Source organism: Sceloporus occidentalis, unplaced genomic scaffold (assembly GCF_023333645.1).
Source record: "Sceloporus occidentalis isolate IW3139 unplaced genomic scaffold, rSceOcc1.0.p SCAF_29, whole genome shotgun sequence".
Taxonomy (NCBI): Eukaryota; Metazoa; Chordata; class Lepidosauria; order Squamata; family Phrynosomatidae; genus Sceloporus; species Sceloporus occidentalis.
The window spans coordinates 6,614,787-6,718,422 of record NW_028317009.1 but is presented as its reverse complement, the minus strand read 5'-3'; the positions used below and the strand labels follow the sequence as shown (position 1 = coordinate 6,718,422).

General features: G+C 42.8%; 3 protein-coding genes across 3 annotated transcripts; 1 reads left to right on the top strand and 2 right to left on the bottom strand.

The window, feature by feature from the left end:
* Positions 1–33,143: 33,143 nt before the first annotated feature.
* LOC149299228 (MTOR-associated protein MEAK7-like) lies at positions 33,144–36,642 on the top strand. The gene is made up of 7 exons (XM_089486550.1): positions 33,144–33,287; positions 33,816–34,064; positions 34,430–34,574; positions 34,781–35,221; positions 35,489–35,607; positions 35,782–35,961; positions 36,523–36,642. The coding sequence occupies exons 1-7, from the start codon at positions 33,144–33,146 to the stop codon at positions 36,640–36,642; spliced, it is 1,398 nt and encodes a 465-aa protein (XP_089342676.1).
* A 2,181-nt stretch (positions 36,643–38,823) lies between these two features.
* LOC149299227 (calcium-transporting ATPase type 2C member 2-like) lies at positions 38,824–88,360 on the bottom strand. Its single transcript, XM_089486677.1, has 28 exons — positions 88,339–88,360; positions 83,322–83,761; positions 76,052–76,162; positions 74,244–74,360; positions 70,022–70,111; positions 68,095–68,130; positions 67,669–67,730; positions 67,000–67,108; positions 62,167–62,316; positions 61,857–61,925; positions 61,653–61,728; positions 61,196–61,262; positions 60,717–60,841; positions 60,404–60,501; positions 60,195–60,296; positions 59,846–59,935; positions 59,498–59,599; positions 58,891–59,044; positions 58,522–58,692; positions 58,324–58,421; positions 58,181–58,231; positions 57,667–57,833; positions 56,927–56,995; positions 51,415–51,531; positions 50,765–50,912; positions 48,306–48,401; positions 46,663–46,804; positions 38,824–38,942 (listed from the first exon to the last, which is right to left on the bottom strand). The coding sequence occupies exons 1-28, from the start codon at positions 88,358–88,360 to the stop codon at positions 38,824–38,826; spliced, it is 3,198 nt and encodes a 1,065-aa protein (XP_089342803.1).
* Positions 88,361–88,935: 575 nt separating this feature from the next.
* LOC149299226 (WAP four-disulfide core domain protein 1-like) lies at positions 88,936–97,386 on the bottom strand. The gene is made up of 6 exons (XM_089486676.1): positions 97,255–97,386; positions 93,494–93,689; positions 92,226–92,309; positions 90,786–90,926; positions 90,324–90,365; positions 88,936–88,997 (listed from the first exon to the last, which is right to left on the bottom strand). Exons 1-6 carry the CDS (start codon positions 97,384–97,386, stop codon positions 88,936–88,938), a joined length of 657 nt encoding a protein of 218 aa, XP_089342802.1.
* Positions 97,387–103,636: the final 6,250 nt, after the last annotated feature.

The window sequence follows — 103,636 nt, the reverse complement described above, 5'->3', positions numbered from 1 at the left end:
TCTAGTCCAGATAAAATGTTCAACCAAAGTTCCAAATAAACATTTTTAGAAACCGGTTTCTCCTGTCTATTCTCAGCTCAGCCATTGATAAAATATATGCCGATCTAGTGTTTTCATACACTAATTTGTCATCTGCCCTTATCTGTAAAAACAGTGACTTTTGCTGCTGTAAAATATAAAATAAAATATTCTTTTTACATCACTAGTCTGGATTAGAAAACTAAATCCCCCCCCCCCCCGACTGTCTTTGTGTTTAGAGCATTGGAGGCCAAAGTTCCCACTGGGGCATTTACTCTGCTTTAGAATGCAGACAGCCGCCAAATATGTTAATTTCCCTTTCAAAAACCTTTAAGATGGGGAAACTCCCCTCGCCTGTGAAAAAAACCTCAAAGCTCTGTGAAAATAATTACTGTGATGGAATCCTTACAACAAGAGTGTGTGGGGGGGTGTATTGAACATGTGATGGGGAAACTGACCAGTTACTCAATTTTTTAAAAGTTTGAGTCCTAAGATTTTGACCAGATTTATGCATTTTACGTGGTTTCACATACAGCTAAAGCCCTAGATTTTTTTTTTAATTAAATGTACTTAAGACCATTCATATTGGAAATAGACCTGGTTACCCGATCAAGTCACCTATACACCAATGCTAAACTCCAGTTTAAGTTATGCACCCCTTAATTTGGCTGGGTTAGGTTAGGATCCATATTCCATTCTCCACTTTGTCTAGCATCTCTTTTTAAATAAGCATTTATGTTAAAAAAACAAAAACCCACATTTTGGGAAATGTCCGACAAACTAAGATTGTAACATTATCAACAAAGAATCTGTCATTAATGGCTAAAGCTTCATCTCAACGGGCCACGGAATCATACAGTTCGACATACAGTATCATTGGTGTATGCCAAAATAATTGTGACAAGGTGAAAGAATGGGGGCACCACCATCATGGAACGTCTGCAACCCTTTAATGCGACTTGAGAGTAGAGGGTACGTCTGATAATGCTTTAATATAAGGATTTGCCATTCGTGTTTCAACCTCCAATCAGCAAATGGGTTAAATATTAACACACCCTGCTCTCTTTTGCTAACTCCTTAAACTCGGTCCCTGGGAAGCCTGATGTAATATTCCCATATGGCGTTACCAAGCGGCCGGTTCTAAGACTGAAGAGACTATCTTGATTTGTTTCTTTTTTTAACAGGAGTTGCTGTTTTGCTGTCGGAGAACTCAAAGCCCCTTAGTGCTTGTTACTCCGCTAATAAGTAACCGCAATTACTAAACTGCCTTGTATAAATACAGCTCTACCCATTTGGTAAACACAAGAACAAAACAAATACTTGAAGTCTAAAACCATGTTCTCTGTCAAGCTGTTGTAATTTTTGCATTCTTAAGGAGTCCACAAAGCAATATATATATAGCATTGCAATGAGAATAGATTTACCGCTGACTTTTTGCAGCACATAATGCTAATTCACTTTTAGAGATAATCTTCATGCCATCTTGGCAAAGATGGCATAAAGAAGCTGTTTTATGGCATAGGCTGCAGACAGGCTGTTTGGGGGCACTAACCAACTCAAGGGACAAAGATGGCACTGCCAAGCTGTTTGTGGGCTAAAATGGCCGAGGTCACATTACAAATTGTAATTATTTCCCCCCCAGAATGCACCTTACTGTATCTTATTTGCAGCAGTTATCAACCGCCTTGATGCCACCTATGGATCAAACCTGAAGATCTTTATAAAATATTCCTTATAGAAGATTTGAAAACTGGGACTTGTATGGGGCTGTATTTCTATATCCCTGACTCCCAAAAAAAATGTTGTGACATTGTGTGCTCAGGGCAAGTATTAGTTTGCCAGGAGAAGAGGTATGCAAGATTCTTACCCTGTCCACACAAACGTGCACATTCACATACAATCCTTCTAACATTCCTCCAACATGTCTAAACGGGGAACGCACAACTGTCAAATGGCAAAACTGATTTTTAATAATTTCTTAAGAATTTATCATTTTTTAACGCTCCTTGTATCCTTTATTTAGGGCATTTTGGAGAGGCCCTAAAATAAAAGGAGGCCTCCTATAAATGTGCAACGTAATGTGTTCCTGCCAGCAATAAAGATGACGACACATTTTGTCCTACAAAAAAAGGAGTTTGCGTAAAATCAAACTTTGTTTTTTTTGCGATTCAACGGATATTTAAGCCAATTAAGAACAAGGCCAGGCCGGGAAGTTCAGCCATTAAATGCTTTCAATGTAATGTTAAGTTCAAACTAAATGCCACGTGTTCATCTAACGAATAAGTACATTATCCTATCACGTTAGCCGGTCTGCAAAGTGTTTTATTACTTTAGCTTTTGAATGTGTAAACAGTGACCGGAAAATATAGCTGCTGTGATACATCCAGCGTCGTGTTCCTAATTTCTATAATTAAACTTCCTTCTTACATACACAATAAATCGCGTGCCCCGATGTATTATATCGGTACCGTGCGTCGGGCGGTGAAGATGATCTTGGCTATTACTGGATGTGGAACGCAGGCGTTAAAGAGACCTTTAAGGTTTTTAGGAAGCCTGCTAACTCTGATATTTGTTTTTTTTGTGGCTAACATTCCCCTAAAAAGTAATGAAAGCAAATATTATATATATATATTATTATTATTATTACTATTACTCTATTCTACATCTACCTTGTAGGGATGCTCCTCAAAACGAACTACTAGTGGTGGCCTCGGCGCCCTGTAAAGGTTCCTCCTGAAATACTAGGAGGAAGAAAAGGAGCTCGTAAGTTGGCCTATATCTAAGAACAGACTCGGAAGGATGGGATTTGGGATGGATCAGAATAATCGAGCATAATTAACCTACTTAATCAGAAGCTCATCTCATAAAGGGATCATTAGGCACACGACTAGCTTCCTTGATTAAAAATACTTTATAGAAAATGGGCATTTGTTAGACATGGAACGGGCATCTGCCCCCCCCCCCCCCCGGGAGATGGTCTTTATTTTTTGCAAACGCATCGACCGTTTAGAATATAAAACTGGTAAAAGAAATAAATATACCGTCAAATATTATTTATAAAACACAACTAAAAACTGAATCGGTTGGGCAGACTTGTTAAAGATCTTACAAATAATGCAGTCGATTCTGTAGTGCTCTTAAAATCACATAATAAAATTGAGAATATACAAAATCGGCTATAATAATATACAGTAAGACTGCTACAGAAGGAGAGGAGCTCCGGCGAATTTATTTATTATTTTTGACTAAAATTGTGGCCTGAGCGGTACTCAGTCGAATTATCCAAGCCAGTGCTTATCCCACATATGTTCATAAAGGAATATCCCTCTAACCTGACCTGTTATGGTGACGTGAGGACAGAGCTGAGAAAGCTTAATCCGCACGGATTAACCCTTTTGCTGCAGGAGTCCCAGCTGCATAGAGAATTCCAGCACAAAAAATGGGCAATAAAACTAAAAACGAACAGAGATAGAAGTTCCCTAATCTTCGGTTACACTAATCAGACAAGAGAGTATGCGCTGCAAAGATATAGCATGGGTGCTTTTATTATCCAGGTAGTCATGATGTCATATCTTCGAAATAAGGCCTCTGGGAGACTTTTTACCGATCTGAGCTGCCAAAGTTTGTTTTTGAACTGTATATGTGGCACGTTCGCTTATGGTCCCTTTAAGAGAGAAATCTCCCAAATTTTACATTGTATTGCGTCTACCTATAAAACTGGTAACCAGCAGGTATCTCTCCAGCTCCTGCGGAATTATAATTTTCATAAAGCAGATGGCCAAGCGTCTTGAGAGTTGTAGTTCCGCATGATCTGGACACCTATCTGTTGACCATAGGCCGATTATCCATAAGGTAACCTAGGCCAGTGCTAAGTCCCTGGCCATATGTGACCCCTGCCAGAGGCCCGCACAAGCATCATGGGATTGCTTTGCTGAATGGCGCAAGCTTGTGTGGCACCAGTTGGTCCCTTGTCCAAGGCCTTGGGCCATCTTTATCGGGCTCTGTTGTTGCCACGCACAAAAATTCTAGCAAAATAATAGATTCATAGTTTTTGCCAGTGAATGTGTCACCCATGTGCACAGACCCCCAAAGCAATACACACATGGAGATATACAATGCTAGTTGATCTGTACATCTGCCAGAGCTTGGATGCCACACTGTATAGAACAAATATGTTCTTTCCGACTGACAGCCGTGGGTTCAGAGCAATTTTATCACTTCATGTCCCTATATGCATGCTATTGCGGTATTGTGTGCAGTCACCTAACAATAAACAAACGTATGCAACTATAAATACGCCATTTTCACAAAAGCGATAGTTTTTACGGTTTTCAAGGACTTTTTGTTGATCACATCTGAGCTTCGCTCCTAATCACCGGGATATGCGGCAACCTGTGAGACTCCCAATTACTGCAAGCTGTGCGGCCACAGACCACAGAAGGCAGAGCAAGGTATGGGAAGCTCTCTGCTCACCAAACAATGTATCACACTTTATATTTATTTATTACGCTATTTCATAATAATCTTACTGATCGAGGGAAAAAAAACAAAAAGGGTTTAACTCTATCACTGCTATACCGTCCAGTCATGGTCATGTCTGTTGCTAATGAGGCCTTAGGCCAACAGACACGAGAAGGGTGCAGGGTTCCAAATGAAGCAGCAGCTATACGTGCCTATTATAACATGTTTATCTGACCGCATATTGTTCTTTGTATTATTGTTTTGGAAAGCGATGGTTGAATATTTGCACATTTCTTATCCCAAAGCTTGAATGGCTCGCTTGGCGGTTTGGGGGTGATCTTTGTGTAACCCATTGAATGTGAACGGGCTAAGCAGTATAAGCATGTCATTTAATGTGTTTTTATTTATCTAGTTGAATGAATCCACCCAGTCTCCATATGCCAGCAAAGTCATTTTATATTAAACATTGCTTATCATGTGCTGCCTCTACTATAGCCCAGTGGGGTACAGCTGGGTTTGTTACGGACGCTGTATTTCTATATATTATGGGGTTTATTTACTAAACTGTGTAGGTGGGTTTAAAAATTCCAAATCATACTTCATTATGAAGGGTCACCCCCAGTGAGCTCTTTTTAAGAAAAGCTGGGGTTATTTGTATAATGTATGGTTAAATCAGCAATGTAGTTATGCATTATGCATTATGCAGGGTCAGTTTAAAGGGCGCCTTTATTCAGTAACAGTGTTGCAGCTTGCCTTTAGTGACCCGTCTACTCCCTATTTAGTAATTAGTACCCCGAGGTATGGGCACCTGAACACTAGTTCCCGCTTTCAACTGCCCTTGACAATAATTGCCATTACCGGACACTGCTCCCCTTAGGACGATTAGATGTTTACCAACTGAGGCATGGAGAACGAAAGGGGCAAGAGGGATAACAAGATATTTTCTGCTCTTTCTATACAACTATACACTACTTTACCGTGTTTTCTAATAATAATGCTAACATTTAATTTAGTAATGTCAGGGGTATGACCATGGATGCAGTTCTACAGACATAGTTACCGTTATGGGTGTTATCTGGTTGTTTTTTTTTACTTTTCCATTTCAAACGCAACATGTACAGTTATGTTTTATTACTAATCAGTACATAGGACCACTGAGCCAGTTTTCCATCCCCCCCTCTGAGCAATACATTTTCTTTGGCAAATACAGATCATTAGCATGATATTAAAGACATGTCATCCGTTGCCAAAGGGGTGCCGATAGCTCATCGAGCCTCATCACATACAGGGAAAGCAGTTTTCCGCTCTTCCTTTGTATCTTTTTCATTTCTGTGTAGTTGTAATAAACAATAGGTTTACGTTTAAAAATAATTTCCAATGACAAGTGGAAAAATAGGATCAATAAATAGTGGCATGAATAGGGGTAGTGGTATGAGGTGTGAATAGGGGTAGTGGTATAAGGTGTGAATAGGGGTAGTGGTATAATTAGGGGTAGTGGCATGAGGTGTGAATAAGGGTAGTGGTATGAGGTGTGAATAGGGGTAGTGGTATAATTAGGGGTAGTGGCATGAGGTGTGAATAAGGGTAGTGGTATGAGGTGTGAATAGGGGTAGTGGTATAATTAGGGGTAGTGGCATGAGGTGTGAATAGGCGTAGTGGTACGAGGTGTGAATAGGGGTATTGGTATGAGGTGTGAATAAGGGTAGTGGTATGAGGTGTGAATAGGGGTATTGGTAAGAGGTGTGAATAGGGGTAGTGGTATGAGGTGTGAATAAGGGTAGTGGTATGAGGTGTGAATAGGGGTAGTGGTATGAGGTGTGAATAAGGGTAGTGGTATGAGGTGTGAATAGGGGTAGTGGTATGAGGTGTGAATAGGGGTAGTGGTAAGAGGTGTGAATAGGGGTAGTGGTAAGAGGTGTGAATAGGGGTAGTGGTATGAGGTGTGAATAGGGGTAGTGGTATGGGGGTATAATAATTTGATTCTTATGTTTTCTGCAGTATCTATGTGTTAGGTTGTGACTTTTAGGCCAGCAGAACACTGTGATACACTTATTTTTGCTGAGCTCTTACTAGGGGAAAAAAAAGTGGACAACGTAATTGGGGTCTCACCATGGGGTTGGCCCCCTAAAAAAGGGACACTTGGCTGCTATTCTGTGGTGACTGCAATGCTTTCAATTGGACCATTAAATTAAATATATTGCTCTATGTAAACTTTGACCACCATACCTCCCAACAGTCCCAGTTTTTGCAGGACAGTCCTAGTTTTCAGGCACTGTCTCTCTGTCCTGGGTAACTAGCTGTCCTGCTTTTGTGGGAAAGTGGGGATCATGGGCTGGTTGGGTAGACAATCTGATTTTCCCTGACTGGTCAAGGGAGCTATAACATCATTGAATGTTATTGCTGCTCCCACGTGGCCACCTAGTGAGCGTGGCAAAGTACCTCCACGGGTAAGACGAGTGGCCACGGCTCTTTCCCACTTCCAGGATGGCCCACCTAGATGGCTCTCTGTCTCTTGTCACTTCACCCAACACAAGTGTCCCTATTTGGACACCTAGAACATTGGGGGGTATGCATAGAAAGGTAACACAAAGGCCAGTTGAGCGGTGGATGGTTTACACGGACAAAATGTTATGTAGGCAGAGGTAGTTTGTTATAGGACATCCTTATTTAAAGGGTTAATCTTTTAATAACTTGCTATATGGTAAATTCAGCCATAAATCTTATTTACAATGCCATCTTCGCCTGCCCCGCATATCCTCCATCGCCCTGCACAGCAGATTACAGGATTTTTGCATATGACATGGGCTGAGTACATAATAAAAGATCAAATACAAATAATTCCCTAATGCACGTTGGAAAGTTGGCAATTAAAATGCACTGGTGGCAGCCAACGTTATCGTGCGTTCCGATTACATGCTATGATTCCTCCCTCCCCAAACAATAAAGCGTGTTAATAATCGTGGGGAGCGGTAGCATGAAACCACATTATGAATACAGAGTGCTGACTCTTCACCTGGTGTTGGGAATGGGTAAGGAAAACGTGCCTGTTGGCAGGGCTAGTCCTTGGAATCCTACTCAAACACATTCATGTTATACATGAGAGCAGTTCTACCCGACCCAAACATCTCCAAGGCCAAGCATCATTAGACCCGACTGGCCTGCCTTGCGATGTCAAATTTGTACCCTGATTTTACCACAACCATTAGAAGTCTGGATATAAAATTCAAATCCTCCTGGAGGTTCAGAATATGTTCAATAATTAACACTGAGGTGTTTCACTCGGTATAATTATTAACAGGACACAAGACTTGGTATTAGCAGAGGAGACTGTTCCTCCAGATTACACGTAGAACTTGGTACAAATGTGTCTTTTTCGGGCAGAAACCTACCTTTAGACTCATAAAAGTTAAGTACTTTGTCCAAACAAAATTATGGTTTTCCGCTTAGGGCTAAAAAGTATGGAGTCAACATGAATAGTATATTATTAATGCGATTTATGTAAATAATTCATAACTCAAGAAGACTGCCTCCCCCCCAACCTCATCAACATTAATAGGTGAGAAAGAACCTACAGTACAAATAAAAAAGAACCCCCCAATAATATAAGGTATTAATGCAAAACATTTGACCTATCGAGAGCTTCTATGCTCCTATAAACATGTCTCTCTTACATTTAGGAGATATCGGTGGACTTCTACTCTCTAGTTCTGTAACACACAAAAAACTAACAATAATGGATAAGGATTGTGAAATCAACACAAAGTTTGCTACTAGACTCCCCAGAACCATCATTTTAGCACATCTTACGTTGACATGGTATGTTATGTCCCGGGTAAAGGTTTCCCATACTGCAGCCTTTAAAACATTAAACACTTTTAGTTAAATAACCTCAACCATTAGTGTGACGTGTGTCTGATGCCTCTCAACATGGCATTAGTTTGTATTGCCTTCCTGTAAGCATCTTTGGTGGGCTTGGTGGTCCCTGGACTTGGAGCTCTGCCAGCCGATGATTATGGAAACCTGGAAAGGTTCCTGATGGCTACCCCTGACACAAATCAGTTATAGATACAAATCCATATCTAAGCTCTTCTCTGAGAACTTCCTCCTCGTCGATCTTACAAAATAGTCCGTAGGAAGTCAAAAGTTGAGGCTTTTCTCTTACACATTTAATGTTATGAAACGCTCTCCACCCATCTTTTTGGTTCCCCTTTGGGTATGGGGCTTCACACATGGAGGCAGCTCAGGGCATCATGGGAAAAAAAATGAAAATAAAAAAAAAAATCCCGCCCTAGAGATTATTTTGTATTTTACTGTAAATTTTCACTACTCTGTAAGCCGTTTCATGTTCTACAGTTCTGCACAATTCCAAGGCGGGCTCCGTTGTCACATTGTGTTTCTATTTTTTCCATGGACCACCAGTGGTGGACATGAGTCTTTTTTTTTTTTGGTTCAGACAAATGTTACGCTAGAAATTAGAATCATCCATACTTGTCTTTTCATTGCGTGTTGTGTGTAAATGGCTTTTGTGATCACCATCTATGGTCCAGAAGTTGAAAGACTTATACCGAGGACATTGACATGACTCCAAGAAAATATGGCGGAGGCGACATGCTGGTTTAAAGCCTGTTTGCGTCTTTTGCTTTTTCTAAAAAAGTTTGAGGGCACAAATAAGTATTTTTGCTAATTGTCCTAATATGTTCAACCTAGTAATAGTGCCAGGCATACCTCTAGATGTACACTGCCATGGCTTTCAGTATACAGGCATACCCCGCTTTAAGGACACGCATAGTTTCAGCACAACCATTCCCTTGTTTAAGTACGCTTGCTTCGCTGACGCATAACAGCATGACGCCAGCTAGTCTTTCGAGCATCTTCTGGTTAAAAAAGTAGTGCTTCACTTTCTGTACGTTTTTGTTAATGTGGGATACGCCTGTACAAATATTCCTGTCTCTGTAGAAGCTGTTAAGTGTTGATCATTTCCATCTGGTATTGAGAAAACCAAAATGTGACCTTTTTGGATACATTATGTAATAAACTACCTGCTTTATAAGGAAACTGTAGTTATTTTGTATTCAAGTTGTCCTGACATATTCTTTAATGCATTTTAGGGAAGCGGGAAGTCGGCCTGACACAAGCGTTGAATTTTAGACGTGTGCCGAAACCACCGTAAGGTCCTCTTTGGAGCGCAGACCTGCCGATTGGATATAAGGTAGGAGAAGGGTTTTTTTTCACCCGATTTGGTTTTTTGATGAAGTTCTTCTTGTTGGCTGTGTTGTGTAGATATTGCAAGCTTGTTAAAACAGAATGTGGATGTAAAACTGGTTGCTGTAAAGAGTTTATTTTCTGTGCCACATTTCCTCTTTCTTCATCCCCCTTGAATCTGACGTCGGCATTCTTTGTATCATCGCTGCCCATACTCCCAAAGCACCAGAGAGGGCTGTTATATATATAAAGAAAGCTGATGTCAGATTAATGTAAAAGCTAGTTCTGTGGACATATGCTCAAAGCGCTCTATTATCTGGACTGCGGCTCTAATTTTACCTTGAATACGACCGAAGCCTCGCTGCTTCCTACTGCAAAACACTTATAAAAACTCACACTAATCCATATGCTCCCATCAGCTCTCTCCTGAGAGTAGGATGTCACTTTCCGAGCTCAGGTGCTGTGATATAGTGATGGGCATTTTAATTAATCATGTGCTGCCATGTCAGGGTATACCGGGGCGATGATGTGAGCTGTCAGTGTCCATTAGCATATGCTATATGAAATCACCAGCTCTTCCAGCTTCGGAAAAAAAAAATACAAAAAAAATCACAATGTGTTCTATGTTCTATACATAAAAGGGCTGTTCTTTATGTTTACGGGTCGTTGTGGATTCCAAGAAGTCATTGCATCGCCTTGTGCACGTCCCCGCAGAGTGCTATGGCTGCGAGCAGCGCTAATTATAGTAATTAAAACTGTGACAGATTACAGCAAGGCAAGGTGGTTGTATTCTGGAAAAGACAACCAATTTGCACTAATCTATTAAAAAAAAAATCTTGTGTTTTCTACAAGCAGCAGTATCAACAAAACATAGGGGGGAGGGGGATAATAGGATACCGTTTAGAAACGCTTAGTCCTTGGATTTTGCTTAATCCATTCACATCCGTAAAAATATATTTCAAATTAGAAATTTTTGCATGTGAGATATAATGTAGCAGATTGTATGTGTGTATTATATACATATAAACATCAGGAATAAGTCGTACGAGAAGCTGGAGAAGTACCAGGGATTTAAAGAAGAACTAGAGACGATGTGGAGAGTGAAGGCCAAAGTGGTCCCAGTGGTCATAGGAGCAATCAGTGCTGTGACTCCTAAACTGTGAGAATGGCTCCAACAGATTCCAGCAACACCACCAAAACATTCTGTACAGAAGAGTGCAGTGCTAAGATAGAGCGCAGAACCCTCAAACTCCAAGGCTTCTGGTAGAGGACCCGAGACTAAGGAAGACACGTACCACCCGTAGGGGTGAGAACGGGGCTTTATTTATTATTACGTAAATGTAAAAACCCCTCTAAGCCCCAAGGGTGGTATGTGTCTTCCTCAACCGCGGGGCCTCAGACGCCTGGGAGTTTGAGGGTTATGTGCCCTGCTTGAAGTTCCACGCCATCAGTCTTAAGTATTCTTCCTCTTTTTACTACAGTCCGGCTGCACTTCTCCAGTCTGAATGACATTTTAATGTCTTCGCTGTAAATCTGTGTCAGGTGGATCAGCAAGTCAATGTCTCGTTTGCTCTCAGCATACAGCCTGATGTCATCCAAGTAGAGGAGGCGGCTGATGGTAGTTGTATTCGTAGCCAGTCCTTGTGATTAGTTGGCTGAGGGGTTTCAAGCCTATGCTGTCCATATAGGACACATTGTATCACCTTGGTATATGCCACACTTGAGGGGCACTTGTGCTGGCTGTCTAGAGTTGGCTTCCAGTGTTATCTTCTAGACGCCCATTGAGTTCTTGAAGAATGTCCTTAGGGTCCTGTTGATATTGTATAGCTCCTGACATGCACAGATCCACGTGTGCGGCATTGACTATATATATTTAAGCATATTTTTCTGTACCCAGCAGAAAATTGTATAAGTAAATACTAAAAGTGTTGGTTTTCACAAGACATTCCTGATTTTCAGGCTCCTGGCCCGCTATCCTGCTTTTGCGGGCATTGAGGACCATGTTCCAGTTGGGGAGATTACAAGGAACTGTAAAATCAATGGAAGTTCGTGCTTCTGATATAACCTTTAATATTTTTGGTTACCTAATTAGCTGAACTGGTTGCTAGATCACTCTAGCGGGAGCTAGGGAGATATACATGTTCCCTATGATTCTAAACCCACGGAAAATTATTCTGTTTGTTCCACATTCCATTCATTCATCATTCTTTGGAGAGAAGTGAATCTGATTACTTGTCCTGATCTTGTCATTTTAATGGATCCATTTCTTTATTGGTGCGCCAAGCTATATGTATCTCGTCATACCCTGCATGACAGTTATTGGAAGTGAAATGTCAGTATTCGTGCTTTATGCGGCTGATTAAATTGTTCAATCATTTTTTTACCTTTTTCCTCGTATCCTGATGACAAATGACTTGTTAACGCACTTGTTAATTTGAAATGCATTAGTCTGCGCTGTGCTGCGGCTGCTTAATCTCAAAAAGGTTTCGTTATCCACATCGAAGGCTAGTAACTGCTGGTCCGCTTACTAATGTTATTGCCGCACAAACTCGATATTGGGGATCTTTTTAAAATGTAAATGCTACTGCAGTCATATTGTGCAGTGACCCATGGATTAAATTAATTAGCTCTCATAAAACATTTTAAAAAGGGCAACGGAAGGCTTGGCAGATATTGGAATACAGAAAGCAATTCATGAGATGCCACCTGCCTTGGTACATATTATATTAAATAGTACATATATTATTAGTGTTGCTTAACAGATTTATCACCGGACCTGCTTTGTTGTAAAGTCGACGTATATTCTGTTATTTTTTTCATGTTTTCAAATGACCTCATCGCTGGTAACAATGACACAATAGCCCTCAAAGAGAAATAAATCTCTTTAATAAGACACGGGCCGTTGTCTCTGTCGAACTGTAGCATATTGTAGCTTTCTCATGAACTGTACGGAGAATCACCCCACTTACCGCATTGGTTTTCAGATATGACACCTACATCTGCTTTTGGAAGTCTCTTATTTTAAGGCTGATGGCAAAGGGAGACCCCAGAGAAATAAAAATGAGTCTCTCAGTGGTAATATAAATGATTGTAAACTGCGCGCCATCCGGTGTAACTCTATATTAAATGATTTTAAGAGTCCGTCCATCTGCTCAGAGAATAATCCCCCCCTTCTGCTTGATGTTTAATAATACATCGTCCGGGAAGTATCGCTTACCCTACTATTTCTTAGCTTGGGTGAAATTTGTGATAACTGCTGATAGTGTGGCTGTCGTTTTAAGTAATTTTCTAGTAAGACCTTTCAGTAAATCTACTCTTGGGACTCGGAGCGTTTTCCAATGATGGGCTGTAAGTCGTGTCCAGAAGGCTGAACATCTCATTTGCAAACTTTAGGAAGCTGAGGTTGTTACACCTGTACTAAAGCAGCTGGAAAGCATTTGTCTCATGGTGCTGTTTGGGGTTGGGAACGAGGTGTTCAAGTCTCTGTATCATGCGACAATGGTTACCGTCTTGGAGTTCTCAGGCCATTGTCATATAGGCTAATCGCTACATTGATAATGTTGTGTGATGTCTGTTGTGTTGCAGGCATGTAACTGTTGATGTCTGCATACTGTTGTATGTAATAAGCATTACTCGGCAGTGGCAAAGTGTCCTCGGAATGAATGAATTATACTCCTAAACCTATCAAATAGCATTGGATTTCCCAGCTTCATACGATGGGGCCGTATGTCTTTCAGAGGCATAGGTTGAGAAGCAGGACCCTCTAAAATCATTGATGGTCCGGGGTTGTTCAAATGCCTTTAAAGGTCACATTTACCCCGCAGGCCCACGACTGAACAGTTATTTAGCAGCATATGATCAATAACATCGGCGTTACCTGTGGGTAGTAAAGTGTGTGTCTATATACTATATAGTTAAAATAAAACGAATGCCCATCTGTTGATGCAGTGTGCTGTATAAACACAGGTGTGATGCAGGGGACTATTAATCAGGATGACCGTGATGTCTCCACTGACATAACCGGATGCGGCGTACAGGATATCAATCATTAGTCATCTTTCAAAGCGATCTGCGGGCTTTGTCTTAGTGACTCAGGACTCCTTGCTGACTCTGTAATGGATTGTCTTAGATCAAAGCGTATAAATGAAGTAGCTCCCCACGCGTTGTAGACAATGTTTCATTAAGCGCGTGAAAGTGGCAGAAGCCAGGAGGGTTTGCAGTTTACCGTTTAACGAGACAGAGGTTCTAAGCAAAGCTTGTTTTCTAATTTCTTTCTTCTACGAAAGCTTGGATGTAAGGATAACAACATAGTCAGAGGGAACGTTCTGCCTGCAGCAAACTTCAAGTAGTCTATACTGGAATGAACTTGTGCTGCCCCTGTAGACATTCATGTTTAGATCCATATAGATTATAGAATGTGTTGTACAGAGGCTTGTGATGATAAACAGCAAGAACTCATCCATCTTCTCGGCAGGTGGCCTTTCAATATGCATTCTCTATGCAATAGATAAAAATCTAACTAACAGGGACACGAGGACCGCAGCTGTACCTCCAGATCGATGAGGTAATAGCTTCGTTACACATTGTCCATCGGGGACAGAAGGGTGTGCGCTGGGTCTATTCAGCATGCCGATGTGTTTGCATCAGCGTGACCTCAGCTTGTCTCGCTTGTGAATCCCCCGCGTGTTACAGAAAGACCAGTGGGGCGTGCGTTCCAAATTCCACACATTCTGTGTCAGACTTTGTTTTTTTATGGAAATCCATTTTATGGGGTCTATGCAAAAAGGCAAAAACAATCCCAATAATCCTTGGCACAAAATCTCTGCCGTTTGGTGATGTTGGAGATGTGCACATAACCGATATCAAACTAATTGTTATTATTATTATCTTTTAGTTATATAGCGCGAATAATTTACGCAGCGCTTAACTAAAACTTTACAGCAGAAATATTTATGTTTATTTGATGCATTATAACTGATGTAATGCAGTAATTAGGATAAATATTACGGGTGATTATAAAGGATGCATCTTGTAAGTCGTCTTAGTGGTTTATATTTTTTGGATGCCCTCACTATATTCGACTCTTACCCCCCCCCTCCCCATGACCTGTCGGTATGATGGGCTTGCCGGGTTGTATTCACCCACTGGCATAGTCTCAGGTGCATCACGCATACTCATCACATTGAGATGCCTTTGATACATGACCCTCTCGACCCATAGAAGTTAAAACCCTGAAATGAATACCTACATTAGCAGGAGTGGGCTACCCACAGAGGCATAGTAACAGGCATGCGGCTGATACAACTCTACTGTGCCCACCGTCAGTGACGTAGCCCAGCCTAGGACGACAGGTCAAGGGGGGCAGCCGTCCCTTGCTATGAAACTGGGGGACAAATTGCCCTCTTGCCCCCCGTGTCTTGCTGCACAATGATCTGGTTACAAGGGAGATCTTTTATTTTATGAGAGACTCTGACCGTGGAGGTGGTGGTGACTGTGGGTGCTGCTCTAGGGCGGCCATAAAGGTAAATATACCACTGCCCATTGTAATTCAGCTTCTCTGCGTCTGCTTTTGAAGCTGACTTAAGCTAATTAGCGTCTTTTCTTTTAACCACAGAGAGGGATAATCTTTATTGTGAAAATAGTTTTTCACGGGTGTGCGCCGAAGCCTACACGTTTAGCAGACATGGCTGCAAAGCCGATATCCTCCTGGGTATGTCAGGGATACGGGACATCCGGATATAGATCGGGATAATGAACCCCTATCTGTAGGGTCACTTGGCAGTTGCGTGTGGAGCACTGACCCTTTGTATCGTGCTGTGTGAACTCTAGCATTAAAGTACAGGAAGGTAGGAACTCGGGAGCCGATGTAAGGAAATCACTGAAGAGCTAGAACAATGTGTGAAGAATTTGGAAGGTAAACAAGAGTGAAAGAGAGTACAGAGAGGATGTGGCACCATGTTGGAATTCCTGGCTCGTAGAGCGTGGCTGGATCTTGGGGGAGCACGAGGACTAATGGTGAAAATATATGACCTATGTATGAGCTATGACTCTGTACCACAGTACATAAATCAATAAGTGTTCTCTGTACAAAGCAGATCAGCATCTGTGGGTGTTCTGTCACTCTCTGAAATGCTGAAGCTTTAGCTTTTTTAATGGTTTGCATTTATTTTCTCTCTCTCTACGTTACTGGGAATGTTGTAGCAATCGCACCATGTGCTTCCTTTGCCAGGAAACAGCGTGAGAGAGCGAGATATTTGCTGATGAATCACTGTTACTCTTGTTTGACCATATATGGTCATTTCCCAAAGAAGCAGCGTAATAGGTGCGTTTCCCTAGTGACCCAAACAAAAGGTAGCAACCGAACAAGAGAAGGAGCAGAGGCGGCCGACTAAACAGGATGTTCTACCATATACGTGAAAACAGCTTTACCATATATGGTAAAAATAAGGCGCGGATCCTATAGATTTGCTGGATCTCACTGCTTGCCCACATGCTATCAGCTATTCCTATACATACTGATCGGAGTGCAATCGTATACCCATCTATATTCGTCGCTAGGAGAAATCTCATTATTGTTAAGTTTTCTTCTTTTACACATTCCAGAGTTCTAAGAACATGTGTAAAATAATCCTTTTCAACAATGAATTATGTTTAGTCGTATACGCCCGCTTGTTACATAATCCTTGGCTTTTGTTTAGATTCCTTCTCGTTTTTACCCTTTGTCTACCAGAGACATGGGCCAATTAGGCACCCCTCTGGTAAAAGAATACATTTCTGTTTATTTACATGTGGCCAATATAGCTGTAACAATAAGCGATACATTTTCTTTTGTTGGTCTATACCAATTCATAGAAGGGACCCCATATTTAAACTTTAACCTAGATCCTGTATAGTAGGGGGGGGTGGCAAGGGTAGGAATTGAGGATGTCTGGAATAATGTAGCTTTTCTATACATTCTAACTGCTTTGTACATGACTTGATAGTGCACACGGAGATGTGTTTCGGGCTACTTCATTACTAGACCACTCGGCCAGACAGGGTGAATGTTGGAAGATCATCCTTATGTGCGGTATTCAGAGCTTGTAATATGTGCGGTGAGGGGTTTGATAAGTAAACTGTTTTTCTATGCTTTTTAGGGTCAGACAGAGAATGATGGTGAGTGCGGTCCATCAGCTCTACGTAGGCTCATCATATAACTTAGTTTTTTCGTTGTGCTTTGTGTTTGTGCAGGGGTGTAAGTAGAAACCACAGGGCTCCAGTGTGACAATTGCCCCACAGTGCCACCTTTGCCCCAGGCAGCTTGTGTGTGCCTCCTTTGCCCCAAGCAGCTTATCAGTGCCATCCTAACCTCCAGAGTGCCTCTGCCATCTTTGCCCCAGCTTGTCAGTGTCCCCAAACAGCTAGTATGTGCCATCATTGCCCCTTCTCAAATGTGCACATATGTAAACACACAAATTTACACATGCTAACACTTCCTCTCACACCACTCATTCTAACATACACTCCATCTCACACCACTTATACATCCATGCTCTCACACACACACACACACACACACACACACTTATACATAGACATCCATGTTCACATACAGTTATACATAGAAATCCATGCTCACATACATACAACCATATATACCCCCTCCCTCTGCACCCCCTCAGCTCTCACACTGTGCAAGCAGCTTCAGTTTTACCGCAGGCTCACGTGACGTAGCGTAACGTGCCCCTTCTACGTTCCTATCTCCCCTATCTGAACCCTGGTGGCCATTTAACATTGAAAAGCCCTGTATCCAGTGTTTGGATTAGCCTATGACGTTTGGACAAAGTAGCTCTTCCTTTTAGCCACACGCTTTATCTGCAAACTAACATTTTACACTGAGAAAAAAAACTAAAGAGAAGAAGGGAACAATCTAAAGAAACATAGTTTCATCCTCTCCATATAAATCTGTAATTTTACAATAGAAGCACAGCTTCTTTAAATTCAATTTATAGAATGACATATCTATACATAAGTTATGGGAAAAGTGTGTTTTTATTTACATCACTTTTAATAGCCTATGGCAATTTACACTATACAATTGAACACTTTTGTAATTAAATGCAGTAGGGATGCTGTTTCTATTACTGTTGAATGCCCAGATGCTTTCCAGAAATAATGTTGTTCTAGTTTTTATAATACATGTAAGCAAGTGTTTATTGTGTCAAGTTGATTTCCGTAAAGGGGTATAATCAGCTATGCTTTTCAATTTAAATATGGGAAGCAAAATGATAGCAATAAGGACATCTAGTGGCAAGAATTAGTAGTACAATCATTTTGGCGAAAGTGCACAGATCACACCATTATTGTGAGAGTCACAATCAAAGCTACAAGTCTACATTTTTCAGTGAAATGTGATGTGAGATTAAGCAATGTAATATATATAATAGTTAACAAATTTAACACTTATTTAAGATAAGTAATTTAATATGTCGTTTTATTTATCTTCCTTAATGGGTGTGGATATAATGTGAAATAAAGGGGATTATTTCAAGTTCTCAGACCCAGGAGGTACAATTACCAATGTATTCTGGCATAGGGTGGCGGGTGCAGGGGAGAGGCAGCAATGTTTCTTGTAATAAGTAGTTTGAATAGAAATCGGAAGCTATGCAAATTTTCTTCTTGTTACAAAGAAAACATGCTGTTTGGGGCAACCATGGCACAAGGAGTCTGAAGTAAAAATGGCACAGATAGGCTGTTTGGGAGGCAAATATATGGTGCAGTCTGTTGGGGGAGCAATATGGCACAGGGAGGCTGTTTGGGGACAAAGATATCATGTCCTATGCGTCCAATGTGGGCGCTGGGCAGGTCCTGTGGATGCAATCTGGGTGCAAGAGCTGCCGTTTGGGCTGTCTGCAATTAAGTGTTTCCATTAATTATTTATTTGGTCTGTAACTAAATGCTTAGTTTGCTTGTGATTTTGCAGTTATTCTATACCTGCAAGTCTGAGTTTGTGTGTTATTTAGTTGCTTTGTAGCTGCAATGCTGTGTTTAATGTGTTATTTATTAATACTTGAAAATACAGAGTGTGTATGTTTTATTTAGTTAATCTATATCTGCAATGCTGTGTTTCCATGTGTTGTTTGATCTATGCCTGAACTACATGAGGGATGAAAAAAGAAGTGTGGTACAGTGAAGCAGGGGACAAAAGGGCTCTGAGGGTTATGACAAGGGAGGGGGCATCACGGAGGTGGCCCATAAACAGTTCCTGAACACCTAAAACTGACCCTGGTCACGACTCCTACTCCCTTTCGGGTCACTTGCCAGACCCACATGCATAGTCACAAGGTCAAAAGGGGGAAGGTGGGTTTTATTGGTGTTGGAGAGGAGGGTGTTATTGTTTTAGAGTAACCGCGTGTCCCAGATTGCCTGGGAGAGTCCTGCAATGGGACTTCATATCCCTGGTCCTGGGCACCCTCAGTCTGAGACAATGCGTTGTTCCATAATTGAGAGCTTTAATGATTTAATGATTGCCATTGGGAAGCTGTTTTTTGTGAGACAAGTTTAGCAATGGGAGGCGGTTAGGAGACAAGGTTGGCAATGGGAAACGCTTAAGGAACAAGATTGGCACTGGAAAGATACTATTGAAGCAAGGTTGGCACTGGGAAGCTGTAAGGGGACAAGGATGGCAATCGGAAGCTGTTTTTTGGGACAAGGTTAGCATTGGGAAGCTGGTAGTGGACAAGGTTGGCACGAGGAAGCTGTTAGGGGACAAATTAGGCATTTGGATGGATGTTTAGGACAAGGTTGGCAACGTGAAGTTGTTATTTGGGAAAAAGGTTGGCACTAGAAAGCTGCTTTGGGGCAAAGTTGCCATAATTAAACTGTTAAGTAACAAGCTTGGCAATGGAAAGATGTTTTTGGGACACAGTTGGCATTGGGGATTTTTTTGTTGGGACAAGGTTGGCAATGGGAAGCTGTTTTTTAGGATGAAGTTGGCACTGGGAAGCTGTTAGGGGACAAGGTTGGCACTGGGAAGCTGTTAGGGGACAAGTTTGGTAATCGGAAGCTGTTAGTGGAGAAGGTTGACACAGGAAACCTATTAGGGGACAAGGTTGGTAATGGGATGTTTTTTGGGAAAGGGTTGGCAAAGGCAAGCAGTATTTTGGGACAAGGATGGCAATAGGGAGCTGTTTTTGGGACAAGGTTGGTAATGGAAAGCTGTTTTTTTCTGCGACATGGTTAGCATTGGGAATTTGTTTTTTGAGACAAGGCTGGCTTTCTGGGACAAGTTTGGCTCTGGGAAGCTGTTAAGAGACCAGGTTGGCAATGAGAAACTCATAAGGGACAAGGTTGGCACTGGGAAGGTATTATTGGAGCGAGGTTTGCACAGGGAAGCTGTAAGGCAACAAGGTTGGCAATTGGAAGCTGTTTTTTGGGACAAGGTTTGCATTGAAGATCTATAAGGGGACAAGATTGGCAATAAGATGCTGTTTTGTGGGAGAATGTTGGTATTGATAAGCTGCTAGGGAAAAAGGTTGGTAATAGGAAGTTGTGTTTGGGACACAGTTGGCATTGGGAATTCGTTTTTTGGGACAAGGTTGGCAATGGGAAACAGGGGACAAGGTTGGCAATGGGAAACAGGGGACAAGGTTGTCACTGGAAAAACTGTTAGGGGACAAGGTTGGCACTGGTAAGCTGTTAGGGGACAAGGTTGGCACTGGTAAGCTGTTAGGGGACAAGGTTGGCACTGGTAAGCTGTTAGGGGACAAGGTTGGCAATTGCAAGCTATTTTTTGGGATAAGGTTGGCAATGTGAAGCTCTATTGGGACAAGGTTGGCAATGGGACGCTTTTATTTAGGAGAAAGTTGGCAATGGGAAACTGTTAGGAGACACAGTTGGCAACGGGAAACTGTTAAGGGACAAGATTGGCACTGAGATGTTGGCACTGGAAAGCTGTTAGTTGGGACAAAGTTGGCACTGGAAAGATGTTGGGACAAAGTTGGCCCTGGAAAGGTGTTTGTTGGGACAAAGTTGGCACTGGAAAGCTGTTTGTTGGGACAAAGCTGGCACTGGAAAGCTGCTTGTTGGGACAAAGCTGGCACTGGGAAGCTGTTCTAGTGGGACAAGGTTGGCACCGATAAGGTGTTAGTGGACACATTTGACAATAGGAAACTGTTTTTTGTGAGAAGGTTGGCAATGGGAAGGTGTTTTGGGGACAAAGTTAGCATGGAAAAGCTCTTAGCGGATAAGGCTGGCAATGGGACGCTGTTTTTTTTGAGAAGGTTGGCAATGGGAAGCTGTTTTTTGGGGAGAGAGGTGGCAATGGGTAGCTGTTTTTTGGGACACGGTTGGCATTGGGAAGCTGTTTTGTGGAACAAGGTTGGCAATGGGACGCTGTTTTTTGTGAGAAGGTCGGCAATATTGCACTGTTTTTTTGTGAGAAGGTTGGCAATGGGAAGGGGCTTTTTGGGGCAAGGATAGTATTAATAAGCATTTACGGGAACATGTTTGGCAAGGGGCCATTGTTTTTGGGATAAGGTCGCCAATGTGAAGCTGGTAGTGGACAAGGTGGGCACAAGGAAGCTGTTAGGGGACAAAGTAGGCATTTGGATGGATGTTTAGGACAAGGTTGGCAAGGTGAAGTTGTTATTTGGGAAAAAGGTTGGTACTGGAAAGCTGTTTTGGGGCAAAGTTACCATAAGTAAACTGTTAAGGAACAAGCTTGGCAATGGAAAGCTGTTTTTGGGACACATTTGGCATTGGGGATTTTTTTTATTGGGACAAGGTTGGCAATGGGAAGCTGTTTTTTAGGATGAAGTTGGCACTGGGAACCTGTTAGGGGACAAGGTTGGCAATGGGAAGCTGCTTTTTAGGATGAAGTTGGCACTGGGAAGCTGTTAGGGGACAAAGTTGACAATTGGATGACGTTTTTGGGACACGGTTGGCAATGGGGAGCTGTTTTTTCGGACAAGGTTGGCAATGGCAATGTTTTTGTGATTGCGTTGTCAGTGGGAAGCTTTGAGGAGACAAAGTTGGCACAGGGAAGCTGTTAGGATTCAAGGTTGCCAATTGGAAGCTGTTAGAAGTCATAGTTGGCAATTGGAAGCTGTTTATTGGAACAAGGTTGCCAATGTGAATGCTTTTTGGGGACAAGGTTGTCATTGGTAAGCTGTTAGGGAGCTAGGTTGGCAATGGCACAAGGTTTTTTTTTGGAGAAGGTTTGGATTGATAATCTGCACGAAAGCTGCTTTTGGGACATGTTTGGCAATGAAAAGCTGTGTTTTTGAGACAAGATTGCCAATGAAAAGCTGTTTCTTGAGACAAGTTTGGCACTGGGAAGCTGCTAGGGTAGAAGATTGGCAAAGGGAAGCTTTTTTGGGGGAAAAGGTTGGCAATGGGTATCTGTTTTTGTGACGAAGTGAGTACTGGGGAGTTGTTACAGAACAAGGTTGGCAATGAAAAGCTGTTTTGGGACAAGGTTAGCACTGAGAAGCGTTTTTTGGGGGCACAGGTGACATTGGAGAAGGTTGGCAATACGAAGGTGTATTTTAACGACACCGATAAGCTGTTTTTTGTAACAAGATTGGCAATTGAAAGCTGTTTTTTGTGAGGAGGTTGGCAATCTGAAGTTGTTTTTTTTGTGAGGAAGTTGGCAATTGGAAGTTGTTTTTTGGGACAAGGGTAGCATTGATAAGCTGTTAGTTTTGGAGAAGGTTAGCTTTCGGAAGCTGTTTCTTTAGTACAGCGTTGACAATGGTAAAATGGTTTTTGTGACAAGGTTGCCAATCGGAAGCTGTTGTGGTGGGACAAGGTTGGCACTGATAAGATGTGAGATGAGATGTGACACTGTTGTGAGAAGGTTGGCAGTGGAAAGGTGTTTTTGGGGGCAAGGTTAGCGTTGATAAGCTGTTAAAGGACAAGGTTGGCAATGAGACGCCGTGTTTTTTTGAGAAGGTTGACAATAGGAAGCGCTTTTCGTGACAGTATTGGGAAGCTGTTATGGGATAAGGTTGGTAATGGGAAGTTGCTTTTTGGGACAAGGTTGGTGCTGGATGGCTGTTTCTTGGGACAAGGTTTGCAATGTGAAGCTGTTTTTTGGTGCAAGGTTGGCAATGTGAAGCTGTTTTTTGGTGCAAGGTTGGCAATGTGAAGCTGTTTTTTGGTGAAAGGTTGGCAATGTGAAGCTGTTCTTTGGGACACGGTTAGCAATGAGAAACTGTTAAGGGAAAAGTTTGCACTGGGAAGCTGTTTTTTGTGATGATTTTGGCAGTGGGAAGCTTTGAGGGGACAAAGTTGCCAATTGGAAGCTGTTTATTGGGACAAGGTTGGCAATGTGAAGGTTCTTTTTGGGACAAGGTTGTCATTGGTAAGCTGTTAGGGAGCGAGGTTGGCAATGGCACAAGGTTTGTTTGTTTTTTTGGAGAAGGTTGGCATTGATAAGCTGCAGGAAAGCTGCTTTTTTGAGACAAGGTTGGCAATGAGAAGCTGTTAGGTGAGCAATGGAAGCTTTTTTGGGGGAAAAGGTTGGCAATGCGTAGCTGTTTTTTGTGACAAAGTGAGCACTTGTTACAGAAAAAAGTTTGCAATGAAAAGCTGTTTTTGGGACAAGGTTAGCATTGGGAATTTGTTTTTTTGTTTTGTTTATTTTAAACAACAAACAAGCTTGTAAAGCGCTTACAATCTTATAAACTTCAAGTTAATTATACAATTACATACCAATACATTCAATCATGCAAATTACACATACGGGATCCTCTATAATTACATCTTAAAGGATGTTTGTAATAGTACTTTGGATGCAGGGGAGATGATTTTATCAGGAAATTCGGCGGCTGCTGTGGCTTTATCGGGGACAGATCCTACAACGTGCAGGGCTAATAGGACTCATTAGGGTGATTACTGTTGTGATAATTAACTAAAACATTTACGAGTTGTGGGCAATTCATAATACCTGTATTTTTAATAAAATTCCTAATTCTGAGATAGTTATAAAGTTCCCTTGCAGGCAAATTGAAGTTGTCTTGTAAGACCTGGAAAGGTCTCCTCTTCCCTCCCAATAGGATTTAGGAGATTTCATCAATTTTATGGATGTACTTTCATTAAAATGTATTCTGGCTAATAAGGTCGCTGCTGAAATATCTGAAAAAATCTTAAATCTTTGTATTTCCCATCTACTATTGGACATTTGCGGTCTTTTAGATACAAATTTGTAAAATGGATTATTGTCTTGTGGTCCTGTGATGTTGCTATCCTTAGGTTTACGAAGTCTGTAAAACCTTTCCATTGGATGGGGACCAAATGGCTGTAGATCTCGATATGTTTGCTTCTATAACAATTCTGGATTCGCCACAGATCTGGGATACCTCTGATTTATTTATTTTTTTCTACGTGACCGATCTTCCATAATGCATACTTTGGCTTCCGGGTTTTTGACTTTAGATTTTAATTCAAAGTTCCCCTTTTGTATCTTTTTAAAATCTTCCTGTATTGAGGTAAGGATGTCTGCCTGAGTCCCTAGTTTCACTCCAATGGTAGATACTTCTTGTTTTAGTGCGTTTGTGTTAAGGTCACATAACGTATAGCTTGTCCAATATCGCGTTTAATGAATCCTGAGTAAGACAGGGTGAAGGAACCTCGGCTGGAAGAGGTTGAGCAACGATTTGTGTTGCTGTATCTGTACCAAGCTTTGAGATTTTGGAGAAACAAATATATTCATAGATTTATTTTTCTCAGTCATGTAATTTATCTGTCTTCTGGGCCATGTTAGTATTCAGCGGATATCAGTTCAAGATAGTACAATAGAATTTAAATTGTTATATAGAGAGATTATAGGGGGCAAATGTTGTAACTCTTATTTGTATTCCCCTGAGAGTTTGGGTTGTATGTAACCGAGACTGAAATAATAACGTATGTTAGACCACGGTTGCATAAACTGTGAAAGTTTCTTGGAGAGAGATTGTTCTTCAGCGTAGGATTATCCCATGTAATACCCTTTCATAGTTCTCCCGAATCTTACGTACGATTCTAACAATTACTTAAATCTTTATCTCACATCAAGGCAGGGCAAGATCAGCTCGCCATATATTTGCAAAACTCTCTTAATATTCTTGGTGATAATTTGGAATTAACCCATTAGGGGCATAGATGATCACTCAGCGCTTTACAAATAAGGTAATGTAATGTAAACAAATAACTATAATTTGCTAAGTGATTGTGTATACCCTAAGCCAGCTTTACCTCTAAGTTAGCTTTGCTCCGGGACCTGGAAGCTTAATATAAACTCCCAGGTACCCCTGAGTAAAGGTTGTCCCATGGATATAGAAGGAAATATGATTTGCGGTCTTCAAACACCTGCTGTAACTTCTCAGAAGGATAGATTATAATCAACAGGTATTTCTGAGTGCGCTTGTATGAAGTGTAAGGCCTCAATTGCTCAGCAAACAGCATTTAAAAGGTATATCAACGTCATTGTCAGCTATTGTCGGCTTTATATGTCTTGTCAGCTATTTCTCAAACCAATGCAAAAAAAAAATTAGGATTACTTACGACCTCATGAGTCCTATCTGGGCTTGCAGGAGTCGAGCTTTCTCCATGCTGCTTTCAGGTATTGCAGCTTCCAATGCAGGTGAAGCGGGAAGGGGTATACAATCGACGCCAGGTAGGAAAAAGTTATTCAGTCCGTTTAGTTTGTTTTTTTTTGCAGAAATTAAAAAGATTTGTTCCGCGTTAAGTAGCTGACTTGACATCAGGCCCGTCTCTGGGCTTCACAGAGTAGAAACCACCGGCAGGTGAGGTAGTTTTGGAAGCCCCATTCCTATCTTCCTGCAAGGGCATGTTTGAGCTCCTCCTCCTCCTCCTCACATGATCAGCTGGTGTGATCAGCTGGTGTGATCAGGTGGGAATTTGTTTTTTGGGGCAATCCTAACGGTGCAGAGGCTCCAGTATCGGTACAAATAGACAGTAGTCCTTGAGAAGGCTGGCAGACCAGGGGAATATAGTAGTAGAGAACTTTGGTTTACGGCGCAATTTGCTAAATACCGTATTGGCTCGGATATAGGCCGCACCCGAATATAGGCCGCACCCTAAAAGTTTGGTGCTTTTTTAAAAGAAAAAGTTTTGTAACAGATATGCTGCCACTCTGTCCCCCCCGCCCGAGATATGCTGCCACTCTGCCCTCCCCCCCGAGATATGCTGCCACTCTGTCCCCCCCGCCCGAGATATGCTGCCACTCTGTCCCCCTCCGCCCGAGATATGCTGCCATTCTGTCCCCCCGCCCGAGATATGCTGCCACTCTGTCCCATCCCGCCCGAGATATGCTGCCACTCTGTCCCATCCCGCCCGAGATATGCTGCCACTCTGTCCCATCCCGCCCGAGATATGCTGCCACTCTGTCCCATCCCGCCCGAGATATGCTGCCACTCTGTCCCATCCCGCCCGAGATATGCTGCCACTCTGTCCCATCCCGCCCGAGATATGCTGCCACTCTGTCCCATCCCGCCCGAGATATGCTGCCACTCTGTCCCATCCCGCCCGAGATATGCTGCCACTCTGTCCCATCCCGCCCGAGATATGCTGCCACTCTGTCCCATCCCGCCCGAGATATGCTGCCACTCTGCCCTCCCCCCGAGATATGCTGCCACTCTGCCCTCCCCCCCCGAGATATGCTGCCACTCTGTCCCATCCCGCCCGAGATATGCTGCCACTCTGCCCTCCCCCCGAGATATGCTGCCACTCTGTCCCCCCCGCCCGAGATATGCTGCCACTCTGTCCCCCCCGCCCGAGATATGCTGCCACTCTGTCCCCCCCGCCCGAGATATGCTGCCACTCTGTCCCCCCCGCCCGAGATATGCTGCCACTCTGTCCCATCCCGCCCGAGATATGCTGCCACTCTGTCCCATCCCGCCCGAGATATGCTGCCACTCTGTCCCATCCCGCCCGAGATATGCTGCCACTCTGTCCCATCCCGCCCGAGATATGCTGCCACTCTGTCCCATCCCGCCCGAGATATGCTGCCACTCTGTCCCATCCCGCCCGAGATATGCTGCCACTCTGTCCCATCCCGCCCGAGATATGCTGCCACTCTGTCCCATCCCGCCCGAGATATGCTGCCACTCTGTCCCATCCCGCCCGAGATATGCTGCCACTCTGTCCCATCCCGCCCGAGATATGCTGCCACTCTGCCCTCCCCCCGAGATATGCTGCCACTCTGCCCTCCCCCCCCGAGATATGCTGCCACTCTGTCCCATCCCGCCCGAGATATGCTGCCACTCTGCCCTCCCCCCGAGATATGCTGCCACTCTGTCCCCCCCGCCCGAGATATGCTGCCACTCTGTCCCCCCCCGCCCGAGATATGCTGCCACTCTGTCCCCCCCGCCCGAGATATGCTGCCACTCTGTCCCCCCCGCCCGAGATATGCTGCCACTCTGTCCCATCCCGCCCGAGATATGCTGCCACTCTGTCCCATCCCGCCCGAGATATGCTGCCACTCTGTCCCATCCCGCCCGAGATATGCTGCCCCTCTGTCCCCCCCGAGATATGCTGCCAGTCTGGCCCCCCCTGATATGCTGCCACTCTGGCCCCCCTGAGATATGCTGCCACTCTGTGTCCCCCCCGATATGCTGCCACTCTGTCCTCCCCCCGAAATATGCTGCCACTCTGTCCTCCCCCCCTCGAGATATACTGTCACTCTGCCCCCCCCCGACTTACCAGAGCAGACTCCCGGGTGTCTTGCGGGGCCGGAGGGGGGCATCTACGCAATACGCGTATACAACTCCCGGTGCCGGCACTCAGCGGAAGTTGTATATGCGTATTGAGTAGATGTCCCCCGCCGGCCCCGCAAGATACCCGGGAGTCTGCTCTGGTAAGTCTTGGGGGCAGATGCGCGTAAACAACCTCCGCTGCCGGCACGTCTGCACGGTGTGCTTTAACAATCTCCCTTGCCGGGACTCCCCCCGTGGAAAGTGCCGGCAGGGGAGGCTGTCTGAGCGTATCAGAGAGTAGGATACAGGTCCCCTGCACCGCTGCATGTCCCGGACGTCGGGCGCTAGACCCCGAATATAGGCCGCACCCCCACTTTAAAGACTAAAAGTGGGGGGGAAAAGTGCGGCCTATATTCGGGCCAATACGGTAAATGATTTCCAAAATCAGCATGGAATCCCAAAACCGGGAGATAAGCCCAGGTCTTACGTCAAGCAGGTAAGTAGAGAAGCGAGGGCCATGCACGGAGCAGGTAAGTATACAAGCCGAAGTCACGCGCGGAGCAGGTAGGTCATACACGAAACTGGATGCAAGGTATCAAATCGACCAGGCAAAAGAAGGTCAAAAACAAGCCAAATTCCGGACAAACCTCCCCATCAATCACTTTTTTTTGGCACAATGTTGGCACTGAGAAGCTGTTAGGGGACAAGGTTGGCACTGGGAAGTTACAGGACAAAATTGGCAAGATAATAGTAAGCTGTTCTTTGAAAGAATGTTGGCATTTATAAGCTGTTAGGGGACAAGGTTGGCAATAGGGCGCATTTTTGGGGGGGAAGGTTGGCAAAGGGAAGCTGTATTTTGAGAAGTTTGCTGGGAACGCTGTTTTTTGGGAATGGTTGGCATAAGGAAGCTTGTTTTTTTTGAGACATGGTTGTCGATGGGAAGCTGTTTTTTTTTTTTAGACAAATTTGGCACTTGGAAGGTGTTTTGTGACACATGGTTGGCATTGGGAATCTGTTTTTTGAGACAAGGTTGGCAATGGGAAGCTGTTTTTGGGACAAGGATGGCACTGCTAAGCTGTTAGGGGACAAGGTTGGCAATGTGATTCTGTTTTTTGGATTAATGCTGGCAATGGGAAGCTGTTTTTAGGGACAAGCTTGGCACTAGGAAGGTGTTAGGGGACAAGGTTGGCATTGGGAATCTGTTACGGGAAAAGGTTGGCATTAAATACATTCACTCTGCACAGCAAAGTGCCCCAAACAGGGCCTAGGCAATCCCAACAGTGAGGAGGCTTCGGTATAGGTAGATAGATAGTAGTCCTTGAGTAGGGTGGCAGACCAGGCAAATACAATAGTTAGTAGAGAAGTAACAACTTAGTACTAAATAAATTATTTACTAGTAATAAATAGTAAATTACCAAATAAATGATTTTCAAAATCAGCATGGAATTCCAATCCGAGGTCATACACAGAGCAGGGAAGTAGAGAAGCCGGTGTCATACATGGAGCAGGTAAGTAGACAAGCCGGGGTCATACGTGGAGCAGGTATGCAGACAGGCTGGGGTCATGCATGGGGCAGGTAAGTAAACACGCCAAAGTCATACACGGAGAAGGCAAGCAGACAAGCCGGAGTCATACGCGGAGCAGGTAAGTAGACAAGCCTGGCTCATACACAGAGCAGACAAGTAGACACGCCAGGGTCATGCACGGAGCAGGCAAGTAGACACGCCAGGGTCATGCACGGAGCAAGCAAGTAGACATGCCAGGGTCATGCACGGAGCAGGCAAGTAGACACGCCAGGGTCATGCACGGAGCAAGCAAGTAGACGCGCCAAAGTCATACACGGAGCAGGTATGCACACAAGCCGAGGTCATACACCGAACAGGCAAGTAGACAAGCAAAGGTCATACACAAAATTGGATGCAAGGTACCAAATCGTCATATGGCATATGATGCAAAAACAGACTAAGGATCAAGGCACAGCAAAACTTTACAAAACAGAATACGCAATATAGTAGACCACACCAGTGTGTCAGTGTAATTCATTTTCGTGGTCTTAAGTCCAATATCTAATTCAGGACAAACCTCCCCACAAATCACCTCACTGAGATGCCCCCTGGCAGCACTACCAGGGCATTGAAAAGCTATTTTGGCATAATGTTGGCACTGGGAAGCTAGGGGACGAGGTCGGCAATCGGAAGCTGTTTTTTCACGACAAGATTGGCGTTGATTAGCTGTTATGGGACAAGATTGGCAATGGGAAGCTGTTCTTTGGGAGAAGGTTGGCGTTGATAAGCTTTCACGGAGTTATACACGGAGCAGGTAAGTAGACAAGTCAGGGTCATGCACGGAGCAGGTAAGTATACAAGCCGGAGTTGTACATGGAGCAGGTAAGTATACAAGCCAAGGTCAGACATGGAAATGGATGCAAGGTAGCAAATCTTAAGGCGAAAGGAGATCAAAAGCAAGCTAAGGGTGAAAGTACAGCAAACTTCACAAACAGGATACACAATACACTAGACCACACCAGTGAATCAGCGGAAGGAATTTCTGGGTTTTTAAATCCAATGTCGAATTCAGGACAAACCTCGCTGAGACACCCCCTGGCAGCACTACCAGGGCACTGAAAAGCTACTTTGGCATAATGTTGGCACTGGGAAGCTGTAAGGGGACAAAGTCGGCAATCGGAAGCTTTTTTTTTGGCTGGGGTCATGCACAGAGCAGGTAAGTAGACACGCAGACGTCATCCACGGAGCAGGTAGGTATACCATGCGGAGTTATACACGGAGCAGGTAAGTATACCAGCCGGAGTTATACACGGAGCAGGTAAGTATACAAGCCGGAGTTATACACGGAGCAGGTAAGTATACAAGCCGGAGTTATACACGGAGCAGGTAAGTATACAAGCCGGAGTTATACACGGAGCAGGTAAGTATACAAGCTGGAGTTATACACGGAGCAGGTAAGTATTCAAGCTGGAGTTATACACGGAGCAGGTAAGTATACAAGCCGGAGTTATACACGGAGCAGGTAAGTATACAAGCTGAGGACATACATGTAAATGGATGCAAGGTACCAAATCTTCAGGTAAAACGAGATAAAAAAAAAAAAAAAAAAGCTAAGGGTCAAAGCACAGCAAACTTTACAATACAGGACACATAATATACCAGACCACGCCAGTGAATCAGTGGAAGGAATTTCTGGGTTTTTAAATCCGATGTCGAATTCAGGACAAAACTCCATGCCAATCACCTCACTGAGACGCCCCCTGGCAGCACTACCAGGGCACTGAGAAGCTTTTTTTTGGCTGGGGTCATGCACAGAGCAGGTAAGTAGACACGCAGACGTCATACACGGAGAAGGCAAGTAGACAAGCCGGGGTCATACACGGAGCAGGTAAGTAGACAAGCCAGTTTTTCAGGACAAGGTTGGCAATAGGAAGCTGTTTTGTATGATAAAGTTAGTACTGGGAATCTGTTAGTGGACAATATTCGCAATGGAACTCTGTTTTTGGAACAAGGCTAGCAACGGGAAGCTGCCCTTTGGGGCAAGGTTGACAATGGAAAGCTGTTTTTTGTTACAAAGTTAGAACTCAGAAGCGGTTCCGGGGCAAGTTTGGCAATGGAAAGTTTTTTGGGACAAAGTTGGCAATGGGAAGCTGTTAGGGGACAATGTTGGCACTGATGAACTTAAGGGAACACTGTTGACAACAGGAAGCTGTTTTTGGAATAAGGCTGGCAATGGGAAACTGTCGGGCCCAATATTGGGAAGCTGTGTCTTGGGACAAGGTTGACACTAGAAAATTGCTAGGTGACAAGGTTAGCACTGGGGAGCTGTAGTTTGGGAAAAGGTTGACACTAAGATGTTTTATTACATATATATATATATTGTGAAAGCCAATGCATGTGTGGGTGTATGTTGGATACTCTGCAAGTGTAGTGTTAGCATGTATGGATGTGTATGTTTCGGTATGGAATGAGCATTCATCGTGCACACATGCACTAATACCCACTCTCCTACACTCACGAGCGTGAACGTCACCCTATAGTGTAAGAGTGTGGGTGGCTGAGGGTGCTGCCATGGGCCAGGCCTAAGGCAGCACCAGAACTACGTACATCTATGAGTGCATTAAGTGAACAAAAGTGATGTCATTGTCCAGATTGCTTTGAGCTAAAACACATTAATTTAAGCAAAATCTAAACATACTTCTCTATAATAAGTTTTATAAGGTGTATGTATATATGTATGTATATATATATATATATATATATATATATATATATATATATATATATATATACACACAGAATGTATGTGTATGCAAACAATAGCACTGACCTAGCAGTGGAGATGTGCATTAACCCTTATCTGTGCAGGAGCCTCACACATCTCTTTTATATTTGGACCCCCCCTCTTTTATGGGCAAACTGCTATTGAATACGATATACTATACATGATGATTACCTATGTCGTGTATGTCAGGACATGCAGAGCTCCCACGCCCGCACAACAGGCACAATGCCATCTATCCATGCAGAATACAGCAGGGCATGCTGGGCGCATGTGCAGATGGCGCCGATGGGCGTGGCTTAACGAGGAAGTAGGCGGGGTATAAGAAGCAGTCGCTGGTGTCCTGGCAGGTGAGTGCAGCTCCTATGTGTCTCCCCTCTGTTGCTGCTGCAGTCCCTGCACCTTTACATGTATGACGGAGAGTGATCGGGTGTTAGTGGCAGAGCTGTGGGGGCAGAAACACAAACTTTTGCACCAGCACCCGTGACAGGAACACTGCCCCTGAACACCTCTGTGTGGGGGACACCTTGATATGTCACTTAACTCTCATGACCCTTCTTACATGTAAAATGCAAATTCTGAGACTGAAACTATTGTTACATTTAAGTAAATTAACCCCCAGCTGCAGAGACTTACAGAAAAAGCGCTGACAGACATCCGTCCCATAGATTAATTTTATATACGGATCTTAGCAAAGGACTGTAATTACTGTAAATATTTAAGGTTGAAACAGACACTTACCACTGAATGTCGTATGATGCGTGTGTTCTCTGTAAACAGCGTGCATTATACCAGGTAGCGTGCGCGTGACACCCCCCCCCCAAACCACTTATCCGGATATTTCTAAATCTCTCCATCCCGGTATCCTTTCCCCATGGGATATAAGTTACCGGTTACCCCCTTAATTTGATTGTATAAAAAATATAAATTGCAAAATGTATCCTTGACGACTGATAAAAAGATGCATTTTTTTGGCTATAAAAGTTAATTTATGAGTATTTGCATCGTAGGCGTGCATTCGAATATGAATAAATATGCGTGCAATAAAACTAACGACCTCCTTTGTAACCAAACATCTCTTTTTATCCGTTCAGATGCCGCGTTGGTTGAATTATCCCTCTGAACTTAAGTGAAACACGACGTGTTTGATTCTAACCTCTAAAAAAAGGGAGCATTTATCCTGGGGCCACGAAATCATCCTAACCCCCCTTTTAGTCCGCGTTAAAGATTGATTCTACGATGCATTAACAAGCATAATAGTTCCTCTGGCTGCCGCTCTTATAATTATTGGCAACGTGTAACTTTTTCCATTTCAGGAACAAAATCTTTACATAGCGGCGACGCTCTATTTTATTCTGAGCTCTAACGTGCTGAAGTCTCATCGAATCCCCATTACATATTCTATACGGACCTTCCCCCCATATATCATTTCGATATTATCTTCATATACACGTCCTGATTTACCTTTTAATATTTTTACCTAGGTTTCGTGAAAGCATGGGGAACGCGGAGAGCGGGTCCTACCGGAAACGCCTTTCGAGGGTATCCCCCGCAGAGCAGTCCGAGATGGAACAAAGCTTTGAAAGCTTCTGCCGAGGAAAAAGTTCATCCCAGAAAACCGTCGACTTGCAGACTTTTCAGGTAAATTCATCAATTCACCGAACGATCTGTAAAGAGCACAAGGAGCGTTGTTAATTTTGTTGTGTAAACATTGAAGAAATATTTACGCACAATATTTGCAGAATTGGCATTTTTACAGCGATTTCCTTACCCGTAAGAGACAGCTTAGAACGGCCTGGAATTTATTAGTCTGTATTTATGATATTCCCAGATCTGATTGCACTATATAAAACAACAATATAATAATAATAATAATAATAATAATTAATACATTGAAGTTTCTTCCATAGAAGGTTATAAAACTTGCGTTTGTGTGATTGTTCTATTTTGGAAGATGTAGATAAAGAACTTTTTTTTTCCCCCCATAGCTCATAAAATATAATGTCGGACAATGTAAGCTTCAAGAACTCAGATGTCTTTTCTTCTGAACGGTGGACCACCAAAAGGTGCCACCAACGTATTTAGACTGTATTGATTATCAAAAAGGTGCGAAAAGGTGCTTTCCTTAATGTCGCGTGATGCGTAGAACATTATTTATACATATTCCAGGAATCCATTGGGAATGCCCTGCCAGCCAGCATGTCCGGGAGGATTTTTAAGGGTATACAGTCTGTAAACACAAGCACCAAGACGCCGGCGGCGGCGGCGAGCTCTCCCGGCGCGGGGATCGGCAAGGAGCAGTTTGTGCTGTTTGTGGTAGATGTGATCAGGGGAACGGCAGAGGAAAAAGGCTGGCTGATCTTCCAGATGATCAGTCCCGATAACAGCGAGAACATCACAGGACGACAGGTCCAACAGGTGGGTTATATTATTAATACGTATTTTTAATCCCCTGTATACTGTTTAGAGAGAACATCTTTCTGTTAATCTCCAGTGACATAAAAAGCTTTCTAATTACGTAAATGGTGTTAAAGACATTATTGCACCAAACCTTCGACGTGTTAAATGGTGATGTTGTAGATCAGATTTTTTTTATACAATCTTAACACTGGGTAGAGGCCAGTCCTCTGCATGAATAACGTTAAAAAAAAATGTACTGGTCCGCCATTATTCTATATGTGCCATTTGTGGCTGGGCTGTATGGAAATAATTTTTTATGTCTATCTGTCGCCCTCTTCTTACTCATACTGACCGTCTTCCATCGATTTCATTCCCCATACAAGTTTTCAGAGGATTTGGTAGCTGCCGTGGTTCACGTATTGAAGCAGCAGAAACTTCTCAATGGTTGGACTGCGGATAAAAACCAGGATCGTTGTCCGGGCATTTCAGCGCTGGCCGCTCAGCTTCTGTCGCAGTTAAAATCTACAGGTACCACTCTACAGTTCATCGGGATTTATACAGGTTGAATGCTTGCGTGTTTCATGTATAGGGATTTACGTATGCCACGTAATCCAAAATCTAGGCCCATCCTGTAATTGCACGTTTTAGAGTGAGTTGATGGAATGCTCGAGGAAGAGGATTTTAGAAGGTGTAGAATATGTTTTTTAATTTTTAATATCTTTTTTTTGTTCCAGATCTACAGAATCTTGACAGACCTGAGCTCTTAAATTCTGTTTGTTCAAGAGCCTCCATCGAGGATTGGTTGTACAAGGTCCCAATGGTATCCACATTTCTCAGGGTTGTGACCACACTGGGATTATCCATCTTGAAAAATCACGCAGAGCACCAAGGGGACTTTGGCACCTTAGTACCAAAATGCAGAATTCCAAAAAAAGCTTTGTTTGTCAGTCTAATTGACCTCCCCGCCGTCATTTATCTCAACTCCCACCTCCCGTCAGAGGTGCAGCACAAGTGGCGCCTGCTTTTCTCTTCTCAGCTTCACGGCGAGAGCTTCTCTCAGCTCTGCGGGAACATCGTGGACCAAGGACCTTGCTTGCTAATCATAAAGGACTCCGATGGCTTCATCTTTGGTGGATTTGCGTCACAGTCGTGGGAGGTTAAGCCACAATTCCAAGGTAAGAGATTTCCTAAAGAAATAGACTTGGTGTAAATGTTTTATATTTATTATAGTGAAATATCCTCATTCTTTTCATTGAAGCCCCTTTAATTGTTCCATTCGGATGAAATATATGATGGAGCAAATTCCCCCATAGCTGTACAACTCTCCTGTTTTACATTTAATCATGACTGTGCTCATCAATAGCTATTTTATAGGCTTAGTAGGTGAAATAATTCAGTTCACTCGGTTTCTAACTGATTATTGTTTGTTTTGTTCTTTCCAGGGGACAGTAGGTGCTTTCTGTTCACTGTTTCCCCCTGCCTCGAAGTGCATACCTACACCGGATACAACGAGCACTACATGTACCTAAACCACGGGCAGCAGACAATGCCAAATGGACTGGTGAGTGGCCTTTTATATTAATTTATACTTGCCTACCGCACAAGGGACTGGCTATTAAACCAATACAAAGAGCTGGTCAAGGTTGGGAGTATAGTTGACTATATTTAACTCATAATGTACCTTGAGGAAACATCTGTCAGGATATGAGTAACCTCTGAACCCCATTTATTACAGGGAATGGGCGGTCAGCACAATTATTTTGGCCTTTGGATAGACAGTAATTTTGGATCTGGACACAGCAAAGCCAAACCCAGGTGCACCACCTATAACAGCCCCCAGCTCTCGGCCAAAGAAGATTTCTCCATTGATGCCTTGGAAGTGTGGGCTGTAGGGGATCTGCCAGAACACTTACTGGTAAGTGCAGTATATAATCAGGCAATGCTACTTGCTCTCTATATACAGCTTTATAAACGTGAATGCATGTGCCCATGAGACTATTGTGCATGGACTTAAATTTGTACAGGAGGCACGTGAAAAACTCACATACATGGTCTCAATGTGCCAGCATGCTCTATATAGCATGTGCCAAGAGCATATTGCTATCTTTTTAACTAGAAACCAGCTTGCACCCCAATATCCATTAAAAAAAATTGGGGGATTAAACTTGGCCTTTACGGCCTATTTTGTGCTTGAAATATTTAGCTTTTAAGCTTTTAAGATCTTTAGTGCACAAGTGTTTACTTGGTAATCTGGTCCTAAACAATAAAATATATAATAAGTGTTTTTGAGCAGAGAAAGTGGGATCTGTGCCGCTGGGGCGGGAGACATTTGTTGGCAGCTTCTGCTCAATCATTCGTGGTCAAGGTTAGCTAATATTTGGAGAAACTTAGAGTATTTATTTTGACTGATCTCTCGTCATTCTTTCCTTACAACCAGGTTAGATATGTCTATTTGTTTATTTTTATTTTTATCCAGGCTAAAAACAAGAAGAGCATCCTAGATGCAGATCCTGAAGCCCGAGCGTTGCTGGAAATGACGGGCAGAACGCGCCAAAGCGATGGCTTGAGAGATCCGGGAGACGAGGACGAAAGCTAAGATGTTATTTGAACTTCATTATGATGTAAACATTTCTGGTCCTTTTACCAGTTCCTTTATACACCTTTTTATAGCAGTTTTTTTCTAAAACATCCTCCACAGACTACTGCGGGGCGCAAGTCATGGAAATGTAATTTTTCCACAAACACTAGACAAATGCTGATTTTTTTTTTTTGGAACATATTGAAGATGTTAACTTTAACCAACATTTACAGGGAACTTCATAAATGCTATTAAGCTGTTTTGCACGGAAAACAAACTTTTAAAATTCCAGATTAATTTTAGCTGACGGTGGACACAAGTTTTCTACACTGACCTACTTCAGATTTTACCAGCTTTGTAGGAATTCTCGCAATAGGCAACTATCCTTTATCAGCATGATCTTTTCTCTTTCATTGACTCACTTTTTACTAAGGTACCACTTTTTTAAATGTTTTTTTTTCTCCATTCTAAATGCCTTATCCCAGCTGTTCACAACACTATCCTATGTGTCTGCCACCACGATGGTAGTGGACTCCTTAATGGATGGCTATTGTACACTTAATGTATTGTATCAATGAAGGTTTGCAGATCTGTATGTATCGGTCACTTTTAACTTGCATTATAAGGGCTAATGGAGCCATCTCTCCTAGTCCACCAGTATTTGCACACTTTGTGGAGAGTGATTTTTAGTTAAATTATGTGAGAATTGGGTTTAGCTGTACAGAACAAGCCAGCACTGGATTCTGCAGAACATCTGGTAGATCATAAACCTTTTGTACGATATGCTCAACTGCCTTCCTACCTAATAAATAAGTGATGAAGTCTAGGTCTTAAAGACAATGTTAATCATTTTACTGCCCAACAGGTATTGTGTGGCATATAGATTGAGTGTTTCATGTGTTTACATGCGTATTAAATTCTATTTGCTCTATTTAGTTTGGGATGTGCGATTCACTTACCCTGCAGGGATTTTGTTGGTGTTTACATGCTTAGGAGGCACGCAATTCAGTAATTTGCCCTTGAAAGTTACAATGACCTGTTTAAATAATTTACATTATTTCTGCGTATGCACCAGACCCTCTTATTTGTAACACTGACTATAGTAGGATTACTGTGATACTTTCCCCCCCCCCCTAAATGATATTTATCCTTTGAATTAAAGAAGAACCTAAATGTCCTGGAAAAGACCACTTTCGTGTAAGGTAGGTAAATATTTATTACTACAAACATCTGGATGATTTAAAGAGAATTCTAACAAAAGATGACACCCGTTCTAAAGAGTACTTTTGAGACAGGACTGCGTTATGTAAAAAGTGTTACAATTGGGTTTTCGTTTGTTTGTTACAGACACAGAGTAAATGAAAAATGTAACTTATTATCCTCCTGGCTTCATATAAGATGTGCAATGGCGCAATGTGCTTTTGTGGATATATTTAATGTTTTGTTGACTATGGAACGTTTGAGCAAATAAGAATTTACGGAAGTATATTTTAAAGATGTTTTGTACTTATGCTGTTGAGAAAGAGGAGCGTTCCCAAAGAGCAGAACACCAAGGTAAGCAAAATTCTAAACGTTAAACAAGATTTCCAAGCATTTTACTCTGTTTGCGCACTGAAGTGATCATTCGACGCGTTATTCTTTGATACTGTCTTGTGTCATAGGCTGCGAAATAAAAGCCTGCATCTTGCTCAGTGACACATGTGGTGATGTGACTTATTACGCCTGAAATATTGCTCAAGGGAACACTGTTATTGCTCAGGATTTGCTTGCTAGCGTTTTAAACCTCTTATTACGTCGTTTGCTTAAGCAGAGAAACCTAACACTGATGATGCGTTCTTGTGCAGTCTTTGGTAATGCATTGTGTGGTTTTTTTTTCTAACATAAAAATGACCAATGCAAGAACATGTTTAAAAAATAAATGATTAGTCTTTATTTTAAAATGAATTATAAAGTACAAAAAAAGTATTGATGATATGGATATTTTTTATTGTGGCTGATCAAAGATGTGTCACATAGTCTTGCAAGTCTTTCCGATAAACATGCCAGGTTAATGTACATTTTTATCCCGATAAAAACACAGCAGTGTCGACTTTACATAAATACGTAAAATAGCACGTGATCTTGGAAGTCACGGTGTGGGGACGGGTCACAGTGTCGGAGGACAGGTTGACGAGGGCAGGCGGGCCCGGGACGTGCGCGTTAAATCTCTTCCTCCAGAACCTTTGCTGTCTTTTTCCTGCAGCATTGTTGCTCGCAGAATTTTATCAGCTCAGACACCAGGAAAACGGACGACGAGAGGCCGGTCAAAAAGAGCAAATCTGTCAGGAAAAAAGTAAATGCAGCCATATGTTGTTAGTCTGAAGTCTGTTTCCTTACCCTTTTCTCTGTACTTTTGTAGGAAGAACACGCCGTAAAATGAATAAATGTGTTTTTAAACAGGTACCGGGTTTCTCTATTGGCTGGGGCAATGTATTTCAATCTTACAAGCATGTGTCAAGTTAGTGAATGGTTCAGGCAGGCAGTCCATTAACTTATTGTTTGCGCGCAAACATTTAAGTGGGAAATTATCAATGTACGAGCATGTTTGATCGGTGTTCTTCTGATGTGTTCCATCACTTTTACATGATACAGTGTGGTGGTTGCAGTAGCTGTCTCATTGCAATTTTAATATAACAAAAGGAAGGACTATACTAAAGGTGCGTCATGTAGAGAGAAACGTAAAAAAGCGATCTGCCATCTTGTTGTTGTCCTAAATGTTCCTGTCAACTCGGACAGTAAGGTGTTGAGTGATGGGAGTAAGACATGATGGGTTGTTGAGCGATAGGAGTGAGGTGTGTGATGTAATGATAGTGAGTGAGGTGGTGTGTGATGAGTAAATTAATTGAGATTAAGTTAAGCGATAACACAATATCTCACTACTTTTACTCCCATCAGACAACACATCACTATCTCATTGTTGTAAATGGGAGAGATTGGAGTAAGGTGTTGTGTGATGAGGGTAAGGGACATGATGGACTGTTAAGTAATAGGAGTGAGGTGTGATGGAAGTAAATGAATTGAGATAGGTGTAGGATGTGAGTGATAGGAGTGAGGTATTGTGTGATAGGAGTAATGGTGGTGCTGTGTTAAGTGATCATACAACATCACACAACACCTCACTATTGAGAGATGTTGCTGAGATAGAGAGATGTTTAACTGGAGTAAGGGTATTACTGTGTTGTTGAATGACCACACAACACCTTATTCCCACCAAAGAACACTTCACAGTTGTGAGACAGTAGTAAGGTTAGTGAGATAGTAAGGTGTTGAGTGATGGGACTAAGCGTAGTGAAATAGTGGGGTGTTGGCTTTTTGATAGGAGTAATGGTAGTGCATTGAGTGTTCACCTCATTATCTCGCTGTTGTAAATGGGAGTAAGTTGTTGTGAGATCACACAATACCTCACTACCTTAACTCCCACCACACAACACATCGCTATCTCTTGTCTTGTATGTAGTAAGGTGAGTGATGGGACTAAGGGTCGTGAGATAGTGGGGTGTTGGGAGTACTACCCTTATTGCCATCAGACAATATTTCACTATTGTGAAATGGTGAGGTGTTGTGTGATGGGAGTAATAGTGAAGTGTTGATAATTGGAGTTAAGTGTTATGTGATGAAAGTGGTACTGTGGTGTTATATGATGAGAATGAGATAGTGAGGTGTTGTGTGATTGGAGTATGCATAGAGAAATAGGGAAGTAACTCAATGCACCCCTATCTCACTGTAGTAAACGGGAGTGAAATGGTAAGGTGTTGGGTGATGAGAGTAAGGGACATGATGGGTTGTTGAGTTATGGGAGTAATGATAGTGAGACAATATGCTGTATGGTGTGATGGAAGTAAATGAATTGAGATCATTAGATGTGTAACATGAGAAATGATAGTGAGTGTGACATCACAGTGAGATACTGAGGTGTTGTGTGACTGGAGTGATTGGAGTACCGGTAGTGATATAGCAAGGTGTTGTGGGATGAGAAAGGGTAGTTAGATAGGAAGGTGCTGTTTTGTGATAGGAATAATAGTAGTGAGATGGTGAGGTGTTGTGTGATGGGAGTAATGGGAGTGAGACAGTAAGCTAAGGCGGTGTTGTGTGATGGGAGTAATGGGAGTGAGACAGTAAGCTAAGGTGGTGTTTTGTGATGGGAGTAAGGGACAAGATGTATTGTTGAGTTACAGGAGTGAGGTGTGTGATGGGATTTATGGTAGTACTGTGTTGTTGAGTGATCACATAATACCTCACTAACTTTACTCCCAGCACACAACACCTCACTATTGTGAGATGGGACTGAGGTCATGATGGGGGTAAGAGTAGTGAGAAAGTGAGATGTTGTGCAATGGGAGTAATGATAATGAGATATTGAAGTGGTGTTGTGTGATAGGAGTAATGGATTTATGGTAGTGATGTGTTGTGTGATAGGTTTAAGGGTAGTAAGCTGTTGAGAGATCACACAATCCCTTACAACCCTTATTCCCACCACAAAACACCTATCTCTCTGTTGTGAGACTGTAGCATGGTTAGTGAGATAGTAAGGGCAGTAATACGGTGTGTGACGTGAGTAATAATATTCAGATAGTGGGGTGTTGTGTGATGGTAGTGAGGGTAATGCGGTGTTGTGTGATCTCTCAACAACACCTCCCTAGGGTTTTGTGATGTGTTATGCCATGGGAGTACGAGAAAACGGTGAGGTGTTATGTGGCTGGAGTAATGTAACTGAAATAGTAAGGGGTTGTTGTGTGATTGGGGTACGGATGGTGAAATTGTCTAATGGGAGTAAAAGAATAGAGACAGTAAGGTGCTTGATGGGAGTAAGGGTAGTGTGGTGTTGTGTTATGGGAGTAAGGATAGTGAGACAATGAGGTGTTGTGTGATAGAAGTAATGGTATGCGGTGGTGTTGAGAGATCACACAATACCTCACTAACTTGACTCCCGTCCCCTCACGATTGTGAGATTAGAGTAAGGGTGATGTGTGATGGGAGAAGGGGTAGTGAGGTGCTGTTGTGTGATGGGATCCAGATAGTAAGGTGGTGTGTGATAGTGTGATGGCAGTGATATGACTAAGATAGTGCCGTGTTGTGTGATTGGAGTAATATAACTGGGATGGAAAGGTGTTGTCTGATGGGAGTAAGGGACACACATGGTTGTTGTGTGATAAGAGTGAGATAGTTTGATGCTTAAAGGGAGTAAGGTGTTGTGTGATGGGAGTACTGGTATTGAGATAGGTGGTGTTTTCTGATGGGAGTGAGGTGATGTGCGATGGTAGTAATAGGAGTTAGAGACATGAATTGTGTGATAGGAGTAATGGGAGTTAGAAAGTGAGGTGTTGTGCCATGGGATGGGAGCAATGAGAATGAGATAGTTAAGTGTTCAAAGGGTAAGCAAAATAATTAGGTGTTGTGTGATGATAGTGAGAGGCAGTTGTACTATCACTATCTCACTGTTGTAAATAGGAGTGATGAGAGTAAGAGACAAGAGGGGTTGTTGTGTGATGGGAGTGAAATGGTGAGATGTTCTGTGACGAGGATAAAGAACATGCTGGTTTGTTGAGTTATAGGAGTGAGGTTGTGATGGGAGTGATAGTAGTACTGTGTTGTTGAGTGATCACACAATACCTCATTACCCTTACTCCCACCACACAACACCTCATTATCTCTCTGTTGTGAGACGGTAGTAAGGTGTAGTAAAGTGTTGTGTGATGGAAGTAAGGTCAGTGAGGAGTGTGATTGGAGGTAGTGATGTGTGATGGTAGTGAGGTGTTGTGAGATGAGAGTAATGGAATTGAGATAGGTAGTGTTTTGTGATGTGTTATGCGATGGGAGTATGAGTAGTGAAATAGTGAGGTATTGACTAATGGGAGTAAAGGAATAGCGATAGTAAGGTGTTTGAAGGGTAGTGTGGTGAGGTGTCATGCCATGGGAGTAATGATAGTGAGACAATGAGGTGTTGTGTGATGGAAGTAATGATACGGAGGTGGTGTTGAGAGATCATCAATACTTTACTATATCTCTGTTGTGAGACAGTAAGATGTTGAGTGACAGGGCAAAAAGTAGTGGGTTGTTTTGTGACCACACAATACCTCAATAACTTTACTCCCATCCCCTTACTATCTCACTATTGAGAGATTAGAGTATGAGTAGTTAGATTGTGAAGTGCTGTTGTGTGATGGTGAGAACAAGTGTGATGACAGTGATAGTGCCGTGTTGTGTGATTGACACAAGTGATTAGTGTGATAATTTGATGTTTAAAGGGAGCAAGGGTAGCGAAATAGTGAGGGGTTGTGTGCATGATGTGATGGCAGTAAGGATAGTAAGGTGGTGTGTGATTGTAGTTAGGGTAGTGAGATAGTAAGGATTGGTGTGTGATGGGAGTACTATCGTGAGAGTCAGGTGGAGCGCGATGGGAGTAAATGAACTGAGATAGGTGTGAGACGTGAGGTGTTGTGTGATGGGAGTAAGGGTAGTGAAGTGTTGTTGAATGATCACGCAATATCTCAATACTTTTACTCCCACTACGCAACACCTCACTATCTCTCTTGAGAGATGGGACTAAGGTTAGTGAGACGGTAAGGTGTTGTGATTGGAGTATGCGTAGTGAAATAGTGGGGTGATGGGAGTAATGGTGAGGTGTTTTGTGATTGAAGTAATGTAACAGAGATAATAAGGGGTTGTTGTGTGATGGGAGTAAGGGTAGTGATATAGTGAGGTGTTGTGCGATGGTAGTATTGGGAGCTAGAAAGTGAGGTGTTATGGCATGGGAGCAATGTTACGTGATTGGAGTATGGGTGGTGAAATAGTGAAGTGTTGTGTGATTGGAGTAATGTAACTGGGATGGAAAGATGTAAGGGATACAAGTAGTTGTTGTGTATTGGGGGTAATGATAGACAATGAGGTGAGTTGAGATAGTTTGATGTTTAAAGGGAGTAAGGGTAGAGAAATAGTGAGGTGTTGTGTGATGGTGTAATGGGAGTGAGGAGTTGAGTGATAAGAGTCTCCTGTTTTTAGCGCTTGCCTGGCCAGGTACAGCCGACTTAGTAGTGAGTATTATTATCATTACTACTATTGCTTTTATTTCCATGTCTATTGCTTTACTGACCCTATTTTATCTCCTGTTAACATATTAACCCTTTGTGGGGCAGGTAGAATATTTTTGGGATCTATTTTTGTGTATCTTTGTATTTATGATATTTAGTATATTGTCTGTATTGTCTATATATATCTATACATATTTTTTATACTGTATTGTATACTGTTTATTTTATATCAGGTTTGTTTTGTCTTTGTATTTATTAAAGCATATATTTTTATATTCACTTTTAGCGCTGTGAGTTTTTTGTGTGTTTTCCCTATTCTGTGGAGAGTCTTATCTTCAAGACAGCTGCTTTGCTTTAATTGTTGGTTGTCATTCATTTCTTATTTAAGAGTATAGAAATTGAAATAGTGAGGTGTCTGATGGAAGTAAAGGAACAGCGATATTAAGGTGTTTGATGGGAGTAAGGGTAGTGAGTTGTTATGTGATGAGAGTAAGATGGTGAAGAGGTGTTATATAGTGAGGTGTTGTGTGATGGCAGTTATGCGAGTAAACTTTTATTCTCACCACAACACCTCACTACCATCAGAGAACATCTCGGTATATCAATGTTGTAAATGGGGGTAATGGTAGTGAGGTGTTGTGTGATGAGAGTAAAGGACATGATGGATTGTTGAATTATAGGAGTGAGGTGTATGATTGGAGTACGGGTAGCAAAATAGTGGGGTGTTGCATGATGGTAAGGGTAGTGATATAATGAGGTGTTGTGTGATGTTAGTAAGGGTAATGCGGTGTGGAGTGATCACACAACACCTCACTATCTCTCTGTTGTGATACAGTAGTAAAGTTAGTGAGATATTAAGGTGTTGAGTGATGGGACTAAGGGTAGTGAGTCAGTAAGGTGGTGTGTGATTGGAGTACAGGTAGTGATGTAGCGAGGTGTTGTGTGACGAGAGTGAGATACCTCACTACCCTTAAACCCACAACACAACAACTCACTATCTCCCAGTTGTAAATGGGAGTAAGACATGGGGGGGGTGTTGTGTCATGGGAGTGAAATGGTGAGGTGTTGTGTGATGAGAGTAGGGGACATCATGGGTTCTTGAGTTATAGGAGTGAGATGTGTGATGAGAGTAATGAGGTGGTGTTGTGTGATGGGGGTAGGGGGTAGTACTGTGTTGAGCGATCACACAATACCTCACTACCTTTACTCCCACCACACAGCACCTCACTATTGTGAGATGGGAGTGGGGGTAGTTATATAGCGAGGTGTTGTGTGATTGAAGTAATTATATTGAGACGGTGAGGTGTGATGGCAGTAAAGGAACTGAGATAGGTGTTGTGTGAGGTGGTGTTATGAGATAGGAGTAATGATCACACAACACCTCACTAACTTAACAACCACCACACAACACCTCACTATTGTGAGATGGGACTGAGATAATGATGGGGGTAATGTAACTAAGATATTGAGGTGTTGTACGATGGTATTGAGATAGGTGTTTAAAGGCAGTCAGGGTAGCAAAATAGGGAGTTGTGTGATAAAAGTAAGGGTAGTGAGATGTTGTTTGTTGGGAGTAAGGGACATGAGGTGTTGTACGATGGTAGTAATGGGAGTAAGTGAGGTGTTGTGCCATGGGAGCAATGTTAGTGAGATAGTAAGGTGTTTTGTGAGGGGTTGTTGTGTGATGGGAGTAATGATAGAAAGGTGTTTTGTGAGTACAGGTAGTGAAATAGTGAGGTGTTGTCTGAAAGGAGTAATTGAACTGAGATAATTAGTAAGGGAATAAGGGAAGTGATATAGTGAGGTGTCATGTCACTACCCTTATTCTCACTACTTTTACTCCTACAACCCCTCACTATCTCTCTGTTGTGAGACCGTTAGGTGTTGCGTGATAGGAGTAATAGTAGTGTGGTGTTGAGTGATCACACAACACACCACTGTTGTGAGATGGGTGTGATGGGAATAATAGTAGTGAGGTGTTGTGTAATGAGGTCATGGTAGTGAAGTGGTGGGTGATTGGAGTACAAGTAGTGAAATAGTAAGGTGTTGAGATAGCTAGGTGTTTGATGGAAGTGGGGTAGTGAGACAGTGAGGTGTTGTTTAATGGGTGTAATGGTAGTGAGATGTTTGCTTTTTGGAGTGCGGGTTATGACAGAAGTAAAGGAACTGAGATTGGTGTTTGATGGGAGTAATGGTATTGCGGTGTTGAATGATCACACAACACATCACTATCTCACTATTGCGAGATGGAAGTGATGGGAGTACAGGTGGTGATATAGAGAGGTATTGTGTAACTTGAGTAATGCTAGTGTGGTGTTGAGTGACATAGTTGTGTGATGAGAGTAATGGAATTGAGATAAGGTGGTGTTTTGTGATGGCGTAAGGGTAGTGAGGTGTTGCAAGATTGTAGTAATGGGAGTTAGTGAGGTGTTGTGCCATGGGAGCAATGTTACTGAGATAGTGAAGTGTAGTGTGATGGGAGGCAGATAGGTGTGGACTGAGTGTAGTGATAGGTGTGATGCAGTGAGATGTTTTGTGTTATGAGAGTGGGGTGTTTTGTGTGACAGGAGTAACGTGTGTTTAAACACTTTATTTAAGATGTATACCATAGTAATGCCTAAAAATAAGAAAGTTGGGAAATCCCGTCTATGTGGAGCAGCACCAATAGCCTCAATATTTCAGTTTCAAAGATTCCTTAACACTGCCCTTGATAAATTCACAAAGTTCCCCCAATTTTGATGTTGTCGAGCTGCTTGGCATAATGTCTTGCGGGGCATATATATATTTATTGATATTTTTTTTGGGGGGGGGGGGGGGGTTATTGTCCAGAAATGAAACTAGGACCTGTACCCGCGCATGTCCTCGATACGTGACTTACTGTACGATTACTTATCTCAGGCATCTTATAAGAGATCTTTGAAACTGGAAAAGCCCCGATGGGAACATAGAAAGCGTAGTATGCTCTGCTTACCTAACGCGTGTAGATTTTGCGTTAGGAACACTTTCTGTAAAGGAGGAATGTAAATGACCGCCATTTGACCCAGGATGGATCCAAGTACAGAGACCCAAAACATTCTATTCTTGAAAACGCCGATCTCAAATATAGTTTTATTCTGAAAAGACAAAGAGTATCAAGTAAGCGCACGTGTTACGGAGCGACCATATACGATAAACACTGGCAGCCAAGATCTCTGCGTCTACGGCCGTACGTTGGGCAGCGTCGTGCCGAGTCCTCAGTGTAGAACGTGCCCTCCTTTGTTTGGGAAGAGGGTGTTTTGTGTCATTGCGAGGATAAATCAATAACCCAAGGGCTTGGCATGATCTCTGCGGCTGTATCATTGCAGCGCAGCGGTGTTCCTTGTGGCTTTACAGAAGCCACAGGGCTTTCAACTCCTTCTGTAGCTTAGATTGATTGTACGGCACTGTTGTGCACTTAATGTATCGTTCTATAGTGATATAGTGAACGCGTGAGTGCAGTTCTATAAATGATTCTTTTACCAGTTATATTTATCAACGTTCGGTTTATTTTATAAATACAGGAAGCATGCTCTGTGGCAAGATAAACACTCAGCAGCTTTATGTAGTAAGAGCCGGCGAAGTAGTGTATGTATAAAAGTACATAAACAGTTTTACGCTATAATAAGGGGAAAGGGCATCAATCTATTCACTAAATGTTAAATATGTAGAGAACCCCTAGGATGGGGACACCGACACAGACTGTTATAGGTCTTAGTGCAGCCACTCAACCTCGCAGTAAGTGTGCACCTAGTTGTGGTCACTGGAAAACGCTGCGATGTTACTGACCGTCCCAATTCATCAATACTTAAATTATAAATAAAAGATTAAATGAGGGAAAAGTGGAGGTGCCTGAAGGAATCAAATGAACTTTAACAAAACATCTGATTTAAATATATAAACATTTATACCTATTTATTTATTTCACATATTCTTTTATTTATAATTTAAGTATTGATGAATTGGGACAGTCACTAACATCGCAGCGTTTTCCAGTGACCACAACTTACTTAGTGCAGCCACTCAACCTCGCAGTAAGTGTGCACCAAGACCGATAACCGTCTGTGTCGGTGTCCCCATCCTAAGGGTTCTCTACATATTTAACATTACGTGTTTTGAGTGTTTTTAGGGTGTTGCAGGATTAATTCCCAACAAAGGTACTGTACATTTACAAGAGTCTGGAGGATGAATGTACTACCTAGGATGACCACGTCAGCCACGTTTCCCAGGACACATTTACTTTATACTTATTACTGACCAACCCAGCTAAAATGCTGCCCTGTAGTATGGAGGATGTATAACTGAATAATTGGTTCCCTTCCATAAGTTTATACAACCCACATACTGCAGGGCAGCATTTTATCTGGGCTGGCCAGCAACATGTGGCCAATGTGGTAACCCTGGAACTTTCGTGCCACAAGCCAGGAAGTTCTCAGGTTCTTACCAAACCAGACAGCTTTATTTACCACAAAAGCCTAAAGACAAATACAAGACTAAGAATAATTACTAGGATTACACCAGTGTTTTCCAAAACCTAAAACTATACGCAGGTTTCTGTCTGTCTTATGTCATCACAAAGCTCCCAACGGATTTACTTACCAGTGAACGGCATGACAGTGCATTGAACATATCAAAAAACACAAAGCAGGTAAAGGTCATGGTTGTGGTCCTTGGTGTGACTTTTCCATCAGGAATCTGGAGTATTGCAAGAAAAAGAACACAAAAAAAGAATAAACCATGAGATATTTGTTAGCGCAGTAATACAATCTAAAGTGTCAGCGGGGAAAGAATGACCACCATGTTTATAAAATACGTTATGTAACTAAAAGTTAATTGGAGTTCTCACCTAATTGTAGATGTTTGTCCTTTAATGCAGTGCTCGTCTCAAACTCACCTTGACGCCAACGTGTGTATTTTACTTGCATTAAATGTATATTACAATACTATATCTGCATCCCACTCATCCATCGCAGCACACATGGTTATGGATCTTAGAATGAGAAACAAAGCAGTATAAGGAGGAAGATACCTTTATACTGCCAATGTTTTTTCTCCTACTTCAGGAGAACAGAAGTCTATTCTATGAGTTTTAGGTCTGTGGGGGGTGTGGAAGATCATGTTTACAGGACGCCGGGTCTCCGCGTCTGTAGTCACATGGCCCTGGGGAACAGTCTTCTGCTTGGTAATGCCTATTTGCCGATGCAAGTGACATCATGACATGGTAATTTTTTTCCTAAATAAGAGACTTTTGAAGGCATGATCAACTAAGTACAGAGAAAGCAAGATCAGCCCAGATAAAATGCTGCCCTGCAATATGTGGGGTGTATAAACTTATGGAAGGGAACCGAATAGTCAGTTATACATCCCCCATACTACAGGGCAGCCATAGCTGCCAGAAGAGACCTGTTTTTTCCCACAATTCCAGACTCCAGAAGATCCAAACCTAGGGACAAGAGCAGCTTCAGGACACGTCTTTTAAGTCTGAATCTGAAGATTTACGAGGCGTGTGTGTTCAATTAACCTCGGTTCCATCCTGAAATCCAGCACAAAGGAGGTTAAGCAGGGAATTGTTTTCCAGCATCTGTTGGCACTGAAAGCCGCTTCATCCTGGAACATATAAACATGCCTGTGTGGCGAGAGCGAGTAAGCAAGCAAGTGTTCCAAGGGAATGTTATTAAACAGTCATGTTGACCATGATTACATGAGCTCTTTGTCCCTCCTCTGGTGAAAGATGTTTCTCTCTCACCAGGTCACAACATTCTACTTCTTGGACCGGTGTCCCCCAGAATTCAGTCTGGCTCGGTTTGATAATTCCAAGAGATAAAAGCCTTTCTAGAATCACATTTTTTACTGTCCTATATACAGAAGGAACCAGATACATATTTCTGCCAGACAGAGGTATATGTAAGTTCATGCTGAGGCTCTTGCATGGTCAGCCGTTCTTCAGGAGTCCTTACGGCAGACTCTAGGTCTTAGCCAGGTTCTTAAAAATGCTTCTTAGTCTTACAATTTTACCTTGATTTTCAATAACGTCACGTGGCTTTCCTTTGAGGCATTGGGAGAGGTTCCTATACATTCTATATTCTTGAAGATGGTCTGGCTTGCTGCTAGCTCTGGTGGAAAAGAAGATGAAGCTTTCTCTGTGACGGCTTAACACTCTTTCCACAGAGTTTTTTTTGTAGCGTTGCTAATTATGTGGAGAGTGTGTTTCACAGACTGTTGTGTAGATATTTCTTTTGAAGCATTGAATCATCAAAGTTGTTTGTCCCATTTTCTGGCCATCAGAAGGCTAAGGCTGCTGCCAAAAAACCTCTCTCTGCATTCAAATCGATCAGGAGGGATATGAATCACACAAAGCGGCAGGACTCAAACCTCCTCCTCTCAACAAGGCTTTATTCTCTACAGCGGTTTCATCTCCATGAGCTCAACAAACAGCCGACATATCTAGAACATCCTCCATACATTTCCCAGACTCTGGTGGTGGTGGTACGAGCTGGTTTCCAAAGCCATGGCTGCTTTATAAATACTGCCTTTTTGGGCGGGCATCTTACGCTGCCGTGAAGTATGACATCATTTCTTCAGAAGTCTTCTTCTGTTGTAAATCCCCGGCAGCATACGTTGTTACATGTTCTTCAGGGATAACATTTCAAATTACTGTTTGTAGAGGAGAAGGTGGTCCTTTAATATAACTTTTGTTTTTGTGATACCATACGAAGGGGGGCATTCACAAGGTGATAAAAAGTAAGCTCTCTCAATATGATACATTTCCGGGATGGCTTTGATGGCGGTGACACAAGGTTGACCCTTAATGTCTTAAGAGCAGAGAGAGCCCGTGAAGAAATTTATCATTCACACAGGATAACATGCAATACTTAACGCCATGCTTTAAAAACCCAAACATTTATAAAGATTGATGGCAAATTAACGCTCGAGTCTCATCTCCCTCGGCCGTGATCGCGTAATTGCTTTTCTATAACCATGTAATTGTTGGTTCGTTTGTATCACCGTGTTCAGCATTCCCACTTAACGATTAGTTGGGTACAATTAAGAGTGCCAACCTCTTTCCAAAACACGAAGAGAGTGCCGCTGATTATAATGGCAGCAGAGAGAAAGATCTTGAGGAGCAGGGCCTTGCTGAGAATGGCTTCCTTGGCGTTTCTGGGTGGCTGTCTGATGGCATCTTTATCGACGGGCTCCACACCCAAGCTGCGTAAAAGAAAACGGCATGTTTCAGTGAGGTGAACGTTACCCTGTATTACAGGATCTTCGCTATACATTTAGACTAAGTTCCCAGATTGTGCTCTGAAGCTGAAGGGACAGCTGGGGGCTTTCAGTCCACGGCACTTACATATTAGACTGCTAGGGAGGTTATTTACCTTTTCATACATGGGGAAAGGTTCAAACTCTAGAGATGAATCCTATGTATGCCTCTGCACTTTGGTAATGACAGCAAATCCCCCCCCCCCCCCCTTTTCAACTGCCACATGGAGGGCAAATGCTGGTGAATTTCTCCAAGCTGCCCTTGGGGTAGTCACATAAGCCGATGATATTTGGTAATGGTGCCTGGATAAACCCCGGGGACAGCTCAAAGCATTTATAGACAATTACAGATCTGTTAGCAGAATTTTAATGGTCAGCGAAGGCTTCACTGCCACTAAACACTTAAGATGTCATCTGTTCTTCAGACCAGCGCTCACCATCTGCTTACCTCTGAGCAGGCGGACCGTCCATGATTATATTAATCCAGAGGATCTGCATGGCGTTCAGTGGGTTTGGCAGATTCATGACAGTGGATAGGGTGATCAGGCTTAAGGCAGAGATGCTCCTATAATGGAATCGTGACATGTTCAATGGATTACTTTTGGTATATGAAGCACATCATGTTTCCCACCTGCAGTGAAATCCCCAGTAAAAAAGGACTCGCGTACTTCATTGCTCCAACGCCCCATCCCTTATATATATATATTATATATACCACTGGCAGGACACTAACCTCATCCATTATCTATGGAAACCATTCCTCCTCTTTGGACTCCTCATTATAGTCAAGTAAAACGTCCCCCACCGCTTATCAGTGCAACACCAGATATATACACCTATATAGTACATTACGTGAAAGCGCTACTAGCCGTATACACTCAATCTATAGTTATATACAATACATTAACACCAAAGCGTTTCTACCCGTAAAGGCTCAATGTATACAGTTATACAATACATTAATGCCAAAGCTTTACTAGTCAAATACACTCAACACACTAACACATTAATACAGCCATATAATACATTACCCCTATACACTCAATCTATACAGCTGTATAATACATTAATGCTAAAGCATTACCTGCCATATATACTCATTCTATACAGTAAACACATTAACACCAAAGCTTTACTATATAATCTATATAGTTATACAATATATTAGCGCCAAATCGTTACTAGCCGTATGCACTCAATCTATACAAATATATAAAACATTAACACCAACACATTAATACAGCCATATAATGCATTATCCCTATACACTCAATCTATACAGTTATACAATACATTAACGCCAAATCTTTACCAGCCGTGTACCCTCAATCTATATAATAATATATATATAATACATTGATACCAAAGCGGTACTAGTTGTGTAAGCTCAATGTATACAGTTATACGATACATTAACGGCAAAGGGTTACTAGCCGTATACACTCACTATATACAGTTATACGAGTGAATACGGATAGTAACCCTTTGCCGTTAATGTATTGTATGACTATATAGATAGACTGTATATGTCTAGTAAAGCTTTAGCGAAATGTATTGTATAACTGTATATATTAATACATTAATGCCAAAGTCTTACTAGCCGTATACACTCAATCTATACAGTTATACACACTACATTAAGCCAAATCATTACAAGTCGTACACACTCACTATATACAGTTATACAATACAATAACGCCAATGTGTTAGTTGACGTATGCACTCAATCTATACAGTTATGTAATACATTAATGGCAAAGGGTTACTATCGGTATTCACTCGTATAACGGTATAGATCGAGTGTATACGGCTAGTAACCCTTTGCTGTTAATGTATTGAATATAACTGTATACATTGAGCTTATACAACTAGTAACGCTTTGGTGTTAATGTATAACACATTACTATGTAGATTGAGTATATGGCTAGTAAAGATTTTGCATTAATGTATTAATATATACAGTTATACAATACATTTCGCTAAAGCTTTACTAGCCGTATACAGTCTATCTATATAGTAATATGTAATACATTAACACCAAAGTGCTACTAGTTGTATAAGCTCAATGTATACAACACACTAACACATTAATACAGCTATATAATACATTACATAGAAGAATAAGCTCAACCTATACAGTTATAGAATACATTAATGCCAAATCTTTACCAGCCGTGTACCATCAATATAGTAATATATATATATAATACATTAACACCAAAGTTCTGTAAGCTCAATGTATACAGTTATACGATACATTAACAGTAAAGGGTTACTAGCGGCATGCACTTAATCTATACCGTTATGGAATGCATTAATATCAAAGCTTTACTAGCCCTATAGTCATATACCATCAATCTCTATAGTAATATATAATACATTAAAGCCAAAGCGTTACTAGTTGCATAAGCTCATTGTATACAGTTATACGATACATTAACGGAAAAGGGTTACTAGCGGTATACACTCACTATATACAGTTATACGAGTGAATACGGATAGTACCCCTCTGCCATTACTGTATTGTATGACTGTATATATTAAATGATTAAAGCCAAAGCTTTACTAGCCGTATACACTCAATCTATACAGTTCTATACACTATATTACGCCAAAGAATTAGTCGTATACAATTGGTCTATACAGTTATACAATACACGCGTATAACTGTATATATTGAGTGTATACGGCTAGTAATGCTTGAGCTTTAATGTATTGTTAATGTCTTTATTAATACATTAATGCCAACGCGTTACTAGCTGTATACACAATCTATACAGCTATACAATACATTAATGCTAAAGTCTTATTAGCCATAAACCCTCAGTCTATATAGTAATATATAATACATTAACACCAAAGCGTTACTAGTTGTAAAAGGTCAATGTATACAGTTATATACAATACATTAACAACAAAGGGTTACTAGCCGTATACACTCAATCTATACCGTTATACGAGTGAATACGGATAGTAACCCTTTGCCATTAATGTATTGTATGACTATATATATTAATACATTAACGTCAAAGCGTTACCAGCAGCTTAAACGCAATCTATACAGTTATATACAATTAAGACTAAAGTATTACTAGCTTGTACCCTCAATCTATACAGTTATACAATACTTTAACAGTAAAAAGTTACTAGCCGTGTACACTTAATATATAGTAGACAGTTATCCAATACATACGACTAGTAATGCTTTAACATTAATGCATTAATATATACGAATGTATACTGCTAGTAACGCTTTGGAGTTAATGTATTGTATGACTGTATATATATATATATATATATATATATATATATATATATATATATATATATATATATATATATATATATATAATGTTGTGTGCAACCCACTAGTAAATCTTTGCCGTTACTGTATTGTATATAATACTGTATAGATTGAGTTTATACGGCTAGTAATGATTGGTTGTAAATATATTGTATAAATGTATAGATTGCGTGTAAACAGCTAGTAATGCTTTGGCGTTAATGTTTTGTATAACTGTATATATTAATACATTAACAACAAAGCGTTACTAGCCGTATACACTCCATCTATACAGTTATACAACACATTAACAACAAAGTGCTCAAGCCATATACGTTAAATCTATACAGTTATATACATGCATTACACCAAAGAGTAACTAGTCATATACACGATACATACAATATATACAGTTATACGAGTAAATACCTACGCCATTAATGTATTGTATAACTGTATAGATTAATACATTAAGGCTAAAGCATTACTAGACATATACACTCAATCTATACAGTTATACAATACATTAACACCAATGTTTTACTAGCCGTATACACTCTATATACAGCGATACAAAGCATTAACACCAAAGCCATTCTATACGTACACCCTCAATGTATACAGTTATACAATACATTAACACCAAAGCGTTTCTACCCGTATACACTCAATACATACATTTAACACATTACAGTAAAAGTATCACTACCCGTAGACACTTAATCCATACGGCTATACAATATATTTAGCCACGGTGTTACTAGCCATACAAGCTTAATCTATGCAATCGTACAATACATTAACACCAAGCCGATACCAGCCGTAAACACGCAATCTATACAGTAAATACATTAACACCAAGCCGATACCAGCCGTATACAAGCAATCTATACAGTAAATACATTAACACCAAGCCGATACCAGCCGTATACAAGCAATCTATACAGTAAATACATTAACACCAAGCCGATACCAGCCGTATACAAGCAATCTATACAGTAAATACATTAACACCAAGCCGATACCGGCCGTATACACGCAATCTATACAGTAAATACATTAACACCAAGCCGATACCAGCCGTATACAAGCAATCTATACAGTAAATACATTAACACCAAGCCGATACCAGCCGTATACACGCAATCTATACAGTAAATACATTAACACCAAGCGGATACCAGCCGTATACAAGCAATCTATACAGTAAATACATTAACACCAAGCCGATACCAGCCGTATACACGCAATCTATACAGTAAATACATTAACACCAAGCCGATACCAGCCGTATACAAGCAATCTATACAGTAAATACATTAACACCAAGCCGATACCAGCCGTATACAAGCAATCTATACAGTAAATACATTAACACCAAGCCGATACCAGCCGTATACAAGCAATCTATACAGTAAATACATTAACACCAAGCCGATACCAGCCGTATACAAGCAATCTATACAGTAAATACATTAACACCAAGCCGATACCAGCCGTATACAAGCAATCTATACAGTAAATACATTAACACCAAGCCGATACCAGCCGTATACAAGCAATCTATACAGTAAATACATTAACACCAAGCCGATACCAGCCGTATACAAGCAATCTATACAGTAAATACATTAACACCAAGCCGATACCAGCCGTATACAAGCAATCTATACAGTAAATACATTAACACCAAGCCGATACCAGCCGTATACACGCAATCTATACAGTAAATACATTAACACCAAGCCGATACCAGCCGTATACAAGCAATCTATACAGAAAATACATTAACACCAAGCCGATACCGGCCGTATACACGCAATCTATACAGTAAATACATTAACACCAAGCCGATACCAGCCGTATACAAGCAATCTATACAGTAAATACATTAACACCAAGCCGATACCAGCCGTATACACGCAATCTATACAGTAAATACATTAACACCAAGCCGATACCGGCCGTATACACGCAATCTATACAGTAAATACATTAACACCAAGCCGATACCAGCCGTATACAAGCAATCTATACAGTAAATACATTAACACCAAGCCGATACCAGCCGTATACACGCAATCTATACAGTAAATACATTAACACCAAGCCGATACCAGCCGTATACACGCAATCTATACAGTTAAAGGAGTGAATACCGATAGTATACAGTTAGTAATTCTTTAATGTATTGTATAACTGTATATATTAATGCCAAAGCTTTACTAGCCGTATACGCTCAATATATACAGTTATACAATACATTAACGCCAAAGCGTTGCTAGCGTAATATGCCCAAACTATATAGATATACAATATATTAACAGCAAAAGGTTACTAGCAATATATATATATATATATACATATATATATATATATATATATATACACAGTTATACATTAACGCGTTACTAGCAGCACACACTCAATATATATATACACTTATACGAGTGTTTTACGCTTTGGTGTTAATGTACTGTATAGATTGTGTATATACGGCTAGTAATGTTTTGTTTAAATGTATAGTTTATCAACACCAAAGCGTTACTAGCCATATACAATCAATCGATACAGTTATACAATACATTAACCCCTGGCGTTTGTGACATGCGCTGCGCTGTCCAGTAGTGAACCCTAAATTGCTAATAACTAGTAAGAGAAAATAAATCATACTCACGTGCTCAGCTGAAACCGGACAAAGTTTTTGATGTTGTAAAATATTCCTTTTCCTTCTTCAATAGCGTTCCTGTAACGGGGGACACATTTACTGGCACGGTCAGGCTGTATTGGGCAATGGCTTTAAGGGAACTGGTGGCCGCTGGTGTGCCGGATTATTCTATACCCCTATGTGGTCAGCAGGCCCAAAAGAGTGTTATTTCTCCATAAAATAATGTAGGATGGTGCGTTACTTAGTTACTTTCAGTAATGGATCTGTGTATCGCTTGGTGCCTCTTCGGCTCCCCCATCTTTTAGTACACCCCTTAAATTTGGTTTAAAGATAATGGGGGGGCGCAGATTCCATTCTATGGCCACCAGGCTTTGAGGGGCCCCATAGTGGGCTATCACGCTGCGACGTGTAAGTACGTACATGTGTCAACTAAAAGGGCAGCGTTTCCTCATTTAATCATGGCACAAAACAGATTGTGTATAATGATTAACGATTACAGAATGCCGGACTGGTAATGCATCCCGGGGTGTGTTTGATTATCTAAAAGTACCATGTCTCTGTCACATTCAGTTTAATGGAATGGAAATGGAGCTTTGTGGATTAATGCGAGACCACACTTACTATCTCTGTGTCAACACCAATGCAAACAGATTGAAGGGATTAGATCTGCACGACGGCGTTGTGAGCGGGCAGCCTGCCATGCGAGCGGGAATCAGGTTAATGCACAGATCAGCAGTCTCTCTACTTACATGATAGTAGAAAAATCATCGTCCACCAAGATCATATCGGCGGCCTCCTTACTGACGTCGGTGCCCGTTTTCCCCATCGCCACGCCAATGTCTGCCGATTTCAGCGCTACAGCATCGTTGACGCCATCTCCTGTCATTCCGACGATGGCTCCGGTGCGCTGCAGGGCCTGTTAACAATACAGGACACGCTTAGTGCACGCTTTAAAAAGGGAAACAGTATTTAACGATCACTTATACATTCTGCCGTAGAATATTGTTACAATTGGCACAGTGTAACTGTTGCTTCTGCCTAGTTTGCTGTAGATACACGTTATTGTACCATTGTCCTTGCCGTAGTAATTCCTGACATTGCGTTTTAGAATCTCGCTAAGACGGCTGGGTTCCGGTGCATCTGTTGAGAAGTCTTTACAAAGTCAGGGCCCATAGTCGATAGGGAGGAGGCTGGCGGTCAGGCCTCTCCGGTGGCCCCAGTGATGGAGGCTTCCATCGCAAATACGTAAAAGAAAAGCTTTACCTTGATGATTTTCAGCTTGTGCTTTGGGCTGGTCCTGTAGAACACAGATACCTGTGCAAGCATAGCAAAAAAAGAACAAATAAAGGTCTTTTCCCCATCATAATGCCAAGTGTATATACGGAGAAGCAGGACGAGGTAGGTACCTTTGTAACGACGGACGAGAGGGCAGCTTCACTCAGCTGGTCCAGCTCTTCTCCAGAGATCGCTTTGAGGTGCCCATTGAATAGCCCAATGCTCCTTCCTGAAGGAGATAAATTATCAGAGAACTTCAGGAAGGACACACTGGTCCAGGTCAACCTACGTATCTCAAATTTCTTACCGCATAGTATGTATTCACTTACCAATGGCTTGTGCGGTCTCCAAAGCATCTCCAGTGATCATTTTCACAGACACGCCGGATTCAAGAAGAATCTGGACGGCTTCATTGACCCCGTTTCTTGGTGGGTCGATTATACCGATCAACCCCAGGAACATAAGCTTTCCAAGCTCCGAGCCGCATGCCAGGGCGAGAACTGCAAAGATTAAATAAGGTAAAAAAAAATAAGCGACTGCAATATGTTTCATGGTTGGTAATAAGGGGTAAAGTGCCGTCAACGTTAAAGCTGTCATTAACTGCATGTTTAGCAAAAGCAAACATGTTTCTGTGTGAGGAAGGGAAGGACGGAGTATACATGTATAATAAAATCCAGCAATAAACGGTTTGAGTTCACCTCTCAGTCCCTGGCTCCCCATGTGTTTTTCTTCTTGGAGATATAGGGTTTTTTGCTGCGGTGTGAGGGGCAGAGGCATCCCACCGCTGTTATATGTGGTACAATACTGGATAACTTCCTCGAAGGCTCCTTTCATAAAGTAGATTTCTTCCTGCTTCTTTATCCATAAAATCAACAAGAGAAAAACCTACGTATTAGACATAAAAAAGGGGGACATGCCACCCTGGGCAAAACCTACCTTGTAAATCAAAAGGGATAGTATGAGGAATTGAATATGTAGTATATGGATATTCATTTGGGGTTTTTTTTTTTATTATTATTAAACAGCCTCCCTTGTACTCTTTGCCTTTATAAACACGTCGCTCAAGTTGGTTGAGATAAACATCTAGTTAAATGACTCTCTAAACCAGTTCAGCCCAGATAGTATAGGAATTCAATGCCGAGATCTTAGCAAAAAAAAAATAAATATATAAAACTTCCGGAGATGACATGTCCGGAAAGCCAACTGGTATCCAGAATCTTTTGGTGTCTTTTATGCGCAGTTTATTTTTCTTGTAAGAACCTGCAGGTATATAAACAGTATGTGGAATAGAGAAGACGTCGTTACCTCCGCTTTGTCGATGCATTTCACGGCCATCCAACGCTGCTCTGAACTAAAGGGGATTTCTCTCTTCCTTATGTAGTTTTCACTCGAATTTCCGAGTCCCATCTGGAAATTAAGCAAACGTGCCAATAAATAACCCAAATGTTTAACGTTTGCTGCTGTGTATGTGTATTCATTAAACCCAAAGGAGTCCGACAATCTCCGTGAAACCCTTAGATATTATCTAAGCGCGCTCTCTGATTTCATTGCGGTTACTGTATGAGCTCACAGATGGCTTTCGTGCCATACATAATTTACAATATCTGACATGAAAGAAAACGTGCATAAAAGCCCCATACTGAAAAACCTTACCTTCATTGCTAGAACCAATAAAGCCCCCTCTGTTGGCTGACCCATGAGAGTGTTCTTCTGAATGACTGCATTATTGGCCACGCAACCGGCCTAAAGAGAAAACGGTGTAGGTGATGTGTACTGAAGGTCATACAGCAGATCAGAGGATCTGTGGATGGCTGAGGGTTACTCTTGATGCTAGGGCCCTACCACTCCAGACATCCTTAGCAGTAGGGAATAGAGAGAGGTGCCCACACTGGCACGGGATCCATGAAGCCCACTGCAGGGGACACCACGAGGAGCCCACAGTTATTTGCGACTGATACCCAGTACTGTAATATATACGTAATCTGATAAAACACGTTCTCACCTCTACTAATTTCCCAATGGACACATTTGAGAACTCCCGAACTTCTTCGTTTGTTGGCATAAGGTATACGCTTCCTTTCCCATCATACCCAACGCCAGAAACCTAAGAAGCAATCAGAAACTAACTGTAGGACCAAGCAAATAGAGACAACGAGGCTAGGGCTGTTACATTGGGGTGCAATTTGCATGATAAACAAGATAAAAGATTACCTCGGCATGAAATCCATCAGAGGTGACTAATTTGGTGGCGGTCATCTCATTGGCAGTCAGAGTGCCCGTCTTGTCTGAGCAGATGACATTACAGCAACCTGTCAATTACAAAAAAAAAACCCAAAAACAACATTCAATCGAGAGTGAAGGTCTTACTGACCCATCAAACCATCACGCATCACAAATAAAATGCTGCACAGAATGGAGAGACTTTCCGGCAATGGAGAGCAACATAGTGCCAGGTCCGGCATTGTAGTGTAGTAATGGCGTTAGGGGTATTGGAGTGACTGATCAGGCACGGTTTAAGTCTTACCCAGCGTCTCGACTATTGGCAATTTCTTGACAATCACTCTTTTTTTGGCCATTCTCATTACACCCAAGGCGAGGGTGACAGTGACAACAATGGGAAGACCTTCGGGAATAGCAGCAACAGCTAAGCTGTAAGGAGAAAAGGGCCCATGGCTGGTGTTAGTGACCGCGTAGAAAGACACAAGATCATCCACGACAACCGAGCAGAGCTGGAATGTGAGCCGTTTCGTATCCACGTATTGCTTTATCTGCCTGGAAGGATCTCTGCAGTGATTCAGAGGAGAAGTGTTTGGACTATAAACTTTGTTATTGTTCATGGAATGGCCGGTTTCCCAGCGTTGAAGCTTTGCCTTCTTTTAAAATTCGACTGGCATTTTTCTTAAAGATATTTTCAACAATTAATTACATCTTAACTGGTGGACAGAGTAACGCGACGGAACCGTCTAAAAAAAATAAATAAATAAAAAAATTAGATGATCTTACCTGACTCCGATAGTAAACATGCTAAGCAGCGGCTTTCCCTGCAGCCAGCCAATCAGCATTATTATACCTAAAATACACACGCAGAGTTGCTTAATATCATAAATGTTCAACAACATATCTTCAAATGCCTTTTGAAATATAGAAATCACAGAACTATTTCAGAAAATCACATTTGGTTTATTAAGCTTTTTGGGGGTTGCCTGAACAACTTAAACTGTTAATAGGGTCCGAGCGGCACAGCACGGTGCTCGTCCGCATTTGCTATAGATCTATTTAGTAGATACGTGCCCTTCAATGCAATGGTACCAGCGGTATGACGCATACAGTGTCTTTGCAGGTTATTTTGAAAGCAGATTCAGAAATTCTCTCATCACTATAGCAACCAAAAGAATATTCCAGCTGTTTGGATCATTCATTCGGAGGCTCCTCAGCTGTAAAGATAGAACCTTGATCTTACCTATGATTCCGAAGGAGAACAGTGACAGCTGTTTCCCCAGCTTGTCCATACTCTTCTGCAGGGGAGTTTTTGGTGTCTGAAGAGACAGGTTTAGTTAAATATGTTAAAAATACATTACTTCTCTTCAGGAGGGGAGGAAAGCCCCCCAAACATTCAGCTTTATCCTATGCCATCTAAGGAGGAGTGTTATTATATGGGACAAACCTCTTCTGCTTGCATCATTTTGAACACTTCTCCAAACTGAGACTTCTCTCCAACACCGATGACCAGGCCCTGCTCAGAAAAATGGAGCTTGTGATCAGATTTGATCTATACACCAATGAAGACAACCCGCAATTCCTTGTGTGTCTATGAAAAACTATATCTAGGGAATCACAGTGTTATATGAGGAGCTTATTGGTGAACCTGAATCTAGGAAAACTTTTCTAAATTACTGCATCACTGTAGGCATGCGTGATATCTGCTTCTTGGCTATAACGATCATGTACATTAGCATGTTCTAGGTTATAGTTACCCGTCCTTTCCCATATCGAACGAGTGTCCCCATGAAGACAGTGTTACTGAGGGTTGTGATGCCGTTGGCTTCATCCACGGGGCCATGAGTCTTCGAACACGGCTCAGTCTCTCCAGTGAAGCTGGATTCATCAACCAGTAGGTCTGTGGTCTGGAAAAGAAAAAAACAAAACAAAACAGTATTTTACCATGCAACCCGAATAATGAGATTACTCCATGCACTATAACCGTTTACAGTTTAAATATAACAACACGCAACGATTCCACACAGTCTCTAGTTGGCAGCCACTTCCTACGGCCCCTTTAAGTTGACATTTTTGTCCTGATCTGCGGTGTAGAGATTACACAAAACCATTTGTACAGCAATGCAAACAGGAATCAGATTTCCATTAATAATCTACACGAGACACGGGACTATTCTTATCTGCAAGTAAAAATTCCACTTGTGATCTAGAATCTAACATCATCTCTAACAGGTACTGGATTTTTTTTCCACCAGCCAGAAAGGAATCGAATATGGAAGAGGATGAACTTCGTAGCACCTCGGTGGGGAACACCACAGCCCCGTCATAATCAAAGTCATGAGAATAGCCTTAGTGGGGGAGCAAAACGAAGACAACATTGGCCTTGTAAGTTGTACGGCCGGGGAACACCCAAAGCAAATATTTAAAGTCTGAAGACATCTTTAAAAGAAAATAAAATGAGCGAGGTCTTGTTTGGGAATGTATTGTGTTTGAGGCCACAGCAAACAAAGTCTAGATAACAAGAGTGTGGGAAAAATGAAAATCCATTTGTCTAAGAATAACACGTAAGTGTCTTAACACAGTGCAACAGATTGGGTTATGTTTCCAGCATCTAATAATAAATGTACTGTAAGTGTAGAAATAATTCATCTAAAGCAGAGAAAAATCTGATCAAATATCAAAGGTCAACACAAGCTGGTCTTCACTTTCTTTGCAGGAGGCCCAATGGTTCCCGACCAAAGTAAACTTCTTGGGACTAGAAGAATTAGCCCTAAATGCTCAAAAGAAGAATGTTGAAGCTTTGTTCAAAACCAAGACTCCAACCAATCTAAAGGAACTCAAATCTTTTCTTGGAATGACCAACTATTCTAGGAAACGTATTGATGACCTTGCTGAAATAACTCAACCACTGGTAAAGCTATTGAAAAATGGAGGCCCTCCATACACTGAAACAAAAGCTAAGTCAAGCACCATGTTCGTCCTATCCAGAAAAAAGGAAAAACTTTCTATCTGTTGACTGGTTGCACAGACTTTGAGTGCTGCCCTTTATCCAAAGAAACATGATCAGCAAAATAAAGCCTTGCTTGCATCAGCAATTATCTTATCACCAGTGGAAGAAAAAAAATCAATAACTGTGAAATTATACAGTGGATGGGTGAGCATGAAAAATGTTAATGTTTGGAAATATTATTTCCCCAATCCAAAAACCTTTACAAGGTATGGGCATAAGTCTAGTGGGAGCTGTTGACAAAGCTCTTTAACCCACTATGGATCATCAATTATAAGAATTGTTACTGATTCTGAATACGTCTGTTATAGCTTTTACGTGGGTGGAAAAGGAACCTGATGATGGATGCGAGAAATAAACCTGTGTATCATGGAAAATGTATCACCACCGTAGATATGGCAACAGCTAATGGCGTTACAATATATTGGGAGAAAAGAGTTAATTCTAAAGTGCCAGGAGAAGATAAGGAAGGTAATGGGGGGGGGGGTTAAAAGGGATTGACCACCTTCTGGGGACTTGTCAAGTGATGACTGTCACAAGACAACCAACGAAGAAAGAGTCAGAGGAATGTCTTTTCTGTGGTCGGATATTGATGTCATTGATCCTTTGACCCGATTGTCAAAAGGAAACCAATACAGGTCAACGATGACAACTATTCACCAAACGGATCGAGTGTTTACCAGCTAATAAACCAGGCCTTTTCTAGAGTTGGACTATGATAAGTGTAAATCTGGGAAATATTAGGTGTGAAAAGGAAATTGCAGATATCCTATTAACCCAGCATCAAGCGGAGGCGTTCAACGTTATACCCAATTAATCTTCAATATGCTAAAGAATTTTGTGAAGGAGTCGGGTAAAGACTATTGGTTCTAATGGATATTACGCTATCGTACTGCTACCAAAAGGTCTCCTTTGGAACTTATGACTGGAAGAAAAATGGTGCTACCACAACGTCTGTTAGATAGAATTTCTGATCAAAATGTAATTAATGCTACTACTCCTCAATATGTGAAGAATTAGAGGAAACGTGTACAACAAGTCTTGCCCAGTAGAATTTGGAAAAATCTGCAGTAGCACCAAGACTTTATATGACAACCAAGAAAGAGTATGAAACTACAGAACATGTCCATCTATCTAACCTTCACATAAATCCGATGAAAAGAGGGGTAATTTCTACCATCTTGGAAGGGACTGTACACGATCTTAGTCAAAATCCCACCCATGGGTTACAAAAGGTAGATTATTAATTAAAAATGATTGACAGGTGGGTCCAGACAAAGTCATGCCATCCCCAATCAAGATTGAGAATTGTGGAAGAAGGGAAAGAAATATGTAAATTATAGCACTGTGTAATTGTTAAACTGTAATTTTTTTATTTTTTCTTTCCGCAAACAAAATTCCATATTTTTGTTACATTTTCTAACATGGTTGTCTAGGTATGGACACTTCTTTGTACAATGCAAACAAACATGAATGGCTAAAGAACTAATCAGATATTTCCTCGCCTTACAGTATTCATTTATTCTCATATAATTAACATTATCTTCTGTTTGTTTATTTTAAGGAGTGAGACTATGAAGCACAGCGAGATCGCAAAGATGGCCAGGGTGTCCAGAATCCTTATCCGGATTCAGGAGTTTCAGGGACCATCGTCCGGCGTGATGATTCAATAATCGATCAGGATTCATCATCTTCACCGATAGGAAACTACGTCCCCAAAAGGTGCTTATCAGCCTGTATCCTGCTAGCATTATTGGGAAAGAAGTCCAACATTTCTGGAATCCAGGTTGTCATGGAGAAATAATGGTATCCAACTTATGTTAAAAAAGTTAACAGTAAAATAAGCATAACAGACTGAAAATAATTTCATTCACAAGTCATGCTACAGGATACTGTTCTGAGGGATTTATTGATATATAGGGGGATAGATGACTCTAGAGGAATATCCATTGCAAACTTTATTTTAATAAACATTTTGTATCAAGAAGCTGAAGAACTTTGTGATTACATTGATACTTTTACCAGGAATTAACATAAAAAAAGAAAATCTAATGGATGCCACAGGGGTGATTAAGACATTATGCTTAATGAGTGATTTGTGGATGAATTGTTATCCTGCTCATGTAAATATACATTCATAGTGTGGCCAATGGTGACATTCTGTATGATAATGGTATGTTTCCTTCCCCGGGAAAGGACTTGTCCAGTGCGTAAAGATTGGGGGAAATGGCGAGAAGGATTGAGAATTTAATACACGGTGTACAGCATGAAAACCCTTTGATCTGGAATATATGTTCATCTATCTGACCAGAGACGGGACTTATGATTTTTCTACAGAGTTTAGGTATCAATAGCACTATGTTTTATTAATATAGGTCAAAGAGTTACTACTACTACTACTACTACTCATAACCTTATTTGTTTTTCAAAATATTGATTATGTAGTTAATAAAGAAATGAAGTTATAAACATTCTTTAGTAGTTTTTTGTTTTACCGGATATCAATTATTTGGGCAAAGTATAATTGGTAAAGGTCCTAAAACCTTCCCATTTAAGATCGGCAAATGATGGAGGTAAAAAATTATAAAAGAGTAGAACAGGAGGAATAGGATAGAATCTCTTAACTCTTGGAATGTTCACATGCTTTTTTTTTTTTTATATATATTTTTTTTTATTATTATTATCGCAGTAATTTGACCAAACGCACCATAAGAGGCACTTCTCTGTTAAAACAACTTAGATCCTTATCCTGTACCTGATCTTTCTGATATTTTACTATTATCCTACGAAGATTGCTACTGATTGCTGTCCTTCCACAACAAAAAGAGATCCGGACTGGTCGCAAAGGAACCTGTATTCGCATATAGGAGTGGTATCGTATCTCCTCACCTTCCTAGCAGTCTATTCTATGACAAGTTGTTTGGGATTGTGGGAGTAGTAGTTTGTTGGTCTGCTGGGTCTGACTTCCAGAAGCCAGCCCTGGGAGTTAGATGACCGTTTGGGGGTTCTGATCCGGGGTGGCATGCTATAGACTCTGCATCTTTGCTTACTTGTTACGGATTGCAGTAGAGGGATAGACTACAGAATAATATTGGCCATATTGTGCATCGTTTACTTAGATCCTAACTCAAATTATAAAGTAACAATAGTCCATTATGCAGGATAGATTGTTGTCATATCCAGATAAATTAACGCATAATTAAAATCACATTAATATTCAGATTAATTCCCATATTTTAATGTTCAGTGTGTATATTGTGTTTGTTATAACATTGTATTTACATTTATTTGATTAATGATTTGATTTATACAATATCATAAGAATTTGAATTGTTGCTGTTTGATCCTACAATTTATTACTGTATTCATTTAGAATATTTCTATCACTGTTCTGTTGCTATTCTGTGCATTTTTCCAATAAAAGCTGCTTTTCTTTATCTAGAAGCGATTTGTTATTCCTGCACAAGGCTATAAATCGATACATGTAAAATAATTTGGTTCATGATGTAGGGTTAACACATCCACAACCCTTAAAACCATCAAGTGTAAAAATATTCCCCCGGTAATAAGCATAACCAGTTACCTCTATCAGCCGGATGTCAGCAGGAACTCTGTCCCCGACTGCCAAGCACACCAAGTCCCCTGGAACGAGCTCCCGCGCCAAGAGGTGCTGCAGCTTCCCGTCACGGATGCTGGGCAGATAAGAAAACGAATGTAATTAGACAGTAATGCCTTACACGCCATAGTCAATAGAAGGGTTAAACGGTATGTACGTTGACTATTACCTATACTCTCTTAGTTTAAGTGGCGGGATATTAATGCGTGGCTCAGCCCTCTATTTCAAAAGGGGCTACAGCAACATGAATCCCCCCGTGTTCTTATACCTTGTTGCGCAATCAGGAGGAAGAAGTAGCTGGAACCCTTCATGCGCCACATCGCCTGCTTTTTAGAGACCAGGGGTGTCCAACCTGCGGCCCTCCAGCTGCTGCAGGATTACATCTCCCATAATGCAGCTAAAGGGCCGGCAGAGGAGTATGGGAGATGTAGTCCTGCAGCAGCTGGAGGGCCGCAGGTTGGACAACCCTGTTATAGGCAATAGAAAATGAATCAAATCCATATGGACACCTGGCTGAGGTGCCTACTTTCACCAGGTAAATAACTTGCTAGGAGTGGCTCATTTATTCTGCATTGGCTGCTTTTGCTTTTTATCTAAATATATTTAAAACCATTTCCAGTAACTAATATCACTCACCAGTTGCATTCTGGAGGAACCAGCTTATTTAACTCTTCAAGAGACTTTTCTGAGCGGTATTCCTAGCAAAGGAACAAAAAAAGAAAAAAAAAAACAAAACAAAAAAACAAAACATTAAAATGTTATGGTGCCCACTTCCATAGCCTGGTCATTTTTTAATAAATATTTGTGTTTTTAACAAAAAAATGCAGAGAGATATACAAGTGTTTCCAAAAAGGTATTATACGGTAGCTCTTCACATGCTGCAGATTATTCAAATATTTTGTCACTAAATAAAATAGTTGGGTGTTTTCTTTACACAAAGCACAAGGAAGATTCTAAAAGATAAAGGTCAGTAGGTTTAAGAAAAACAGTTCAAAGATTAGTAAATTGCTTCAGGGGCAGCCAACACCCCACCGTGGCCGCAATGACTTCGCGATGACGTACCTGCACAAAGGCCACAGTAACCACGATGAGAATCGCCTAAAGAAAGGGCAGAAAGGGAGCAGTTACCCGTTTGTGTGGGTGTAAAAATAACCATTATTACGTTAAGAAAAACAGAGAATGGGGAGCGGCAGTGTCCAGAACAGAGAAAAGGGGAGCGGCAGTGTCCAGAACAGAGAAAAGGGGAGCGGCAGTGTCCAGAACAGAGAAAAGGAGAGGGCCAGTGTCCAGAACAGAGAAAAGGGGAGCGGCAGTGTCCAGAACAGAGAAAAGGGGAGGGCCAGTGTCCAGAACAGAGAAAAGGGGAGCGGCAGTGTCCAGAACAGAGAAAAGGGGAGGGCCAGTGTCCAGAACAGAGAAAAGGGGAGGGGCCGTGTCCAGAACAGAGAAAAGGGGAGGGGCCGTGTCCAGAACAGAGAAAAGGAGAGGGCCAGTGTCCAGAACAGAGAAAAGGAGAGGGCCAGTGTCCAGAACAGAGAAAAGGGGAGCGGCAGTGTCCAGAACAGAGACAAGGGGAGGGCCAGTGTCCAGAACAGAGACAAGGGGAGGGGCCGTGTCCAGAACAGAGACAAGGGGAGGGGCCGTGTCCAGAACAGAGACAAGGGGAGGGGCCGTGTCCAGAACAGAGACAAGGGGAGGGCCAGTGTCCAGAACAGAGACAAGGGGAGGGCCAGTGTCCAGAACAGAGACAAGGGGAGGGCCAGTGTCCAGAACAGAGACAAGGGGAGGGCCAGTGTCCAGAACAGAGACAAGGGGAGGGCCAGTGTCCAGAACAGAGACAAGGGGAGGGCCAGTGTCCAGAACAGAGACAAGGGGAGGGCCAGTGTCCAGAACAGAGACAAGGGGAGGGCCAGTGTCCAGAACAGAGACAAGGGGAGGGCCAGTGTCCTGAACAGAGACAAGGGGAGCGGCAGTGTCCAGAACAGAGACAAGGGGAGGGCCAGTGTCCAGAACAGAGACAAGGGGAGGGCCAGTGTCCAGAACAGAGACAAGGGGAGGGCCAGTGTCCAGAACAGAGACAAGGGGAGGGCCAGTGTCCAGAACAGAGACAAGGGGAGGGCCAGTGTCCAGAACAGAGACAAGGGGAGGGCCAGTGTCCAGAACAGAGACAAGGGGAGGGCCAGTGTCCAGAACAGAGAAAAGGGGAGGGGCCGTGTCCAGAACAGAGAAAAGGGGAGGGGCCGTGTCCAGAACAGAGAAAAGGGGAGGGCCAGTGTCAAGAACAGAGACAAGGGGAGGGCCAGTGTCAAGAACAGAGACAAGGGGAGGGCCAGTGTCAAGAACAGAGACAAGGGGAGGGCCAGTGTCAAGAACAGAGACAAGGGGAGGGCCAGTGTCAAGAACAGAGACAAGGGGAGGGCCAGTGTCCAGAACAGAGACAAGGGGAGGGCCAGTGTCCAGAACAGAGACAAGGGGAGGGCCAGTGTCCAGAACAGAGACAAGGGGAGGGCCAGTGTCCAGAACAGAGACAAGGGGAGGGCCAGTGTCCAGAACAGAGACAAGGGGAGGGCCAGTGTCAAGAACAGAGACAAGGGGAGGGCCAGTGTCCAGAACAGAGACAAGGGGAGGGCCAGTGTCCAGAACAGAGACAAGGGGAGGGCCAGTGTCCATACATCCAGTATAAGTCATATCGAATCTCAAACATAAGACTGTTATAAAGCATTAACCCGTATGTCAAAGAACAAACACCAACACAAAGCCGTTCTATGAAGGATGTGTAATTACTATTAGGGCACTCAATGTTTTTTTTTTCTCTTGTGCAGTTTTCTATTATGCATTTCATAATATCTTTCATTTGAATGTTTGATGAACAGATGTCTCCATAAAACGATTCTTGAGAGATAACGCCCAGCGGGTAACGACCGTTCTCAGCGCATTCACGCATTGCTCCCAAAGTAGAAATCACATGCCTTTAGCTCCTGGAACTCACCACAGTAATGCTCACCGCGTCTTCGTACTCCTTGGTTATAACGCTAACGAGAGCCGAGCCGAGCAGCAATAAAATGAGAGGGTTGGTAAACTGCAAAACAGAGACAGAATGATGAAAATCTCTAAAGTTGTACATTTTTATTCGCCATGGGATTTGATAATCTGTTACCCAGCTTTACATATGGAACTAGCTTGGATATTACCTAAAGCAATAGAACATATACCACTATATACAGTACACACACACACACACTACACATATATATAGAATATAGAAATGCCAGCAATTAGCCTCTTAAAGGTGCTCAGACCTTGTAAGCTTCCCCCTATGCAATTATATACAATCAACTATCATTGGCGCTCTTTGTAAAAAAAAAATTAAAATAAATAAATAAATAAATAAATTAGGCCCAAACCCAAATGTTATAACTTCACTGAGGCCCGTAGTCTGTATAAAATCAGTAACGCATGTGACTCTACACATAATAAGCGTTTTAGACTACAAACTGTCTACAAAGAGGGCCTTAGCAAACCCTGTAGCATGAGGACCATAAATTTCACTTTTAGGGATCTTCAGCAGGGTCCTTTTGGATAATAAAGCCCAGGAACACCGATTTGGAGCAAACTGTGCTTAATTTCTTGGTGGGAAAAACACAAAACATCCCTTAAACAAAATCATTAAAAAAAGTCGAAGCTCTCTCTGCCTAGACTTCACAGACCACCCACCGACTATATCTCCCTGCAAAACCCAGCTAAGCCAGGCTCTGAAAGTCTCCTCCAAACAGAAACCCAGACAGGTAACACAACACTTGGCTCACAGGTTGTCCTCACGGCGTCGCCTGGGATCTTCTCAACCTCTCCCTTCCACAGTCTGCCTGATTGTGAAGCTGCAGGAAGCTCTAACGCCCAGCACCTGTGTCTCATGTGAGCTCATTAGCCTCCTGGGAAGGAACCGGCAAACCCAACTTGGACATCCAGTCTGCTGCAGTACACACAGCCCTCCCCTATGAGTGTGTAGTGTGTAGTGTTATAGTGTGCGTGTGTATATGTATTATTTTACAGTAGGTACATATGAACACTTATGGAGTAGGCAACACATGTCCGACAATGTGACATAAAGGTTAGATGCGTTACCATAAAAGTAATGATTGTTGGTTCAAGTTTCCGGGAGAATATAGTGAGCTTTGTCTGGTTTTTTTCACTGGCTGTATATATGGATCATCAGTGGGTGAATATTTGGTGGTGAATATTTGTGGAAAATTGTGCACCATTCATCATGGAATGACATGGCCTAACGGTTAGGTGTAACACCAACAATTTAATATAAATTTATTGCGTCTTTGTGTATTTTTTATGTTTTAGGTGAAAATGAGTATTTGTGGAAGAGGCGAACAATACATTTCGTCTTGTGGTGTGGCCTAATGGTTAGGTGCGACGCCTAAGATGTGGATGGTTGCTGGTTCGAGTCCTGTTTTTTTGCTACGTATTATGGGTGAATTTAAGTATAAGTATTATGGACGAGCACACGCAGTTTGCCACAGTGGTGGCTCACGTGTTAGGTGTCCTACTCACCATGCAAAAGGTCCCTGGTTCAAATCCCTGTGAGGTCTGGCACGTGGTTGCGGTGTGTATAGGTATGATCGGTGGTGTGTGAAAGTGAGTCGGATTGAACGGGGATGAGAACCAGTAAGTAGGGCGCCTGACCTTTAATGTTCTCATTTAAAAAAAAAATAATGTATATATATTTATTACTCAGTAAAAAAAAATAAATTAGCTTGTGCATATATTTTAGCACTAGTTATAATACCACGCACGAACATGAATCAATCCGGCTGCCCTCTGCTTCGTAGGCATTACACCCAACCACTGCGCCACGAGATGCCACTAGAGAGCGTGCTTCCATATGTACTTATGAGGCCTGCCCCCCCCCTGAAACCTAACATATACACACAGCCCCTCTATCTGTAATATACATAACCGTCTCTGGTCAGATGATGCCTGTCTGTGGAGCACTTATACTCGTGCGTCCGCTCTAAAACCTAACATATAATACTATGTATAGCGCGGCTGTATGTATAAGTATATACGTATATAGAGAGAGAGGGGGCTGCATTTTATTCCCAATGCAGCCCTGATATCACAGAGACCTCTCAGATGAAGACTTCACACTTAGGATAATAATTAGCAACAGCAGCTACATCAGAACGCATTTATAGTTTAATCGCTCATGTTTGGAGACCTACTTTAAATGTTTTAATTAAGTAAAACAGTAACATTATGCAGCCTGCGTATTCTTGTATTCGCGTATACGTCAATGTTTATTAACTGAATAAAAAAAAAAAAATGAACATACAGCTACCTGCTACAAAACCAAGCTCTATTTCACCAAAATACATTTGAATAACATAAAAAAAAATCCAATATAAATAAATAAAAAATTTCCAATTTAAATACGAAATTTATTTGATGGTTGTTTCTGTGTTTTTGTGCAAAACTAATTAACTTTAATCCACCCCGGGCAGCCCTAATGAAACGAGGTCAGGGAACCCCACGTTAAAGTCTTCATAAATAAGAAGCCTTTAATGTGGGGGATCCTAAACGGGGACCGGCGGTGGCTTAACCGTCACACGCTTCCATACTTACAGACAACGGAAACACAACCTCACGCGGCGAAGGGGCCGAAAGGACTGAATCAAGCTCGTTTACAGATAAAGGTGGGGCATTAACTAAAAAGCACTAATAGAATCCACCTGTGCCATGAATGCCACATTAACCCTTTCAGCCCTAGAGGGCAGCGCAACGCTGAAACCAGCATTGTAAAGGTTAAATGAGCTGATAACTCCAGCCGTTACTAAAAGGATTACTCCCATACATGAATACATGCCCTGTTATCTGTCCCGCTGTATCTGGGTGTGAGTTTAGTCCATCTTCCCCGCAGTGCACTCACATCCCGGCCCTAGCCTTTGCTGGATGCTCAATGAGATATTCTGCTGCAGGCAACCTTCTTATTACCCCTGGGAGGGGCAGCGGAGTGTTTCCTCTGTTTAACATTAAAGAGCCCTTTCCTTTTGGCCGTGTTCACTTCATTTCTACCACGGCTCCGTGTATAAGGAGCAATAATTATTCCATCTCAGTGCTCGTACCTGCAGGGCTTTCCTGGACCTTGTACTAAGAAAAGGGAGAGAACAGAAAATGAACCTTTAATGATATATAAACCCCCCCACTAGAACAGTAGCGAGTAGATCAACTAACAGAGACACCCGGTGGTGGACATGAGTCTCTCACTACCTCCTACTGCCCACAAGGACCTTGAGATTCTAAGATCACATGCTAAGGGGTTCCGCGGCAAGACTGTGATCTTAGAACGTCGAGGTTCTTAGCTTCTATTGCATAGCGGGCAGTAGGAGGTGCTGAGAGACTTATGTCCACCACTGGGTGTCTCTGTTGGTTGATCAACACAATACCATTCTTGCCCCTATAGTCGCCCCCTAGTGGGGGTTTATATATCAATAAAGGTTATTTTTTTAACCAGGTCACGTTCTGTTCTTCGCTCCCTCTCCTTAGTAAGTGATTTATGGAGGGGTTGTCCCTCAGCTTTGAACAGGATCAATCAGAACCTGCTTTTGATTTTTGTTTTTTCTTAACCCATCCAACATTTTGAATGAAGGTGAGGACCCCCAGGTCATCTGCCCCAGTCTGTGCCCTTAGCCAACAGACCTGGTCTCCAGAACACCAGCCACCAACAAACGTTATTATGTTTGCGCTTTCTTTTATAGATCACATCTGGCCCGTGGGTTCCCACAGACAGCACAGAGTACGCCGCTGGTGTTCTGTAGAGATGTACAGATGTAACGAGGGATAAAATGCCTGCGCTATCAGGCAGGAACGGAACATTCAGAACGTCTGTGTGACACGTGGCCACTGTTTATCCAGATAACAATTCATTGCAAACCAAGACTCGTTTTCAGTGTAACACAGAAAATTACGTTAAACGCTTCTCTTCTTAAACACAAATTACAAGGTTGCATAGGAAAAGTAATGGCCGCTCACCCGGACCCAAGCAGACCGAGCTTACCCCGCACCGCAAAGGAAAAATAACTACACAATGTTTAGAAACTATCCTATTGAGATATCGGTGCCCAGATACATTCCCAGGACTGATATACAACAATACAACCATAAACCCCCCGTGTTGTTTGGCATAACCCTTGCAGACGTCATACCTGTCCCAAGTACTTCTTCCATACAGGTTCGGCGTTGTCCACCTTAAACTCGTTCCAGCCATGTCTGACTCTGCGCTGCAGCACCGAACACTCAGACAGTCCGGCGCTGGGATCGACCTGAAGACGGATACATTGTGATCAGTGGTCGGACAGCCATAGATACCCCCCCGGCATGAAGCTTGCCGCTGGACGCCGGTCGCCACCAGAAGGCACCAAACAATTACTCCGTTACCCGCTGCGACATATTGTTACTTTCTGAGCCAATGTTAGATTTGATTTCAGTGCCAAATGTGTCTGGGTCTAAGCCATCTTTCTTGGGGTTCATTAAAGTCCGCCATGTTTTGCTGGCCCATCCAAGATTTCTTTTCATATTAGGGCATTATAATAATACTTTACCTTTAAAAACATGTTACAATCCCCACTATCTGAGCTGTATATTGTTTCCAATGAATGTAATGATTGACTTTTATCTATACTGGGTATTTAATAGGCAGACAATGTTTCTGTGAAATATTATTGAATATGTGACCATCTGCCGGTCAGCACTTGTCCGTTGCCTTCTCACAAAGCAGGTCTTTGTGATTACAGTCGACATCTCCGTGTCATGCAAGGAATTTGTAAAAGGTATCAATTTGCAGAACACATAAGACAACAAACAATGACCCACGGACTGTACACACGAAGCGGTCCATGGAAACCAATGGCCCAAAGCTGTAATTTCACTGTAAGTGACACTGCCAACTGGGGGGTGGCTTTAGCGGATAAAATAAAGTTAATTTGGTTACAAATACAAAGCGACGTGAAACAGAGGCGGTAAGAAAGGCACAAAAACAATGTATGGAGCTGGAAACTATTTTCGAGAATAAGATGGTTAATGTTACTTCTACAAAACATCTTCTAACAAACAAATACCCAAGGATATTGTTTTATATGGCGCCATCATATTCTGCAGCGCTGTAGATTGGAGTTCATAGACCGGTCCTCTGAGGAGATGTTTACTAGGGGTGTAACTAGAAACCACGGGGTCCTGGTGAGAAAAAAGCCACAGCCCCCCCCCCCCAACTTCAACAGCTAGTCTGCCATCATTGCCCCCAAACAACTTGTCTGTGCCTTCTTTGACCTTTGCTTCCCATTTTAACATACAACAAATGCAAACGCACTTACACAAATTACACACACTTACTCATACTCACTAACACACACTCCATCTCACTCCACTTACACATGCATGCTCACACACACAAGTACTCATACATGCTCACACACACACACAAGTACACATCCCTGCTCACACACAAGTACACACCCATAATCACACAGCCAGTAGACATCCCTGCTCTCACACAAACACACACACACACAAGTACACATCCCTGCTCACACACACAAGTACACATCCCTACTCACACACACACACAAGTACACATCCATGCTCACACAATACACACACAAGTACACATCCATGCTCACATCCATACAAACATATATACAAACACATATATATACACATCCCACCCCCGCTTACCTCTTACCGCTCCTGCGGCTTCCTCTCCGGCTGCTTACACACAGTGCAAGCAGCCTCGGTTTCACCGCAGGGTCACGTGACCCCTGACACGCTCTTGTCTACCCGTGCCGAAATAGTTACTCTGCTTACCAAAAAGGGGTCTGCCATTCCACCCTCCAAAACTGCTCAAAACCCACACAAGTAAATCAAAATTTTCTTTATTTGTGCCTTCACAGTAAGAGCAGAATTTCTGTCCCATGTGGAAATTAATTAACTGAAGAAATGGGGGGAAAAAACTGCTTACGTGTAAATATTTTAGCAGCTCCTCCTCGCTCAGCCGACTGGCTTCCTTGGCAGGTAGAGGTATGACGTCTTCTTCTTGTTCCACAGACTTCAGTTCACATTGTTCATCTAACTGTATTAACACAGAAAGGGATTGTCAAGAAAGTCAGGGAATAATTGACCAGCTGCTTCTACCCCTCTGCAGTCTGCCGGGGTATCTACAGAACGGTGAAGACACAGAGGCAAACATGCCAGTATTTCTACCACTAAACATATAGACCACATGCCACTGTATGAGTAATGTGGCACCTTATATCACTACCATGCACCAATCTAAACAAACACTCATTACACCCGCCGAGGCGATCCTCAACTTACACTGATCAGCCATAACATTATGACCACCTGCCTAATATTGTGTGGGTCAACCTTTGGCCATCAAAACAGCCCTGGCCCGTCGAGGCATGGACTCCACTAGATCTCTGAGTGTGTGCTGTGAAATCCGGCACAGAGACGTTAGCAGCAGATCCTCTAAGTCCAGACTTGTTTCTCCAGCACATCCCACAGATGCTCAACTGAATTGAATTGAGTCAACACCTTAAATTCATTGTGTTCCTCAAACCATTCCTGGACCATTTTTCCTTTGTGGCCGGGTGCATTATCCTGCTGAAAGAGGACAATGCCATCAGGGAATGCCATGTCCATTAAAGGGTATATATGGTCTGTAACAATGATTAGGTAGGTGGCACATAACATCCACACGAATGGCAGGACCTAAGATTTCCTGGCGTTGGCCAAAGAATCTGCCTCGGCCAGCTTGCCTTCTTCCCATAGTGCATCTTGGTGTCACGTGTTCTCCGCCTGGCCATCCATGTGATGTAAAAGAAAACATGATTCCTCAGACCAGCCACCTTCTGATGCTCCGTGGTCCAGTTCTTATGTGCCCATTGTAGGCGCTTTCGGCCCCAAGAGCTGCCGTGTTGGAGATCCTCTGACCCAGTCGTCCAGCCATCGCAATTTGGCCCGTGTCACAGTCCCTCAGATCCTTTCTGCTTCTGCTTTTCTGCTTCTAACATCAACTTTGAGGATAAAATGTTCACTCGCTGCCTAATATGCCCCCCCACACTGATGTGTGCCATGCACCAGAATCTTTGTACAGTAACTAGGTTGTATTTAATTCTGTGGCTGCTTAATTTATCATACAGACTCGGGGAACTGTTCGAGCAATCACAGTCTTAGCTTCTGAAATGAGGTGCCATTTGCAATGTCTCACCTGTGTTCAAGCATGAATACCAGGCTTTTATGACTGTGTGAAGAGCTTAATAACGCTTGAACACGATATACGGGAACGCATGCACACACCATCCATTCAAACGTATTAAACTTAATTATGAGATTTCCACCCCAGAAAAAGGCAGCCACGTCGCCGCAGGCTGACCGCAACAAACACGTTGCAGAGTACGTCATACCAAACCTTATTTCTAGACCTTTTCTGGAGAGTCGCACCTGCAGGGAAACTAATAATTCAAGCCTTCGTGTGACAGATACTATTGTCTTTGCGTTGAATTAGACCATTCAGTTTATTTAAGGTGGAAGCGGGATCGCTCGGAAAGGCTTCCTGATTCTTACAGAGAAAAGGAAGAAAAATTACCAAAAATAATCCTTAACCCTTTACAGCAAACCCTGTGACACCCAATGACATGTTGATAGGGAATGTTTCACGTGAAGATGGGTCCCTGACCAGTGGTCACCGAGCATCCCTGAGTGCTGTCTACTAATAGGGGCCCCACCAAAAGAGTTAGCGTTCTGCCAGTGTGAAAGGGCCCTTTGTGCTTCAGAACACCCCCAGTGATGTGCCTGCCTGTGAACGAGTGCATCCGCTGGATGCCAATCCTGGGGCCAGTCATTTGGATTTAAACAATATGTCATGCTTCTCTGCCTTAATAGCATCAAATACACCAAATGCAATGTGTTATTCTGGACAATAGACCATGGGGTTCGGGGCTCTTTTATCAAGCCTTGCTTGTGTTTCTTGTAAGAACATTGTTCCAGTTTCCCTTCTGTTCTAGTGAATAAACCCATAGGTGCTCCGAAGGGCTACTACATTGTCTAGAGGAGCGTGAGAGAATGTCCTGCCAGCACTGACGCAGGCATCCAACGTGAACACGGGATGAGGTGTATGAATGAGAGCAGATGCCTCAGATTATATATATATAGGTACGCCCCCCCCCCCCCCGCCGTGCTCGTATCCTGGCCACCTATCCATCTGTACTGCTGACTAACATGTAACATGTTCATACCAAGCTATACCAGATCTATAAAGGAGAAAGACTACCGGTCCCATTCAGCAGACAGAGGTGCTACCTTCAAACTGCAAACTCTTACTGTATGTGAAACGTAGTCCAGCAGATACAAGCAAAACACCCAAGAGGAGTCTGGACACCTTGGTTTGTAGGAACAGATAAAGCACTGTCTGCCTGCTGGATGAAACTGGCATTAATATTTGGAATATTGCAAAGAAAGTAACAAGCGTCCCCTGTTGAGAAGACCTCTTCAAACGTCTCCAACACGATTTTAAGATGAGCATTTTCTGTGGCTTAAGACCACTTCAGCGAATCGTGTTCCTCCCTTAAAGTTACCAAATTTAAATAACTTTTACACACCTATGAAACTGCCAACTTGGATTATCTACATCTTGAAAATCTTGCTTTAGGTCAGGGAGAGTCCAACAACAGTCCCAAAGACACATCAAAAGGTAACTGGAAGGATGATACAAGGTCGGTGAAAGCCTGGGGATCTGTTTTTAACCAAATAAAAGTGTGTGTGCATAACATAGAATGTGAAGGAGGAAGCAGCGACTTGTTCAGTAGACCCTCGGGCTGTGTATTAAACTTAATGTCTATGTACTTTTGGTGACCGCACGTGGCTATGGGAGGAGGTCGCTGGTGTCCAATGTCCTTCAGGCCCCTAAACATAAAAGATTAAATCCACGACTTTAATCCTGACCCAAGGAATACGCAGACCGTACACTGAACAGGAACAGGACACATCATTTGCAGAGATATATCTTCTTTCATTCACTGTTAAGCACATGATGTGATCATTAACCTCCGAAGAGTTAAGATTATGCTTCCCAACCCATTATGTACACAATCAGCTGAACATTCCTAAGGCGTAAAAGAGCAGCCGGACCCTGCGAGCGTAAAAAACTAAATACTGTTCCCCAGCTGTCAGGGAGACAGGCTTTATATCAGAGAAAGTCTCTTTATGATCAGGGAACACGTGAAGTCAGCAAACATGGGTGTCGGAGGTAGCAGGATGCAGCGTGTAAGAGATTACCGCAAAGCCATCCATCTGTGTCCTTATGTAGAGGCGTCTGAATGGGAGGAATAACGCGCAGGATCATCTTTCTTTCCCAGCCTCGCATTCTTCAAGTTAAATCTACAATTTATAATCAGGATCGGCCAATAGCAAAATAAAAAAAAAAAGCTTAAAAACAGCCAGATAAGAAAACTCTTCTTTTCGCTTTCCTTTCGCAGAAAAAAAACCACACTTGTTTATCTATTTTTCTAACAAAATATCTGTTAATGGTTACAACAGGCAGGGTAGTCATTATAGGATTCATAGACAGAGTTACTATATGTTACTATAGACCAATACTAGGATGAAAAAACTGCCGTAATCTGCATAATTAATTATATATACTTTGGTAATCTCAACAAAACTTGAAAATCTGTCTGGCTCCGCTCTTACACACCCTGTAAGTTATTTAACACAAAGCCTTTTGGTTGTCATGTCACCAAGTAACTTATCCGCTCGAAACGTTCACAGTCTGCAAGTCCAGCCGCTACACATCATATCATGTAACAGGTTTTTCTGGAGATGCAAGTCACGGTAACAAGGAAAGGCAAAATACTTAAAGACACATCAGCAGAGAATCCAACTCATGGCGTGGATCAGGGATATTTTTAGGTATGTCTGATTTGTAGATTCTTATCCCTAAACCATCCCTGCCGCAAACCTTTAATTACCTCTCATAAACCTACTGAACAAACTTTCCCTTTGATAAGTCAGGTATGGTGTCAGAGAATCATCAATAGACCTTTCTGTCAATACATGCACCGGGTTGATACATTTATACGGCAAAAATACATTGAAATATAGAGGATAGCTACAAATTTTGGTAAATTTGGCAATTCGTACAAAGCCACAGAAGCAAGGTCAAAAGCGGGGCTTTTCATTCATGCTCTCACACCCTCATTCTTGTTTACTCACTCTCCCATGCTCTCTAAAGGTTTCCTTACTGCCTCTGCCAACCATTTCCGATTCCGCATCTTCTTCCTAGTCACCAATCGGAGGAGAGGACGTCACCAAATTTTTGCTCCAGGGTGAACGTTGCTGATGTCCTCTTACCCGATTGGATGATAGATTCTGTAGTACATTGTATGCTTAGCATGGTTTGTGTTTTCTCCGCTTTCTTAAATCAATATTGATAACACTTTTATTGTTATTCTTCAACCGGCTACTATTTACATTATTTTGTAAATATTTGTTCCTTGCAACGTAATACATTTTAGGGACGCATAGAATAAATCAGGAAAATATGCAACCAGCACACCAAGGTCTCAAGGCACTAAAGATTTTGGGTGGCAGTGGCTTCTCCAACACGATAATATAGAAATAGAAAAAAAACCTTAGAGAATAGAGCAAGGAACTTTCTTTATTGTTCATTCATCCCTGAATGAGTAAACAGAACAATGCAAGTCAAGTTGTACAAGACTCCTTGGCAGGTCCTCCGTCCACCGATCCCATTGATTCTGTGATCATTGGGGTAATTTAATATTCTCCGGAGTCACCGGATATGGCAGGGACAGGTAGAAGGGGCTGAGGAGGCCAACGTATTCGACTCACTCTGTACTCTCACTATTGAGAGCTGCACCTGCTGCAGGATCTCAATATATATATATATATATATATATATATATATATATATATATATATATATATATATGTTATATTATATATACAATTATATATCTGCACTGTCATCCATTATCCTGAATATTACAGCTGCCCCCCGCAGGGCCGCGTACAGGACATGGGATCTAATGGCATTTGGTGTCTCTGAGATCCAAAACTGTAAGTATGACCGGCGACACCACAATGGAACAATTGTTTGGTAACCACGGTGCGGTCAGTCATTGCAATTCCGGTAATTGGCAACCAAGGCAGCAAAAGAATTATGGAAATCACCAAAGGGTGCAACCAAATGCAGCATTCGAAAGATCCCAAACCTCTCCCCGTAATACTTATTTTATTAAATATTTTGCACTCAAAGGTTGTTGCCATAGAAACCGAAAATGCTCTTTAATAGTATATGTTTTGTTTTCCGTGATCTTCCTTCATATAACAGAGCTGTGATTAACACCAGCAGAATCAGCGACAGAAAGTAATGAGAAGAACGTTAGCCGTCATCTTGCTCGCTTCATTACGTTATTCACAAAGAGATTCGCTGGGAGACCGTCAGGAACACTGTCAACGTGCCGTAGCAACGTACCGGCCAGCTAATGATATAGACAAGAGAAAACTATCGCCAACATTCAATGGCCAACACTTGTTAGAGTGCTTGAAACATGATATTAAAATAAAACATGCGGACATATTTCATTAGGAAGCAGAACACACAATGGTCCTATGCCAATAGGAAATACTGGGGGGGGGGGGGCAAAACAATACTTCAAGGATAGCATTGTCCAAGTGTCCTCGTCACCATGTGTCAGGCCAGGGACATACCCGCAAAATCCTCTCATCTCAAAGGGTATGAAATCAATTCAAAGAGAAGTAATGCTTTGTGTCTCGGATGTTACCGGTAGAGGATGGGCCAGGAAAGAGTCTCTCTGTATTCTTTAGCTGTAACTAATGACTTTAGTGAAGGGGTTGGTGCCAGAATCTTCTTCCATTACAATAAGCAAAGCTCTGCTCCATAAGCCCCAGCTCCGGAGGCAGAGCCCTGAAAACAAACAGGATATCGGTTCTTCATGCTAGAGGAACCTGAAAAGACAAGGGTTCCGCTCAATGCGAGCAAACATTCCATCCACACCATGGTGGGCCTGCTGGGGCACTCCGTAATCACGTTTTACAATCCCATGATTTTAATAGTACCATAAAACATGCAGCAATACATGGAAAAAGAAACACATGGATAGAGCATACTGCATCAATCGTCTACGGATCACGGGAGGACATCCATGAACACCTTGTGGCATGACGCGTGAAAGGTTACTACCTGGATTAAAGTGCCCACAATTCCCATCTATGTTCACACTCATAAAATACCGAGACATTTAGGCCAAAAGCAGCTGGAATCTCCCTGCTCCTGAGACAACCCAACATAGACATCACCCAGACTGTAAGTCAAGCTGACAAAAAGCTGTACAGCGGGTAGAACACGGTGAACGTTCTAGGCTGACTCTAGAATCCTCATCATGTTCCCAAGAACAATGGATGTGATGTATTTACAATCAGGGGCCACAGAAGGCTTCAAAGGATTTTTGCCTTATTGCCCTGAAATATTTTGCGTATTCTTCCCCTATTTAATACTTGATGTAAATAACAGATCAATGATAAACAGGAATGTTAGTACATCCGGTCCTGACAATCATCTTCTGAGGTGCAAAGGAATTTAAACATTTGGCGGGACGGGTTTATCAAAACAATCTAATAAATGGTTACAAAACACTTATTAGATTAAATAAAGAACAAGTAGTGTTACCATGGAAACAACGGCAACATTAGCCACAGGGCAGTCTATAACGGGAGGAGACCTATACAGAACTGTAAATAGATAATCTATAGAATCCATACATAGAGGAAATAAACTCGTGTGTAGCAGATACTGTGTTTCCTTTCTCTGAGTCTGTGTGTAAACACTCCACAGCGATACATTGTATAAACACCTGCATAACAAGACACTTCCTCCCTGCCATCTGTGTTCTCCTGGAATGTTCTTGATCTGGTCAGTAGAATAAAGGTACCACCAGCCCCATAAATCAGACCCACGGAGAACACCAAGAAACAGCCCCGCGGGGATGGGAACACGAGTGGGTCAGTCACAGACAGATGCTGAGTGTCAGCCCTGGGGTCCAGCTGTCAGCGCCTTGTGCCCCCAGCAGCAGCCCCGCCACATCAGTCAGCAGCAGCCCCGCCACAACATCAGCCCACAAGCAGCCATCATCAGCCATTCTGTGAGCCCACAATGACGCAGATCCCCCCCCCAAACATCCCACACTCACCTCTGCCTTCAGGTCGTTGCCCCCCAACAGGTGGTATTTGTGGGGTAGTCTTCTTACATGGGAGAGCAGTTTGGAGAATCGCTTGCCCCCCATGGCCCCGGGGAGAAGGGTCACCTGCACCGGGGGCACCTGCGGAGCGGGGGTGTCCGATGAAGTCGGGGCAGGTGAATGCTCAGGTGTGATCGGGATCCCCGGACTGTACCTGGGGCAGGTGAGTGAGGCCCCGCCCACATCCAGCAGGTGCCCGCCCATGCCGCGCTCCGTGCACGGGGTACAGGAGGAAGCCATGGGGGGCGGTGAGCGCCGATCTCTGCGGCCTGGGGTGCACCGAGGGCGTGGAGGACAGGGGCAGATCTCCGGGGCTCCAGCAGCAGGATGATGAGATGTGGTCCTCAGAGCCGTGTGAACTGCGCATGCGCGACCCCCGCACTTCTCTGAGGCTGCAGAGAGAGACACAGAGGAGGGGTCTGCAGAGCATCATCTGACAAACCTGCAGATCGTCACACCAGCATCTGCAGAGCATCACACTGCCAGGGCCATGCAGAGTATCACATCCACAGGGACTGGCAAAGCCTTACTAGAGAAACATCTGCATAACATCACCAGAGCATCACAGCAGAGCATCATCTTATAAATCTGCAGAGCATCACAGCAGAGCATCATCTTATACATCTGCAGAGCATCACAGCAGAGCATCATCTTATACATCTGCAGAGCATCACAGCAGAGCATCATCTTATAAATCTGCAGAGCATCACAGCAGAAGGGTCTGCAGGGCGTTAATGGGGGCTGCAGAGCGTTAATGGGGGCTGCATAGCATCGCCGTATTACTGGGCTTCGGATATGCAGGATCGGGACTGGAAACAGCCCTCTATGCGGGGCATCATCTTACAGAGGGGTGGGTGGGGAGGGAGGCAGGGTCATCGGGGGATTAGGTGGTATTTAACGTGCTGCCCCATGCAGAGCATCATCTCCTAACGGGGAGGACCAGCAGAGAGGGGGGTATAGTGACATGTATACCCGCAGAGCATCGTACAGCTGAGGTAACCACAGCCTGCAGAGCATCATCTGTAACACAGTGGGATCTGCAGCACATCCCAAGGGTATAAGGGGCTGCAGAGCATTGTCTGGGAGCAATTGGGTTTTATAGAGCCATACAAAGAGGATGAAGCATGCCGAGATTCCCTCCATCATCACGCGTGTTAGGAGGAACCACGCGGTGATCGTCATGCTGGTTCTATCCGTGACATCTGTCATCGGTGTTTAGCAGGTAATCGGCATTACCGTCACCAAGGGGGTCCAAAAATAAAGGATTGTGGGAAATGTCCAGGGGTGCGTGCCGGTCTCCCCGTGGGGGGCTGTCCCATTACGGCAGGAGCTGCTTTCTGAAACACGAACATAATAATAATGATAATAAAATGAGCATCCCGTCCGGTCAATTCAGAGATGGCGGAAAGGACTCCGGGAGATTATAAAGGATTTATTAACAGGGTTATCGATACAGTAACATAAATCATTGCCTGAAACACACGTGAATGCTGCTGAATCCGGAATTCTGTTATGAGCCCAAAACTCGGAGCGGAGCCTCTCGTTACCCCCGCGGTACTCCCATTACTGCCCCGACCAAAACACGTTAGCGTTTATACATAAATTCCTAATGAAACGCAATTAACAGTCCACTGAGGGCTCTAAAAGACTATCCAAGCGCCATTAGTCTACACCCCAGGGGGAGCGCTGAGACGATATCGTCCTAAAAAGCATTCCTTTTCATAATGATTGGATTATGAAGTCTAGAGCTACACTTTAGGCGACTATAAAGACTATTATATAAACTGAAGATGGGTCCATCGATGAATGGGAATAAGGGCAGCCCGATTACCCCAAGATACACTTCAGGGGGCTTTGGCGACAATAAAGGGGGGGGTAGATAAACAGACATTTTGATGGTGAGTTGAAACATTGTGACTCTCCTACTCCGCCATTCTTATAAATGGTCAAAGCCCGGGATCGGTGGGAGCTGCCTGTTCATTCGCGGCCCCAGTGACCCCCGCAGAAGAAACGATGAGCGCGTAAGAGGCCATAAAGCACCAGGCCCACTGATGTCTCTCTAGAACCTCGCTCGGGTTGTGTAGTGAATGCAGTTACTCATTGTACAGCGCTGTGGAATATGATGGCGCTATATGTAACAGAGTGATGAAATGAGTGAATAAACTCTGCATTTAACACGTTCTAGAATCGTAGTGAAGCCCCCCTCCTCCGTCCCCGAGTGCAGGTATGTATTCTGGATTTACATAATGCGTAGGTTGGAGGAATCAATCAGTAAATGCCGTTTGTATGTCTGTCCCCGAGCCCCCAGGTCCCTCGCTCTCCTGTGTAATCGCCGCAGTTCCCCGGTCCCTCTGCTGGTCGTTATTTTATTGCCGCCGTGTCACGGAATCAGGAAGCAGCAGGAGGATCGCTGAACAGGGTTAATATCCAGCCCCTTGGGGTAAATACTCCCAGTATCCCAGTAAGTTTCACTCGCCGTCCGGTTCTTTCTTCCTGGCGAATGAAGTTCCAATTAGAATAAAGTGAAGAGGATTATTTTTGTTGCCGCTGTTGATTATCCCTTCATTGGGAAATAACTTTAATTCAATTTCCAGCCATATGTAATAAGGAGAAATAGTCTGAAGCCCCCGGGTAGTTCTGAGACGTATAAATGCATGTTATAGGGAAGCTCTGTGACTAAAAGGCTTCTGTCTGCACCTCCTTCCCCGAGTGCCCAGGATGCCCCCTGGTTGACCCACCTGGACCGAAGCTGTCCATCCATCTAGATGCTTTCTATTTACCCCTCACCCATCTACCCCCAGTGATGCCCATAAAGAGGGGGAAGCATCCACCCAGATATTCTTACAAATAAAGAACCTTCGGCATCCAACATGACCCCTCGAGTCTAGCGGGTTAAATAAAACACGCTAATATATTTTTAGTTTAAAAAGGGAGGTTTCGTGGAATGAAAACACATTCTTCGGCTGTTTTTATGTTTGTTTTGTTATCTCATGTTTTTATTATCTAGTGTTAAAACCGCTTGATGAGTGTTTAACGGCAGATGGTTTTACCGCAGCGCCCGGTACCCAAGTAGCAGGGATCTCGAAACATTCAGCTGCGAGCAATTTAAAGAAAAGGGGCTCTTCAAAAATATACATTTACATCGACCAGACGTACAAGATGTTTATACAAGGCTGAATGCATCATTTCCGTGATCCGGAGTCTGCAAAATGTCAAACCGCAAGATAAACGCTATATTAATGGGATTTCTTACCCTTAGCGGGAACCAGAGGGCCTTGTGCTTTAAAATCCTTCATTTTGGTTAATTTTGGTAGCATCATGGGTGTATAATAAAGTGTATCATAAATAAAATAATAATAATAATAAGACACCCCAGATGATGAATTCAGTAAGGGATCAGGTCTGGTCTGTATAAAACATAAATGTGAATTTTATTTTGCTGCTCCTTATTATCTTTTAAGCTTTAACTGCAGACTTATGCTGTGCGAAGAATAATTACTTTGCTAGAAAAGTATTCTCAGAAGTAATCCCCACCAAGGCTACTTCCACCTGTCGGGGGTCACTTCTTGGATCTATCACGTCACAAGAGGGCAGACTGTTATCGTGGCTTTCCTAAACACTTAACGGTTTCTCCACGTTGGGAAAGGCCTATAAATGGGAAACATCCATGAAGTATACGTTGATTTACAGAACTTTAGCCTCTTCCACACCCCAGTCCAACCCTCACCAAGAAGCACTCAACAGCAAGAGAGGGAAGCACCTATTTTAATTAGCAATAGAAATCATATTAAAAGCATTTTTATTTTTTAACAATATTTTTGATATGGCCACCAGAATGCGGATATTGGCCTTATAAATAGCCTTGGGATTGGCCGGCCTTCATCCAATCGGTTCGATCGAGTGAAAGAAGCTTCGGGCAACGCAACCTTTGTTTTTTTTCCTTGTCCGCAATATTCCGGGAAAGATCCTTTAATCCTCTTTATTATTTTGTACGTTGGATGAATCGGAGTCTTTGTTTTCAAAGCACCGGGTTCCATTGCCGGTGATAGCTCTTCAGGCATTTCCTAATCCAGCGATAGCACCGCGAGAAATGTCTCTCTTGGAGAACTGAAGCTGAAGCAATGCCTCCGTAACACAGAGTTGGATGGCAGCTTCTTCTCCGGTTTCCGCGGATAATGGTCCGTTTGTGACTGTAAGTAAAAGACAAAATGTTATTCCCAAGATATTCGCTGGATTTATCCAACAGGAGAAGCAAATCGTTACCCGGTATCTGAAGAGTAACCTGCGTGCGACCGAGAATGTCCTGAAAGCCCGTCGGGTGTCCATGAGGACTTCTGCTATACTAGGCTCAGCTCAACAGATAATGAATATATACCAATATGGTATCTTTATTAAACACAATGCCCAGTTATGTTCTAATCAGAACTCTTAGGAGTCATGTACTATATTGGTATGAGCTTACTGAACTGCTCCGAAGCCACTATTTATCCAGAATTGTCAACCATACGAGGTTCCTGCTACGTTCGTCAGAACATTTAACGCACAATAATGTGTATGGCGGTCCGTGACGACCGATGATACATGTTTCTGAATAATTCCAAGCATAAACTGGATAAAAACAAACAGCAGGTCTGTGTGGGATCTGAGATTTGCTGCAACGATTCTGGGACATTATGTGTCTGAAGTAAAAATCAACAAATCAATTAATACAGAGAGGGGGTAGTCATACACAGCATAGAAAAAGCAGGCGGCCGTGTATTAAAGGGGAACCGTCAGTGATGGATTACCCAGTAGGCATGTGCCTAGGGGTCCCACAAAGCAAGATCCTTCACATCTTATCCTTGTAAACATATTTTGTGTAGAGGGGGAGGGGCAGAACCAGCACTTAACTTTGCCACTCCGTCTCCAATCGCACTTTTCCATTGGACACGCCATTGGGTAATAACGAATGATAACAATTTCCTGTTACCTTGCTGCTCGCAATGCCTCATGTGACCAAGAGAGGCGCACTTTCTACCGGCCGGTATTACTTTATCCCCCTTTAACGTTGAGTTATTAAATCAGGGAACGCATTGTGTCCTGATCTCCTTTTATCAGATTTTTATACTCGACTAGCAGAAGAAAAAGGCCTTTTCGAAATAGAAGCCATGAGTTCTACTGTTCTATTCTGCTCCTGAGAACATTAATATTGCAGATGAATGACTTCAAAGTAATTCCCGCGATCTCGTCAGACGGTTTTCAGCCTTAACGTTGAATAACTATGTTTGGGGTTCTGTCGTAAATCTCTCCGGCTCGCACTTCTAGCTGTGATAAGGAAAATGAAACTGTTCTTTATGTGATATTTATATACGCTGTGTGCTACGCTGTATTAACGTCGTCTTTTCAAACAATCAAATCAGTTGTTGTCACTTATATTTTGCAGAGATGTTGATTTCAACTTTTTTCCCTTTACCTAAGGCATTTGTTTCAGCTAATGAATAATATGTTTTGGTTTAGCTCCAGATCATCATTAAATTGAAAAAACGGTATTAATTATTGAGATATTAATACCGTTAAATACTGACCTTTACCCTATGTGCTTCTGTTGCTGTTTGTCAAATCCGACCAGAACATTATTGTGGTTATTACCTGCCAAGCAGAACGAGATACATTTAAAAAACATTTCACGCAGATCCTACGGTAAAAACAATTTCTAAAAATCATAATGCTGGAGGTTTCCAGCCTTTCCTCTTTTGATTGACAGCTTTCTATGGAAAAAAATTAGGCATTATTTCCATTTTTTATAGCAACCCTACAAGCAGTATTAGGGACGCGAGGCGACATTCCTCTCTGCTGTTGGTATGCGTTCTCTCAGATGGATTAAAGATTCCTGGCATTGCTGCAAATCAGGCCGGGAAGAAGGATAATGAGATACGCCGTCATTCTCACACCCACATTCTCGGGTTCTGTTACGCAATGTTTGGACAGGGAGCGGTGATCGGACTCGATGAGATGGATATGGCAAATAATTACACACACAGAGCCTTTGTCCGGCTTTGTGATTTAGCTACAGAAAACCTGAATTTCCAGATTTGCCGTGAAATGCTATATTACCTTAGAAAAGAACAAACTATTTCTCTTGTAAATCTGATTTCAGTAAAAAAAAAAAAAAAAAAAACCACGCTGAGGGAGGAGATTAAAGAGTAACACAGATGAATTTCAAATCCAATTATAGACATAATGCCTGTTTCAATAGGGTTTATTTATGAAATGCAGCGTTCTGACAGCCGTGTGTTTGCTTTGTTATTTAATGGCGTGTATAGAATTTTCGAATCTCAACCAGCTAAATAAAAGTAATGAAGGTCGAAAGGCTGATCCGGAAAGGATTTGACCCAAAGCGGCGAGGGAGACCAGAATATCTAAACATAAAATGAAATGGCGAGTAAAAGGTCAGAGGATAAAGGAAGTTTAAGGTAAGAATAATAAACACGCACACACTTAAACACCCTCTATCCCTCCCTCTATCCCTCCCTCTCACTCTTTTTCTCTCTCTCTCTCTCTCTCTCTCTCTCTCTTTTTCTCTCTATCCCTCCCTCCATCCCTCCCTCCATCCCTCCCTCTATCCCTCCCTCTCTCCCTCCCTCTCTCCCTCCCTCTCTCTCTCTCTCTCTATATATGTAACTGCCACATATTTCATTCTCAAAGACAAATTCTGCTTGGGACTTCCCATTCAGACCCAGGCAGAAGCCGTATGAGTAGGACTCAACGGGTTTCAAGCCAGGAGGACAGATCGGAGACATAAAGAATCTGAGCATTCCCTGAGTTGGTCCACTGATTGCCAAGCGAGATCCGTCAATATCTGTCAGGCTACATGAACTGGATGAACAATGAGCGGCATTGTCCTTTCTGTGGAACGTATGTGTGCCAACATCAATAAAACATAAAGATTAAAAATGTTAACTGGAAATCTGTTACCTGGTAAATCCTTGTAATACTTGTGTCTCAGATTTCTTCCATCTGGTAAAAGATACATTGAAAAGCAACAAATTACTTTAAATCATTGATTAACCTACAAGACGAGATAAAATCCCCCGGATCTCTGGCAATCTATGAAAAAAATCCATTTCATATTAAAATTACAGGCTACAACTTCTGGTTCACTCAACTCGATGGCCAGGGTTGCCATTATTTTATTTAACTTTTTCTTGACATCATATGTTTAAGGGCCTGTCCCACTTGAGTATGAATTGCTATCGTCAGTGTGCTAAGCAAATAAACCTTTTAAATATCTATCATTCTATTATTTCCTCTGAAGGCTTAATCCCAGTAATATTAAAGAACCGTGGTGTTCAGCCAGCACAGCTCTCAGTGTCCTTTTGTTACTGTTGTAGGAATGGTTTTAGGTCTCACCCTAATCAGATTCCTGTTCGCACTGACCTGTGTTAGATCTCTGCTTGATGCACTGCCCCCGGTTTGGGATTCCCTCCGCGGGGCTGCCCGGGTTGATTATATGACATTCATACCCTGTAGGACAATGCAAGGGCTCATCCCCATCTTCAGTGGTGCTGCAAGCTTCGGCTGTCCAAAAAAAATTAAGACAAAAAACATTAAGCAACAAATTCTTCATTCATGTACCTCAGAAGTTTAAAGAATTCATGCCCGTTCCGTTTAGATCAAGAAGGGATACAGTCTGTTGTCCTGGGAACATTTCCCTTGTGGTTTGATCCTTCTTGTGCCCTTCCACTATAAGGTGAGCAGCCTCTGGCCCTTCCGTTCGCAGTCCACCATGTTCCATGTGCTATGTATACTGCCCAGAATGGTGAAGCCACTGGGTACATGACTGGAGATCGGTGGCACGGCCTTAATAAGTGAAATGCCCTGTTAGTAATTAAAGGGGCTGTGTGTCAGATCTTGCCTCCTGAGCTGACAGTTAACAGCCTTTGGTCTAGATGAAGTGTTACCAATTTGATTGCCGTATCATACGCAAACAATATGTTTAAATGGATATATGGCAAACGACAACGAAGAAGACGCAACCCAAACACACTTGACCCTCTCAAACTCTTGCGCTTCAGATACTTCCAGTTTAATAAAAAGGTAAGTGGTTCTTTTTCATATTCAGCAACACAGAACCTAATTATCCTGAACAGATTGAACGTAATCATCGGGCAAAGAGTACAAAAAGAAACGGCAGGCAGATTGCGGCTGTAACTGCAGTAGGCGAGTCTGGCAGGAATCCTTCGCTCGCTAAGAACATGTTGGCTTCCACAAATATTGCTTTCTAAAGGCAACAATGTCAATTTTTGCTTTACCTCCCATTTCGTTCCCTCTTTACACAGCGTGTTCTTTCCAGACGACTTCATATATATATTTATGCTATTTGGATATGATAGAAATCGAATGTCCTCATAAAAAAGAAAGAATTGCTCTAGCGAGGACTATATAGAAAGTACAGCAAGTAGAAACAGGAGATACACAACCAGGTGATCTGACATTAATTCCAAGCAACATCAAATGATTTGCTTTAAGAAAACCTAACAATAACTTCTTACAGCCGATGGTCTGCCGTGTGTAATACAAACAGGCTGAGGTTTCGGGGCCCTAGAGACACGCAAAGGGAAAAGAACTTAATATAAGTGGGTTTCCTGCTATCGTACACACAGTGCAGCGACAGGAATGGTTAAAAGGAAGCATTCCTAAAAAAAAGCTCTGATTTCATCATGCAAATGTTCTGCAGCATAGATCTGCGGAGAGTACGTTTGTTTAGTTTGTCTTGTAGTATGGGGTGACTTGTTACACAGTGACGGCGCTACGCTCCCCTTTGAGACTGGAATACGTCACCCCATTTTATAAGGATTAACTTCAAAGACGCGATACCTTGCAAGGCTTCTTCTGGTCCATCGAGTAGCCATCCGTTCCCACCAAGCCAGCGAGGCTTTGGCTGCACCAACCAATCAAGCACTAGAATGAGAAATAACAAGGGCAATAATCAGAATTACATTCCCGAGGACAGATAGGGGTATAATAACCCAATAAATCTACAGGTAGCACAGAAGCCAATGAATATATGAATACTGATACTGGTGAGATAAATTGGCTGCACCCAGAAGAACAGAGAATTTGGGGTTATCCCCACAGAAACTATTTGGGTCTTTTGAACCTCAAAAGATTAAATACACTGGAAAGACTTCGATAAGTGACTACGAGTACTATCAGAGTAAAAGCAGAGTGTAAGCTCTTTAGTACCAGGATATGATTTCTTTTTTGCCTTTTCTTTTTCGTTATATTATTTTGTTTTTACACAAATAATGAAATAATAGTTCTTTCGATTATATAAGGAAACCATATGTTGCCCAAATGATTACGTTAATTATTCTGTTTCCTGCAGCCAGGCTAGCTGCGTATTTCGGTTTTTTATCTGGGTTTTTAAATTTGGCTCACACTGTTAAATATTTTTTCTTGTACTTGTGGTGACCTGTTAATGCAGTTCCTTCTCGTTTAGCAGACGCGAGCTCAAGCTGGCAGAACAATGAATGCATAAAAGACGTGCCTGGCTCCTCCCTGGGTTTCTGGAACAAGTATATCTGATTTACTTAATCAGCAATCAGCGGGCCAAGTCTGACAATAAAATGGTGATTTAACGTTCATTGTAATTTTATTCTCATTAATCTCAGTATTATGACATGCGAAGTCAAGACAACAAAATTCAGGCATCAGCCAAGTCAATGTGAGGCTCTCAGAAAGTATTTATGACCCACTTGACTTTTCAAAGGTTTCTATACCTGCCAAAAGGTGAGTCCCATCTGTAGTCTGAGCAGAACGCTTTGGCTACCTGGCGTACTAGATGACGTACTGTAGTACCCCCTTACAGCCACTAGATGTCAGTCACATTGAAGGCAGGATGTTTCAGTGCCAGGTTACATGAATAGGTAGACATCTATATTATTATTATTATTATTATTTATTGATTTATATAGCTCCATCAAATTCCATAGCGCTGTACAATGGGTAGACAGGACATAATAAGTAGTATGTAACATAACAAATTGACTAGCAGAGACAACAGGTGAGGAGGGCCCGGCTCCAACGAGCTTACAGTCTAGAGTCTTAGCCTTCAGACCAGGTGTTATATGAATAGGTCCTACCTGGTGGAGGCTGGACTGACTCCAAACATGCGTAAATACAGCCATTATAACAGCAGCGCTTGTGCCGTTCACACTCTGAGTCAGAGCGGCAGCTGGGCACCTCGCAGGCTCTCTCTGGCAAAGTCTGGGGTGGCGGTGGGCACCTGTCATTCTTATGGTAGTTGGTGTTGTGAGGATGGAGAGGGTACTCATAATCCTTTAAAAAGAAAAGTACAGACAGAGATTTAGCTGGGGTACCCTAGCCCAAGGGCAAATAATAAGGGAAAACATCTACAGATATTTGAATAAAAATGGGAAGGTTAAAGTTAGAAAGATGTGTGACACTCAGAAGGCTAATGATGCTTGTGTGGGACAAACATATTTTGTTACAATGCCCGTTGCATTCTTATGCGTTCATCATTAGTGTTACGGCTTTTAAATGAAGTGCCCTTTATTAAAAATGCTTAGTGTTATGAACATATGACATAATGAGTGAGAGGAGCTCAGAAGAAGGAATGCCTAAAAATCAAGAGGACTGGCGCCATCGCAAAGATCGTAATGGGTCAGTCTCAGTTTCTTCTAGCCTTTGAAAGGTGCATGCAATACCCCCAGTTTCCAACAGATGGCATCTCATCACATACAATGACTCCTTCAAGAAGACCCATGTTAAAAAGAAAGATATGTCGTGTTTCTGTGTGTGGGCATAGATTTGTATGTGTAAGTGTTTGTGCGTCAGCATGGATGTGTGTGCGTGTGTTGGCCTGGATGTGTGTTTGTGTGTTATTGTGGATGTGTATGTGTGTTTCTGTGTTAATGTTGATGTGTATGTGTGTGAGCATGAATGTGTAAGTGGTGTGAGTGTGTATGAGTGTGTGTTAGTAAGTGTATGTTAAAGTATGTGTAAGCTGGTGTATGTGTGTCAGCATGAGAGTGTGCATTTGTGTAAGTGTGTGTACATATGTGTGCCAGTGCTTATATTGGGGGGCCATGGAGTAACTTGGCTTTACTTGCCCCGAACCAAAAGGTGCCAGCCTTCCCTGTTCATATATATTAATTTGTTAAATGAACCGTCATTAACAATCTACTCCGAATCCTATCTTGCTGATAAGTTAATCACCAAGAACTTGGGACAATATCTAAATAATACGTTGCCATAGCACTTTGGAATGTATTGATTCTATGGTACTCACACGTCAGAGTTAGTTCTCATTCTATTTTTTAGCCTAAAAAAATCTTCCCGGATAATAAAGAACATGTGCTTTCTGTCACTCAGTTTTCCTCCCCTGCTCTCTGTTGTCCAAATGCTTGCTGATCTGCGAGTGTCTGTGAAATGTTAGTTCCCGGTAATAGCAGTACATGTCAAGGTGCAATCACCGTGCACACAGAGAGACTCGTTTCAATGTTTCTGTCATTGTTAATTTCATAGATTTAAGCTGTATGATATTTCTGTGATCCAGGCGCGGAGCAATGCCACAAGGTGGGCGATAAACGCTATCTAGAGAAAAAAAAACCATATGCCCTTTCAATGGATCAGTGGAACAACAGATATAGGTGTTTCCAAAATAAACACTGAGCCATATTTATAAAGAATATTTCAGGAGCCACATGCTAGACATGGCGCAGTCAGCATTGGCGATGATCCGTGATGATAGGTCTAACTTGCCCCAGAATAGCTCTGGAAAGCTGGAATAGGATCCCGCTCTTGGCAGGGTGCAGATTCAAGGCCCCACAGGCTTGCCTTGGTAATCCATTTATGATGAGTCGGCTAAAATATCACACAGAAGGGTGGAAAGTGTAGGAGTAAGAGCCCTGGATAAAAGTCGAACGTTTGGCAGTGCGCTAGCAGTCTAGAAGCCGAGAAATATCCCAGAAGACAAAAGGAGAATACTTTTTAACGCTATGTTAAGCTGCACTTATAAATTTTAATAGGTTGTCTCGCCCGGGCTTTTATAATCTTGCAAATGAGCCTCGTGACCTCATCCACATTCTAACATCTGCCTTGGGACTGGCTGCCAAACATCTGCGTCTCCTTCTCAAAACGTTCTTTCCAAGAAACACAGGACTGGGGGCTTAAAAAAGGACTAGAGATTTATTGTTTTATCTTCAGTTTGTCAAACCATGAAGACTATTTAAGTATTTTAGATTCCTCAACCCTTCAAAAAAAAGGGTAAACAAGCAGTATGTGGATGTAAAACAGACATTAGGATTTGTTTGCATAACTTTCAAACTTCTGTAACAGTTTGTCAAACTTTTCAGGGCTGGGTAGGTATGAGATACAGATTCCAGCAGCTCTTGCCTCTTAGACACGTCACAGCCTACATTGGCCAACATTATTTAGGAATTTATGACAATTTAGATGCCATGTCGATATATAGAAGAACCAGGAACCTTTTCATACAGTAGTATATCCCTAGATTCCTAGTGATAGGATCCTGGGCATTGTCAGGTTTTGTGATGCATTACATCCTATTAGCTGGTAGCCACATGGCGCCGAGTGCTAGCCCAGATCATAAATGTGTTAAGAACTAATTGTAAATTTCGTCCTGACACCCAGGCTAACCAGCTCCAGACATCCTTCCTTAATACATGGCATCGCTTATTAAAGGCAGGTAGGGTCCTACTCGTGACATTTTCACTGCTGGAGTTCTCCCATTCCAAGCAGTGAAGCGTCCTCATGCGATCTCCTGGATTTCTGAACAGCTGCAAATAAAATGTTATGAATGCAGAATGTCTCGGGAAGCCGAGCCCCAAGGATTGTCAACTCAGCTGTTGAATCATATCTGGAGGTTAATGCACTTCGACGCCGGACAGGTTCTTCTCCAGCACAAGCACACAGATGGTGCCGGAGAAACTAGTCTTCCCAATCCGAGAGGAAAGTGGTAGTGCCTGATAAATGGGAGTCTTTAGAAGAACCGGGTTATTGTATACAAACAGGAACGCGAGAAACTCTAAGCTTCTCAGTCTGAACACTTCTGTGTGCTCTCACATGTGTCGCCACCTTACATGCTTGCCATGAAAACAGTCACGCGGAGGGTTTCAGGCCCAAGCACGCAAACATTTACGTTCAGGTAGACTCTGACACCGCTGATGTGCAGCGATCTCATTCAACTGTTAGAAGGTGAGCCATCGAGATGTCACACCTGGCCCGGAGCGCCAAAAGATTCAAAAGTTATCCGAGTTGGTGTGTTTGAAAATTACGGTACTTCAGCATGCTTCCATTCTGCACACAACTCCCATAACTCTAAGCCGGGAAATGCACTGCTCTGTCACCATTAAATGCAGGCTGTCACATCAATGACTACTGCATAGACAGGCTGTTTGCTTTGACATTTCTTACTGGGTTTTAAATGGCTCACAATAAACAACAATAAAAGAAGACGATATCAATGAGTTAAAAGTATCCACAATAATTGTTACATTTTAATGAAAAATAAACTAATACGAGGAGATGTTTGTGTGAGGAGCTGAGGGTGCAGAGAGCGAGGACAGCAGGACAGATATAGCCGAAGATACCGATCAGAATAACAATAAGTTTAATATGTAAACGTTAGCTGTATTGCCCCATTACTCCCATGCCCTCTGGGTGCTGTATTGCCCCCTTATTCCTTTCCCTCTGGAGGCTGTATTGCCCCTTTACCTCCTGCCTTCTGGAGGCTGTATTGCCCCCTTGCCCCTGCCCTCTGGGTGCTGTATTGCCCCCTTGCCCCTGCCCTCTGGGTGCTGTATTGCCACCTTGCCCCTGCCCCCTGGGTGCTGTATTGCCCCCTTGCCGTTATACTCACATCGTACTTGTCGCCGGGTTTCAGGCTCCGGGAAAAGCCGCAGTGCGGGAGGAGCAGCAGGGAGCAGAGAGCGGCAGCCAACACCCTCCTCCACCGCTCGGCAGCTGCCCAGAAGCGGCCGCACTCAGCCATCCCTCCGCTGAGGCCAGCCGGGGCAGACAGGAGAACGGCTTCAGCAGGCCGAAGAGCGGCGGTATGCGGGCCCTGCACGGGGGTTCACGGCCAGGCTGGGTGGCTGCAGTCCGGATAGGGCGCAGGGAGATCAGGCACGATCACACGCAGAGCTAGGGGCAGATTACCCGGCATCAGACACAGCCTCGGGGGAAGAAGGGACACGACCCCGGGGGAAGAAGGGGTACAGCCTCGAGAGAAGGGACACGGCTTAGTGGGAGGAAGGGACACGGTGTCGGGAGAAGAAGGGACACAGTCTCGGGGGAGGAAGGGACACAGCCTCGGGGGAGGAAGGGACACGGTGTCGGGGGAGGAAGGGACACAGCCTCGGGGGAGGAAGGGACACGGTCTCGGGGGAGGAAGGGACACGGTGTCGGGGGAGGAAGGGACACAGCCTCGGGGGAGGAAGGGACACGGTCTCGGGGGAGGAAGGGACACGGTCTCGGGGGAGGAAGGGACACGGTCTCGGGGGAGGAAGGGACACGTTCTCGGGGGAGGAAGGGACACGGTCTCGGGCGAGGAAGGGACACGGCAGCGGCAGTGCTGACTCACAGCGGGGCATCCAGCGGCTGCGTGAGCAGTGCCAGCTCCATGTGCGCCACCTGGTATACTGCCGGATCCCTAACACAGAGTCCTAGAGTCCGGGGCAGGTCCTGATGATGCCCTCCGGCTCATTCATCTGCATCAGAGTCCAGGAGTCAGGCAGGCAAGGTCTCCTCCAAGCAGCTGCATAACATCTGGACCTCGGAGCTTCCCTCACACCTACTGCCTGGGACCAGGGGCCAGGAAAGAAAGGCTGTGAGTTTGGGAAGGGCTTTAGAATCCCCCCCCCCCCTCCCCAGAGCCCAAGCAGGGGGTTTGCAGGCAGTAGTTTTGGCATCCTGTCGGTGCACAGTGTGGCTTTTCAATGAGATAATAAAATAATAAACAATATTAATTCCATAAAATGACATAATTAATAACTTTCCTAGAACCATGCTCTCTCCTGCTCCTCTTAGTACCTGAAGTTGTGAATAATCATTTTATCTAAGAAGCTGTAGTTTTCCAAACCAGAACTGTGATTGACAGCTCAGCTTTCCAAGGTGAGGTGCAGGATCTGAGGTCCACAGGTTGCTCTAATCATTATGGGTATACAGTATGGATTTTGCGCTATTTTAGAAAAAGAAAGGAAAACGAGAAAAAAAAAAAACATAAGTCCGCGTCTCAGCCCAGAGACAAGTTACAATCTGCCCGGGGAAATAAGGTGTTTGTGTAACCAGCTCCCGAGGGTGTTATTTTCCTGGAAGAATTAGCACTGAACCCTTGAGGATTTCCGTCTCCAAAGCCCTCTTAACCCTTTGGCTCTGGCCAGCGAAAGCTCTTTTTCCAAGTATTTTACAAAAACCCTAATAAGAGCAGACTTAGCGCGGCACAAATACCCCGCAGCCCTCCGAGCCCCGTGCAATAACAGCTTAGCTCTAGGAAGGCAAATTAAACGAATACAGCCATGGCAGACACTAATACAAATCCGCGCCCGACTTAATATCACATCAGTATGGCTGTACGAGTTGGAATCCATGGCTTTATAGTGCCAGGAACTGGCGTGACGCTTGGAAACAAATTGTCTGGGGTACAGACATGGCCATTATGGGCAATAAGTGGTTACATAGTATCCAGGCAAAGGTATCGAAAAGAGAAGGGGGTTAAATACCAGGAGAGAACTACATTGTCCATTGCGGGGTCTTCATTAATGCCGTGACTTTAGTGTCGCTGGAGTTGGAAGATTTCGGCAGGAATGATAATTCTGATTATGTGATGATGAAACACACGCAAGCCACATACATGTATATATAACGTGTAACTAGGACTAATGAATTGCCCTTCCCATGCAGTGGGCTCCAGTAATGCCTGCAGAACATCTGCTTCCCATTATAACTCTCTACGCAGTGTTAAGAGTTAAAATAACAAATCTGGTTTTGCCTGAATTATGGAGCTCTAACACGGTAATTGTATGAAGAATGACATCAGCGTTTCTCCTGTGAGCTCAGCATGTCGCAGGCACTTCATTTCCAATCAGTGTTTCTGTGGATGGATCGGATAACCCCAGTGCTGGAGACGGGGTAGATACAGAGGGCATTCGACAGGCGGAAGAATATTATTTATTGTTTTATATAGCGCCATCAAATTCTGTAGCGCTGTACAAGAATATGCAGAACCTAAAGTAAAGGACTTCTAAATGGGTAACGGCTACAAAAAGTGCATGGGCAGAGAACATGGCGGGACTGAGACACTAGATATCAGTGTCTCCGCAGTGATAACAGGAGATAAGATTATAAAGGACTTAAACTGCAGTATAAATGCCACTTGTGTGTTATAACACCCATATCTGCCCTTCTCTCTCTTCCCTTATCTGCCCTTCTCTCTCTCTCTGCCCTTCTCTCCATCTCTCTCTATCTCTCTCTGCCCTTCTCTCCATCTCTCTCTCTGCCCTTCTCTATCTCTCTCTCCTTCTCTTCATCTCTCTCTGTCCTTCTCTCTCTCTCTCTCTGCCCTTCTCTCTCTCTCTCTGCCCCATCCCTTCACTTGTTCTCCTAATTAGTCCTTTTTCCCAATCCCTCCTTATCTTTTGTCCCTTTATTGCTGCCTTTATTTATCTGTCTCTTCTCTGTCTCTTTACAATGCAACTTCAGTTCAACCTTCCTTGGTTTAATTCTGCTTGATCTTGCCTTTATCTCCCTCTCCTTCTCCCAGTCACTCTACACCTTTATTCCTCCCCGCTCTCGGCTTTACTTCATTTGTCTACAGGCCAGAGAGTGTTTATTTTCAAGTCCACTAGATTATTTTCTGAATTTCATAATTCTACCTAAAACAAACACAGAGCTTTTCCTGCTGGATCATGAAAACCCTCAAGAAATCCACCAAGAACCAATGAAGTTTTATATATATATTGTATTGTAATGAAATGTTACTTTACGGAGGCGGTAGTGGATACATGGAATAGACTCACAGAGATAGACATAAAGCTATCCTGAATCTAAGACAAGCCCAAGGACTGATTAAGGTCTGAATACCCGCTGTCATATTCTATGTTTATATATATGAAGTATAGCAGTTACGGCGCTCTTTCCCTGTCCTGCCTCCGGATCCCGCGTTTCCAGCACATGTTGAGGTTAATTTGTGGAAGGGGCCCTTGCACATGTTTGGTTGGGAACATTCCTTAGCTGAAGGCATGAGCCTAATTCAAACTGAGTCATCCGCACGGCTGAAACCATTAGGGCGTCAGAAACAGAACGTTAATTCATTTTCTGCTTTTCTGGCCAAAACAACCGCCAATTAACGCGGGGAACAAGATTAACCTCGCATCTGCCACCCGGCCCCTTAAGGAGAGCTACGGAGAAAGCGGGAAACCAGTCGCCCCATGTCTTATCCATAAGTGACTTCTCTGATCCTCATTTCCAGCCTCCGACTCCCAAACCAAATCTCAGAGAGCAAAAACAGCCTGTAAATGAAATGAGCCCAATTTCCTAAACACGTCTTTATGTACTTGTGAGGAATATGAGGCAGATTTTGATGTCCCCGTGAGATATTTCCACCTCTGGTGGATGACAAGGATACTGTGTAGGCCGTGAACCCAGTTTCCTATGGGCCTGGATGATGTCAGTGGGGTTTATTCACTATAGTGCAAGTTTTCCAGCTTCACTATGCATTATAAGGGGCTGTCCTCATTGGGCTTCACGGAGGCCATCCTCATCGTCTTCCCTTCATTAAGCCCACCAGTGATGGATCTCAAACGTCATGTTCCTTCATACAATCAAATCTCATCTAATTACCAAGGTTGTTCCGAACGCCCACATAGCCAGTGAGAAAAACACCCCTAAAAACGTTTCTTCTGCCAACAGAATATGGCCAGCCCAGGACCTATCACTGGATTTTGGACCCAACCAAAGCCAACATGATAGATGCCCCACCTATAGGATATGTTGCTTCCTTGGCCCCCGCCACTGAATTGGAACCAACTGTACTGTAGATGCCCCAGACCTGAGCTAAATGCCCTGCCCTGCCTTACGTTAGTGAATAAACTTTATAATGGGTGGCAGATTTCTAGAGTAAAGCGAATGCCGGCTCTCGGTTCTGGGCTCTTACTGCTGTATCCACCACGAAGAATAATATCTTTCATAGTCTGTTTTTTCTTTTTCTTTTCGGAACAAATGGTTCTGTCCCGGGTGCTGTAATTACCCCTCCAGACCTACGTGATTAGTGTTGTTCGGCTGGCTATAATTGTATAACTCCAGAAAACAGTCTAAAAAAGAAGAATTTGAAGAAGCTTCCGGCATTTCCTCTCTGCATCGTTACTGAATCTCCTTTATACTTCGTCTGACGTCTAAACAATGTTTCTTGTTAATGTTGTTTGTTTTCTTTCACGTAAATACATTTGGGATTATTTACGACGCGGTTTATCTGGCACTGTAACTGGTGGAGAAAGCTGAGATTCCTTCCAGTAATGCTGATGTAGGATGCCAAGTATATATATATATATATATAACAATCACGCGTCAAACGGATTCTTAGGAGGCAGGGGAAGGGCAGGAAACGTGGCCCCCTTTTCTAAAGATTTTTAATGGTAATTGCAATTGTTTGGGGTGCAGGTACCCTGTTCTGACTCATCAAACGGCAGTAAATGCCCCCAAAAAGGGAATGTCTATGAAACTCAAAGGAATAGAGTATTTATGTTAACCTGTTATTTGCCAGAGGGATGAGCTGCGCACGAATGTATATATTATATATATGTATAACGCATTTGTGTTACAGTGACATCGCTATCCGTTCTGGCCCCCAAAGTTATGAGAACTGCTTAACTCTTTGCCCTTCCCTGATTGAGGAGTTTTGAGTAACTTTAAACATCCTCTGGCGTGCTTTTAAGATGCTGCAGTTGTTTGAAAATGAAAGCATTCATGCGCTACAGTAAGCATAAAATGCGATGAATGATAGCGTTCACATGAGTCTTTTACATGGGCCTTTAACAGGAGAGGGCCTCCCAGATCCTCTTGGCATCACACCGGGGGTAATACAGACCCCGCGGCCCTGCGCTGCCCTGGCCATATAAGGCAATGGGCTTGAGCGGAGCATCGCAGAACATGTGCTGTGCTCGGCATGCGCCAACGGGGCAGGGAGAACTAGCAGTCGCAGCCCAGAACCACTCCACATCATCAAAGAGTGGGAAAGAATGTTATCTGAACGTGTCCATTGTGTAAGAGGAATCCTCCCAATCTTTAAGAAGCTTCTGATTATTAACCTATATATGCGCACTACTATCCACATCACCCTGGAACAGTTACGAAGGGCGTTTGCGCGGAATCTTCCCCTGCGCAAACCTGCCAGAGGAGCGCGGGGGTTTCAGATGTAGCAATAACCCACATGGCTGTCCCAGCTCATGGCTGCTACGTATTAAGCAGTCACGGCTGGCTGTATGAATCGCTCATCAGAGAGGCCCTTACGGTTAAAGGCTCGGTACCACTATGTCACGGAACCTCTGAGTGACAGAGCGGGGCCGATTGGAAAAGGCGAGAGAATTTGGCACAGGACTTTGGCTGAAATGAGGCATTTTGAAAGGCATCACATCCTATTACTGATGGTGCAGTGATATCAGTGGCGCTTCGGATCCCAGTTTTCTCGGCAGGTCACCCGCTTCCCATGTGATTGTAATGCTTTTGGACACGAGCATGGAAAGAACGCACAGTCCAGAAATGCTTAACTGGTTCACTGCCGGTGAAGTCTTTATATAGCATCTGTCCACGGAAACATTAATAAGCAGATGCTTAAAAGACACATCAGGGAAGCATAACTATTATTATTATTTTTATTATTATTATTATTATTATTATTTCTGATTCGGTTCCAAGATACAGCTTGTCTGCTATAAAGTTACCAGGGTGATTCTCTAGATCCATCGCTTGTTCACTGAGCATGCAATCATATGCTTCCTATTAAAGTAGAAATGGAATTCCCGATGGATCGTTCAGCTTGGGGATTTTGCTTCAAACTCCAGTCAACGTGTTTCAAAAAGTGAAGTCACCTGGTCATCATTAAGGTGCGAACCAAAAACAGACCACGTACACATACGTGTACTTAATACACATCTGCCTCTTCATATATTCACTCGCTAGCAACTGAATGCCTGTGGCCCCTGGGGTATCTCTGTGGCTCCTAGCCTTTGTGTTACATCACTGTGTTA

Coding starts and splice junctions, on each gene's coding strand:
- LOC149299228 (XM_089486550.1), top strand. CDS start 33,144: ATGGGGAACGCGGAGAGCGGGTCCTACCGGAAACGCCTTTCGAGGGTA. Junction 34,575..34,780: donor GTCGCAGTTAAAATCTACAG/GTACCACTCTAC, acceptor TTTTTGTTCCAG/ATCTACAGAATCTTGACAGA. Junction 35,222..35,488: donor GGTTAAGCCACAATTCCAAG/GTAAGAGATTTC, acceptor TGTTCTTTCCAG/GGGACAGTAGGTGCTTTCTG.
- LOC149299227 (XM_089486677.1), bottom strand. CDS start 88,360: ATGAGGCATTGCGAGCAGCAAG. Junction 67,731..68,094: donor TTACTGTGGCCTTTGTGCAG/GTACGTCATCGC, acceptor TTCCTTTGCTAG/GAATACCGCTCAGAAAAGTC. Junction 61,926..62,166: donor TTCGATATGGGAAAGGACGG/GTAACTATAACC, acceptor TTTTCTGAGCAG/GGCCTGGTCATCGGTGTTGG.
- LOC149299226 (XM_089486676.1), bottom strand. CDS start 97,386: ATGGCTGAGTGCGGCCGCTTCTGGGCAGCTGCCGAGCGGTGGAGGAGG. Junction 93,690..97,254: donor AACCCGGCGACAAGTACGAT/GTGAGTATAACG, acceptor TTCTTTTTAAAG/GATTATGAGTACCCTCTCCA. Junction 90,927..92,225: donor ACCAGAAGAAGCCTTGCAAG/GTATCGCGTCTT, acceptor TTTTTTGGACAG/CCGAAGCTTGCAGCACCACT.